At 49.9% G+C, this 144,179-nt stretch overlaps 1 protein-coding gene and 1 long non-coding RNA gene across 7 annotated transcripts; one reads left to right on the forward strand and one right to left on the reverse strand.

Annotated features, from left to right (window-relative positions):
* Positions 1 to 11,206: 11,206 nt before the first annotated feature.
* On the reverse strand, positions 11,207 to 100,266 carry LOC140415273 (uncharacterized). Its single transcript, XR_011944392.1, has 2 exons — positions 100,155 to 100,266; positions 11,207 to 12,640 (listed from the first exon to the last, which is right to left on the reverse strand). It is a non-coding gene; the product is annotated as an uncharacterized lncRNA (long non-coding RNA).
* LOC140415206 (platelet-activating factor acetylhydrolase 2, cytoplasmic-like) lies at positions 55,010 to 96,254 on the forward strand. 6 transcript variants are annotated; one of them, XM_072501037.1, is made up of 11 exons: positions 55,010 to 55,095; positions 57,393 to 57,510; positions 63,726 to 63,876; positions 65,593 to 65,686; positions 66,391 to 66,459; positions 67,331 to 67,532; positions 83,245 to 83,358; positions 84,474 to 84,565; positions 85,718 to 85,888; positions 92,232 to 92,380; positions 93,679 to 96,254. In XM_072501037.1, exons 2-11 carry the CDS (start codon positions 57,421 to 57,423, stop codon positions 93,750 to 93,752), a joined length of 1,206 nt encoding a protein of 401 aa, XP_072357138.1. In that variant the 5' UTR covers positions 55,010 to 55,095; positions 57,393 to 57,420; the 3' UTR covers positions 93,753 to 96,254. The 6 variants fall into 6 exon arrangements, with proteins under 6 accessions (XP_072357138.1, XP_072357136.1, XP_072357141.1 ...); XM_072501035.1 differs by having other exon boundaries at positions 55,015 to 55,091; XM_072501040.1 differs by having other exon boundaries at positions 55,015 to 55,091; positions 84,492 to 84,565.
* Positions 100,267 to 144,179: the final 43,913 nt, after the last annotated feature.

Raw genomic sequence — 144,179 nt, forward strand, 5'->3', positions numbered from 1 at the left:
ATCCCCTCTAGATAAAAAAAAGAAAAAGAAAGAAAGAGCTTACCTGCTATTCACTCTGCCCCTTAGGTTAAAGGAGGTGGAAGGGTGGGGGACACTACAAGTGTAGTGTCTAGGGTTTAGCAACTGCCCAACTTAAATACAGGTAATAAATAAAACATTTAACCAGCAACCACTGCGCCCCACACAAGAACAGCAATCAGCTGTTATGGGCCTGCGCAAACAATTTAAATCTTTACTACTTACCCAGCAGTCACTCTGTCCTCACTCCAACCGGATTCAGCTGGAAACTCCCAACAGTAAGATTTTTAAAAATTTACTCCCCTTCTCAGCAAGCACTCACTCAGCAACCACTGCGCCCCGCACGATAACACCTCAGGGGAAAGAAAAACTACTTACCAGTCACCAGCCAATCACTTACCTGCAGACTGTGACATGACGGTTCAGCTTCTTTCTACTTCTACCTGCCCTCACGGGCAGCACAGTAGCATTGTGGATAGCACAATTGCTTCACAGCTCCAGGGTCCCAGGTTTGATTCCGGCTTGGATCACTGTCTGTGCGGAGTCTGCACATCCTCCCCGTTTGTGCGTGGGTTTCCTCCGGGTGCTCCGGTCTCCTCCCACAGTCCAAAGATGTGCAGGTTAGGTGGATTGGCCATGATTAATTGCCCTTAGTATCCAAAATTGCCCTTAGTGTTGGGTGGGGTTACTGGGTTATGGGGATAGGGTGGAGGTGTTGACCTTGGGTAAGGGGCTCTTTCCAAGAGCCGGTGCAGACTCAATGGGCCGAATGGCCTCATTCTGCACTGCAAATTCTATGTAAATTCTATGATAATCTATCAAGTCTCCCTCTTTATCTTTACTCGGCTGAGATCCTTACAGTGATTGTTTTGGGGTTTTTTGGTTAGAGGAGGAGGTAGGGAGAGTTTGGGGTTTAACTGTCACTTGACAACAGTTCCTCCACAAGCCACCTTCAAGATACGGTGACCGCAATGCACTGATGCAAATTGTCCCCGCAACAGCCAATCAGCAGCTTTGCTCTACTGCCCTCTGCTGGATGTTTGCCTTCACTTGAAAATGGAGGGTGTCTTGCTCAGGTACACGTTCTGGATGCAGTGACCGCAATGCACTGATACAAATTTCCCTGCAACAGCCAATCAGCAGCTCCGCTCTACTGCCCTCTGCTGGATGTTTGCCTTCACTTGAACACGGAGGGTGTCTTGCTCAGGTACATGTTCTGGATGCAGTGACCGCAATGCACTGATACAAATTGCCCTGCAACAGCCAATCAGCAGCTCCGCTCTACTGCCCTCTGCTGGATCTTCCTTTTGTATATCCATGCTGACTTTGTCTGATTACACCAGTGCGTTCCAAATGCTGTGCTATGAAATCCTTGATAATGGACTTCAGCAACTTCCCTACGACCGACGGTAGGCTTACTGGTCTATAGTTCCCTGTTTTCTCTCTACTACCCTTTTTGAATAGCGGTGTTACATTTGCTGCCCTCCAATCTATAGGAACCATTCCAGAGTCCAAAGAATTTTGAAAAATGATCACCAATGGATCTACCTTTTCAAGGACCACTTCCTTACATACTCTGGGGTGATGATTACCAGGCCGTGGAGATTTGTCCGCCTTCAATTCCATTAATTTCCCTAAAACCATTTCTTTACGAATACTAATTTTCTTCAGCTCTGCACTAAAACTTGTGAAACAGAAGCAAAGTACGAATTTAGTTCCTCAGCCATTTCTTTGTTCCCCATTATGAATTCCCCTGTTTCTGACTATAAGGGGCCTACATTAATTTTTATCAATATTTTTCTCTTTACATATATATAGAAACTTTTACAGTCAGTTTTAATGTTCCCCGCTAGCTTACTTTCAATTTGTATCTTCCCTGTCTTAATCAATCCCATGATCTTCCTTTGCTGAATTTTAAATTGTTCCCAATCCTCAGATCTATTGCTTTTTCTTCCTAATTTGTATGTTACTTTCTCTAATTTCCCTTCCCTTCCTACTCTTGTGCCAAATAGGAATAAACAAACTTTGAGAGCTCACCTATTAGTTCCTTAAATGCCTGCCATTGCCTGTCCACTGTCCTTCCTTTCAGTAATGTTTCCCAGTCCATCATAGCCAGCTCATGCCTCATACTATCATAGTTACCTTTATTGAGGTTCAGGACCCTGGTCTCAGAATCAACTACCTCACTATTCACCTTGATAAAGAATTCTACCATATTATGGTCACACATCCCCAAGGTTTCTCTCACAACTAGATTGCCAACTAATCCTTTCTCATTGCACAACACCCGGTCCAAGATGACCTGTTCCTTTGTTGGTTCCTCAACATACTGGTCCAGAAAACCATCCCATATACACTCGCAAAATTACACCTCTATCGTTCTGTGACTGATTTGAGTCCCCCAATGTCTGTGCAGATTAAAGTCACCCATAATCACAGGTGTTCCTTTATCACATGCATCTCGGATTTCCAGTCTAATGCTATTCCCAACATTACCACTGCAGTTTGGTGGTTTGTATACCACCCCTATGAATGTTTTTTGCCCCATGATGTTTCCACTCAGACAGATTCCACATCATCTGCACTAATAATTTTCCTCACTATCGTATCAATATCTTCTTTAATCAACAATGTAACTCCACCACCTTTTCCTTTCTGTTTGTCATTCTTAAAAACTGAATCGCCCTTAATGTTGAATCCCAATTCCTGGTCACCTTGGAGCCATGTCTCCGTAATCCCAACGATATTGTATCCCTTTACATCTATCTACGCAACTAATGTACCATTGCTGGTTGAAATTCCAATATCCATTGGCTGCAGGGGGTGAAAGGCTGACAAGTTAGCTTGGTGCATACCCCCATGCCCAACCAGGTCCACTGGGCTACATGGTGGCCCCGGTTGGAACTGCGCACTCTGCGCCTGCATATTCTTGATTAATAAGGGGATCAGGGGTTATGGGGAGAAGGTAGGAGAATGGGGGATGAGAAAATATCAGCCATGATTGAATGGCGGAGCAGACTCGATGGGCCAAGTGGCCTAATTCTGCTCCTATGTCTTATGGTCCCCCTTCCCATCCCCACACCCCTGGTCCCATCATTGCCTGGCACCATGGGGGTCTCTGGCCCTGGTGCTTGTCCCTGATGCCAGGGGTACCATCGGCTGGCACTGTCCTTGCCTGTGGTATACAGCACGGCCCCCATCCTGCCGCCCTGTAGGGACTAATGTGGGCATTACCCTGGGTAGGCCACCCGCGGATGACGTCCGGATGGGGGAGGGTGTAGCAGAGGGTGGGGTGGGAAGGTGGAGGCACCCATAAGGCCAGTATCACCCTGCAGAACCATGAGCCAAGGTGGGTGGTCAGTGGGTGTGTAGAAAGATGGCTGCTTTGCAGGCCGTGGTAATGGCAGTCCATGATTGGACACCGCCCCAGTCCAGTGTGGGGTCACCCCGACGACTCAACCTGTTCGCAGTTCACCCCTACCCTTCCCCCGACCTTGACAGTTCCCCCCCCCCCCTCCCCCGACCCCAGCCAGCCCGGCCAGTGTTGGGCCTGGCAGCCCACAGTCACGCCTCTCTGTGTCCTACACCCTCTCTCTCTCCCTCATCAACCACAACGCTGGTTTCAAGGTTTTTTAAAGCACAATTGAACTGCGCCATCGGGAACTTTGCCCATCGGAGGAGGAGAATCGCAGAGGCTCCGGAGAATACCGGGTCGGGCCCGCTAATGACATGCAAACGGTGTTTACTGTACGTGAATTCCGAAACGCATTGCCTCCCCTGTCGAGACTTCGGAGAATTGCGATTTGGAGTCAAATCGGCGCCCGCCGCGAATTTGCATCAGAACCTATTCTCCACCCAATCATGTTTCGTGATTTCGGCATCAGCCAATGGAGAATCCCGTCCCATATCTTTGCTCACCGTTTATATACACATGCACAAACACATTGCCATGTCAAGCCGATCAATTTCAATAGATTGGTAAGCAAATCACACACACACCCCCTTTGTACAACCTGCATACGAGACTCCAGAACAAATTGATATGATGGGTACAAAATTACCTTTAAATCTCTAGAAATGTAACAGATCATAGAAAATAAGTCGAAGCATATTATACCCACTTACTTCAGTGTCTCCTGATGTGCACATGCTAGTTATTAAGGCTTGCAATGGATTTTCACTATAAGCAAGAAAATATCTCCAAAATTCCCTGCAGGATGCGCAATTAAATATGTGACATAGAAGTGCTGAATGTTACTTTTGCTTGTGTTATCTTCACACAGAGAGACAGCCACAGACCGACAAGTTTATTGTTATTTACTTCCTACTTCATGACTCATTGCCTGCTTGCGTCTAGTGCTGACCACTTAACATTGATTGCTGAATGCTGACTGTATATTCAAACTAGTGTTTTTACTCAGAGTTAGATGTTTTTGCTTATACACCGGATAATGTTTTATTTAGAAAAAACCTCCAGCATTATTCCTCAGAAGTGCAGTGGAGTTCACGTCCCTCACACAAGGGGCAAGTGCCACTCAAGCAACAGGAAGGGTGGAAGACAATTTGTACACGGGGAACAATGACAGAAATTCCAGAGAACAATGATAGAAATGTCCTGGCTCAGAGCGCCAGGGACCCGGGTTCAAGACCGGCCTCAGGCGACAGTCTGTTTGGAGTTTGCACGTTCTCCCCGCGTCTGTGTGGGTTTCCTCCGCGTGCTCCTGTTTCCCATCGTGAACCCGGGGTGCCGGTGGTGGTAACTGTCAGGGGGAGAATGGGGAGCACAGGCCACCCTCAACGTCCAGCCATTCCACCCCACCCCCTCACGGCACCTCCTCTCTGGCCAGTCACCTCTCACACTGTTCTGACAGAGCACCGAGACAGATTATAACTGTGATAACAGGTGTTTAATATGACAATGTATATACACATTTGTGCCCTAGCCCCTATACCTAAACTGTGCGCTGCACCGGTGCCAATTTAACTGATGTCTGACTTCCTGCCTTAACGTTACATCCTGGTGGACCCCCGGATCGTACATCGGGCAAGGAGGCGGCCTGCTGACATTCCTGCCCTGCGACGTGGGTCCTCGTTGGTGGCCGTCTTCAGGGGCGACCAGGCCTGGATGGGCCGGATGCTGCTTGGTTCTGCCCGCTGTCCACCAGATGCGCCAGAGACAGGAGGGAGGTAGTCCGATGTGCTGTGCTTTTCCAGCACCTCTCCTGCGGGAGACACCAGCACAGGCCCCATCACCTCCTCCTCCCTCAGAGTGCCCATTGGCCCCTGGGTTACTCCATGGGATAGGAGCGCGAGCAGAGTTCTCCCCTGAGGCTCCCCTGCCACCTGGCGCTGCCAGTCCTGGAGGCCCGTTCTGGTCTCGACCAGGGTAGGTATGCTCGTAGTCATGGAGCACAGAGATTGGACTATCTCCATCTGGGACTGCGCCACATCACGCTGCGACTGTGCCACCATCTTCTGGGTCTGTGCCACATCAGCCAGAGATTGAGCCATCGCCCTCTGGAACTGGGCCACCTCCCTCTGTGTCTGCGCCACGTTGGCCAGTGCCTGGGCAATGCCGCCGACGTTCCCAGCCATGGCCTGCTGTGACTGGGCCACGCTCAGGAGCGCCGCTGCAATGTCCAGGTGGCTCTAGCACATGGTTGCCTGTGAGAAGGCAACCCTGTCCTGGGCCTCGGCCAGTGCTTGCAGAGAGCCTTGGACATGCTGATTCAAAGCCAAAATCCTTGCCCCCAATGCCTCCACCGCGGATGCCACCCATACGATGTTGGCCTGGGTGACACACATGGTTGACACCACCTCCTGCTCCTGCACGTGGTTGGACTTCTCCAACTGCACCTGCAGCTCCTGGATGCTCGCCGACAACCCCTCATGTAGGGCTGGATTCTCCAGTTTTGAGGCTATGTGTCTAGTCTTCCGAACAGAAAGTCAGCGCCGCCCCCGCACCGATGCTCCGCCCGGTGGGGTGCTAGCAGCCACGCCATGTAAAGTCCGGCTTTACCTGCAGATACGGATGAAGAATTGCCGGGTCCGTGGCCGTGCATGCGCACGGTGGCGACTTGCAACGGTTGTGCCGTACAACATGGCGTGACCACGTGAAATTCCAGCCTGCCAGATAGTGCACCCCTGTAACGCTCCTCGCCACCCCCGGACCACACCCCACCATTCCCCAAAGCCCCAGCCGAGGCCCCCTCCCAGCCAGCGGAAGGCCCCCCCACCCGGCCAGCGGAAAGCCCCCGGAGCATCACATTCGGGTCGGCACCCGACGCCGATCCTGACTTTGTCCGACGCCCGTTTCTCCGTCCCATCGGGGAACACATCCCAGGTCCCAGGACGGAGAATCCAGCCCCAAGATCTAAGCTCAGCTGTCTTGCCAGGTCCAGTCATGAATGGTGGTGGACGTGGGCAGCACGGTGGCCCAGTGTTCAGCACTGCTGCCTCATGGTGCCGTGAGGTCCCAGGTTCGATCCCGGTCCTGGGTCACTGTCCATGTGGAGTTTGTACATTCTCCCCATGTCTGCGTGGGTTTCACCCCCATAACCTAAAGGTGTGCATGTTAGGTGGATTGGCTACGCTAAATTTCCCGTTAATTGGAAAAGAATGAATTGGGTACTTTAAATTATTTTTTTAAATAATTATGAATGCAGAGGACGAATCTCCATAAATATTCCCATCCGAATGATGGGGGAGCCCAGCAGAAAAGTGCAAAGGATAAGGCTGAAGTATTTGCAACAATCTTTAGCCAGAAATGTTGAGTGGATGATCCATCTCAGCCTCCCTCAGGGGTCCCCAGTAAAACAGATGTCAGTCTTCCGCCAATAAAAAATGGTTGAAGGTGCTGAATACTGAAAAGACTATGGGCCCTGACAATATTCCGGCAATATTGTGCTCTAGAACTTGCCGTGCCCCTAGCCAAGCTGCTGCAGTACAGCTACAATGCTGATATCTATCCAGTAACGTGAATTGTCCAGGTTTGTCCAGTATACAAAAAGCAGGACACATCCAACCAGGAAAATTGCAGCCCCATCAGCCTATTCTTGATCTTCAGTTTTTATGGAAGGGGTCATCAACAGCGCTATCAAGTGGCATTGGCTGAGCTCTAACCTGTTCACTAACGCTCAGTTTAGGTTCTGCCAGGGTCACTCAGCCCCTGACCGCATTATACCCTTGGTTCAAACATGGACAAAAGAGCTGAACTCCAGAGGTGAGGTGAGAATGACTGCCCTTGGCTTAACTACAGCATTTGAATGAATGGGGCATCAGGGAGCCCAGCAAACTGGAGTCAATGGGAATCAGGAAGAAAACTCTCCACTGGTTGAAGTCACACCTGGAACAAAGGAAGATGGTATTGAAAGTTGGAGATCTGTCCAGATACTGAGATATTAGGAATCTGGGTCCAGAATTGATGTCCAAGACATAGCAGGAAATTTAGGAGTTAAACAGACAGAGGGAAAAGACCTCTAGCAGCTGAGTCAGAGGGGTGCTCCCACAGGCTGAGTTACCTTGTCTCATTCAGACATAACCTCGTTAGTGGGGATACACAGGGTGCCCCGGTTTAGCCAGGATGATCCACTCAAGATCCATTGTCATTTGGGGCAATCTGTTTGACCAGCCATTATCCCATCAAAGAGTCTGATGGACATACTTGTCCATCAATGAAAGGTTAATTGCATATGAATGGCATAGCTCTGTTCTTTTGCAGAAAGGGGAGTGTGAAATCAGATAGCTAAGATAACAATAATGGATTCAAGTCTGGCCACCTCAGGGGAGAACCTTTGTTTGGGGGATGGGCAGAGCTTAGAGAGACAGGAAGAATGCTGTTTTGAACAGCTACAGGAGAAGGCTGTGGAAATCAACCACAGAGTTCATGAAAGTTTCCACTGAGGCAGGCATTGGAAAAGGGTTCTGATCAAAAATTGCTTTGTTAAATGCAGGTCTTGCTTTTGCCTATTTGTGTAACTGGATCGAGAGCTGCATATTCATGCAAAGTGTGATGTAATGGGAACTAGTGTGTTAAGGTTAAGAAATTGCATGTAACCTGTTAGTGTTAGAGTGGAGCTAAAAGTTTAAATATTGCTTTCATTTATTTTGTTTTAATAAAGCTTGTTTATTAAACAACCAAGCCCTATTTCTTATATTATCACTCCTGGAACAAGACGATCTCTCTACATTGCATTAAAACTTTGAAATGTTATGGCATCTGGTCGAGTCTCTGAGCCACTGTTGAGAGCTGATCAGGCGTCCGTAACAGATTAAAATCTCAGCTTCAGAACGTCACCATAGAGGTTCAAGGTAGTATCCAAGGCCCAATTCTCTTCATCTGCTTCATCAATGACCTTCCTTCCATCATAGGGTCAGAAGTTGGGATGTTCATCGATGATTGCACAATGTTCAGCACCATTTTCTACTCCTCAGATACTGAAGCAGTCCATGTCCAAATGCGGCACACAAATGTCAGGCAATGACCACCTGCAACAAGAGAGGATTCAACCATCTCCCTTTGACGTTCAATGGCATTTTCATTGCTGAAACCCAACTAATAATAATAATAATCCTTATTATTGTCACAAGTAGACTTACACTGCAATGACGTTACTGTGAAAATTCCCTTAGTCGCCACATTCCGGCGCCTGTTCAGGTACACTGAGGGAGAATTTAGAATGCCCAATTCACCAATCAAACATGTCTTTCGGGACTTGTGGGAGGAAACCGGAGCACCTGGAGGAAACCCACGCAGACTCGGCAAGAACATGCAGATTCCGCACAGACGATGACCCAAGCCGGGAATCGAACCTGGGATCCTGGAGCTGTGAAGGAACAGTGCTAACCACTGTGTCAACATCCTGGGGCTTACCAGAAATTGAACTGGACTATCCATATACATACAGTGGCTACAAGAGAAGATCAGAGGTAAGAACAGGTCAGGAGTGCAATGGAATATTCCTCACTTGCCTGGATGAGTGCAGCCCCAACAACACTCAAGAAGCTTGACACCATCCAGGACAAAGCAGCCTGCTTGATTGGCACCCCATCCACAAACATCCTCTCCCTCCACCACTAATGCAGTGTTGGCAGTGTATATCAGCTACAAAATGCACTGCAGAACTCAATGATCCTTAGGCTTACCTTACAAAACCACAGCCGCTGACAAGTAGATGGACAAGGGCCGCAGGCATGTGGGAGCACCACCTTCCTGGCTTGGAAATAATGTTGCCATTCCTTCAATGTCACTGTGTCAAAATCCTGGAAATCTCTCCCTAACTGCACTGTGGGTGCACCTACACCACACAGACCGCAGCGGTTCAAGAAGGCAGCTCACCATCACCTTCTCAAGGGCAATTAGGCATGGACAATAAATGCTGTAAGCCCTCACTTCCACCCTATCCCCATAACCCAATAACCCCTCCTAACCTTTTTGGTCACTAAGGGCAATGTATCATGGCCAATCCACCTAACTTGCACGTCTTTGGACTGTGGGAGGAAACCGGAGCACCCGGAGGAAACCCCCGCAGACATGGGGAGAAAGTGCAGACTCCGCACAGACAGTGACCCAGCACGGAATCGAACCTGGGATCCTGGTGCTGTGAAGCCACAGTGCTATCCACTTGTGCTACCGTGCTGCCCACTTGTGCTACCGTATTGGGTGGGTAACTGCCACCACCAAGAGCCTGCTTCTGGCAAAAGCACATGTAATGGGAGCTGCATTGGGGAGCTGACCAAAGTACAACTTTCAAAATTAGCTCCCAGCCCTACCTCTGAATCTACCTCTGCAATGTTGGGAAGATGTTGCTAATGGGATTGACACTTCTTCCACTTTTATTGGTTTAACCTGCCTTCTGTCTTTGCATTACATTCTACATTTGCAAATGTTTAAAGGAAAAACATTTTTTTTTGTAAACTCCCAGCACAAATAGTGGCTCCTGTTACTTGCTTGCCTGTTCCTAACTCCAAACCATCAGTCATATTGACAATTCCTGCTCTTCATGTTGTTTTGCCACCTTTGTTCTGGGTTGTGCGTCTCCCAGAAGCAGCATGGAGAAGAAAGCAATATTGTTTGCCTTTACAATCCATTTTGGATGATGTTTTTAAACTGCAGAACCCTCCCCAGGTGCTTTCAAGCCAATTTTCAAAGACTCCGAGAAGCTGGATGTCTGGAAATTAAAGTGTATCAGGATCAACTGTGAGGTTGTAATAGACATTTCAATATTTAAGAGAGAGCAGTATTTTTTTTGTTGAATTTCCTGCCAACTAGAGGAAAGTCTTGTATTTATTTGGAACCTCCGCTCCTGGCCTCTTGCACGCCGGTTTTCTTCATTCCCCCATTGGCAGCCATTTTTCAGCTCCTCAGCCTGATGCTCTGTAATTCCCTCACCACGTCCCTCTGCCTCCCTCTCCTACTTCAAGATGTTCTTTCAAACGTATCCTTTTTACCACGCTGTTGGTCACCTGTCCTAATTCAGCCTTTACGTAGCTTATTGTTAAATTGTCTTTGATAATACTGCTGTGGAGTGTTTTAGAATGTTTAAGACATAGAACATAGAACATAGAACATACAAAATACAGCACAGAACAGGCCCTTCGGCCCACGATGTTGTGCCGAACCTTTGTCCTAGATTAATCATTGATTATCATTGAATTTGCAGTGCAGAAGGAGGCCATTCGACCCTTTGAGTCTGCACCGGCTCTTGGAAAGAGCACCCTACCCAAACTCAACACCTCCACCCAACACCAAGAGCAATTTGGACATTAAGGGCAATTTGTCATTGGCCAATTCACCTAACCCGCACATCTTTGGACTGTGGGAGGAAACCGGAGCACCCGGAGGAAACCCACGCAGACACGGGGAGGACGTGCAGACTCCGCACAGGCAGTGACCCAAGCCGGAATCGAACCTGGGACCCTGGAGCTGTGAAGCAATTGTGCTATCCACAATGCTACCGTGCTGCCCTTGAGAACAAATAAATCTACACTATATCATTTTACCGTAAAATGATATAGTGCATGGTGCTGTTGTTGTTATAAGATTAGTATTGTCACACTTTATTGGTCCATTTGGTCATCACTTGCATTGTTGGAAGAAGATCTGCTTTTACACTTACAGTGTGAATTTTCGGAAAATGATCTGTCTGCATTGTTCTCCCTCAATTACTCATCATTTCATAAGCTCATAGCATCTTGCAAACTTTATTATTTTACCATGTGAAGATTGACTTTGACATTTTCATGTAATAATAATAACAATAATCTTTATTAGTGTCACAAGTTGGCTTACATTAACACTGTAATGAAATTACTGTGAAAATCCCCTAGTCGCCACACTCCGGCGTCTGTTCGGGTACACTGAGGGAGAATTTAGAATGTCCAATTCACCTAACAGCACATCTTTCGGGACTTGTGTGAGGAAACCGGAGCACCCGGAGAAAACCCACGCAAACATGGGGAGATGTAGACTCGCACAGACAGTGATCCAAGTGGGAATCGAACCAGGGACCCTGGTGCTGCGAAGCAATAATGCTAACCACTGTGCTACCATGCCACCCAGAAGTAAATAAAGTTCCAGAGGACTTTCCCCTTTGAGCGGAACAGCTGACTGGTGGTGATTTGAACTGAGGGTCACCACACCTCAGATGAGGAACCAGGTTGAGAAGGCCAGGACTTCATGAATAACTCCGGCTGGTACGGGAATTAAACCCATGCTGTTGGCTTTGTCCTGCATCACAAACCAGCTGTTCAGCCAACTGAGCTAAACCGGAGGAAGGCATGGTCCCTGTGCCTTTGTGCAATGTTGACATTACCATGGTCTTCCTGCCTTCAATAATCCAGCAAGTTTATTTTCACTGCCTCATGGCACTGTCCGGGCACTTCTCTGGCACTGCCCCAGGCACTCCCCCTTGGCACTGTCCCCTTTTCCTTCCCCCGACACTGTCTGCGCACAGGGTGAGAAAATCTTGCCTGAGTCTTGAATATGATTTTTATTTGTTCATGGGATCGGAGTGTCACTGCCAAGGCCAGCATTTATTACCCTTTCATAATTGCCCTTGAGAAAGTGGTGGTTAGCCATCCTTTTGACTGCTGCAGTCCATCTAGTGTAGGTACACCCACAATGAGGGAGTTCCAGGACTTTGACCCAGTCACATTGAAGGAATAGCAATATAGTTTCAAGTCAGGATCGTGTGCGACTTGTCCTTTATCAACAAAGCCTGAACGTTGTCCTGGTCTTGCTGCTTGTGGGCATGGACCTCTTCAGTATCTGAGGAGTTACAAATGATATTCAACCATGTACAATCATCAGCAATCATCCCCAGTTCGACACCATGACGGAGGGTAGCTCATAAATGAAGCAACTGAAGATAGTTTGGCCTGTGTGATGTCCCGGTGTTGAAATAATTGTCCTCCAAAATCCACATCCATCTTCTTTTATATGATGTATGACTTCAACCAATGGAGAGATATTTCTCTGATTCCAATTGACTTTACTATTATTCGGGTTCCTTGATACCACATTTGATCAAATTCTGCCTTGATGTTAAGGGTATCTCTCACCTTCTGAATTCAGCTCTTTTCACCATGTTTGGAAGAAGATGTGGTCTGAAACTGAGTAGCCCTGGTGAAACACAAACGTAACATCATTGAACAGATCATTAGTGAATAAGTGCTGCTTCCTAGAACTGTCCATCACTTTGCTGATGATCAAGAGCAGCCTGATAGAATGGTTCTTGGCCAGATTGGATTTGACCTTTTTTTTGTGGAGAGGATGAACCTGGGCAATTTTTCACATTGACAGGTGGATGCCAGTGCTGTAGCTGTACTGAAACAGCTTGGCTAGGGATGTGGCTAGTTCTGGAACATACGGCTTCAATACATCAGCCGAATGTTACCAGGGTCCATAGGCCTTGCTGTATGCAATGTGTTCATCCATTTCTTGATATCTTGAATTGAATGGTGAATAGTTATCCAACTCACAAGAGGCAAAAATGCTACTTATTGAGCCCCAGCTGACTGTTAATAACCAGTCTTGACCGGGTTTTGCTGCTTTTTAGTAATTGAACTTGTTGAAGCCAATTGGCAATCTTCATATATTGTCACACATCCATTTACAATCGGAACTTACGAAAATTCAATTCAGCCAGTGTCAATAATTGTGCTCATGGTTCAGACATTATCATTGTCTACATTTGGATGACTTATCTGCACATTTGAAGGTGTCTCAACCAAGATCCTCTACCCATGTTCAAAAGTGCGGTTGGATATAAAAGACCCTGTAGCGCCTTTCAGAGAAGAACAGGGGATTCTCTCTCGTATCCTGGTCAACAACCCTCCAACAGTCAATACCGCTGAAAATAGATTAACTAGTTATTCAATTAATTGCTTGGGGGGGGGATTGAGATTTATGCAAAATGGCAATCACATTTGCCTGCATAACAACAGTAACTGCCCAGCCAGGTGACCCAATGAATGTGACATACTTTTAGATGTTCAGAAACGCACAATATAAATCCAAGTTCCTTCTTTTGTGGCAGAATTGATGATGGTGATGGACAGCACGGTGGTGCAGTGGTTAGCACTGGGACTACGACGCTGAGGACCCGGGTTTGAATCCTGGCTCTTGTCACTGTGGAGTTTGCACATTTCCCCCGTGTCTGCGTAGGTTTCACCCCCACAACCCAAAGATGTGCAGGTTAGGTGGATTGGCCATGCCAAATTGCCCCTTAATTGGAAAAAAAAATAATTGGATACTCTAAATTTACAAAAAAAAAGAATTGATGATGATGTCTAAAAAAACTGCAACCACTATCTTGGTGTCTACAGCATTCAAAATTAATAAGCTAAACAGCTGATGATCTGGCATGGAAATCCACCTCATCGCCCAGCAAGAATCACGTTGATTTTCCCACCCACCACCACGCTTGAAAATGAAAATCGCTTATTGTCACAAGTAGGCTTCAAATGAAGTTACTGTGAAAAGCCCCTAGTCGCCACATTCCAGCGCCTGTTCGGGGAGGCTGGTACGGGAATTGAACCGTGCTGCTGGCCTGCCTTGATCTGCTTTAAAAGCCAGCTCTTTAGCTCTGTGCTAAACCAGTCCCTGGAGTCTCTCTGGAGGTTGTCTTATTCTGGTAGAACGCTTAGTCTCCAAAATGGGAAATTCCGTCCTATGCCTTGACAGGGAGGTTGGTGGTGGCCGATGTCTAAACACCATTGTTTATCTTGAGTTGGACGCAACAATGAAGTGAGGTGGTGTGCAAATTGCCTTGGTAATTTGCTGAATTGTATCCTGTAAATCTATGCATTGCAGCCATTGTAGCCGTGGCCCTGAGGGTGGTGGGCAAACGGGTGAAGGTGTGAAATATTGGGTCCAGTGGCTGAGCATCAAACAAGCAAAGTGCTCTGTCCTGTATGATGTTGAGCTTCGGTGGGAATTCTTCAATAGTCATCAGCGGCACAAGCCTTATCTTTTTCTTTTCCTTTCCTGCCTGGCATCACTGCAACCAATTGTGGTGCCTATACTGCACTCTGGCACACACTAGGCCAATTGAGAAAGCAAACAAGCATCAATCAAACTAAACTCATTGGCATTTAAAGGCTGAGAAGTTTATAGGAATAGGCAGAATGCTCATCGGGGATAATAGATCTTTACCCCGTCTAACTATTGTCTTGCCATGTCTTTCAGTCCGTTCCCCACAGAAATGCATTTTAAATCTTCCCCATTTCACTGGCCATTTCTGATTAATATTTTTATAATTTTATTTATCTTATATGTAAAATGGGTCTCTTCTTGCTCTTGACTTTTAAACTTGCGTCGCAGGATATGTGATCCCATTTCACTAAAACGAACCACATTCTTCATCTGCGCTAAAGCCAAATTTAGGTGAAAAGCTATCTTACACTGGTCTGATGCATTTTCAAACATGGAAGCTGAAATAAAGACTTCGAACTGTTGCTTAAAGAAAGCCCAGTTGTGGCATAGCTTACCGTGTGTCTTGAAGTGGTCAGGCATTTTGAGACCTTCCATCTTCTGATCAGTCTTTATTGCAGAATTTTTCCGAGATGTAGCTCGTTGACTCCGGGAGCGTGTTGCCTGGAGCTTCATCATGGTAGGTCGGCGATGGGGGGAAGGGGGGTGTAGGCCATGTAGGGGTAGGGGCGGTGTTCAGTGTAGGGTGGGGGGGGGGTGTAGGTGATAGTCGCAGGAGAACCGGTGGGTGACAGATCCCGGAGGGAAACTGTATCTTGTCGGCTGTCGTAGGCATACTGAGAGTTGGCGTGTTGGAGCTGGACCCTCTCAACCAGGGGGGTCGGACTTTCAACAACGTTAAGAAAATACACGTTGCGGTCAGTGAAGGGGAGGGGCCCTTTGAAATCGACGCTGAGGCACTCAAAGGGGCGGGATGCCTTCACCAGGTGGGCCTTGTCTAGCCGATAGAAGTGCGGCTTGCACACCGCGCAGACTTGGCAGTCCCTGGTCATGGCCCTGACCTCCTCGGTGGAGTAGGGCAGGTTGTGGGCCTTGATGAAGTGGAGAAGCCGGGTGACCCCCAGGTGACAGAGGTCATTGTGGATGGCTAGAAGTCGGTCATCTTGCGCGATGGCGCATGTGCCACGGGACAGGGCATCGGGGGCTCATTGAGCTTCCCCGGACGATACACAATATCGTAATTATAGGTGGAGAGTTCGATTCTCCACCTGAAGATTTTATCATTCTTGATCTTGCCCCGCTGTGTGTTGTTGAACATGAAGTCTACCGACCGTTGGGCGGTGACGAGGGTGAACCTCCTACCGGCCAGGCAGTGCCTCCAATGCCGCACAGCTTCCACAATGGCTTGAGCTTCCTTTTCAACAGAGGAATGTCGAATCTCGGAGGCGTTAAGGGTACGGGAAAAGAAGTCCACGGGCCTGCCTGCCTGGTTAAGGGTAGCGGCCAGGGCAAAATCTGATGCGTCGCTCTCCACCTGGAAGGGGATGGACTTGTCCATCGCGTGCACCTCGGCCTTGGTAATGTCTGCCTTGATGCGGCTGAAGGCCAGGTGGGCCTCAGTCATCAGGGGGAAGATGGTGGCTTTCATAAGTGGGCGGGCTTTGTCCGCATAGTTGGGGACCCACTGGGCATACTACGAAAAGAACCCGAGGCATCTTTTCAGGGCCTTGAGGCAGTGGGGAAGGGGGAGTTGCAGGAGGGGGCGCATGCGGTCGGGGTCGAGCCTTAGGACTCCGTTTTCCATGGCATAGCCGAGGATGGCTAGTAGGGTTGTGCGGAAAACGCATTTCTCCTTATTGTAGGTGAGATTGAGGGCTTGGGCAGTTTGGAGGAACTTCTGAGGGTTAGTGTCGTGGTCCTGCTGATCATGGCCACAGATGGTGACGTTATCCAAGTACGGGAACGTGGCTCGCAGCCCATACTGGTCCATCATTCGGTCCATCGTTCTTTGGAAGACCGAGACCCCGTTGGTGACGCCGAAGGGGACCCTGAGGAAATGGAGGAGGCGGCCGTCTGCCTCAAAGGCCGTGTACTGGTCTTCTGGGCGGATTGGAAGCTGGTGGTGTGCAGACTTCAGATCTACCATGGAGAAGACCCGGTAGTGTGCAATCTGATTCACCATGTCGGCTATACGGGGAAGGGGGTACGCATCAAGTTGCGTGTACCGATTTATGTTTTGGCTGAGTCTACAACCAACCGGTTCTTTTCCCCGGTCCTGACGACCACCACTTGGACTCTCCAGGGGCTATTACTGGCCTCGATGATCCTCTTCCTCAAGAGCCGCTGGACCTCCAACTTGATAAAAGTCCTGCCCTGGGCACTGTACCGCCTGCTCCTGGTGGCGACGGGTTTACAATCGGCGGTGAGGTTCGCGAAGAGTGGGGGAGTGGCGACCTTAAGGGTTGCGAGGCTACATATGGCGAGAGGGGGTAGGGGCCTGCCGAACTTCAGGGTCAGACTCCTGAGGTTGCACTGGAAGTCCAGTCCCAACAAGAGGGGAGTGCAGAGATGGGGAAGGACATAGAGTTTAAAATTGGCGTACTCGGCATCCTGTATCGCGAGGTTCACGAGACCCCCGGATCTGCACTGAATGTGATCCGGAAGCAAGGGAGATTGTTTTGGATGTAGTGGAAATCCGGAGGGAACCGCGCCTTACCATGGCCGGATGTATGAAGCTCTCCGTGCTCCCAGAGTCAAACAGACAGGGCGTTTCGTGCCCATTGACCCGGACGGTCATCATGGAGTTCTTGAGGTGCTTGGGCCATGACTGGTCGAGAGTGACAGCGCCGAGTTGGGTAGCCGGCGTGGTCGGTGGTATCGGGGTGGTCCCAAGATGGTGGCCCCCGTCGGTCACACGTGTTGGGCGGCGTTGAAGATGGTGGCCAAGATGGCGGCCCCCATCCGTCGCATGTGTCTGGCGGCATTGAAGATGGCGGCCAAGATGGCAGCCCCCGTGAGTCGCACGTGTCGGGTAGAGTTAAAGATGGCGGCCCCCACTGATAGCACAAGGCGGATGCCGCGTCAGAAGGGGGCGGTGCCGGCAGGCACGCAGCCACGCTTCGGGTTCTGCGGGCCTGTGAGTCTGTGAGTCGGGCCTGCGATTTAGGAGCTTTGGGTCGGGCCAAGCAGACTTTGGGAAAATGTCCTTTCTTGCCGCAGTCACTGCAGGTCGCATTCCGAGCTGGGCAACGCTGCCTGGGATGCTGGTTCTGACCGCAGAAATAGCAGGGCGGCCCCCGGGTTGGGCGGGCAGCCGCGCGGCATAGGCCTGGGACACCCTCGGGTCGGGTGATGGTCGCGTATCCGGCGCCCACGAGGGAATCGCGTGGTCGGAGGGGAAAGCATTTAGGCTCTGGAAAGCTATCTCTAACGAGGTGGATAGTTTTACCATCTCTTCTAGGTCGAGGGCGCCCTTTTCGAGCAGGCGCTGTCTGACATAGTTGGACTGGACTCCAGCCACATAGGTGTCCTGGATGGCGAGTTCCATATGCTGCGAGGCCGTGACGTCCTTGTAGTTGCAGTTTCGAGCGAGTACCCTCAGGTCGCGTAGATATTCCTCCAGCGATTCCCCGGAGCGTTGACAACATGTGGTGAGGAGATGCCGCACGAACACTTCATTTGCCGGCCTCACGTAATGTCTCTTCAGGATCGCGACCACGTCTGCATACGTAGTCGCGTCTTCGGTTAGTACGGGGATTCTGTGGCTCACCCGGTTGTGGAGGAGACTCAGCCTCTGTGGCTCAGTGACGGCGGGCGAGGAGGAGGCGGCGAGGTAGGCCTCAAAGCAGCGGAGCCAGTGTGAAAAGATTCCCTTAGCTTCAGCTATCTGTGGGTCGAGTTCCAGTCGGTCAGGTTTGAGGGCGGCTTCCATTGCGATATCTTAGATTATTAAATTGATGCAACCATCAATTCCCACGAGACAATAGTAGAAGTGAACAGTGGTTTTATACGCTAGATCTGTGCCTGCCTGCGACTGCTCTGTACTGAGTGCCGCCTATAGGCTTACAGGTTTATATACCACCCCCAAGGGGGCGGAGCTATAGGCGGAGCCCACAAGAGCATCAACATAATACAACACAATACAGTGGTGAATTATAGTAGCATATGTTCACCACACTTATCTTCCTTACACCCTCAGTCAGCAACTCACCAAACTAATTCTCTGCTGAGCTTATTATAGCCAAAACATATGAAAGCCCAAAGACAGACAGAAATAGAACAGATGAGTATTCAGGTTTATGATCGTTCTTCGTAACTGATACTCTTAAATGGATGCAGTCTTGGTCATCCCCAATGATGTCAAAAAACCCTTCTGCAAAGAAAAAAATCTCATTCAGAACCTGTTCGCTGTCTCAGAATCTCTGCAGAGCATGGGAACAAGGAAAGCTAGAAGTAAATTGGCATGATCAATGTGGAGTCCCAGATGCAAAGGAATGCAGTGGACTGTAAGAGCATGTTTAATGATGTCTCCAAATACACAAAAGAGCAACTGTCTGACAGGAAGCATGCCTTAAAGGCGACTGAGTGTGAACTTGGCAAAGCGCAGTAACTCCGTCCAGCGAGGAGCGATGCATTCAAATGTCTGCCTGAGGGTATTGAGAATGATGGGATGAAATTGTGTTTTTCAATGGTAAATAACTGACAGAGAACATGGCTTTGTTTTTGAGACAGACTGGACAATACTTTGTGCATAGTTGGAAGTTAAGTTCAACATCCAGGAATTGATAAACTCTTTAAATTTAGTCTAACCTCAGGTTGATTATAAAATAAAGAGGACATTATGTTATTTTAGTTCTTACCTCATTGAGTATTTGTAATTTCACTTTTTCTACCGACATTGCTCTGAATCCGCATTGCACACTAGCATTGAATTTACAGACAATCTGCAACTTGGACCCACACTGATGGATTCCTGGAGCCTGGCACAATCGTTACCTAGGGCTTGTGGAGTCTGTCCAGCTCCTCAATGAGTCCCACATCCTTACTCCCCTTGACTCCTATAAGTGCACACTCCTCATTCTCAGATAACCTGGCCACACTTAATATTGCCATCTGGAACCTGGCCCTCTTCTCTATTTCCCACACCGAACTGGCAAGTAACTAGCCAATAGAACCTGAGGCCCACAAACAGCACCAAGTACCTGTGTCCCTCTCACCAATCATTTAAGCACCTTCGCTGTGACATCTATTCCAGAAGACGCAGTTTTAATGTAGAAATGGCAGCACCAACTAAAGCAGAATGCCTTGGTGGACAGGAACAGTTGGTAGTGGCAATGATCAGGAAAAAAACAGCTGGATGAATGGGTTTTATGGCTTTCATTAATACTTTCCCAGCATGATGAAACTGGGCAGGTGAATCATCTTGCTATATTATTTCAGTGAGAAAGGGGAGGCAATTGCTGCTCACAATGACCATTGCAGCCGTCATTTGTTTGATATATGCAAGGTCAGCACATTAGCTACGAATGCTGTGCTAACCTGGTACAGGATGGTTTAGGGCACTGACAAACTTACCACTGGGAATGTCTTGACAACGTTGTAGGTTGATTAAAGGTGTCTTTGCAGTATTTGGAATACTAAAGAATAAAGGGAGTGAGGAAGAATGGGAATTTTTTATTCTTTCATGGGATGTGGGTGTCGCTGGCTAGGCTGGCATTTAGTACCCATCCCTAATTGCCCTTGAGAAGGTGGTGATGAGCTGCCCTCTTGAACTGCTGCAGTCCAAATGGTACATCCACAATGCTGTTAGGAAAGGAGTTCCAGGATTTTAACCTAGCAACAATGGAGGAACAGTGATATAATTGCAAGTAAGGATGGTGTGTGACTTGGAGAGGAAATTGCAGGTGGTGGACCCAGGTATCTGGTACCCTTATCTTCTAGATGGTAGAGGTTGCAGGCTTAGAGGCTTGCCCCTTGGTGAATTGCTGCAGTGCATCTTGTAGATGGTTCACACCGCTCCCATTGTGCATCCAGTGGTGGAGGGAGTGAATGTTGAAGGTGATGGATGGGGTCAAGTGGGCTGCTTAATCCTGGATGGTGTCAAGCTCCTTGAATGTTGTTGTAGCTACACTCATAATAATAAAAAAAATCTTTATTGTCACAAGTAGGCTTACACTAACACGGCAATGAGGTTGCTGTGAAAAGCCCCTAGTCGTCACGTTCTGGCGCCTGTTCGGGTACACAGAGGGAGAATTCAGAATGTCCAAATTATCTAACAGCACGTCTTTCAGGATTTGTGGGAGGAAACCGGAGCACCCGGAGGAAACCCACACAGACACGGGGAAAACGTGCAGACTCCACACAGGCAGTGACGCAAGTCAGGAATTGAACCTGGGACCCTGGATCTGTGAAGCAACAGTGCTAACCACTGTGCCACTCACTCAACCAGGCAAGTGGAGGGTATTACATCACACTACTGCCTTGTGACTTGTAGATGGTGGACACGCTTTGGGGAGTCAAGAGGTGACTAACTCAGTGCAGCATTCCCAGCCTCTGACCTGCCATTGTAGCCACAGTATTTATTTTTCTGGCCCAGTTCAGTTACTGGCCAATGGCAGCTCCAGGATATTGATAATGGGGGATTCAGCAATGGTAATGCCATTGAATGTTAAAGGAAGATGGTCAGATTCTCGCTCATAGGAATTGGTCATTGCCTGGCACTTGTATGGCGTGAAAGTTACTTCCACTTATCAGCTCAAATGTGAATGCGGTCCAGGTTTTGTTGCATTTGGATATGGACTGCTTCAGTATCTGATGAGCCACAAATGGTGCAGAAGATTGTGCAATCATCTGTGAACATCCCACTTCTGACCTTATGATGGAAGGGAGGTCATTGATGAAGCAGCTGAAGATGGTTGGGTCTAGGACACTACCCTGAGGAACTCCTGCAGTGATGTCCTGTAACTGAAATGATTGACCTCCAGAAACCACAATATTTTCCCTTGTGCTAAATATGACACCTACCAATGGAGCATTTTTTATCTTACTCCCATTGACTTCAGTTTTGCTAGGACTACTTGATGCTACACTCGGTCAAATGCTGCCTTGACATCCAGGGTAGTCACTCATACTTTGCATCTCGAGTTCAGCTCTTTGATCATGTTTGGACCAAGGCCGTAATGAGGTCAGGAACTGAGTGACACTGGCAGAACTCAAACTGAGCATCAATGAGGAGGTTATTGCTAAGTGTCGCTTGATAACATTGTTGATGACTCCTTCCATCACTTTGCTGATGATCAATTGTAGACTGATGGGCAATAATTGCTCAGGTTGGATTTGTCCTGCTTTTTGTGGACAGGACACACCCGGGTAATTTTCCACATTGCCTAGAGGGATGCCAGTGTTGTAGCTGCACTGGAACAGTTTGGCGAAGGCTCAGATAGTTCTGGAATAGAAACCTTCAGTTATATTGTTGGATAGATTAGATTGGGTGTGATATTAAATGGTATGGGAATGAAGAGGAGAGTGGGATTCAATTGGTTGGGATATCAAAGAAGAGTAGGATTGGACTGGATGCAGTACTAAGTAATGTGGGGAATGAGTAATGGTGTGGATTTTGACTGGATGGAGCATTAAGTAATATGAGGAGTAAGCAGGAGAACAGGATTAGACCTCCGTCACCACATAACACACCAACATTGAGTAAAAATTGCACTTAAGATAATGGGTAATTTTCCAGCCGCTTTGCGCCCAGCACAGATCCTGCTATGGTGGGAAAATACCCGGAGAGCCCTGAAACGGGATTGCTTTGGGCCCCAAACAGATTGCGATGTTTTCAGGCCTTCCCAGCAACCATAATGAGGTTCACGCCTGGCGCGGGTAATACATTTTAATATCCAAAGTCAGTTTGACACTGAATCTTTCGGGTACACACTATGGGCTGGATTCTCCGCCCCGCCACATTTCTATTTCACCCCACCGGCGGGGTGCTCCATTACACCGGCTCGACAAAGGGGTTTCCCATTGTGGGGCAGCCCCATACCGTCGGGAAACTTATGAGCAGCCGGCAAAACGGAGCATCCCGCCGGCGGAGAATCCAGCCCCATATTCCCACCCATCGGGTGATGTGGTACCGGGGCAAATCACTACTGTTCTCAACAAAGGGAGACCAGATATGATGACCATGCCGGGGGGTGGGGGGCTCAAAAGTCATTGTAGCCACCTGACACTGACAGGCTGGCACTGTTATGGTGACAAGTGGCAGTGCCAAGGGGTGAGGCTTGAAGGGACCAGGGTTCGAAGGGGTGGGGCCTGAAGAGGCAGTTCCTTTGGTGACCCCCCTGGTGGAGCATTGCTTACTTGGGGAGGCGCTTGGGTTGGTACTGATGCCGGCGTTTGCGGGTGTGGGGCTGAGGCCGGCGGGGTGTGGGGGGGAACGCTGAGATCGGGTCACCCTGATGCCTGTGTGGTGTGGGGAGTAATTCAAACATTTAGTGGCTGGGGGGGGGGGGGGAGAGCCCATTTGTCATCATGGGTTGGGTGGTGCTCCCGTTGTCTGCGGGGTAGGGTGGTCACAATGTCCACCGAGGGTCGGAAGGGAGCCTGTTGCTTAGCTTTAAGCTCAGGCTGATCTCTGAGGCAGATGTGCTGCCATGTTTCAAGACCCGCCCCTCTTAATGGCTGTGCAAAACACGTTCCCCTCCAAAAGAATTACTCAGGGCAGGATTTACTGGCTGTTCACACCGGCAGGAAATTCCTGTCCCATGCCGGTTCCCGGCGTGGGAAATCCCATTGACAATGACAGGGCCGGTGGATCCCGCTGGCGGCCAACTCCACTGCCTAAAAACACGCGGCGGTGTGGTCAATAAATCCCGCCCTACATGTGGGAAGATCAGGACCAAAACAACTTTTCATAATGTTTCAATAATAATCTAATAATCTTTATTAGTGTCACAAGTAGGCTTACATTAACACTGCAATGAAGTTACTGCAAACATTTTGGGGAAAATTCCACCCAGTATTTCAAATTGCAGTTCAATATGGTGACTATTGATTGCAACCAATATTAAAATTAATTGTTTCGATAAAATCTGCAAATTCTGGAAATCAGCAATAAAATCAGAAAGTGCTGAAAATGGACAGCAGACAGATTGACACCTGAAAGAGACAGCAAAGACACAGAATGATAGATTAAAAGTTCACCTGCCTTTCGCTTTCAGATGCCGTTTGTCTTCAATTTTAATTTACAATTAATTTGCTTAGTCTTGTCTTCTGCACTTGGGAGGAGCTGCCGCACACGAGACATTTTCAGGAGGCAAAGGAACTCTTTCTTACCCTGAGGCAGTGAAATACCTCTCTGCAATTAATGATCCGTGAATGATATCAAGTGGGTGAGAATGAGGTGCCAAACCACATGTGCCCAGCTTGTGAATTCTCTCCAGCTTCCTAATGGCCGGCTGATTAGATGTGCAAGGTACCAGACGCAAACTGAAGTTTGTGGAGCTAAGATGGAGAGGTCGGGCTGGGAGGAGGTGGGGGGAGCGATGGGGAGGTGAATGATGGGAGGCAGAGTCTATAATCACACAGTGTAAGGTTGAGAGAAAACTGTGAGGGTAACTACAATTTGCAACCAACAAAATTACTAGAGGCAACAACAAAACACAGAGGGGAGACTTTTATCCACTCTGATTGTTTTTATGATAAGGATTGCATTGCCAGAAAGGGTGCTGGAAGCAGATTCAGTAGTAACTTTCAAATGCTAATTGAATATATACTTGAAAGAGAAAAAAATTGCGGTGTTACGAAAAAGAGCAGGATTGCAGGGCAAATTAGATTGTTCTTTCAGAAATTCAGGATCGGCACTATAGGCCAAATGGCTTCCTTCTGTGTTGTGATATTTTATTATTCTATGAAATACAGCTTATGCCAATCCATCAATTCATCATTCCTACGGTGAATTGTTTGGTGTTGAAAGGGTAAAACAACAAACCCAAAATGTATCAATAATCTGTTGGAGCAATATCAGAGCTCATAGGTAAGCATTAGCATGCAAAGCTAAAACACAATCCCCGCTGGTCAGATTACTGTCATACTCATTATTAATGTGCTTGGTTATAGACTCCAGCAGTGAAAAATGTAGTAATTAGGACAACAGAATGGGAACCTCCTCTGGGGCTGTTGTGCTTATCCAGATGACCATGAATTAGCTCCTGTTTACAACTTCATTACCTCCATCAGCCTGCACCCACCCCCACCCACCCCCCTTTCCCTCACCCCGCTACTTCCCCATATTGACACAAACGGTCTTCCTTGTACTTTAGTTGGTTAGTTGGACACAGTGGACTTGTGAAATGCACTTCACTGAGATGTGAGTTGAAACATAGCAGATGAGATGTAGAGACATGAGAGCTGATCAAAAGATTGATCAAAGTGTGTGGGTTTCAAGGGGGGTCTTAAAGAGGGGAAGAGAGGTGGAGAGGAAGGGGATTTAGTGAGTAATTTTAGTTCTTGGCTCCTAAGTCGTGAAAAAATCCATTGCTAATGGTTAGATGAAGGGAAGCGGCAAAGGATTGTGGGGGTGATGTGGTGGGGTGGGGTGGGGTGGGTAGGGTAGCATTGCTGCCTCACGGTGCCAGGGATCCGGGTTCAATTCCGGCTTCGGGTGACTGTGTGGAGTTTGCATTTCCTCCCCGATTCTGCGTGGGTTTCCTCTGGGTGCCACGGTTTCCTCCCATGATAGATCTGATAAAAATCATGAAGCGTTTTAATGGAATAACAAAGGAGAAACAGGAGCGAAATTCTCCATCCCGCCCCACCACATTTCTGCCCCGACCGGCCGGTGGGAGTCTCCGTAACACCGGCCGGTCAATGGGGTTTCCCATTGTGGGGCAGCCCCACACCGTCGGTAAACCCCCGGGCGCCGGCAAAACGGAGACTCCCGCCGGCGGAGAATGACGCCCCAGTTTCCTGTGACGGAAGGATCGGTAACCAATGAACACAGAAATAAGATAATTGGCAAAAGAATCAGAGATGAGATGAGGAAAGTTTTTCCTTCGCAGTGAGTTGTTATGATGTAGAATTCACTACCTGAAAGGGCGATGGAAGTAGAATCAATAATAGTTTTCAAAAGGGAATTTGAGTAAATACTTGAAGGGCAAAATAATTGCAAGGCCTTGGGGAAAGAAGAAAGGAGTGGGACTAATTGGACAGCTCTTTTAATGCACCAGCCCAGACTCAAGGGGTGGGATTCTTCCGTAATCAACGGGGCGGGCAACTCCGGCGGGACGGAGTGGCGTGAACCACTCCGGCGTCGGGCCGCACCTTCAGGGGCTAGGCCGGCCCCGGAGTGATTTGCACCCCGCCGGCCGGCGGGGAAGGGGCTTGGTATCACGCCAACTGGTGCCAAAGGACCTCCGCCGGCCGGTGCGAGTTGGCGCATGCACAGGAGCGCCAGTGTGTGCTGGAATCACAGCGGCCAATGTGGAGGAATAGAGTGCCCCCATGGCACAGGCCCGCCCGCGGATCGGTGGGCCCCGATCGCGGGCCAGGCCACCATGGGGGCACCTCCCGGGGCCAGACCCCCCCGCGCCCCCCCCCCCCCCCCCGAGAACCTCGGAGGCAGCCCACGCCGTCAGGTCCCGCCGGTAAGGACCTACTCCAATTTACGCCGGTGGGACTGGCAAAAAGCGGGCGGGACTTCGGCCCATCGCGGGCCGGAGAATTCGGGCATGCGCCGCCCCGATATGTCATTTCCGCGCCAGCTGGCGGGGCACCAAAGACCGTTTCCGCCAGCTGGCGGGGCGGAAATCCCTCCGGCGTCAACCTAGCCCCTCAATGTTGGGGCTCGGCCCCCAAAGATGCGGAGCATTCCGCACCTTTGGGGCGGCGCGATGCCCATCTGATTGGCGCCGTTTTGGGCGCCAGTCGGCGGACATCGCGCCGTTTGGGGAGAATGTTGCCCCTGTTTCCTGGTCTGAGTGAAAAACTGCCCCCTAGCCCTGCCCCTGCCACTGACAAAAACTGCTACCAGATCAGGGTGAACCATCAGCAGACAATGAGTCAAGGACCGGGCTTCAGGCAGAACACACATAGAATGGAATGGAATAGACATGCAAATGCATCAAGCTTCTCACTCCACATTTTTTTCCCAACATGTACTTTATTTGTTAAAGTACATTGCATAGGCAGTTCAAAATTGACATCATATAAAGTGCAAAGGAGATCAATTCCTTTCAATGCGTTATCTGGCACTCTGAGGTGCCTTACTACACTTTCAATTACAGATTATATTAACAATATTCATTCCACGTCAAACCTACAGACCATGGGACTTTACACAATTTCCAAAGTGTAGCCATTTACTTATTTAAAATAACCAACATAAGGTAAAGTTGCCATAGTCCCAGATAACCATAGAATGCTTTCCCTTTCATAGAATCATAGAATTTACAGTGCAGGAGGCCATTCGGCACCCTACCCAAGCCCACACCTCCACCCTATCCCCGCAACCCAGTAACCCCACTTAACCTTTTTGGATACTAAGGGTACTTTATCATGGCCAATCCACCTAACCTGCACATCTTTGGACAGTGGGAGGAAACTGGAGCACCCGGAGGAAACCCACGTAGACACAAGGAGAACATGCAGACTCCGCACAGATAGTGACCCAAGCTGGGAATCGAACCTGGGACGCCGGAGCTGTGAAGCAACTGTGCTAACCACTATGCTACCGTGCTGCCTTTTTGAGGGGGAGAGCTAAATGGTGGTGATTTAATCTGTGGATTACCACACCTCAGACAAGGGGCAAGATTGAGAAGGCGGGGCGTCCTGAATAACCTTAGCCGGTAGGGGAATTTAACCCGCGCTGCGGGTCTTGTTCTGCATCACAAACCAGCTACTTCTGCTAAAATAGCAGAGGAAGGCTATTGATACCAAGCATGTTATGGTTAATTAACTGAATTAATTCAGTGATATCATTCATAGTGATTATAATGACACTCACGAGGCCCACAGGGACACCCCAACTGATCTCCCCCGGCACCTGTGGAATATGAATTCCCCTGCTAGTGGGCGGAGGCTCATCACCTGGAGCTCATGGAAATCGCCTCATAAAAGTCGGCCTGGACCCATGTCGCCACCTGTCCTGCATACTCCGGTTCCTCCTCTTGCTCATCTTTCAGTCCTTCCTTTACTGCTTCTTACTCAGACGAGGCTGCATTTCCCGCCGCCTCCTGCTGCACCCCTCCTCCAGCAGATCGCTCGCTGCTGTGTCTGGAGGGCACAGCCTACCACCACAAAGTGGGAGACTTTCTGGGGGCTGTGCTGCAGGGCAGCACCAGAGCGGTCCAGACATTGGAACTATTATCAGTAGGCTGATGCACCGGTCAACGATAGAACGTTTGGCAACATGGGCCAATTATAACAGGTCTCCGCCTCGGTCTCAGGCCTCCGTACCGGCGTCATCAGTCTTGACCTCAACGCCATCCCTTGTCCCCTATGAGCCAACCCATTATCTTGGGGTGGTCCTTGAAGACACCATGAATCTCCATCCCCAAGATGGAGCTATCATGCACGTTCCCCACGTTGCGGGCACACACGGTGTAAGGGTCCTTCCTGCGTATTCCCTTATTTCCCCTTTCTTTTATTTTGCCGTTATCATTTTTGATTCATGGATGATTAATGGACATGTATCTTCTGGTCAAGCAGCAGAGAGGAGTGAGGAATGCAGAACTTACAGGAGAGAACACTGCTGGTTTGAACAGGAGACCTCAGCCTTTTCGGCACTGAAGAGAGAGATGGGGTGGGACTCGTTTGATTGATTGGCTCGTGGCCAATGAATTAACCAAAAGGCCATACTCTGCCAGGGGATTGGATCTTATCCCAGTGGGATGGTTCTCAGAGACCTCAAGGAGCAGATAAGTCCTAGACACCTGTGGTGTCATTGAGCAGTGCACGTGTTGTTTAAAATGCAGTTCTAATACCTTGACTGCTCTAGTGGTGCCCTGCAATACACCCCTAGAGGATCTCCCGCTTTGTGGTGGTCTGCTGTGCCCACCACAATCTGGCAAAGCAGTGGCTTGCTGGACGAGGAGGAGGGACATCCGGCCTCGACTCAGGAGGAGGAGGAGCAGGAGGTGGACCAGGAGGGGCTGGAAGATGAGCCCGAGAAGGAGCCAGAAGATGGAGGATAGGCTGCGGCGAGGGTCCAACATGCCAGGAGGACCAGGGAGGTCCTTATTACCTCCAGGTTCTCCTAGGATGAGTTTGAGTCCAATTAGCTTAACAGCCCCCCCCCCCTGCTTTCCCACCCTCCCTCTCACCCCACCCCCACTCCCTTCCCTATTTCCCCACCCCACTCCCCAACTCATGCAATTTCCCTCCCTACTCCTGCGCTACTCCCCTCCATTTCACCCCCACTCCATCTCCCCATCACTCTACGTCTCCCCGACCACCCTGTTCCCCCCTCCAAGGCCCTGTGTAACATCACTCCAGGTTGATGGGACTGTGTTGGCACTGTCATCGGGTCACTATAGTGATGATCACTCGCTGTGAGGAAAGCTCTGGAGCTCCTCAGGATCTGATAAAGTCTGAATCCTGTCTTTCTGCTTTCAGCGCGCTCACACCCAGCCTCATGATGGAGACTGTATCAGGGGCCTTTGATCTTGCACCACATGCTTAGGGTCATCTGGCTCTGTCAGTGCTGGAGGCCCGCCATGTCTGCACCATGGTGTCAACAAGGTGGTAACTTACCCTTGCAGCTTGTTGGAGGTTGTTCGTCTTCTTCCCACATTGGGCGGCGGTCCTCCTGGTCATGCTGCCTGCACTGACAGCAGCTGTCCCTGCCTCCCAGGCAGCATTGCTGACCCTGCTGCTGGTCCTCCGACCCCCTCAGGGGAACGGGGTGCCCTGCCTCTTGCATCGAGAAGCCTTGTCGGGTAGGCATCGCCAAAGCGATGACCAGGACTGCGCGCTGCAAAGCTTGTGTGTTGACTGGGAGTGAGTGATGAGGAAGGGCTTAAAAGCAGCTTCCCTTGTTAGCGGCGAGCAGCTGAGGCATGAGTCGGGCGAACCAGACGGTGAGTGAGTCAGGAATGTCAAGATTCACATGGAGGCTCATTTTTGGCACATTGAATACAGGCCCTGATTTCACTAACGCAGCTGAGGCAAAACACCCCACTGAACGCGCACAAAAGTGGGCTTTAACTTTGGTCCGCTGCATCACGCCCAAAGTGTCATTTTGGGTGGGTTTGTTGGGGTGTTTCCCGTTGACTTTTGAGTGAGATCCAAACTACAATTAATTTTGGGGGAGTTTCGGGAGTTTCTCTATGGTCTAGCCCACACTTAGAATTTCTTTCGGGCACCACGGTGGCACAGTGGGTTAGCCCTGCAACTTCATGGCGCCTACGTCCCAGGTTCGATCCCGACTCTGGGTCACTGTCCGTGTGGAGTTTGCACATTCTCTCCGTGTTTGCGTGGGTTTCGCCCCCACAACCCAAAGATGTGTAGGCTAGGTGGATTGGACACGCTAAATTGCCCCTTAATTGGAAAAAATTAATTGGGTACTCTAAATTTATTAAAAATAGAAATGTTTTCAGCAGTGGGGAGCTGCCTCACCGGTGAGATCAGCTTCTCAGAGATCAGGGTGCCATTTTCAAAAGGTGCCCTGCTCTCTAGGAGAGCTGGGAGGTCTCCCACAGCCCCCACCCTCGGGCAATGCCACCCCTCACAGACATTGGCATTGCCCCTCCCTACCAAGTGAGCATCCCCTTTCAGGACCCCACCTTTCAGGCCCACCCTCCCTTCAATCCCCCCAATCTTTATGATACCACTTCAAACCCCATCTTCAGTCTCCCTTCCATGGGCATGGTTCCAGCCCTTGGCAATGCCAACCTGACACCCAGCAATGCCAGCCTGGCACTGTCAGTGAGCTCAGGTACCAAGGGGAGAGCCAGGGTACTGCCCTGCCCTGTTCTGACCACCCAAGGGCTCCAAAGGCCTCCGAGACCCCGGAGTGGGCCCCACGCCTGGTCTCATACTGTATATAGGGAAGGAAGGAGAGACTGCAGAATATAATGTAAAAGAGTTAGAATGAAGTTTTAGAAGCAGGGAACGAGAGTAAAAGATAGGATTAGAGGGTATGCTGGGCACAGCTTGCAAGAAGTCTCCTCGCTCCGGCACCATCTTGGAATTCCTGGAGATGCTGGCAGACCTGGAGAGATTTTCCAGCTCCCTCAGTTCTTGAATTAAATTCCAGTATCCGCTGTATTTGTTCACCTTGGATTATTATATGTGTTGGGTAACAAATTGAGCTTTAATTTTTGAAGACTGTACAGTATAACAAAATATTAACAATTGGGTAAATGTCATAGAATCTACAGTGCAGAAGGAGGCCATTCGACCCATCGCGTCTGCAGCGGCCCTTCAAATAAGCAGCCTACTTAGGCCTACGCCTCCGCTTTATCCGAACCTAACCTTTCAGACTCTAAGGGGCAATTTAGCATGCTCAATCCACCTAACCTGCGCATCTTTGGACTGTGGGAGGAAACCGGAGCACCCGGAGGAAACCCACGCAGACACGGGGAGAACGTGCAGACTCCAGACAGACAATCATCCGAGGCCAGAATTGAACCTGGGACCCTGGAGCTGTTAGGCTGCAATGCTGACCACTGTGTCACCATGCCGCCCATTGAGAGTGAGAAAAGTGTGTGAGAAAGAGAGAGTCTGTCAAAAAGAGTCTGTGTCATTAACGACTTCAAAATCTGTAGCTAAAAACAAAATAAAAAGAATGATTGTTTTGTATTTGTTGTACAATTGTAACTATCGTTAATGTTGAATCAATGCAATATTTTTTTTAAATCCTCAAACCCGTCTGATCTTGAGGAACTAATTAGAGTCTGCCCCATTTAGTATTTGGGAATGCTAGAAGCAGTTGCTTTTAGCTGCCAGCAGAGGGTGCTTTCAGCTCTGCATTCACACTGGCTTTAATTAACCTCCGAGCTATTTTGCTACTTGCTTCTGTATTTTCCCTGTCTGTCTCTCCGACTGTCTATCTGCCTCTCTCTCTTTCCCTCTCTCTCTACCTGTCTCCTTCTCTCCTTTTCTCTCTGTTTGTCAGTCTCTCTCGATCTCTTGCTCCCAGTCTTGAGGGACATAGGGGGCGTCATTCTCCGACCCCCCGCCGGGTCGGAGAATGGCCGTTGGCCGCCGTGAATCCCGCCCCCGCCCCCGCCGAAGTCTCCGAAGGGAGAAAAGTCGGCGGGGCGTTAATGGCGCCGCTGCCGCGGAGAATGTCACGGGTCTGCGCAAGGCAGCCGATTTTCGGCCTGCCGATATTCTCCCTTCCGGATGGGCCGAAGTCCCGTCGACGTGATGACCGTTCACGTCGACGTCAATCAAACCTCCTTTTCATCGGCGTGACCCGGTGCTCCAGGCTCACGCCGACCAGCGAGGAGGTGAGTGACGGCCTGGGGGGTTGGCTCTGGGCAGGAAATGGCGTGGCCGCAGACTGATTGCCTGAGGAGAGGTGTGTCTCGGCTTGTGTGTGTGTGCGGCGGGGGGGGGGGGGGCGTGGTTAGAGTAGGCTGGGCTCCGGGGGAGTGCCGGGAGGGGGTCCGTGCCGGGGTGGAGGTTGGGGGTTGTGGAGGGGGTCCGTGCCGGGGTGGAGGTTGGGGGGGGGGTCCGTGCTGGGGTGGAGGTTGGGGGTTGGGGAGGGGGTCCGTGCCGGGGTGGAGGTTGGGGGGGGGGGGGGGGTCCGTGCCGGGGTGGGTGATGGGAGGGAAAATGAGTTGGTCCACCTGGCCAGGTGCCAGCCTCCAACAGTTGGACCCATGCGGTCCATGCCACCTGGCTGGGGGGAGGAGGGGATATGGGCAATGATGACATGTCGTCGTTCCCCTCCCCCCCACCAGGTCGTCATGTTTTCAGATCATCCAGCGATGTTGGCCGCCGTGGTGGCAGCCGCTCATGTCTATGTTGCCCTGGATGAGGAGGAGGAGGAGGAGGAGGAGCGTGCCAGAGAGGCGGCGCAGGCTGCCGCAGAGGGGCAGGCGGCAGCCGCCCAGGCTGGAGGGACACCTGACCGACAGGACGAGGAGGGGGAGGAGGACGTCGCGGCCCCACGGCAACGGAGGCACCCGAGGGCGCCCCGTGTGTACCGGCCCCGGCAGTCATACCAGGACCTCACGGACCGGGAATGCAGGAGGAGACTCCGGATGAGCCGGGAAACCGTGGCACACATCTGCCACCTGCTGGCACACCTGTCACCGCGTGGCACTGGCGGGGGACACCCTCTCCCCGTGTCCGTCAAGGTTACGGTGGCCCTGAACTTTTATGCAACGGGGTCATTCCAGGCACCGAGTGGGGACCTGTCCGGCATATCGCAGACATCGGTGCATCGGTGCATCCGGGCAGTGACAGATGCCCTTTATGCCATGGCGCACCGCTACATCCGCTTCCCCGTGGACCGGGCCAGCCAAGATGCCCGGGCCGTGGGCTTCTCTGCCATTGCCGGGTTCCCCATGGTCCAGGGCGCGATCGATGGGATGCACGTCGCCGTGCGGCCACCTGCAGATAACAGGGCCGTGTTCACTAATAGGAAGGGGACCTATTCGATGAACGTACAGGTGGTCTGCGACCACCGCATGATGATCCTGCACGTCTGCGCCCGTTACCCAGGCAGTGTACACGACTCATTCGTGTTGTCGCGGTCATCCATCCCCGGCATGTACGAGGGACGCCATCCCCGGCTGAGGGGCTGGTTGCTGGGCGACAGGGGCTACCCATTGCGATCGTGGCTGATGACGCCTATACGGAGGCCACGCAATGAGGCGGAGACCCGCTACAATGATGCCCATGTAGCGACAAGGGGAGTGATCGAGAGGTGCTTTGGCGTGCTGAAGATGCGTTTCAGGTGCCTGGACCTCTCTGGGGGCGCCCTCCAGTATCGGTCAGATAGGGTCGGCCGCATCATTGTGGTGTGCTGCGTCCTGCACAACATAGCCCAGCAGAGGGGCGATGTGCCGCAGGCAGAGGAGGGCGGAGTGGAGGAGCAGCAGGAAGAGGCCCAGTCCTCCCCAGATGAGGGGGATGGGGGCAATGGTCAGGGCAGACGGGGTAGACACAGACGGGTGGCTGTCCACCATTACCGGCTGGCCCAGCGGGCACGGGACAGACTGATAGACGCCCGCTTCACTGACTAGATGGGCGTGGGAATCGGGTAGTATGGCCACAGACCGCACACCATGACAACAGCCGACCACCCACACCCCCCACCCATCCACCCACCCAGCACCCTCACCCCCCTCCCCAACCCCACACACCCCACCCGCATGCACACCACCCCCCCACTCCCAATTGCCGATCCACCGGCGGCACAACGGGCCGGGCTCACCCAGTTGCGGGTGGACGCGTGTCTATCGCAGGCCATGGAGAATGATGACAACCCGCCTCCGATGAGCTCCTGGCTCTACATCGTTGGACTATGTCTGACCCATGGCCACAGTACCACCATCCACCCGGACCATCCCTGCATGCGGCTGTGACACTGCAGCGCACGGTCCCGTCCTCTGCCCGGGGGATGTTGATGGCGGCCCAGGGGGAAGGGGGCAGACTCACCTGGGGCTGAGGTAAGACCACCCCTCACACACACACTTGCGCTCAACGTACATGACACCCCCGCACACTTTGGACAGAGCACAAAGGCAGCTTCGGTAGGTGTAACATTGACTTTAATAACCAAAGGAGTTCATGCACGTGCCCTAGCGCCTAAAACTCATCTGTGCCCTGCACCCGTGCCAACTTACTCAGTGTCTAATTGTTTGGCCTTACGGGCCCTTTGACTACGTCTACGTGGTTCCCCAGACGGTACAGCAGAACTGGAGGTGGACTCCTGTGATTCCTGCCCTCTGACACTGGATCCCTTTGGCGGCCGTTTCCTGGGGCGTCCTGGCCACTGCTGTCACCAACACCCTCCACCCGATGCACCTGGGACGGAAGGGGGGGAGTCCGAGGTGTCGCGGTGTACCGGGACCTCCCCTACAGAGGGAGCCGGGACGGACCACACCACCTCCTCCTCCCTCGGGGTGCCCGATGGCCCCCAGGCCTCTACATGGGTGGGGGATGCGAACGGACTGGCCATCCGACGCGCCCCCGACATCTGGCGCTGCCAGTCCTGGAGGCCCGTGCTGGTATCGACAGGGGTCTGCAGGTTTGCAGCCATGGAGCCCAGGGGGTTGTCGAACCCTGTCTGCGACAGTGCGACGCCAGCTCGCACATGGCCACTGGCGCCGATGCCCTCAGCGATGGCCTGCTGAGACTGGGCCATGGCCTGCAGAGACTGGGCCATGGCCTGCAGAGACTGGGCTATGGCCTGCTGAGACTGGGCCATGGCCTGCTGAGACTGGGCTATGGCGTTGAGCGCCTCTGCCATCTGGCGCTGGCACTGGCTCATGGCCTCCTGTGAGAGGGCAGCCATTTCCTGGGCCACAGACGCCGCCTGCACGGAAGGCCCCAGGCCTCGCAAACCGTTCCCCATGTCTGACACCGTCGCACCCATTGCCTCCACCGCGGACGCCACCCATGCGGTGTCAGCCTGGGTGGCACGCATGACCGGGACCACTCCCAGCTCCTGGACGCGGGTGGACTCCTCCACCTGCGACCGCAGCCGCCGCAAGCCACCCGTCACCCTATTCGCTCGTCTCCGTGTCGGTGGTTGCATCGGATCTATGTGTGGGTGTGGTAACTGCAGGAACCCGGGATCCATCTGTGCGGCAGATGTTCGCTTGGCCTGGGCTGCCCTCCGACCGCCCGGTCCCTCTGCTGGTCCTACCTCCACCTGCTGTACCGGGACGGCTGTGTTGTGCGCACCAGTGAGTGTACCAGACGCCTCATCACTAAAGTGCCCAACCGTGGTGAGTGTTTCTGCGATGGTGGAGGGTGTTGGTGACAGCAGTGGCGTTGTGTCGTGCTCTTCGTCCCACTCTGAGTCCATGGCACTTTGGGGTGGGGGTTCGTCTCCACCCATCCACTCTGAGTCACTGTCCGGTATTTCGTCTTCCCGGGTAGGGGTGTCCTGGGTAGTGCTGTCCCGGGTAGTGCTGTCCCGGGTAGGGGTGTCCCGGGTAGTGCTGTCCCGGGTAGTGGTGTCCCGGGTAGGGGTGTCCTGGGTAGTGGTGTCCCGGGTAGGGGTGTCCTGGATAGTGGTGTCCTGGGTAGTGGTGTCCTGGCTCGGATGTGACGGGGGCCTGTGGCTGCCCCCCTCATCGCTGGGTGGTCGCTCCCGCACGTGACGGGGGTGTCGTCTCCCTGTTGCTCCAGGTCTCTCCGTCTCCCGTGGTCTCGGAGGGGCATCCTGCGGGCGTCGCATGCTGGAGGGTGCGGGTCTCTCCGTCTCCCGTGGTCTCCGAGGGGCATCCTGCGGGCGTCGCATGCTGGAGGGTGCGGGTCTCTCCGTCTCCCGTGGTCTCGGAGGGGCATCCTGCGGGCGTCGCATGCTGGAGGGTGCGGGTCTCTCCGTCTCCCGTGGTCTCCGAGGGGCATCCTGCGGGCGTCGCATGCTGGAGGGTGCGGGTCTCTCCGTCTCCCGTGGTCTCGGAGGGGCATCCTGCGGGCGTCGCATGCTGGAGGGTGCGGGTCTCTCCGTCTCCCGTGGTCTCCGAGGGGCATCCTGCGGGCGTCGCATGCTGGAGGGTGCGGGTCTCTCCGTCTCCCGTGGTCTCCGAGGGGCATCCTGCGGGCGGTCTGCATCTGCGGGGATGGGTGCCTGGACGTTTGGTCCTGCGATACACAATGAAGCATGCATGGTTAGACATCAGGCAGTGATCAGGTGATACGGGAGAGGGGGATATAGGGGAGGGGGGATATGGGGACGGGCTGTTGGTGGCTCACTTGCTCGCGGGGCCCCGACCTCTGCATCAGCAACCTCCCGGTCCTCAGGTCCGCCAGCCAGTTCCAGGGCCCTTTCCTCGTGTACGGTCAGTGGCCTCTCATCAGCGGGCCCTCCTCCAGTCCTCACATGCTCCCTATTGTTGTGTGCGCGCTTCTCCTGGGGGGGGGGGGGGGTGGTGGCAGGGGTAAAAGGCAACAGTGTTAGGCAGGTATATGAATGCACGCCATCGGTTGCGCGTGCATTGCAGAGGTTAAGGTTAGGGCTGGATTCACTTGGGGATATGGGGGATATGGGGGAGGGGGGATATGGGGGAGGGGGGATATGGGGGATATGGGGAAGGGGGGATATGGGGGATATGGGGGAGGGGGGATATGGGGGATATGGGGGAGGGGGGATATGGGGGATATGGGGGAGGGGGGAATATGGGGGATATGGTGGAGGGGGGATATGGGGGAGGGGGGATATGGGGGATATGGGGGAGGGGGGGATATGGGGGATATGGGGGAGGGGGGATATGTGGGAGGGGGGATATGGGGGAGGGGGGATATGGGGAATATGGGGGAGGGGGGATATGGTGGATATGGGGGAGGGGGGATATGGGGAGGGGGGAATATGGGGGATATGGGGGAGGGGGGGATATGGGGGAGGGGGGATATGGGGGAGGGGGGATATGGGGGAGGGGGGAATATGGGGGAGGGGGGATATGGGGGAGGGGGGATATGGGGGAGGGGGGATATGGGGGATATGGGGGAGGGGGGATATGGGGGAGGGGGGGATATGGGGAATATGGGGGAGGGGGGATATGGGGGAGGGGGGATATGGGGGAGGGGGGAATATGGGGGATATGGGGGAGGGGGGGATATGGGGGAGGGGGGATATGGGGGAGGGGGGATATGGGGGAGGGGGGATATGGGGGAGGGGGGATATGGGGGAGGGGGGATATGGGGGATATGGGGGAGGGGGGATATGGGGGATATGGGGGAGGGGGGAATATGGGGGATATGGTGGAGGGGGGATATGGGGGAGGGGGGATATGGGGGATATGGGGGAGGGGGGATATGGGGGATATGGGGGAGGGGGGATATGTGGGAGGGGGGATATGGGGGAGGGGGGATATGGGGAATATGGGGGAGGGGGGATATGGGGGAGGGGGGATATGGGGGAGGGGGGAATATGGGGGAGGGGGGATATGGGGGAGGGGGGATATGGGGGAGGGGGGATATGGGGGAGGGGGGAATATGGGGGATATGAGGGAGGGGGGATATGGGGGATATGGGGGAGGGGGGATATGGGGGAGGGGGGATATGGGGGAGGGGGGATATGGGGGAGGGGGGATATGGGGAATATGGGGAGGGGGGATATGGGGGATATGGGGGAGGGGGGATATGGGGGAGGGGGGAATATGGGGGATATGGGGGAGGGGGGGATATGGGGGAGGGGGGATATGGGGGAGGGGGGATATGGGGGAGGGGGGAATATGGGGGATATGGGGGATATGGGGGAGGGGGGATATGGGGGAGGGGGGATATGGGGGAGGGGGGATATGGGGGAGGGGGGCATATGGGGGAGGGGGGATATGGGGGAGGGGGGGATATGGGGGAGGGGGGATATGGGGGATATGGGGGAGGGGGATATGGGGGAGGGGGGGATATGGGGGATATGGGGGAGGGGGGATATGGGGGATTTGGGGGAGAGGGGATATGGGGGATATGGGGGACGCTCACCCTGCCTGCTCTGACGAGGTCGTTCACCTTCTTGTGGCACTGGGTGCCTGTCCGTGGTGTTAGGGCCACAGCGGTGACGGCCTCTGCCACCTCCCTCCACAGACGCCGGCTGTGGCGTGGGGCAACTCTGCGGCCGTGCCCGGGATACAGGGCGTCCCTCCTCTGCTCCACCGCATCCAGGAGCGCCTCCACATCGCGTGACTCGAACCTCGGGGCTGAGCGACGGCCAGCCATCAAGTCGGGTGTTGCGGTCGGCTGTTCCGGTCGGGTGGGGGGGAGCTGCGCGGCCTTATGAGCCGTCACGCCGTGCAGCGCGTATGACGCTGCACGGCGTGAACCACTGCGCAAGCGCGGATCCCGTTACGTCGCTGCTAGCCCATTTCGGGCCGCAGACTATCGGCCCATTTTTATGACGTGACGCAAGTGGGATTTGCGCCGTTTTTTGCGCCGATCGGCGGAGTTTCCGCCGATAACGGAGAATTTCGCCCAGGATTTTGGAGCAATGGTAGGCAGTTCGGTCCATCAAGCCTGCTTGCCAGTCATTAACATCATGGTTGATCTGATTGTGATCTCAGCTCCACTTTCTGCCTGCTGTCCATAACTCTTTCTCCCTCGTCTATCAAAAATCGATCTAACTCTGCCTTGAATAAATTCAATGACCCAGCCTCCTCTGCTTTCTGGGAAAGAGAATTCCACATTCTAACCGTCCTCTAAGAGAAAAAAAATTATCTTCATCTCTGTCCCAAAATGGAGAGTTCTTCACACTTAAACTGTGTCCCTTAGTTCTAGTCTCTCGTACAAGAGTAAACATCCTCCTGGTATCCACCCTATCAGGTCCCCTTAGCATCTTACAGGTTTCAATAAGATCACAGCCAGAATTCTCCTCTTGGGAGACGAGGGCGGGATTTTCTGTCCCATCGCACCAGTTTTCGGGTGCAGCACGTCCCCACCGGCAGCAGGATTCTCCGTCCCTCCAGCCCACCAATGGGGTTTCCCATTGTGGGCAGCACCACGCCGTCGGGAAATCCCCGGAAGTGGTTGCGCTGCCGTCACAACAGAGAATCCCAACAGCGGAGAATCCAGTCCATTCTTCCGCCAGAGATGAATCGCCACTGATGGAGCTCACGCTGGGAGTGCAAACTCAGAGGCTATTCACTGTCCCTTGCCATGCACATCTATGCATGGCAGGGATTGCGAGGGATTCCCGTTATCGAGCCGTCATTTTGAACACCGATTGTGAGGTCCAGTGGCTGGGACGCCTCCTCCACACCAACACCCCCAACAGGGGATATTCTGGGTCATCGCCCCTCCACAGAACCCCCATGACCCCACCAGAGACCTCCCCAAAACAGTGGCCCCCACCAGAAAACCCACCCCATTGCAGAGACCCCCCCCATAAGAGACACCCATCAGGGAGCCCCCCATAAGAGGGACCCCTGCCTGAAAGTCACCCATCACAGAGACCACTGCCTGGAATCACCCTCACCAGGAAGCGGCCCACTACAGAGACCCCTGTCTGGAAGCTAGAGAGCAGCCCAGACAGTGACAGTGAAGAAATATAACTGTTTTAAAACTCATCTGTGCAGTACCCCTGCTGGCTCAGGCAGAGTAAGCAACACCTGTCAATTCCTAGAAAGCGAAAAGCACATCAGCTAGGTTTAGCCCTCTCAGATCTTTGCTTTCTGCAGGGAAAAAGAGGAAGTGAGAGCACTTTATTGCTTTTGATATGGTCAAGAGCTGTCAATCATAGCACAATGTTTATAAACATTACAGTTATTTACACAGTAGAGTACTTGAGATTTATTCAAGCGTGAAGGGAAATGAAATTAATCAACCCAGACTTCTGACTGTGCAAGCTATCAATCACAGCCGAGAACAAATAATTTCCCATTGAATGAAAGCTGATCAAAGATTTGAGGTGATTAAACCCTATAAATGTGGTTTTCGCTTTCTAGAAATTTACAGTTGCTGCTTTCTCTGATGAAGGGCACAGGAGAATCCAACCCTAAATTTCATTCCCTTTGCAATATACACCAACATTCCATTTGCCTTTCTAATCACATGCGGTACTTACCAACCTTTTGTAATTCATGGACAGGGCACCCAAATCCCTCTGTACCACTAAATTCTGCAATCTCCTTCCATATATACTGCTTTCCCATTCTTCCTGCCAAAGTGGACAAGTTCGCATTTTCCCACATGTTACTCCATTTGTCAAATTTGTGCCCACTCACTTAACCTATCTTAGAGTCATTGGCAAATTTAGCTGCCATACATTTGGTCCCTTTATCCAAGTTATTAATGTTGATTGTAAACAGTTACGGCCCCTGCACTGATCCCTGTGGCTTTCCACTAGTTCCAGCTTGCTAACCTAAAAAAGGCCCATTTATCCCTACCCTCTGCTTCCTGTCGTTTAACCAATCCTTTATCCATGCTCATATGTTACCTCAAAACCATATTTTCTTATCTTGTGCAATGAGCTTTGATGTCCCACTTACCAAATGCTTTTTGAAATTCCAAGTACACCAGGGGCTGGGTTCTCCATTTGGGAAACTAATCTCCCGCCGGAGGTGATTCATGTGGAATTCGCATTCCCACTGGGAGCACCGTGCAGATAAAATTCAGGTCATAAAAATGGGCCAGCCCTCAGCCCATGTGAAACGTAAGCGATTGCCGGCCCCACTGGTGTCTGATCACTGGGACAGGGATTCGTGTTAAAGTGCCTGACAAGCTGGAGCTGCTTATAAGCGCTCCACTCGCCACATTCCACTGTCATTCCAGCCAAGAATATCGCTGCACAGAGACCTGCCCCCAATTCCGAGAGTCCAAAGTTGACCGAATGCTGGATGCCATCAAGGAGAGGAGGAATAGTCTCTTCTCCAGGGTGGGATGGAGACTCAAACCCACCCTACTGAACAACGGCTGGGAAGAGATGGCAGAGGCTGGCAGTGCTGGCAGCCTCGCCAGGAGGACCAGCACACAATGCACTAAGAAGATGAATGACCTCCTTAGGGCAGTTGGAGTGAGTCACCACCTGTGCCCCTGGCATCACACCCGTCTCTCACTCCTCTCAACACCCCCTATTCCCCTAGAGGCCAACAACACCACACCTCCCTACATCTTCCTTACACCCACCCTCCAACACATGTATTGCCCTCTTTAGTCTTTGGAGAGGGCCCTGCAACTCATGGGAGAGACCAAGGAGAGGGCAGTGGCTGCAATGCAGGGCGGCCAGCGGCAAGCTAGTGAGAGCGCAATGCAACCCAGATGTCCCTATAGCACATGAGTCACCCCTCTCCCACATACCAGCCCTTCCCAAGATCTCACTCATGTCTTTTGTCGTGCAGGCTCACCATCAGACAACGCTGAGCTGTCCAGGGTTGCTGCCCCTCAGTCACACCTTGGAGCACCACTCTGGGAAGACACCAATGATTTGACACTGCCATCACCTGCACACTCCACCACTGCAGAGACTATCACCTCAGTGGGTAATGTTAGTGGTCAGGCTCCGGGTCACCCTCTGGTGAGCACCATCACATGCTGCAGCACATCAGATGGAGGCAGGGGCGCCCTGGGGAGCGGGAGTTGGAGGGCTGTCTGATCCTAGGGAACAGCTGTCATCCAGACAGCTGTTGCACTTCTTGAAAGTATGATCCCATCACTGGTGCAGGTGCAGACGCAGAGCCAGCATTTTCAGGTGGGACTGTCATCAACTTTTCAGCGCCTGCAGATACAGCTGGGAGAGTCCAATCGCCTTCAGGCCCAGGAGATGTTGCTGACATTGCGTGGTACCCAGGCCAACATTGAAAGGGTGGCATCCATGGTGGAATAATAATAATCTTTCTAATTGTCACAAGTAGGCTTACATTAACACTGCAATGAGGTTACTGTGAAGAACCCCTAGTCGCCACAGTCCGGCGCCTGTTCGGGTACACAGAGGGAGAATTCAGAATGTCCAATTCATTCAACAGCACGTCTTTCGGGACTTGTGTGAGGAAACCGGAGCACCCGGAGGAAACCCACGCAGACACGGGGAGAACGTGCAGACTCCACACAGACAGTGATCCAAGCTGGGAATCGAACCTGGGATACTGACGCTATGATCAACAGTGCTAACTATTGTGCTATCATTGCGCCCACAGCCAAACATCAGAGCCTTGGGTCAGGACATCAAAGGCTTGGGGCAAACTCTGCTGTCCAGGGCTGAGGCACAGGACAAGAGAACTCAGTAACAGGCAGATATGGCCCGGGCTGTAGCCCTCCAGAACTTGGCCTATTGACAAGGGGCTGAGGGAATCAAGAACATTAGTCAGACGCTGACTGAGCTTGGTCCGTCACAGTGGGACATGTCAGAGGTACTGAGGGACATCAACGAGGCAGTGAGGACCATGACAGAGGCAGTGAGGGTCATGTCTCACTTCCTGAGGGCCAGTCTCAGTCACCATGGCTGAGGGGATCGCGATCATGGTTCGGACAAGGATGGGCCTCCAGGTCTGGCAGCAGCAAATGACATTTTCGCCTCTGGAGTTCACTCCGGCCTCACCTTCAAACCATGGAGTAGCTGGCAAGCGCCCCACGGGAGGAGGAAGTGATGGGGCCCATGTAGTGCTTCCCTCAGGGGAGGAGCTGGAACACTTCAGCACTTCCGATCCCTCCCACCTGACATAGCGCATCTCATGGGCAGCAGGCAGAACAGAGTGACACGTTTTCACCTTTGACACCCGAATGTCAGCCGGGCCCATCCAGGCCCAGGCCCTCATTGTACTGCCCCCAAGGGCACACAGGGCAGAGAGCGAGACACGCAGCAGGCTGCCTCCACTTCTGATATGCTGTCTGGGGTAACACCACGAATGAATGGTAGGCCATGTTAGATAAAGAAGGTAGATGCCACTTACGTTGGCACGTATGTAGTAGACAGAAGATAGTTAGGGGTTAGGGCACATCACTGTACATAGTCACCATTAAACATTCTTTGCGATTCGGCTTCCGGGGGAGGGAGCGGTCGCGTGTGGAGGAGCTCATGGGGGGAACGCCGTTTTGTCCCTTTCCTTGCGGAGATCTTGCGCTCAAGAGCACAAATTTGTCCGTTTGGGCCCCCCCGCAACAAGAGAGTGGGGAAGAGGTATCAAGCCGGACACCAAAGCACTTTAAAATGGGAGACCTGGGCGCCCGGGAGTGGAGCGATCAACAAGGAGAGAGAAAGAGGCCCCCCCCCCCCCACTTTCCGGTGGCGGCCACGAGGTGAGCGGCGGCACAAAAAGTGACTCCCGTCCCATCAGGAACCTCCTCACTCGACCCCCCCTGACCCGGTGAGAAGGAAGGGGAAGGGAACCAGGCCAAACAAAACAAAACCGGACAAAGAAACCCAAACCTGAAACCTGAGGCAGACCAGACCCGGCGAGAGAAGAGGAGCGGGGGAAGGAAGAGCAACTTCAGGGTGAGGAACAGCAGCGTGGAGAGAGAGAGAGAGATGGCTGGAGGAAAAACTACCAAAGCGAAGGGAAGGCGAGATGCAAGGAGCAGCAGCAGCGAGGGAAAAGCACAGGAGCGGTGGGCACGAAGGCAGGCGGCCCCACGAGACGAGACGGAGGTTCAGGCGAACCTGGAAGGGAAAAAGCTGGCGGACCAAACAGCGGAACGGGAGCAGGACAGGGAGACCATCATCCCCCCGCACAGGGGGGGAGTGTGGAGAAGCATGCTAAAAAGGGAGCTAAACGCCATAAAGGAGTTGATCAGGACGGAACCAAGATGGCGCCACAAACAGCCACTCGGGAGGGCTTCAGGGCGAAGGGAGACCCCGGAGTGCAGGAGTGCATCCGCGTGGTGTACACATAGCTGGTGGCCATGTTGGGTGCCCCCTGGACAAAGGGAAACCCCAGCGCGCTGGGGCCCGATATGGGGAGAGCGGCGACCGTGGCCACTTTGGACGGCCTCCTAACAAAGGGAAACCCTGGAGTGCAGGGGCCGTCCACCAGGTAAGTATGGGTGATCCCGCAGGTCGGAGGGGTCAGAAACCCCCCATCAGGATTGTTACCTGGAATGTAAGGGGACTCAACGGCCCAGTGAAAAGATCCAGAGTGTTTTCCCACCGAAGAAGCTTAAAAGCAGACATAATCTACCTACAAGAGACGCACCTGAGGGAGAAGGACCGACTGCTGGTAAGGAAGGGCTGGGTGGGACAGACATACCACTCATGCTACGGGACGAGGGCTAGGCGGGTAGCAACACTAATCAACAAGAGGATGAGGTTTACGGAAACCAGGACGGTTACGGACCCAGGGAAACGGTACGTCATGGTCAGCGCTGTCCTGGAAGGGGCACCGGTCGTACTGGTAAATGTGTACGCGCCCAACTGGGATGACACAGAATTCATAAAGAAGACCATGGCGGAACTCTCCGACATTGACACACACCGACTGATCTTGGGGGGCGACTTCAACAATGTACAGGATCCACTGACCGACCGATCAAACCCCAGAGCAGGGAAAAAGATTGGCATGGCTAGGGAGCTAGGGACCTTCATGGAATAGACCCTTGGAGGTTTCCACACCTGAGAGAAAAGGAATTCTCATACTTTTCACAAGTTCACAAGGTATACACCCGTATCGACTTCTTTGCAGTGGGGAAACCGGTGCTTCCAGGGATCACGGGAACGGAGTACTCCGCGATCGTTATCTCTGACCACGCTCCACACTATATCAATGTGAGGTTGGAGACAGGCCGGGTCCCAGCGCCCCACATGGAGGCTGGACATGGACCTCCTGGCCGACAGAACCTCTGCCAAAAAACATTGTGGGCCATAGCGACTACGTTAGTAACAACCAAAACAGGGAGGTCTCACCCTCCACGTTCTGGGAGGCACTGAAGGCCGTGATTAGAGGAGAGATCATAGCCTACAAGGCAAGCAGAGATAGGGAAGAAAGGATGGCCAGGCAACAACTGGTGGACTCCATCCTGGAAGTCGACAAAAAGTACTCCGAGGCCCCGACTGTAGAGCTGCTGGTGGAGAGGAAAGAGCTGCAAATGGACTTTAACCTGCTACCCACTAGGAAAGCAGTGTGCCAACTCGGCCGTCACAGGTGACCTTCTACGAACACGGAGACAAGGTTGGCCGCCTGTTGAGAAAGCAGGCAGCCATGAGGGAAATAGTGCAGATAAAGGATAGCAGAGGCAGACTGGTAACATAGCCAAAGGAGGTCAATCGGGCATTTGAGACCTTCTACCGGGGACTGTACACCTCCGTGTCCCCCAACGGGGGCCCGGGGATGAAACAGTTCCTAGACAGACGAGAACTACTAGTTGTGGGGGAAGACAGACAGGGGGAGCTGGAAGCACCAATAGACCTGGGAGAAATCATGGAGAGCATCAGCTCCATGCAGGCGGGGAAGGCACCAGGACCCGACGGGTTCCCGGCGGACGTCTCTAAAACATTTGCACCAGTCCTGGCCCCCACATCTAAGGGACATGTTCGGGGCTCACTGGCAAGGGGCACCCTGCCCCCCACGCTAGCGCAGGCCACAATCTCACTGATACCCAAAAAAGATAAAGACCTGACGGAATGCGGATCATACAGGCCCATTTCACTGCTGAACGTGGATGCGAAAATACTCGCAAAGGTCCTGGCCGAAAGGCTCGAGGGTTGCGTACCAGAGGTGGTCTCAGAGGACCAAACGGGCTTGGTCAAGGGTAGGCAGCTCACAGCAAACATCAGGCAGCTAGAGAGCACCAAAGGTGATCGTCTCCCTGGACGCAGAAAAGGCCTTCGACAGAGTCGAATGGAAATACCTCCTTGAGGTACTGGAACGGTTTGGGCTAGGAGTGGGGTTCACCGCCTGGGTGAGGCTCCTGTACAACGCTCCCAAAGCGAGCGTCCGAACTAACACCACCAGCTCTAAATACTTCCAGCTACTGAGAGGAACAAGACAGGGCTGGTCCCTGTCCCCACTCTTGTTCGCACTAGCGATCGAACCCCTGGCGATAGCCCTGCGGGACGCAAAAAGCTGGAAGGGAATCCGGAGAGGAGACCGAGAGCACAGAGTCTCACTCTATGCAGATGACCTGCTCCTCTATGTCTCGAAGCCACAGGAGGAACTGAAGGCAATACTGCAAATACTGAAAGAGTTTGGAACCTTCTCGGGCTACAAACCTAACCTGGGCAAAAGCGAGGCATTCCCAGTGAACCCAAAAGGGGGAGGGACAGAGCTGAAGGGGTTCCCGTTCAAAAGAACCCAGAACAAATTCCGTTACCTGGGGATCCAAATAGCCAGAGACTGGACACAGATCCTCAAGTGGAACCTGACCAGCCTGGTGGAGGAAGTAAGAAGAGACCTTCAAAGGTCGGGCTCACTCCCACTCTCCCTGGCGGGGCGAGTGCAGACGATCAAGATGAATGTACTGCCAAGGTTCCTCTTCCTGTTTAGATCCATACCGATCTTCATCCCCAAGGCCTTTTTCCAAAATGTAGACAGTCTAATCATGGCATTTGTGTGGGGGGGGGGGGGGGGGGTAAGAACCCGAGAATTCTCAAACAGACACTGCAAAGAGGGAAAGTCAAAGGGGGCCTGTCTCTACCAAACCTACAATACTACCACTGGGCAGCAACGGCAGAAAAAGTGAGGGGATGGGTACAAGAACCCGACACAGATTGGGTACAAATGGAGGAGGCATCCTGTAAAGGAACGACCCTCCGGGCCCTGGCCACAGCAGCACTCCCATCCTCCTCAACAAGATACACAACGAGCCCAGTGGTAGCGGCCACACTGAGAACATGGACCCAACTGAGACTTCGGGATAACTAAAATGTCCCCCATGGCCCCCATCTGCGGCAATCACAGATTCCCCCCAGCCATGCTAGATACCACCTTCAAAAGATAGAGGCGGGATGGGGGCACATTGACGGTCGGGGACTTCTACGTAGGGCACAGACTGGCGCTACTGGACGAACTGATGAGGAAGTGGAGGCTAGCAAAAGGACAGGAAATGAGACACCTCCAAATAAAATACTTCCTCCACAAAGAGACAGTAGGGTTAAACAGCACTTCCAGCTCTTCCGAGAAGCCACAGACAGGGAGAATGCATCGGACACCAGGAAGATCGCCCTCCTCCTCTCCACGGCAGGGCAACTCGCCATCCACATCTACAATTCCCTGGCATTCGCGGAAAGCGAGGACAAGACGAAGTCCAAGACGGTCCTTCTAAAACTTGAGCAACACTTCAGCGTCGAAGTAAATGAGAGCTTCGAGAGGTACCTCTTCCAGCAGCGCAGGGTAAGGATAAGCCTTTTCAATCTTTTTTGACACACCTCCGTATCCTCGCGCAGTCCTGCGGCTATGAGGCCACCTCCGTTTCCATGATTCGGGACCAGATAGTTTTTGGGGTCACCTCGGGCACCCTACGCCAGCAGCTCCTCAAAATAAAGAGCCTTACCCGAGCCACCGCCATCGAAACCTGCGTCCTCCATGAAAACGCGACCAGCCGGTACTCCCAATTCCAGGCGGCCGAATCGGCACGGCAGGGATCCTACGAGACCGAGCGGGTCCAGTCGATCGAGTTCCTCCCGGTCCGCGGCCCGAACGAAGGCGGCCATTTTGCGCGCTTTCCGAGGCCTCCCGCGTTTGTACGCGCCAAAAGAGATGTGACACGCAGGCGCGCTCTACGCAGGACCGAACTGCGCATGCGTGGTGGCGCAGCGAACGCCATGACGTCACGACACGCGGCAACTGTGAATCCGCACATTTAAAGCGGCAATGTCCAGCCAAACCTCGACAATGCCTCCGCTGTGGCAAGATGGGCCACTACGCTGCCTGCTGTTGAGCAGCCCAACCTGCCAACGCTCCCCAATTCCGCCAGCCTCGCAGGGACGTGCGAGCCATTCAGCCTCCATACACCAAGCCATACCCTGACGACGTGCAGACCGGTGATACCGACGACCGGGAACCCTTCCGCGTTGCGGTAATAGACACAAATCGGATGTCCCCAAGTAGGACCCACCAGCCGATGCCAGTGCACAGCCTTAATCCGGGAGATGAATGGTGTGCCACCCTAACGGTCAACCGATCACCAATCACATTCCGCTTAGACACTGGTGCCTCCGCCAATCTCATTGCATGGTCAGCCTTCCACACCTTGAAGGTCAAACCACCGATTCGGCCATCCCACTGTCAGTTGGTCGATTACAACGGTAATGTTATCCCGGCCTTGGGATCCTGCCAGCTCGAGGTTGCACACAATTCATACACAGCCACACTGTCTTTTGAGATAGTTGGATCCTCGAAGGACTCTCTGCTGGGCGCACAGGCGTGCAAGATCCTCCACCTCGTTCAGCGGGTACACACTCTGTCTCCAGAAGGCACGTCCGATTTCCCGGATGCAGACTTTAGGGCACAGTTCCACTCGCTCCTCGCCCACAACCAGGAGGCTTTCAAGGGCATGGGCACACTGCCCTACACTTACAGAATACGGCTCAAACCGGACGCCACCCCGGTCATTCATGCACCTCGTAGAGTCCCAGCACCACTCAAGGACAGCCTCAAGCAGCAGCTGCAGGATCTCCAGGACCAAGGAGTGCTTTCCCGGGTCACGGAGCCTACGCCATGGGTCAGCTCCATGGTGTGCGTAAAAAAGCCCTCTGGCGAACTCCGGATCTGCATCGACCCGAAAGACCTGAACAACAACATCATGAGGGAACACTACCCCATACCCAAACGGGAAGAGATCACGAGCGAAATGGCCCGGGCTAAAACTTTTACCAAGCTTGATGCCTCAAAGGGTTTTTGGCAGATTCAGCTGGATCAGTCCAGCAGGAAGCTGTGTACCTTCAACACTCCCTTTGGCAGGTACTGCTACAATAGGATGCCATTTGGCATCATCTCGGCATCCGAGGTGTTTCATCGAATCATGGAACAGATGATGGAGGGCATCGAAGGGGTGCGTGTCTATGTTGACGACGTCATCACCTGGTCCACCACACCACAGGAGCACATCAGTCATCTCCAGTGCGTCTTTGCTCGGATACGAGAACACGGCCTGGGCCTCAACCGAGCCAAGTGTTCTTTTGGCCAAACTGAGCTAAAGTTTCTGGGGGACCACATATCCCGGTCAGGGGTGTGGCCGGATGCCGACAAAGTGGCAGCTATTGCAGCTATGCCGCAGCCGGCAGACAAAAAGGCAGTGCTACGCTTTCTTGGGATGGTCAACTTCCTGGGGAAGTTTATTCCCAACCTTGCCTCCCACACAACGGCTCTTCGCCACCTGGTGAAGAAGACTACGGAGTTCCAGTGGCTGCCCGCACACCAGAAGGAATGGGAGGAGCTCAAGATCAAGCTCACCACCGTCCCGGTATTGGCGTTCTTCAACACTACTCGAGATACAAAGATCTTGACTGATGCCAGCCAGTCCGGCATTAGGGCGGTACTCCTGCAACGGGACGACACTGCATCATGGGCCCCGGTTGCCTATGCCTCACGGGCCATGACCCCCACAGAACAGCGCTATGCGCAGATTAAGAAGGAGTGCCTGGGTTTGTTAACCGGCATAGATAAATTCCGTGGACCACCGTGGAAACCGACCATCGCTCCCTGGTCAGCATCATACAAAAGGACCTCAATGAGATGACCCCTCGCCTCCAGCACATTCTGCTCAAGCTCCAGAGGTACGACTTCCAAATGGTCTACACCCCGGGAAAGGACCTCATCATCGCGGATGTCCTGTCTAGAGCAGTAAGCACACCGCCCGAATTGGGGGGGTTCGTCTGTCAGGTCGAAGCGCATGTAGCCTTCACATCAGCCAATCTGCCAGCTACTGATGCAAGTCTGGCCCGTATTCGCCGTGACACTGCAGCTGACCCCCTTCTACAACGCGTGATGCGCCACATGATGGAAGGGTGGTTCAAAGGACAGTGCCCACAATTCTACAATGTCCGGGACGACTTGGCCGTCATTGACGGTGTCCTCCTAAAATTGGACCGGATTGTGATCCCACACAGCATGCACAGGCTGGTCCTCGAACAATTGCACGAAGGCCATCTCGGGGTTGAGAAGTGCAGGCGGAGGGCCCGAGAAGCTGTGTACTGGCCGGGCATCAGCGACGACATCGCCAACATGGTGCTCAACTGCCCCACCTGTCAAAGGTTTCAGCCGGTGCAACCCCCTGAGACGCTTCAGCCCCATGAGTTGGTAACGTCCCCCTGGGCAAAGGTGGGTGTGGACCTTTTTCATGCGCTCGGCAGGGACTACGTCATCATAATTGACTATTTCTCAAATTATCCGGAGGTCACATACCTGCACGACTTGACATCATCAGCTGTAATCAGAGCATGTAAGGAAACCTTCGCTCGCCATGGCATTCCGCTTACCGTCCTGTCGGACAATGGGCCCTGTTTTGCGAGCCAAGGAATGGTCTTCTTTTGCCGCTTCATATGGCTTCACACTCGTACGTCCAGCCCTCTGCATTCCCAGTCAAATGGCAAGGCGGAAAAGGGAGTCCATATCGTGAAGTGGCTCCTCTGCAAGGCTGCTGATGCCGGATCTGACTTCTGTTTAGCCCTGCTGGCCTATCGCTCGGCCCCACTGTCCACAGGCCTCTCACCAGCCCAGCTGTTGATGGGTCGCGCCCTCAGGATCACTGTACCGTCCATTCATGTTCCCAAACCCGACCATGCTCTAGTACTGCAAAGGATGCGACAGCAGCGTGCTCAGCAGAAGGTGGCACATGACACTCGGGCAACTGATCTTCCTGCCCTGGCGCCTGGAGACAACGTCCGCATACACCTACCAGAGGGTGGCTGGTCGGCAACTGCCAAAGTTCTCCGCCGCGTGGCTCCCCGCTCGTTCCTGGTTCGCATGCCTGATGGCTCCATTCGCCGGCGTAATCGGCGGGCCCTTTGGCTGCTTTCGCGCTCGCTACGTGATCATGCACCGGTGCCACGCCCTCCTGTTGTCCCTGATGTCGACTTCGTGGAGCTTCCTGCCACTCTGCCTATTCCTCTATCGCCCGTGGCCAGGCCCATTCCTCAGCCGGTGGATCCTGACCCACCCTTGAGGTGGTCAACCCGAATTTGTCGCCCACCTACTAGGCTGGACTTATGAGCCTGTTTGCACATTGGACTCACTGAATTGTTGTGCAACAATGGTAATGTGTTTCTTTCTTGTCGTTCCAGGAGTCCTCTTTCGATATTTGCTGATTGCACTTGTTTTGTTTGTGGTACAACGTCATTGCTATGTTGCACCTGACACCTTCCTATGTATATAGTTTAGCCTCATGTTGTAAATATTGCACACACATATTTAGATGCACTCAGTACACACCAATATTTATTACCATCTCGACGCATATTCTTGTGAAAAGGGGGGATGTCATGATATCCATATTAACATATCATGGTGCAATCACACACACACTGATGGACAGATCGACGGACCAATCAACACACACGCAACATCACAGCCAGTCACCAGTGAGAGCACACGCACTATAAAACAGGGAACACCAAGGTTCCCGCTGATTCCAGCAGGAGATAGCTCAGAGCACAGAGCTCACAGCGTGCCACTCAGACATACACCATGTGCTGAGTGCCTCTCTAAGATAGTGCTAGGGCTGGGTCTACAGGTTAACTGGAGAAGTACGAACCACAACCAGAAGTTTACAGTTCTCATTAACCGGAATAATAAAACAGAGTTGTACCATCTACAACCGTGTTGGTTTGTTTGTATAGCAGAACACCCAACACGACATGCGTGGGTTTCACCCCCACAACCCAAAGATGTGGAGGTTAGGTGGATTGCTCATGCTAAATTGCCCCCCAATTGGAAAAAATAATAATTGGGTACTCTAAATTTTTTTTTAAATTAATACCACAAGACGCGAGTGCATTCCGTATATTGGACAAATGACCACACAACCAGTATATTAGTTCAATTATAGTTTATTATTAAACATAGGATTGGTTCTATACTTAATAACTTATACGCAACTCCACATTAGACTATATCTAACAGCTTAAATTACCTTTACTTAACTTTCAAGTGACCGGCTCTGTGCAGGTTAGATAAGGCCTTTATCTGGTTCCCCACGTGTGGCGGCTGGAAGTTGTCAGGTACGTCTGGGCTGAGGTTCGTCCTTCTGGTAGCGATCGTGGGTCCTTGAACTTGGCTGGTCGATATGCTACAGTTGACGGGGCAGAGGCCGGTCCCAAAAGAGACAGAGCATTGGTAGCACAGTTCCTCTTATCCTCCGATCTTTCGCGCCCTTTTGGCCGGTCACAACTCGGGATCCAATGGATCGATAGGATTTTGATCGCCCTAATCGATTCTGGCCAATTAGGGGTGGGTACCTAGATAGCTGGGTGGGTCCTCGTTGTTATTGTCCGAGGCATATACGCACTCCCAAATAAGGTGAATAGGCGCCCCCGAGTCTGTTACTACCATTATGTTTCAATCTGAGTCCAATTGTCCTAAGGAGATCTGTGATTGACCTCCAGCAGGTGCAAGTTTCTGTACAGGTCTGGTTTGCTTTTACAAATACACACAAGCTGTGTCTTGTCCGTGTCCCAGCCTGATCACAATTCCCATTATCCTTTGCGGGCGGCCATTTTAGATGGCCACAGAGGCAATGGCTGGGCTGAACAGGCAAAGGTACTGGGACCAGCATGTCCAAACTCATATCTTGTTATGGCAGATGAAAGTGTTGTTTTCAGACAGAATAGAAGAGCTTTGCTCAAAGTACGGTAACCGTTGGTGATGCAACCACAAGAGCAAGATTACAACAGTCCTAAAACATCTCAAGAAAACACAGAACCAATACAACAAGAGGGGGAATCAACACATCAAGAGGGTGATACGTCAACATATGAACAACATCAAAATCCAACACCAAATATTAAAGAGCATGAAGAACCTGTGCCAGTTCAGCAGACATTGACAAGATCCACAAGAATAAGGCTCAAGCCAGAAAAACTGAATTTGTAACAGACTGTAAAGTAAACTAAAAGATATCTGAACATGTACATACTTATGTATCATAGATTATCATAGAATTTATACTGCAGAAGGAGGTCATTCGGCCCATCGAGTCTTCACCGGCTCTTGGAAAGAGCACCGTACCCAAAGTCAACACCTCCACCCTATCCCCATAACCCAGTAACCTCACCCAACACTAAGGGCAATTTTGGACACTAAGGGCAATTTATCATGACCAATCCATCTAACCTGCACATCTTTGGACTGTGGGAGGAAACCGGAGCACCCGGAGGAAACCCACGCACACACGGGGAGGATGTGCAGACTCCGCACAGACAGTGACCCAAGCCGGAATCGAACCTGGGACCCTGGAGCTGTGAAGCAATTGTGCTCTCCACAATGCTACCGTGCTGCCACGCGCTGATGAAATGTAAAAAGTAATTTGATTTTTGTAAAAATTTTCTTTCACAAAGGAAAAGGGATGTGATGATATGCATAATGTAAGTTTGTACATAATATTATGCAAAACCTCTGACCATTAGGTGGCATTGTAAACCCATCCCGTCACCATGTGGTCTTGTAATTGGGAGTTGGTTGTGATGGGAGATAGTCGTATTTGCAGTAGTTCCACAAGAGGTGTTTGGTGTTAGTTGTTTATTAGTTTATTTATCCTAGTTATCTTGCCACATAGTTTGTTCTATAATAAATTATTTTAAACTACATGTTCTGTAGTTCACATTAACGTCCATGAACATGACACCTCTCACCTTATGATGTTCAGCGTTGGAGAGATTTACAATAGTTTTTTATGGTAAGGCTGCGGATTTAAAATTAAGACTCTTTTTGTCCGGCGGCATCCAATGCAGTAAAAGGGAAATTAACCCGTTGCCTCAAGTGCCTAGTCATACATTGATTTTGAGAAAATAATCTTAAACCTACGTTTCTGAAACCAAAGAGACTGCAGTATTGTTCGGCGATGTGAGTGAAACAGAACCTGAATTCATATGAATCACAGATCGTTGTAACAAGGCTCCACAACTCACATACTTCACTCGCAAAAAGGGGTTACTTTCTTTCTGGTACTTGGGCATCGACGTTTGCAGTTCTGGGTAGATTCCAGTGTTCCGGCGGTTTTAGAACAGCTCGGCCGGGAGTGCAGTGAATTGTAGAGCTTTAATCTGCAGCAATATCACTGGGATCTTTCAGGAATACTGCTGTGACCCTCAGCTCTGCGACCCTTCTGACACCCGCCCACAACCCACCTGCGAGTCACTTTGAAAAACCTTGCACTAGATCACCAGAAGGGCGGCACGGTGGCACAGTGGTTAGCACGGCTGCCTCACAGCACCAGGGACCCGGGTTCAATTCTGGCGTTGCTGACTGTCCGTGTGGGCTTTGCACTTTCTCCCCGTGTCTGCGTGTGTTTCTCCCGGGTTCTCCGGATTCCTCCCACAGTCCAAAGTGGTGTAGGTTAGGTGGATTGGCCATAATGGTGTCCAGAAGGTTAGGTAGGGATATTGGTGAATGGGGATCGAGTGGGAGCCTGATCCTAGGTAGGGCCAGTTGGCAAAAGATCTCTCGCCTGCCAATGATCGACCACAGATCATTTTTTAAACATTCAGCTGTCAGCGTTTGACCAAGAAAGGTGAAAGGAAGGTAATGGAGCTTAAACAATGAGGGCATGAACCAGCTATACTGTTTCTGGCGCTGTACATTCTACGTGATGTTATATTGTTCATCTCCTGAACGCCCTTTATAATGTTAATTGCGTTTTTATATCCCTGAAACAACAAACTTCAAAATGCAAAAATGTAAGAATTGGGCAAAAGGCAGTTCTCGTAAGATGGCTATGGAGGGCGCTGTTACGCTCCTTTACCCTCGGGGGTCGGGGGTCGGAGGAGGCGCGATGCGGTATGGGATCAGTAGTCCAATGTCTGCAGAGGCCAGAACGAGGCGGCGAGTGGAAACTACAACTCCCGGCGTGCTCCGCGTGGGGCGGGCCGGCTCAGTCTGGAGCGAGGCAGAGCCGGGGCCGCTGTGACAGACAGATGGGCTTTCTGCGGGGCCACTGAGACCAGGCAGGTTCGGGCTGTAGCATCAACACCAAGCAGGAGAGGAGAGGGTTTCCTAGCAACCACTTCCAAAAAGTTGATTTGGGGGGAAGCCGCCTGAAGTTTTACGGGGTTCGGGGAAACTTACTTTCTCTTTTCGAGGGGGACTGTCACAAACTGAACCTAATTTAAATGGTGTGGAGATGCCGGCGTTGGACTGGGGTGAGCACAGTACGAAGTCTTACAACACCAGGTTAAAGTCCAACAGGCTTGTTTCGATGTCACTAGCTTTCGGAGCGCAGGTGAATCACCTGAGGAAGGAGCAGCGCTCCGAAAGCTAGTGACATCGAAACAAGCCTGTTGGACTTTAACCTGGTGTTGTAAGACTTTGTACTAATTTAAATGCGTCGCACATATTTGGGAACAATGTTCTTTTGTGCCCTAAAGGGATAGTGACTTCAGGAAAAATATATTTGATCAAAAATTCTTTGGTTGTTTGTAAGAACTGAAGAGACCATTGTGGGGAGGGGAGGGGAGGAGAGAAGCTTGAAAGGGAAGAGTGGGGATGTAAAGGAGCATATACACTCTCCAGGCTCGGAAGGATGGCGGAATTCGTGGAAAAGCTTTGCTGCAAGAGTTACCATCTAAGCGTATACCTTGCCCATTGTGACCAGGATTCTGCCGTGTGTCTGTGTATCCAGACCCCAAAATACTTGTTTTACTGACTTGTGTTCAACATTGACGCTGCTCCAGTGCAGCCCAAACGCAAGTATAGTGTACAGAGAAGTTAGGGGGCAGCGCACAGTGGTTAGCACCGTTGCTTCACAGCTCCAGGGTCCCAGGTTCAATTCCCGGCTTGGTTCACTGTGCGGAGTCTGCACGTTCTCCCCGTGTCTGCGTGAGTTTTCTCCGGGTGCCTCCGGTTTCCTTTGACAGTCCAAAGATGTGCGGGTTAGGTGGATTGGTGGGGTTGCTTGGGTAGGGTACTCTTTCAAGGGCCCGTGTAGACTCGATGGGCTGAATGGCTTCCTTCTACACTGTAAATTCTATGAGGAACATCGGGACAGTCCACCAGCCTGACCTTTGTTGCTTTATCCTCTACTCAAATAAATAGTTCGAAGTATTGGGCATTTTTTTCTTTCCCGCCGTTGATTGCTTTTAAGCACAGTTGTTATTTACTTTGAAGACGTCTCTTTGCGTTGCAGGAATATTACATCTTGAGCTATTGTGATTATGGTTTCTCTTTTTTTTTAAAGAAGAGAATGAAGGTGTGAGAAGCTGGTTCACCCCCACACTTGTATCCCTTATTACTAATCTTCGCTTCAAAAAAAGTCATGAATATATTTGTATTATATAGAAGTGTTTTTGCAATATCAGGAGTCCCTGGCGACCGCTTCTTTCACTGTGTATTGTGGTTAGAGCAGTGAACGCAGTCAACTGAGTGAATCATATTTGCTGAAAATCTTCTCTCTGCCAGTTTACTGGTGGGTCTACAACGTAGTTTGTGGGAATTTATTCAGTGTTTTTACTGTAATATAGAGACCCAAAGAAACTCAAATTTAGGGTGTTCAGTGCGAGGCTTGACCCTGGAAATTTCTGGGCAGTGGGCTTCCTGAGATGGGCGATTGGTCTGAAGATGTATTCCATTGTACTCAAACTCTTGCCTGCCAGCTTTATCCAGTGATCCTTTGAACCCACGCTCCAGGTTTGATGCCTGGTTGGTGTTAAGCTATGTGATTTTCGATGCTCGAGTTGCTGCATTTTTCAGAACCACTGGGTTGGGAAGGGGAGGGTTGCTCACAGTTCTCACTCCCACTCACTATCCAATAATCACTACTGGACAGAATGGGCGAGTTCTGGATGTTGGAGGGAGATTGGACTTAATTTCTTCCACAGCCGACTATTCCATTGGTCTTTGTCGTGTTGACTCGCAGGTTACACATTATACTTGTGGATAAACAGTAAACTGTGGATTGTCTGCTAAAGGCAGAGATTAAAGTCTCTGCGGAAGAGTGGCATGAATTATGGAGTCCATCTTGAGTTGCATACAAAAATTTGGAGGATGTAGAGGAGCAGCAACCTGATCATATGAAAAAAGGCATGTTTGGGAGGGAAGTGATGGAGAGAACTAGGAGGCTAAAAGGAAGACCTGTGTACGTGTCTGGATCTGTCGGTGTGCATATGTGTCTGTACAAGGACAAAATTACATGTTGCAGCAGGCATACGGGATAGGATAAAGGTTAGCTTTTTGAGTCAGGAATGCTCAGTTTAAAACACCTTATGACAAGGCAAGACAGTAAACATTTTTTATTCATGTGTTATAAATAGTGGATCTGACACTGCAGTCCAACGGAGCATGGGGGGGGTGCAATCACTGGAACTGTCTCCTGCAAAAGGACCCCATAAAGTGGGCTGCACAGACATCATGGCGGATCACACAAAGCAGGTAGGATGGATCTATGTATTTCAGTAGGAGATTATATTTAACAAACCTTTTGAGGGAATTGTGTTTCTGTTGTTTCGTAATTTTACAAAAATTATATTCATGGGATGTGGACATAACTGGAAAGGCCAGCCTTTCATTGCCCAATCCTAATTGTCCGTGAGAAGCTGATGGTGAGCCACCTCTTGTATCCTCCTTGTACCTAATTGATTAACAGACCAGAATCCATGAGATATCTGGTTTAGTTTCTCACCCCTTTCTCCTTGCTCAGTGAGGCCGATTTCACTGCCACCACTACTCGGCTATCTCAGCAATGTGGATGATATGTTGGGTTCAGAACGCCCAGCTAGCGCTAGTGCACTTGCTTCCTTGTGTCCTTTCCGAGGAGTAAAAAGGGATGCAGTTTTTGGTTGGTGCAACCACTAACCCAATTCTGCTTCCTGCTTTATAAACAATAAAACATTTAAAAACACAATCTTTTCAAGACTGTTGATGTACAGGGAGGGTAAGGGTGGTGTATGGAGACGACACAAGTGATGTAGTCAAATTGGGGCCTGGAATAAGCTATATACTCTTTTTAATCTCTCCACTCAAAGAATATAGGAACTGATGGATATGTTCTTTTCCATCAAACCTATTCAGTTCCTCAAGCCTGTTCTGCCATTCAATGAGATCATGACTGACCTGAAACATGACTATCCTAACTTTTTTTTAGACTATTTGTGTGAAGGCACAGAATGCTGTTTAATGCTTTTGAATTTTATTGGTCTACAGTTTGATTAATATGATAATAGGAAGGAATGTAAGTAGGTGACATCTGATTATTTAAAAGCCTTGTGTAAACTAAAGGAAAAGTGCAGATTCTTAACACTTGCACCGAGATTTTGGGATCTAATCACTTCCATTTCAGTGTTTGAAGTCTGCATCTTTGGTTGTAAGATGTGAATGGCAAAGGCTCTCTCTGGTTGTTTTGTGATTAAAGTCAGTACGGTCTGCTCCGTGACTTTGCTATTGCTGACAGAATGGAGTGTGGGTGAGGCTCCCTTTTCTTTCTTGGTGACATTCGACTGTTAAAGGTAGAAAGAAAAGCTCTTGTATTTATATAACCTCCTTTATGACCTCAAAATGTCCGAAAGCTCTTTTTGAAGTGAGGTTACTGTTCAACTGGAGGGAAATACACAACCAATTTGCATGTAACAAGAATCCACAATGTCCCAACCAACGGATGGCAGCCATAAGAGTGCAGCAGTCCCTCAGTACTGCACTGGAAGTGCCAGATGGATTATGTGCTCATGTTTTTGCAGTAGAACTTGAAACCATGACATTCTGGCTCAGCCCTGGTACTGTAGCAGCATGCTTGTTCCACTGACCAGTCAATCACAGGAATAATTGTGGTGTGACGTGGTTGCACTTGGTCATTCATATTGGTCCCAAAATTGCGCCAAGTGCTGGAACAGACGAGAAATGTTGTCTGAAAGTCACTGGCTTATTAGATGCCTCTCCTTGCCTAATTCTGTAATTTCAAAACATGTGGATCACCACAGCTGGGAGGGGGAGGGGGGGGGGGGGGGCTGGCAGAGCAGGAATTCTGAGATTGGGGTGCCGTTTGTTAAGGGTGCTCCGATCCCAAAGTTGCATAAAAGCTCCAAACCCCCCCCCGCCAAACGGAGGTTGGGACCCCCGGTGAACAAGGAGAACACCCCCTCTCCCCAAAACACCACAGAGAAGGGCAACTAATGACCACCCTCGCCAACCACTCGAGCATCAGGGTGACCCAAGCGCCCCCCCCACCACCACCTCACTGGCACCGCCACACTTCCCCGTCACTGGCACCATTTCCACACCCCTCCGCAGTGTTCGCCCCACTCCAGTGCATGCACCCTATATAGCATGAAGCCGTTTAAGTCTATCTAAATTTATTAACATTCATGGAAATCAGGTATATTCCTTTTTGGAACACAGGTTTTTGTTTTTGTGGAGTTTTTTTTCCTGATTTGTTGAAACATCAGTTGAAGGGCCAAGCTCCAAATCGCAAGACACAAACCAAATGGAAACAACGGGATAAATGTAATAATTCAGAAATGGCTGGTTAGTCAGTTCTAAACTTGGACTTGAAAAACCTGAAAGACTAGTTTATTTAAAGGGTCCCAGTGAAAACATCTGCAGTAAACAAGTGAACCACTTGGTCCCAGATAGAATGCTTGGGGGGGGGTTAATATGTTTCTGGAACAACAAAGCTACGTTTTGCAGCAGTCATGTCTTGAAACAAGTGGGGTTGAAACACCAGATTGCAATCTTGTTGCTCTGAGGTTTGTGAGCTTGTTATCTTGGCCATTTTGGTTGGCTTGAACGGATTATTTTCTGCTGGCTGATGACTCTGCATTTTATGTAAATGAAATTGCTGAGTTTCATGTGTTTCCCATTAAGGTAAAGTTGCCATAGTCCCAGGCGACCATAAACTTCTTTCCCCTTTAAAGGGGACAGCCGACTGGTGGTGATTTTAACCTGAGGATCACCACACCTCGGGCAAGACAAACTGAACAAGTCCCAGTTTCCTGGTTGCCAGACCTCAGCTGGGTGTCAGTCGCATTCTCATGGGGAGGAATGTGGAGTAGTTCATTTTAGGGGAAATAAAGAAAGGAAACATAACTGCATGGAAAACTTCCAAAAGTCGAAAAGCAGGAAAACATTTAAGGTCCGATACACAAAATGCTCAGAAGTGGGAGGAAATGTCAAAAAAGCTGTTGCTTTTTTTAAAAAATGCTGACGGTATATATTTAGATTGTGTCGCATAACATGAAAGATCAGAAAGTACTTTCTGATGAGCTGAATTAATAATTGGAAAGAAAAATGAGAGCAAATAGTTATTTCAGAGTGATGGAACGGACTCAATGGATTGAATTGTCCCTTTCTATGATTCCATCGGGACATAAAGTTGATCTCAGTTTCCTGTGTTAGGGACGGGGATATCAGCCAAGGATTCTGACCACTATTGAGGGAACCCTGCAGGAAAGAGCATGTGAAAAGGAGTTTGTGAAATCCTTGCGAGTTGCTCTGCTGATGGTCGCTTCCTATATTTTCACATGAGGCGTGATCAAGTTACAGGGAAGAGGTTGAAGCTCATAGACAAGTCAGCACCTTGGGGCTGGCAGGGAAACCTGATGAGGGAAATGAAACATGCAGTTTGCTGAAAACGCCATTTGACAGGAACTGGAGTGGTTTTCTGGGCTGTGTCAGGAGATTCAGGCAACATTCTTATAGTACCTGTGGGTAGAGCTGACTCACCAAAACTTGATGACTTGCTTGACCTTATCCACAACTTACCCCAGGCTGTACCACAAGATTCTCGACACAAGACTCAAACTGTGCTCCTTCCTGTATCTGACGTATGGTGTATCTCCCTGGGAATGTGAAGGGTAGTGTAGAGGGATTTACTCTGTATCTAATCTAATCGGTGCTGTACCTGCCTTGGATTGTTTGGAAAGTGTAAAGCATTTTGGGGAAGGGTAAAGGGGGCTTTGCTCTGTATTTAATGGGTGTTGTACGTTTCTTGATCGATCAGGTCGTTTAGAAGGAACTTTACTTGTAATAAAAACAGAAGGCTCTAGAAATACTCAGCAGGTCTGACAGCATCTATGGTTGAGAATCAAATGTGATTCTTCAGACATGAAGCAAGATAGCAATGTGATGGGTTCTATGCTGTTGAAAAAAGGGTGAAGTAAGGATGAGCAAAAGAGAAGATTAAATAATAAAGATATAATCAAATAAAATGCAAAGGGAGTGATAATGTATGCATAAAGAAACAAAGCATTTGTCCAGCGTCAGTATGAATGGCAGACTAATAAACAACTCTGACTGGAAGTAAAAACACGAAAACAAGATTCAGATCGGTACCTGGCGAAAAAAACAAAATCAAATGGGGCACAAAGTTCATGGTTTGAAATTGTTGAACTCAATGTTGAGTCCAAAAGGCTCTGAATTGCCTATTCGGATGATGAAGTACTATGTCTTGCGCTTCCATTGAGCATCAATGGAACACTGCCACAGGTCAAGGTAATTCACAGGTGGTGAATTAAAATAGGAGGCATCAGGACGCTTCGGAACATGCTTGCAGACTGAGCGGAGGTGTTCCATAAGGCAGACACCTAATCTGCATCTGTCTCCCCATTGTAGAGGAGACAACATTGTGAGCAGCAAATACAGTAGGCTAAACTGAAAGAGGTACAATGTAAATCACTGCTTCACTTGAAAGAAGTGTGTGGGGCCTTGGACAGTGAGGATTGGAGGGGGGGGGGGGGGGGGTGGAGATGGGGGGATGGGGGAGGGGAGTTAAAAAGGCAGGTGTTACACCTAGTGTGATTGCCTAGGAAGGGGGCAAGGTGGTGGGTGATTGAGGAGTAGACCAGGGTGTTGCGGAGGGAATGGTTCCAGTGGAATGCTGACGGGTGTAGGGATGGGTAGATATGTTTGGTGGTGACATCATGCTGATGGTGGTGGTGGAAATGGTGGAGAACAATGCATTTAAACTGGAAACTGGTGGAGTGGAAAGTGAAGACAATGGGGAATGAAAGGGGAAGGGGTGAGAACAGAATGGGTCAGACATGTTTGAGGTCCCTCAACTACAGTGAGCGTGGGTAATCCTAGCTTGAGGAAAAATAAGGACATATCTGAAGTGCTGTTGTGAAAGGTTGTGGCATCAGTGCAGATGAGACAATGCAGAGGGAACTTTGATGTATAACTAACCTGTGTTGTACCTGCTCTGGGAATGTTTTGTGGAACAGTTTGGAGATAATTTTGCTCTCCTGTGTTATAACCTAATGTGCTTTTTATGCTGATAGTTGTGTCTAAAATAAACATCAGCTTCGAAAAAAATGTCCTTAAGATGTGCAAAGAAATGTGAAGTATTGCAAAATGCAAATGTTGCCCCCGCCCACCACCGCCAAACTCTGACTGATGCCCATTTCATGTCCTTAATATAACTTGTGAAGCAATCATCTCTTACTCCGTGCAGATTTTTTTTTTAAATTTAGAATACCCAATTATTTTTTTCCCCAATTAATGGCCAATCCACCTACCTTGAAATGAAAATCACTTATTGTCACAAGTAGGCTTCAAATGAAGTTACTGTGAAAAGCCCCTAGTCGCCACATTCCGGCGCCTGTTCGGGGAGGCTGGTACGGGGACATTTTTGCAGATCTTTGGGTTGTGGGGTGACATCTACGCAGACATGGGGAGAATGTGCAAACATCCACACGGACAGTGACCCAGAGCAGGGACCTGGCCGCGATTGAACCCAGGTCCTCCGCGCTGCAGTCCCAGTGCTAACCACTGTGCCAGATGCCACCCCCTCAGTGCAGGTTTTGACAGAACATTCAAGAAAATATGAAGGAAGTTGTTGGCTTTGATGTTGAGGGATCTTGAAGGATTGGGTCTTACTTTTGCCACAGTTGAAAGAAATTATGTGCACAAAGAACCTGTTCTTTTAGAACTGGAGGAATACACAATTCAGAATACTAACTGGGAAAGGGCCCTATTTGTATGAGATCAGAATCCGTTGTCTAACAAGCTCACAATCGGGGTGGCACAGTGGATAGCACTGCTGCCTCACGGCGCTGAGGACCTGAGTTCAAGCGTGGCCCCGGGTCACTGTCTGTGTGGAGTTTGCAAATTCTCCCCGTGTCTGCACGGGTCTCGCCCCAGCAACACGTATTTGCGCAGGGTAGGTGGATTGGCCACGCTAAATTGTTAACTTCATTGCATCGTTAATGTAAGCCTACTTGTGACAAAAATTATTCTTAAATCGGAATTTGTTTTTAAATTTAAAATAAATCTCCAGCTGAGAGCTGGTGATTCCTCTGGGTCTATTTGATGGCCTGATTTGAAGTGACATTAACCAAGGCCCTGTCTGCGATCCTTTGCCACAATTTTGAAGAAGAGCCTAGAGTCCTGGCCAATATTTATCCCTAATCCAGCATCATGAGAAACAAATCATTTGATCATTATTACATTGCTGTTTATGGAAGCTTGCTGAGCACACACTGGTTGCTACATATCCTACAATAGCAAGTATACTTCAAAAGTACTTCATTTGGTTATAGAGTGCTTTGGATGATATGAGGTTGTGAGAAGGTGCTGTCAAAATTCAAGGCTTTTCTTTATGTCACTTGCTATCCTTACAATCAATTAATTCTTTAAGAAGAACATCATTTAATTTTCAGGGAAGTTTCTTCCGTTTATATTATCCCTGTGAAATCAGTGGGGAGGTGAAGCACCCACTTTGGATCCCCCGATACGAGTACTGCGGAGGCCTTGCAGATTACCTGGAGAGGAGCAAGAGGTGGTGCGCCCCTGTACTCCATTTAGCATTCGGTGAGAATGGTTCAACAGAATGATTGGGCTGGTGAGATACATAACCAAGAGATTAGAGCATAAGTTCCCAAACTGCCAACCAAAGTGATGAGGCGCATCCAAGAACCCTCGACCAACATCATTAAAACAGATTATCTGGCCATTATTTCATTGTTTGCTGTGAACAAATTGGCTGTCACATTTCCTGCACATCACAGCACTGACTCGACTACTAAAGTACTTCAATGGCTGTAAAACACTTTGGAATGCCCAGAGGCTGTTTTTAATGCTGCTGAGTGGAATAATGGGGCTTGGGGTTCTATATTATAAAACATGGATAAAAACTTGATTGGTTAAGATAAGTGTGGCCCGTGATCTCCTGGAAGGGTTTCAATCGCCTGAGTAAATTAGAAAGTAATTTTTCCAATTTTTGTTTTCTTTCCCTTGGTCTTGGGTTTTTGTACAGTGCCTTCAATGTAGTCAAACACCCCAAAACATTTCACAGGAGCGTTAACAAACCAAATTTCACATGAACCAGGGAATGAGGTATTATAACAGGATACCAATAGTCCGAGACCAATTTTAAGGAGCTCCTTAACAGAGAAGAAAGTGAGACAGAAATGTTTATGAAGGTAATTCCAGAGATTAAGGCGAGGCAGCTGAAGGCATGGTTACCAATGGTGGAGTGTTGAAAATGGGGTGCGCAAAGACTGGAGATGTCTTGGCAGGGTTGTAAGAGACGAGAAGGTGTCCAGCCACACAATAATTTGAACACCAGGATGATCATTTTAAAATCGAGGTGTTGCTGGTCCAGGAGCCAATGCTGATTAGTGAGTGCAGGGGTCAAGAATAAATAGGACCTGGAGTGAGTTAGGATATAGGCAGCAGAGATTTGGAAGAGCTGAAGTTTACGGAGGATGCAATGTGGGAAAGCACCGGCATAGTAGAAATAACGTGGTAATACAGCACGGGTGAGAGTTTCAGCAGTCGATGAGCAAAGCTCACCTAACCTCAAAGGGTTGATCTTTCCATTCAAATCACAAAGCTGCAGCAGAGATGCTGAGATTGGGCAACTTTCTCTCACTGGACAGCTAAATGTGGAGAGAAAGAAACACGATGCATGATCTAGGAAATTTGAACAGATGGGTAGGTCATGGATGGGGGTCGAGAGAATCTTGCCCAGTACTTACTGGAGAGTGAAGGAAGCTAGTCCATATGCAAGAAATGCTCCTGTATAGTGACTGACCAGGGCTTTGAAGCCTCATTATAATGCTAAAAATGATCATTTAGATTCCAATAAGATATATTTCAAATCTTTGTGATTTTAAGTTGAAACCAGAGTCTTGGGCGGCACGGTGGAACAGTAGTTAGCACTGCTGCCTCATGGGTGCCATGGACCTGGGTTCAATTCCAGCTTTGTGTGACTATGTGGAGTTTGCACTTTCTCCTCGTGTCTGCGTGGGTTTCCTCTGGGTGCTCCGGTTTCCTTCCGCAGTTCAAAGATGTGCAGGGTAGGGCGGGGGACTGGGCTTAGGTAGGGTGCTCTTTCAGAGGGTCTGTGCAGACTCGATGGGCCACATGGCCTCCTTCTGTACTGTAGGGATTTTATGGAATCTATTCATCCCACCAGTCATAAGATATTGTGGAAAACTAGAAGAGAAACAAATATAAATAACTGAATTTTCCATTTTGGTAACCAGCATAAAGTTTTCATGCATCGCTTTTATAACCCTTTAGGTTATCACGAAATCCCGGTTGGATGGGACGCTCCTTTCAGAGCTGCGGAGAAGTACCCACTGATCATATTTTCTCACGGTCTTGGGGCTTTCAGGTAGAGTGTCGATCCCAGTGACCACCACCACTGCCCTGCCTTGTTTAGTTCTATGTTCTAGTCTATGTTCCAGGACTGATGAGGGATCCATCTTTGGTCTTTCTTCTCTTTATCGATCTTTGTTTCCTTTTCTTCTCACTTTTTTTGTCACTCACGTTTATACTTTTTTGCACTCTCTTCCACTGTTTTCTCTCTGATGACATATCCACATCATGCACCCCCTCTGCCCTCCAGAATGTTTCTGGTCCGTCAGCTTCAGTCACTCATTTCCGGAATTAAGGGCACTGCATCTTCTGCTCACTCTTCATACACGATGGATGTGGCCTCTGTACTGCTCCCTTCTTTCTGTATTACTGTTCTCAAGAGCCTTGATTGACAAAGAAAGTGCAGCCATATGTTAGGATCTGGGAGGAGGCAAAATAAGTAAAGTCGCCATAGTCTCACATGACGGGCAGCTTTCCCCTTTGAGGGGAAGAGCTGACTGGTGGTGATTTAACCTGACAGTCACCACACCTCGGGCGAGGGGCAAGGTTGAGAAGGCGGGGCCTTCATGAATAACCTCAGCCGTTATGGGAATTGAACCTGTACCGTTGGCCTTGTTCTGCATCACAAACCAGCTGTCCAGCCAACTTAACTAAAATGACCACGGAGAAGGATCATAAGTGCTGAAGCATCTCACTGTTACATTCTGTTTGTTATGACAGGACCGTATACTCTGCTGTCTGCATCGAGATGGCATCTCAGGGGTTTGTCGTCGCTGCTGTGGAGCACAGGTCAGTGACTCTGAGCAGAGTCTCCAGCACTTCCACATTATTCAGATCTTTCGAGGAGCCCACCACCATTCTAAAGAGGCTGACAAAGAATTGTTACAGTGCGGGGCCGTACATTATGTGACACCTCAGCTGTGCGCCATGTGAATGCCCTTTACACAGTTTAGATAAATGGAGTTTTACCTGCCCTGGAAATGTTTGGAATAGTGCAACATGCTGTTTGCCTGTCAAGTGGGAATTTTGAAATTCTAGCAAGGCTAGAATGGGTTTGTGGATTGTGTAAGTGGATTTCAGTTTTGATCTTGCAATACCTGTGATGGAGTTGAGTAACACAGACTTGATGTCTTGCGAAACCAGATCCACAACTTCTATTTCCTACTTCCTGACCTGTGACTCGAGCTTTAAATTGTGCTCCTTCCAGTTTGATAATCTTTATTGTCACAAGTAGGCTTACATTAACACTGCAATGAAGTTACTGCGAAAAGCCCCTAGTCGCCACACTCCGGCGCCTGTTCGGGTACACAGAGGGAGAACTCAGAATGTCCAAATTATCCAACAGCACGTCTTTCGGGACTTGTGGGAGGAAAGCGGAGCATCCGGAGGAAACCCACACAGACACGGGGAGCACGTGCAGACTCCGCACAGACAGTGACCCAAGCCGGGAATCGAACTGGGACCCTGGCACTATGAAGCAACAGTACTACCCACTGTTACTGTGCCACCCAGTTTGAAGGCAGCTTTACTCTGTATCCAGCCTCTGCTGTTCCTGTCCTGGGAGTGTTTGAAAAGTGTAAAAGCAGGATTTCTGTTTATAAGACTATGCTGCAATAAGTTCTGAGGTCCTTTCACTTCTTCTCATTTTATTTTGAATCAGAGATGAGTCGGCTTGCACTACCTTTTTCTTCAAGTCTCCTGCTGAAGATTTGCAGCAGCCAATTGGAACAACAACCTCAACAGAACACCCTCCTGAGGGACCTGGATCACCCCAAACCCGCCCACCTATACTGGAGGAAGAATGGCTCCCCTACAGGAAATTAGATGTGGCCGAGGAAGATTTCTCCCTCCGGAATCAACAGGTGTGTCTAAAATGCAGGAATTGAATGGAGGTCCCGCAGATTTGCTCACATGAATATTCCTGTTTTAGACTTGGTATTGGGGAGAGGAAACATGTGTCAGGAAATATGCTCCTAGACTCCCTGGTTCCGTTTCCATGCAGTTATCAACTAATTTTAGCCAACAGAGCCAGAATGCCTTCAGTCCCTCAATTGATATCTGTCAGCAAATTAGGCTTTTGGAATTCAAAGGGCCACATGACTAGACTTTGGCAGAAGAATTATTCATTACGTTTAAATGCAGCTTATAAAACACTGTTTCCCTCACCTTATTGCAAGAGGTTAAAAAGAAGATGTACATGCACTTATACAACACCTTTCACAACCTGGGAACATCTGAAAGTGTGTTGAGGTATTTTTCTGAAGTGTAGTCACTGTTGTAATGTAAAAAATACAGCCCTCAACTTGGACACAGCAGAATCTCACAGCAATGCAATAATGACTAGATAATCTATGGCAATGGTTTGAAACCAGTGGTTTCCTTCATGGGGACTATTGATTGTCATCAAAAGCTTTCACAGACCACCACATACACAAGCCGTTTCAAACATTGGGCACGATTCTCCGGAAAGATTTCATAAGTGTGGTAGCGAGCAGGGACTGCTTCAAGCTTCTTGGTGCTTGGCCTGGCGAGGCCGGCAACGCAATACAATGTTAATTGGTCCACCTAACTAGGCCCCACTGGCTTCATGCCGCAAATGAAGTCTCGCCAACCCATTCGCCGGGACGTCGCTCGCCAGTCCCCTGCTACCAAGGTCGAGCAGCACTGAAATAGCACTTGCACAGCCAGCCCCACTCTGCTCGCAGCCATGGCGCCAAGATACCTGGCCCAAGGTTTGAAGACAGAAAACTGGGGAGGCTCCTGGAAGTGGTCAAGGCCAGGAGCGATGTCCTGTTCCCCCGAGGGTCCCGGAGGGTGAGCCACAGGGCATCCATTGCCACCTGGGATGAAGGGGCAGCGGCCGTCAGCTCGGGCAGCGTGACCAGGAGGAAAGGCCTCCAGTGCCACAAGACCTACAGTTGACACCACCCCTCTCCCCCAGAGCTTTCTGCTCCCACGTGAGCATCTCTTTCCCCCCTCCACCCCCAACACTTGGTGCCCTCCAACCCTCACTTCAACCTTGCTCTCCCTTCAACCCCCTCTCCCTTCAACCACCTCCCCACACCCTTCCTTCACAAGCCCCATCCCACCACTCTGAAACACGCGTGTGGCTAACGGCACCCTCTGTATCTCCGCAAGTGAAGCTCTCACAATCATCGGGAGAGGGCCCAGACTGACAGAGGGGTGCTAGACATAAGAATCCTCTTGACCTTCGAGAATGGGCCCTGGAGGTGACGGGGGTGGCTGTGGACAGAGCGGTCACCAATGTGGAGGTTGGTGCACGCCGCAGAGGTGAGGATCCACCGGGCCCCACGTGGAGGACCTGTCAAACACAAATTGTTAATGCCATACAGACTGACCCACCCCTCCCCCTGATCACACATCCATTCTCTTGCAGGTCCTCCAGCCGACGGCGCCAGCCGATTCGGGGTGGCCCACTTCCCTGCCTCGCATGAGACCACCTCAGAAGAGAGTTCTGAGAGTGCCACAATCGACACATCACAACTGTCATCTCCACCCTCCACCAGCGCAGAGAAACACAGCTCGGTGGGCAACATTAGGTCAGGCTTATGGGGCACAGTCTGGTGAGCACCACACAGTTGCTGATGCACATCAGGTGGAGGCAGTAATGTCCAGACGAGACAGCAGTCGGAGGTCTGCTGGATACCAGTAACCACTGGGTCCCAACCAGATGCTGATCCGATGGACCAGGCTATCCCGGGACAGTTGGAGATGTTATGGAGCAGCCGGATCATTCAGAAGGCGATGTCAGCGACACTCCTGCAGCTCCATAGCTGCTTGGAGGAGTCCTAGAGCCTACGGGTGCAGGAGATGTTGCCGGCAACGCCTGGCACTGAGGCCAACACTGCTAAGGTGGTGACCGCAGTGGAGAGCCTGGTGCATGATGTCAGCAGCATTAATGGAGGTGTCCAAAGTGTGGCACAGCCGGAGATGGCCATGGCTGAGGGCCTCGGCAGAATGTCCGACTCGCTGGAGGACATGACCCAGTGCCAGGCTGACCTTGATGAGGTGCTGTGTGACATGTCCCGGTCTCAGATGGGAATTGCCGAGGCATTACAGAGTTTGTTCCAATCACAGGTGGGCATTGCCGAGGCACTGCAGAGCATGTCCCAGTCACTGAGGAGCATCGCTGAGGCCGTTGACACGATGGTGCAAACATCGGGGAACCGCCAGGGCTGGCAGAGCCAGATGATGCAGCGGCAGCCGGGGCTCGAACCAGCTGCCCCTGCATCCCCAGGGCCCTATGGGCACCAATCGGAAGGGCCTCTTGATGTTGGCCGCCAGATGCCTCCCCTTAACGAACCCTGTCTGGTCTTCCCCTATCACCCCGGCACACAATCCTCTGTTCTCGAGGCCAAGATCTTAGCCAATAGTTTTGCATCTACATTTAGCAGGGAAATCGGTCTGTATGACCCACATTGTTTCGGGTCCTTTTCCCACTTCAAAATGAGGGAGATCGAAGCCTGCGCCACTGTCGGGGGAGCACTCCCAGCTTACTTGCCTCGTTAAAAGCCCTTATCAGCAGCGGCCCCAATACCCCTGAGAACTTCTTATAAAATGCCACCGGGTACATGTCTGGACCCGGGCCCTTGCCCGATTGCATCGCCTCCAGCCCCTCCACCACTTCTACCAGCCCAATTGGGGCCCCCAGGCCCTCCACCAACTCCTCATCCACCTTCAGGAACTCCAACCCCTCTAAAAATCGCCTCTGCCCCAGCTAGGGGTTCCGACTCACACAACTTGCTGTAAAAGTCCCATAACACCCCATTCACCCCTGTCAGGTACAAGACCGTATTCTCTCCTGCATCCTTCACTTTTTGGATCTCCCTCCTGCTTCCTCAACTGGTACACTAGCATCCTGCTCACCTTCTCCCCATACTCATACACCGTATCTCTCGTCCTTCTCAACTGCCCCACCGCCTTTCCCGTAGATAGTAACTCAAACGCAATCTGCAGCCTCTGCCGCTCCTTTAGCAACCACGCCTCCGGGACATCCGCATACCTCCTATCCAACTGTAGTATTTCTTTCACTAGCCTTTTTATCTCCGCCCTCTGGGCTGGAATTGATATAAATTCCCCCCTGACCACTGCCTTTTGTGCCTCTCGTATCGTACCCGCTGAGACCTCCCCTGTGTCATTAATCTTTTTAATAATAATCTTTATTGTCACAAGTAGGCTTACATTAACACTGCAATGAAGTTACTGTGAAAAGCCCCTAGTAGCCACATTCCGGCGCCTGTTCGGGTACGCAGAGGGAGAATTCAGAATGTCTAAATTACCTAATAGCATGTCTTTCGGGACTTGTGGGAGGAAACTGGAGCACCCAGAGGAAACCCACGAAGACACAGGGAGAATGTGCAGACACCGCACAGACAGTGACCCAAGCCGGGAATCGAACCTGGGACCATAACCCGGATGGCCTTCCTCTCCCGCTCACACACGTCTCCCTCCGCGAACAACGCCATGTCCAACCTCTCTTGCGGGCGCTGCCCCCCCCCCCCCTTACTCACCCGCAGGTCCATCCAGTGCGGGGTATGGTCCGGCACCACTATTGCCGAGTACTCAACATTCACTAGCCCCGCCAGCAACATCTTATCGAACACAAAAAAAGTCTATCCAGGAATACAACTTGTGCACATGGGAGAAGAATGAAAATTCCTTCACCGTCCCTCTCCCAAATCTCTATAGATCTACCCCCCATCAAAATCAAATCCAATCAAACCATCTGCTCCATGAACCCCCTTCGCTCCTTCACTGTCACTGACGCCCTCTGCGACCTCGTACTTGGCCGATCCAATCTTGGATATAGAACCGTATAAAATCTGCCCCCCCCTCCAATAATTCACCAATGGGAGTCCAGGTCGGGGATCCTTTCCATCACCTGCCTCATAAATTCGACGTCATTCCAGTTTGGGGCACAGATGTTCACTAATACCATCGGCATCCCCTCCAATTTCCCACTCACCATAAAATACCCCCCCCCCCATAGTCAGTCGCTATACTTTCCACATCAAACGCCACCCGCTTGTTGATCAAAATCACTACCCCCTTCGTTTTAGAAACCAATCCCGAGTGAAATACTTGCCCTACCCATCCCTTCCTCAGTCTAGTCTGGTCCCCCACCTTCAGGTGAGTCTCTTGTAGCATAGCCACATCCGCCTTCAATCTTTTTAAATGTGCGAACACACGGGCTCTCTTGGCCGGCCCATTCAACCCTCGCACATTCCACGTGATCAGCCTGGTTGGGTCACCCTGCCCCCCACCCCCCACACACGGCGATCGACCATAGCCCCTTTTGGGCTCACCCATGTCTTGCACCTCCTCGGGTGCCCACCGTCATCGATCCTCCTCCTGCCTCTTTTTAGAAGCCCTTCCCCTGTCAGCAGTTTATCCCCCATCCCCCACTAACCACTCACCCCCCCCCCCCCCCCCCCCCCCCCCACTGCGCTTCTGTGAACCAGCCCGTGGCGCCTAGCATCCTACCCCCCCCACCCATCCATCCTGCTAGTGGAAACAAAACAACCCTACCCCAAGCCCAATTGAAGAGAACAACCCCCCATCCCTCACCAAATAACAGAAACAAACCCAGAGCAAAAGAATGGCCCCAAACTCAGTATAACAATGTCCCAACCCCAGAAACACAGCGCAAAAGCGTCTCCACCAAAGTTCAGTGTCCTCCTTCTCCTGCCTGTCCATTGTCGCTGACAAACTCCATCGCCTCCTCCAGCATCCCAAAGTACAGTTCCCGGCCTTCATAGGTCACCCACAAGTGCGCCAGATGCAGCATTCCGAACTTCACTCCCACCCCCCCTCCCCTTGACCTTGTTAAAGCTCGCTCTCCTCTTGGCCAGCTCGGCACCCAGGTCCTGATATACGCGGCTTTCACTGCCCACGCCTGCCTGGCCCACCTCAAGAGCCGCTCCTTGTCCGGGAATCGGTGCAATGGCACAACTATCTCCCTCAGCGGCTTGTTCGCCTGCGACTTCCTCATTAGTGCCCTGTGCACTCGATCCACTTCCAGAGATCGTGCGAATGCTCCCTCCCAGCAGCTTCTCCAACATCTTCCCCACATACGTGCCGGCATCTGCTCCCTTGCTTTCCTTTGGCAGGCCCACGATCCTTTGATTCTGCCTGCGCGACTGGTTCTCCAGGTCCTCAACTTTCTCTTGCAGCCGCTTCTTCTGATCACACATCAGTCCCATCTCCGCTGCCGTCGAGGCGAGCTGTTCCTCGTGCTCATTCGCCACCACCTCCACCTTCTGGATTGCCTGACCTTGGGCCTCCAGCCTCGTCTCCACACGGTCGATCACCGCCTTAATCGAGTCCACTGCCCTGGCCGGTCCTCCAGATTCTCCTTTCGTTGCTGGGTGAACTTCCTGTTCAGGAAGCCCACCAGCTGCTCTGTTGACCACTGAGCCGGCAGGGCCGCTCTCTGCCACTCCGCCACCTCCACGTACATCGCAGGCACTGCGCCACCTTTTGCTAACTGTTCCCCTCTTTTGAAACCGCTTCTGGTCCTCGACTCCATGTACCGGTGGGTCACTCTCTCCGACCAGCACTACTGCACCTTTTTTCCTTCACGCATCCACCCGTTAACCGGGAAATAGGTCCGAAAAAAACGCCATGAGCAGCAGCCACTAATGTGCGACCACTCACACCATGACCGCCACCGGAAGTCCCCAGCGCAGCTATTTCTAATAGTTTATGATGAGCACTCACAAATGTGTTGCTGGCCGCTGAGCCGCCCTGCTGCTCCCCTTGATGACTGTTGGCCAGCCAGCGCCACCTCCTTTTTCCTCCGGCTGCTCACCAGACCAAATGCCAGAAACCTGGCTGCTGCTTTGCACTGAATGAAAGTTGACAAACTTCACACCAATTCAGGAGATCCGTGTCTGAGCTCCTTTAATTCCCACCACCTCTCAACGTCTGCCAAACTGTTTTCCCACTCTAAAGGGGAGTCCGTCAATCAGAGCACGATGTTGTTCTGTATTGCCTGCTGGTAGGCTCATTCGAATTTCTTAAGCATATCAGCAAATTTAGAGCTACTAAGATTCTGATTGGTGTTCCCAGCACAACAGTCACCTCCCCAAATGGGCGTCTCCCCATTGATCAGGGCCCCGCAGTGCAGCGCTATGTTTCGTTGAAAGTCCGCCTCTGACCACACTTTTTAATTGCAGAGATTAATATAATACTGGCAATAATTGTGAAAATAGTTTAACAAGGAATATAATGCTACACACAAGGTACTCGTTATTTTTTCCCCGCTGACTATTTTTTTCCTCACTGCCCACTTGGCCCACCGGCAGTACCCCCGTGGACTACAGGTTGGGAACCACTGATCTTTGATGATGATAGAGAATTAAATTGTGGCTCATGATACCAGGGAAAACTTACCTTCTTTGAAGTAGTGATCTAGGTTCTTTTGAACCCAACGGCCTTGCTTCCAACAGTGTAGCACTACCTTAATGAAGTATCGAGCTGGTTTTTGTGCTGCAGTCTCTTGAATGAGACTTGAATCCACAAGCTTCTGACTCAAGTAAAAGTGCAATCCTTCTGAGACACAAGTAACACCGATATGCTTCATCTTCCATTCCCCATTGCTCACTGACCTAAATGGCTCCTGGTTAAGCAATGACTTGATTTTAAAATTTGTATTCATTTTCAAGACCGTCCGTGGCCTTATCCCTCCCTACTTCTCTAACCTCCTCCAACCCTCAGATAGCTGCTCTCTGGTAATTCTGACCTCTTGACCAGCTCCGACTTTACCCACTCCACCATTGGTTATCATGCTGTCAGCTTCCAAAGTGCCGGAGCTCTTGATTTCCCTCCCTAAAGTACTCTGTCTCGAGAGTCTCCTCTCCTCCTTAAAACCTAAGTCTTCGATCAAATGTTTGGTCATCTGCCCAAACATTGCCTTCTATGACTCGGTGCCAAATTTTGTCTTTTAATGGCCTTGTGAGGCACCTTGGAACATTTTGCTCCATTAAGGACGCTAGATATAAATAAAACTCGTACTACAAATTGAGGAAGACATGAAAAAAGAGACAGGTGTTTTTTTACAGATATAAAACAATCTCTAAAGGAGCAATAAAGTCTGCCGAATGGGTCAGTCATTCAGGAACATAGGAACAGGTGTAGGCCATTCAGCCCCTCGAGCCTGTCCTGCCATTCAATAAGATCATGGCTGATCTGTAACCTAACGCCATATACCTGCCTTTGGCCCACATCCCTTAATATTTCTGCTTAACAAAAATCTATCTATCCCAGATTTAAAATTACCAACTGATCCAGCTTCAACTGATGTTTGTGGGAGAGGGTACCAAACTTCTACCGTCCTTCGAGTGAAGATGCTCATCCTACATCTCTCCTGAACGGTCTAGCCCTCATTTTTAGACTGTGCCCCTTAGTTTTAGAACCTCCAATCAGTGGAAATGGTTTATCTTTATCTATCCTGTCTTTCCCTGTTAATATCTTGAATACTTTGATTAGAACACCCCATAACCTTATAAATTGTAGCGGAAACGGGTCTAATTTGAGTAATCTTTCCTCTTGACTGAACCCCTGTGATCCAGGTATCATTTTTGTAAACCTACGTTGCACTCCCTCCAAGGCCAAAATATCCTTCCTAACGTGTGGTGCCCAAACTGCACACAATACTCCCAAGTGGGGTCTAACCAGGGTTTTGTACAGCTGCAGTATAACCCTGTTAGGACTGAGATAAGGTGAAAGAGGGCTGTGAGTCTTCAGAATTCCCGTTACCAGAGAATATTCAAGACTGAAATCAACATAATTTTGGACATTAAGAGAATCAAGATATGTGGTGAGTGGAAAGAAGAGTGGAGTTGAAGTCGAAGATTAGCCATTACTGAATAGTGGAGGAGGCTAGAGAAGTTGGGATGGGAGACTCCTGCTGCTGTTTCTTATGTTCTTCGTACGAGTTACTGTAAGCTATTTCACAGGAGATTTGCTAATTTCCTCTTTTACTTTCTGTCTATTATAATTGAGCATTTATAAAACAAATGACGGGGGTGTTAACGATTAAGAAGCTGAGAGTAAGAATATGCAGTCAGGTGAAATGTTTTCACCAGGGTTAATTGAGAATTGGAATGCATCAATCAAGAAGATTATGGAAGCTGACAGAATAAATGGGTTCAAGAGACCTGTTTCTGCAGAGAGAAAAGGTTGAAGGATCTGGTGAGAAGCTGGCTCTGATTTTAAAAATTACAAGCCTATTGCATCGTAATAATATTTATTGTCACAAGTAGGCTTACATTAACACCGCAATGAAGTTACTGTGAAAATCCCCTAGTTGCCACATTCCGGCGCCTGCTCGGGTACACAGGAATAATTCAGAATGTCCAAATTACCTAGCAGCACGTCTTTTGGGACTTGTGTGAGGAAACCAGAGGAAATCCACGCAGACACCGGGAGAACGTGTAGACTCCGTCCACATAGCAATGACCATGCTGGGAATCGGACCTGGACCCTGGCGCTGTGAAGCAACAGTGCTAACCATTGTGCTCCTTTCTGTCCGTGGAAACCATTCAGCCCAGTGAGCCTGTTCTGTTTTTCTACTTCACCTGCCTTTGCTACATACCCCATGGCACCTTTACCTAATAAACATCCATCATTAGAAGTTTTGAAATTTGGCCCCCAGCATCCACAGCATTTCGGGGGAGAGTTTGAGATTTCCACGGCCCTTTGTGTGAAGAAAAGGTCCTTGATTTTAAAAATTATACCCCTTGGTCCTATTCTTCCACCTGAGGAAATAGTTTCTCTGTAACTGACCCTTGGACATTTTAAATGTTTTAGTTATCTCAACTGAAGCACACACGGGCAGCACGGTGGCGCAGTGGTAGCACTGCAGTTTCACGGCGCCGAGGTCCGGGGTTCGATCCCGGCTCTGGGTCACTGTCCGTGCGGAGTTTGCACATTCTCCCTGTGTTTGCGTGGGTTTTGCCCCCACAATCCAAAAATGCGCAGGCTAGGTGGATTGGCCACGCTACATTGCCCCTTAATTGGGAAAAAAATGAATTGGGTTCACTAAATTTTTTTTTTTAAAGAAAAAAAACTGAAGCACAGTGTGCTGGACTCCGGTGAATACAAAGCAAACTGTCTTCGTATTTTAACCTTTCTAGCCCTGGTATCATTTGGTGAATCTTGTCTAACTGTGACACACAATTTGATGAATCCTAAGCACCGTACATTTAGGAAAGCTGGAAACTTGACCATCTATCTCCCTGAGGTGATCTTTATGTGATCCAAAATTTAAAAATTACAAAAGTCTTGAGGCCAGGCAGATTGATGGAGACAAATCTGCAAGAAATGCAGCATCCCTGACCTCTGGTGGCAGATCCCAGTACTGTATCAGCATACTGAAATGCGGAGCTGATATGGAATATTGCAGAATGGAAAGTGGTAATTTGGCCTGTCAAGTTTGCATTAATATATTTTTCAAAGGAGCCACGCAGTCTCATCCCACAAACTTTCTTCTCCAGGCGCTTAAATATTTTTCAAGGAAAATATCAGTTGCAGTTTAGAGAAGGTTCACTGGACATCATTCCTGGTATGTATGGGTTGCCTTATGAATAAACAGTTCAGGCCTATCCCCATCGGAGTTTAGAAGAATGAGAGGTGATCTTATTGAAACCAACAACGATTCTGAGGGGACTTGATGGGGTTGATACCCGGGAGCTGTTTCCTCTTGTGGGGGAGACTACAGAATTCGTAGAATCCCTACAGTGCAGAAGGAGTCTGCGCTGACCCTCCGAAAGAGCACTCTATCTAGGCCTATTCCCCCGCCTATCCCGTAACCCCGCATAGGATCATGGCCAATCCACCTAACCTGCACATCTTTAGACTGGGGATATGTGGTAGTATGTATTGGGGGTCATGTGGGACTGGAAGCCCTAATGTCATTGGCTGACAGATCCCGGGTCCTGGTTGGCCGTTGACCTCTAGCTCCGCCCTGAAGGCGGAGTATAAGAAGCCGGAGTCCTCCCCCGCAGGCCATTCTACTATCGAGCTGCGGGGGAACAGACACGCTTAATAAAGCCTCATCGACTTCACTCTATTCGTCTCACGGAGTCTTTGTGCGCTACAATTTATTAAGCGTGCCTAAAAAAAAGGACTATGGAGCTCAGGATCATTCCGGAATGCCTGAGGATCAGCCCCCACGCAGTGAATGCGGCAGCAGCCTTCAAGCACTGGCAGACTTGTTTCGAGGCCTACCTCAGAACGGCCACCGGCCGGGTCACAGAAGACCAAAAACTACATGTCCTGCACTCGAGGGTGAGCACGGAGATCTTCTCCCTCATCGAAGACTCGGAGGATTTCCAGACGGCGTTCGCAGCACTGAAAAGTCTCTATGTCCGCCCAGTTAACCAAATCTACGCTCGCTACCAGCTCGCGACGAGACGGCAAGGTCCCGGAGAATCGATGGACGAATTCTACGCCGCGCTGCTGATTTTGGGACGAGCCTGCAGCTGCCCTTCGGTGAACGCAAATGAACACACGGACATGTTAATGCGCGATGCTTTTGTGGCAGGTATGAATTCATCCCAAATCCGCCAAAGACTTCTAGAAAGAGAGTCGCTAGGACTCTCAGAGGCCCGGGCCCTAGCAGCCTCCCTAGACGTGGCCGCGCGTAATACCCGCGCCTACGGCCCCGACCGCGCGGCAGCCCATTGGGCTCCGTACGTACCCGTCGCGACAAACCCACCCCCCCCCCCCCCCCGGACACCCCACAGGCTTGCGCGGTCCAAACGCCAAGTCGCACTGGGGGCGCCCGCTGCTATTCCTGCGGCCAGGCGAAGCACCCCCGGCAGCGCTGCCCGGCCCGCGCAGCGATCTGCAAGAGCTGCGGAAAAAAGGGCCATTTCGCGGTTGTGTGCCGGTCCCGCGAAGTCGCCGCTGTCCCGGGAGAACAGGGAGCCCTGCAAGCCGTTTACGCTCCCCACCCGCAGGCGCAGCCGCTCTGGGTCCCGACCACCGCGGTCCCGGGAGAACAGGGAGCCCTGCACGCCGCATACGCTCCCCAAACCCCCCCCCCCCCCCGCACCCCATGTATGACCCGCCGGCGCTACCACTTTGGGTCCCGACCACCACTCCCCACGGAGAAGAGGGAGTTCTGGCCGTCTCTAACGCCCCCCTAACCCCCCCCCCCCCCGTGCCCCACGTCTGACCCGCCGGCGCTACCAACTTGGGTCCCGACCACCGCTGTCCCCGGAGATGAGGGAGCCCCGTGCGGTCCTAACGCTCCCAACCCCCCCAGCGCCCCATGTGCGACCTGCAGACGCCGCCATTTTGGGTCCCGGCCACCACGAGGGGGAGGAAGGGTGCCGCCACTTGGACCACCCCAAACCTCTACGACGCGTGGGGGTGGCCATTTTGTCCACCCCGCCGCCATCTTGTGACCCCCCAGCCATGTGCGATGTATGGGGGCGGCCATTTTGTTCATCCCCGACGCCATCTTGGACGGCAACAACGGACCCCACTCCACTACCACAACCACGTCTCGCTTCAATTACGCTCGATCAAGCTCGGCCCCGGACACTCCAGACGACGACGACAACGGTGCTAATAAACGGCCACGAGACACCATGCCTAGTCGACTCCGGGAGCACGGAGAGCTTTATCCACCCCGACACGGTAAGACGCTGTTCCTTGACCACCTATCCCAGCGCACAAAAGATTTCCCTAGCTGCAGGATCCCACTCCGTACAGATCCAAGGATTCTGCATAGTTACCCTAACGGTGCAGGGGAGGGAGTTCAAAAACTACAAACTAAACGTCCTTCCCCAACTCTGCGCCCCCACCTTACTGGGATTAGATTTCCAATGCAATCTACAGAGCCTTACGTTCAAATTCGGCGGCCCAATACCCCCACTCACTATCTGCGGCCTCGCAACCCTCAAGGTGCAACCCCCGTCCTTGTTTGCGAACCTCACCCCGGATTGCAAACCCGTCGCCACTAGGAGCAGACGGTACAGCGCCCAGGACCGGACCTTCATTCGGTCCGAAGTCCAGCGGCTACTAAAGGAGGGCATAATCCAGGCCAGCAATAGTCCCTGGAGAGCGCAGGTGGTAGTAGTGAAGACAGGGGAGAAACAAAGGATGGTCATAGACTATAGCCAGACCATCAACAGGTACACACAACTAGACGTGTACCCTCTCCCCCGCATATCCGACATGGTCAATCGGATTGCCCAATATAAAGTCTTCTCCACCGTGGACCTCAAGTCCGCCTACCATCAGCTCCCCATCTGCCCAAGTGACCGCAAGTACACAGCCTTCGAGGCAGACGGGCGATTATACCATTTCCTAAGGGTCCCATTTGGCGTCACAAACGGGGTCTCGGTCTTCCAACGGGAGATGGACCGAATGGTTGATCAACATGGGTTGCGGGCCACGTTCCCGTATCTCGACAATGTAACCATCTGCGGCCACGACCAGCAGGACCACGACGCCAACCTCCAGAAATTCCTCCAGACCGCCAACGCCTTGAACCTCACGTACAACGAGGACAAGTGCGTTTTTAGCACCAACCGGCTAGCCATTCTGGGCTACGTAGTGCGCAATGGGATAATAGGCCCTGACCCCGAACGTATGCGCAAAAGCCCTGAAACGCTGCCTGGCGTTCTTTTCATACTACGCCCAGTGGGTCCCCCAGTACGCAGACAAGGCTCGCCCCCTAATACAGACCACGACCTTCCCTCTGTCGACAGAGGCTTGCCAGGCCTTCAGCCGCATCAAAGCGGATATCGCAAAGGCCACGATGCGCGCCATCGACGAGTCCCTCCCCTTCCAGGTCGAGAGCGACGCCTCCGACGTAGCTCTAGCGGCCACCCTTAACCAAGCGGGCAGACCCGTGGCCTTTTTCTCCCGGACCCTCCACGCCTCAGAAATCCGCCACTCCTCAGTGGAAAAGGAAGCCCAAGCCATAGTGGAAGCTGTGCGATATTGGAGGCATTACCTGGCCGGCAGGAGATTCACTCTCCTCACTGACCAACGGTCGGTAGCCTTCATGTTCGATAATGCACTGCGGGGCAAAATCAAAAACGACAAGATCTTAAGGTGGAGGATCGAGCTCTCCACCTTCAACTACGAGATTTTGTATCGTCCCGGAAAGCTGAACGATGCCCTATCCCGCGGCACATGTGCCAACGCACAAATTAACCGCCTCCAAGCCCTCCACGAGGACCTCTGCCACCCGGGGGTTACTCGGTTTTTCCACTTTATCAAGTCCCGCAATCTCCCATACTCTTTAGAGGAGGTCCGTACAGTCACAAGGGACTGCCACATCTGCGCGGAATGCAAACCGCATTTTTTCAGGCCAGATGGTGCGCACCTGATTAAGGCTTCCCGCCCCTTTGAACGCCTTAGTCTCGATTTCAAAGGGCCCCTCCCCTCCACCGACCGCAACACATATTTTCTTAATGTGGTGGACGAATACTCCCGCTTCCCATTCGCCATTCCCTGCTCTGACATGACCACGGCCACAGTCATTAAAGCCCTGAACACCATCTTCACACTGTTCGGTTGCCCCGCATACGTCCACAGCGATAGGGGGTCCTCTTTCATGAGTGACGAGCTGCGCCAGTTCCTGCTCAGCAAGGGCATAGCCTCAAGCAGGACGACCAGCTACAACCCCCGGGGGAACGGGCAAGTAGAGAGGGAGAACGGCGCGGTCTGGAAGACCGTCCTACTGGCCCTACGGTCCAGGGACCTCCCAGTTTCACGGTGGCAGGAGGTCCTCCCGGACGCCCTCCACTCCATCCGGTCGCTATTATGTACGAGCACTAATCAAACGCCTCATGAGCGTCTCCTTGTCTTCCCTAGGAGGTCCTCCTCTGGAACGTCGCTGCCGACCTGGCTGGCGGCCCCAGGACCCATCTTGCTCCGAAAGCATGTGCGGGCACATAAGGCGGACCCGTTGGTCGAAAGGGTTCACCTCCTCCATGCAAACCCGCAGTACGCTTACGTGGAGTACCCCGCCGGCCGACAGGACACGGTCTCCCTGCGGGATCTGGCGCCCGCCGGCAACACACACACCCCCCCCGACACCATTCACCCAACCCCCCCCCCTTCCGCCACCGCCGCACCCCGCGACCGCCCCCTTCCCAGGAGGATCGGTTCCCCTCCCCTCAAGCCCGACCAAGAATAAAGCCCAAGCTGAAACCGTAAGGCTCCCGGAGACGACAACACCGGTACAAGCACCACCACCACCACCGGGGCCGAGGCGATCGACACGGACGACCAGACCGCCCGACCGACTCGTGGCGTCGATCTAAATCAAAATATGGACTTTTCACAAGAACATTTTGCTTTTCTCCCGATACCTTCTGTAAATAGTTGAAACAGGACAAAATTGTACAATACTGTATTGCCATGTGAATGTTTTTCCTCCCAGGACCAGCCCTGTAAACCCTTACCACCATACGAAGCATCACCCCGCCGGGTTCATTTTTGACAAAGGGTGAATGTGGTAGTATGTATTGGGGGTCATGTGGGACTGGAAGCCCTAATGTCATTGGCTGACAGATCCCGGGTCCTGGTTGGCCGTTGACCTCTAGCTCCGCCCCGAAGGCGGAGTATAAGAAGCCGGAGTCCTCCCCCGCAGGCCATTCTACTATTGAGCTGCAGGGGAACAGACACGCTTAATAAAGCCTCATCGACTTCACTCTATTCGTCTCACGGAGTCTTTGTGCGCTACAGGATATTGTTTGGAAATAAGAGGACTGACTCCCTTTTAAGGCAGAGATGAGGAAATTTTTTTTCCACCAAAATGGTCAGTGGTGTGTGGAATTCTCTTCCCCAGAAAGTATTGGAGGCTGGGTCACTGAATTGATTCAAGACTGAGTTAGACAGGTTCTTGTTAGGTAAGGGAGTCGAGGGTTATGGGGGAAGTTGAGACCAAAACAGATCAGCCAGATCTTATTGAATAGTGCAGAAGGCTGAACAGCCAAACTCCTATTCCTGCTCCTCTGTTCCAATCTTTCCTGAGGTGTGGTGCCCAAACTGAACTCACTACCTCTGGGGAGTTTCACCAAGAATATGTACTACTAAAGCACAATTTATTCCTTTTTGTTTTCTAACACCCTTGAGCTACAATCCCAAATTCCACTAGTTTTTTGATTACTTCTGCACCAGTATGCCAGCTTTTAGTTATCTGCAGACATAAACCTCCTTGGTTTTTGCAGTTTCGAGTTTCTCACTTTTTAAAATATAAATTTAATATTAATATTTTAAATATAAATTTAACGTGCCCAATTCATTTTTTTACCAATTAAGGGGCAATTTAGTGTGGCCAATCCACCTATCCTACGCAGACAGTGGGGGGGGGGGGGGAGAATGTGCAAACTCCACACGGACAGTGACCCGGGGTCAGGATCGAACCCGGTCCTCGGCGCCGTGCGGCAGCAATGCTAACCACTGCGCCACTGTGCCATCCTAGTTTCTCACCTTTAAGACGAAAATAAGGTACCGCAGCGAAATGAGTTGGGGAAAGTTATATATAGATATATTTGTTTTGTTGCCCCTCCTCCCTTCCAGGTGCATCTGCGAGTGGAGGAATGCAGCCGGGCTTTGGACCTGCTTGCAGATATTAACAATGGGAAGCTCATCAAAAACGTCCTTCCTGGCGACTTGGACCTCTCCGGTATGAAGGTGGGTACATTGGGAGCTAGACGCCCCTCTCTCAACTAAATCTTGAGCCTGGTGCTGCCGCTTTTCCCCCAAACAACAGGAGCGTACATTTCCACATGTGCGGGGAGATGTTGCATTGGGAGGACAAAGCAGGAGAGTCACCGGTGGGTGGGGGGGGGAGGGGTGGTGGTAGTCAGGGGTTAAGGCAGTTCGGGCGGCAGTGGTCAGGGCTCCGGGCATGGTGGTCAGGGGTTCTGGGCAGTTGGGTTAGGGGGAGGGGAAGAGAGGAGAGGTCATGGTGGTTGAGGGTAATGGTCTGGGTTTGGGAGAGTAGAGTGGGGGTGTCTGAGAGGTTGGGGTGGGGACAGGGGGTCTAGGCAGTCAAGTTGGGGGTCCGGTTGTCGGGGGACGAAGGCGGTTACAGGAAGGGGATCGAGGCAAGCGTCAGGGGGACAGGTCGTGTTGGGTTGGGCCTGGGTAGAGGGATAGCTGGGATTGGGGGAGTTCCATAGAGAGGAGATATTCGGGGTTCCCCAGCACATCTTTGGTGTACCATGTAGTTCCACTGTCCGGGAGCTCCGAAGTTGCGGCCCAAAGGGTTACCATCTGGAATGCACTGCTAAACAAATGGTGAAAATAGATGCAATAAAATAGATGCAATAACTTTAGAATAGGAATTGGTTAAATACTACTTAAATACTTGAAGGAATAATGATTGCAAGATTGTGGGAAAAGAATAGGATATTGTAATTAATTGAATAAGTCCTCAAAGGAGCCAACATGATGGCTTGAATGGTTTCCTGTGCTGCATCATTGCTTCTATAATTCTATACTAACAGTGTTATTTTTAACACTGTTTAACACTGTTATTGTTCGAGCAAAATGAGCACCATTGACTTTAGAAGGAGGCAATAGATTGCAAATGGATTTGGACTTATTGGGGAAGTGGGCCCAAGGTTGACAAATGGCATTCAGTGCAAATATCCACCGTATGATCCTGGCAACCCACGGCAGCTGGAAACAGCCCCGGCTGAGACTAGCTACCTCAGTGGTCTGAGTTAGTGGCTTGGGGGTGCATTGGGTGGGAAAAGATCAGAATGGAATTAAATCTGAGATGGTGGTCTTCATTCACACAGGGCTGCTTTGACCTGCAGAGAGTTGCGGTGATGGGTCACTCATTTGGAGGCTCCACAGCGATCTTGGCGGTCGCTAAAGACCAGCGGTTCAGGTGAGTAACACTTCAGTCCAGTATTCATATTAGTGGAAATGTAATTGAGGAAATTTTTCAGCAGGAATACTTTATCCTGAAAATGCAGTAACATGACGAGGCATGTTGACTTAATGCCATGGAATGATTCAAATGCAAACCTGTGATTTCACATCCAGAGAGACTGATTTCTGTGGTGCCAGGGGCTGGTTTAGCACACTGGGCTAAATCGCTGGCTTTTAAAGCAGACCAAGGCAGGCCAGCAGCACGGTTCAATTCCCGTACCTGCCTCCCCGAACAGGCGCCGGAATGTGGCGACTAGGGGCTTTTCACAGTAACTTCATTGAAGCCTACTTGTGACAATAAGCGATTTTCATTTCATTTTTCATTTCATTTTCATTTCAGTAGTTTCATAAGATGTAGCATCTAAGACCAAAGATGTAAAAATTAGCTTAAATGAAAGCTTAGAGGACCGTATGTCATATTGGCCTTGAAAACTCGATGGTAGCTTACTTCCTGACTCCCCAGAGCCAACTACTTGACAGAAGTTAGGGATATGATGGAATATTCTTCAGTTGCCTGTACAGATGTGTTGCAACCACACTCTTTAAGCTCAAAGCCATCCTGGAATAAACAATTGCTTGATCAGCACCCCATCCACCACCTTAAACATCCACTCCCTCCAGTACCAGAACACCATGGCTGCAATGTGTACCATCAACAGGATGCACTGCAGCCACTCGCCGAGGCTTCTTTGCAAACCTGCAACCTCGTCCACCTACAAGGGCAGCAGGTACATGAAAACACCACTCACTCCAGATTTACCTCCCATGCTGATTTGGGTGCATAATCACCCATTCCGTCTTCATCACTGGAGAAATCCCATGATGGAGGTTGAGTTTGGGGGAAGTCATTGAGGAAAGTATCGTGAAGAAGCAGAGGCTGCATCAATTCCGATTTATAAACCAGCTCAAGTGGATATACGGTAAGCGAGTGTGCTGCTCCTATAGCGTCCCTCCAGAAGAGATGTTCATTCACACCCAACCAGTGGCAGCATTGAGAAATCTGCTCTTTGGGATCTCATAGTCCTCCCTTATTTTGTGAGAATGTGTGTTGCCCGTCTTTCACAAGTTGGCCTGGTTTGCTGACTATAAGTATATTCTTGCCCTGCAGGTGTGCAGTAGCTCTGGACGGTTGGATGTTTCCACTGACCGATGACATTTATTCTAAGGTGCTGCGTCCTGTGTTCTTCGTGAACTCTCAGAAATTCCAGACCGATGACAGCATCAATAAGATGAAGAGACTGTACTCCACTGGTAATGAGATCAAAATCATCACCATAGTGTAAGTGAAGAGAGAAGTGGTCTAATTGAAATGCATGCTATAGCATGAGCAGAGGCTTTAAAGAGGGTCTAATGTAGGTTCTCTGGTGTGCCGCCTGAAGTGAGGAAACACAAATACTTAAATTTTAAAAATGATTTTTTTTTTCTCCCCCATTAGAACAATACAGATTATAGGGCAATATAATAGAAGCTTTTGAAGTTAATAATCCGGGGCTCGTGATACCAGATTAAATGTGAGACGTTTAGAACAAAGGGCAGGTGAAATTTCTTCATGCAGAGGATTCTGAGGTGACTGTGGGTACAGGTAGGTGGAGGGGGGTGGAAGAAGCTGGGACTGGGAGAACTGGTATCTGTGGGCGACCCCAGATGTGTGTCTGTCTACCTGAGATCAACAGGATGAGAGTGTGTGTGGATGTGTGCTCAGGCAAATCAGGAGAGTGTGGATGTGAACACAAGCACAGACTGGGAATTCTGGCATCCAGAAGTGGATTATAATCCTAGCTCCTTTTTGGGACTATTCTGGATCAAGCATACTCTGGCGATGATCGCGCTAGCCCCATAACAGTAAGCCCACCTCACCTGCACATCTTTGGACACTAAAAGGCAATTTTAGCAAGGCCAATCCACCTAACCTGCACATCATTGGACTGTGGGAGGAAACCAGGGCACATGCAAGGAACCACGCAGACGCTGGGAGAACGTGCAAACTCCACACAAGCAGTCACCCACGGTCGGAATTTAACCGGGTCCCTGGCACTGTGAAGCAGCAATGCTAAACACTGCCAACTGTTATGAAGCTAAAGCTGGTAAATGGAATTGAGCTGCCAGTCAGCCACTAACTAACTGAATGGCACATAGGCTTGAGGGGCTGAATAGTCTACTCCTGCTCCAGTTAGGCCTACACACCTTGGTGTTTAGAAGAATGAGAGACGATCTTATTGATTCATATAACCATCTGATGGGGCTTGACAGCAGTTGTTGAGAGGATGTGTCCCTCGTGGGGGAATATAAAACCAGGGGGCACACTTTCAAAGTAAGGGATCTCCCTTTAAGATGACAATGACTAGGATATTTTTCTCTTAGTCATTGGATGCTGGGGAGTTGGTGGCATAGTGGTATTGCCACTGGAGGTAATGTAGAGACTCTGGGAAATGCCCTGGTGATCTTGGTTGAATTCCAGCAGGGCAGATGTGGAATTTAAAAACTCAAAATATCTGGAATTAAAAGTCTAACGAGGACCATTAAATTATTGTCGATTATCGTAAAAACCCAACTGGTTCACTCACATCATCGAAGGAAACCTGCCGACCTTGCCTAGTCTGGCCTACATGTGACCCCTGACACACAAATGTGGTTGACTCTTACATGCCCTCTAAAATGGTTGAGCAAAGCACTGAATCGCTACAAAAGGAATTAAACTGGACAGACGACCGGCATCAACCTGAGCACAAAGAACTGACAACTGCAAACCCAGTCCTGTCTTTTTAAAATAAATTCAGAGTACCCAATTCAAAATTTTTTCCAATTAAAGGGCAATTTAGCGTGGCCAATCCACCTACCCTGCACATCTTTTTGGGTTGTGGGGGTGAGACCCACGCACACATAGGGAGGATGTGCAAACTCCACACGAACAGTGACCCGGGCTGGGATCGAACCGGAGCCCTCGGCTAACCACTGCGCACCGTGCTGCCCAAACCCCGCCCTGTCAACCCTCCTTGCTAACATCTGGGCCCTTGTGCCAAAATTTGGAGTCCTGTTTCTCAGACTAGTCAAGCAACAACCTGACGTCCAGTCATACTCGGAGAATCATACCTTACAGACAATGTCCCAGACACCGTCATCTTCCTGGGTGTGTCCTGACCCACCGGCAGGACAGACATAGGAGAGGTGGCGGCACGGTGGTATACAGTTGGCATGGAGTTGCCTTGGGAGTCCTGAACATCAACTCTGGACCCCATGAAGCCTCAGGGGCTGGTTTAGCACAGTGGGCTAAATAGCTGGCTTGTATAGCAGACCAAGGCCAGTAGCGCGGGTTCAATTCCCGTACTGGCCTCCCCGAACAGGTGCTGGAATGTGGCGACTAGGGGCTTTTCACAGTAACTTCATTGAAGTCTACTTGTGACAATAAGCGATTTTCATTTCATTTCATTTTCATGGCACTAGGTCAAACATGGACAAAGAAACCTCCTGCTGATTACCACGCGCCAGCCCCCTCAGCTGATGAATCCATACTCCTCCCATGTCGAACACCAGAATGAAGGTGGAAGAACTGAAGATGGCAAGGTGGTACTCTGGTTGGGGAACTTCGGTGCGCTTCACCAAAAGTGGCTCGGTATTACCACCAGAGACTGAACTAACTGGGTCCTAAAGGACTTAGCTGCTAGACTGGGACTGCGGCAGATGATGAGGGAGCCAACAAGATGGAAAAACATACTCAACCTCATCCTCAACCTGCCTGCCTGCCACAGATACATCTGTCCACGACAGCATCAGTAGAAGTGACCACTGCACAGTCCTTGTGGGGATAAAGTCCCATCTTCACATTGAGGATACCCTCCATCGTGTTTGTGACACTGCCACTGTGCTCAATTGGATAGACTTTGAACAGATCAAGCAATGCAAGACTGGCCATCCATGAGGGACTGTGGGCCATCGGCAGCAGCAGAATGGTACTCATCCCACAATCTGCAACCTCATGGCCTGGCATATCCCACACTACCATTACCACCAAGCCAGGGGATCAACCATGGTTCAATGAAGAGTGCAGGAGAGCATGCCAGGAGCACCACCAGGCATATCTAAAATGAGGTGTCAACTTGGTGAAGCTACTACACAGAATTACTTGTGTGGTGAACAGTATAAGCAGCAAGTGATAGAGCTAAGCGATTCCACAATGAATGCATCAGAACTAAGCTCTGCAGTCCTGCCACATCCAGCCGTGAATGGTGGTGGACAACTAAACAACTCACTGGAGGAGGAGGCTCCACAAACATCCACATCCTCAATGATGCAGGAGCTCAGCACATCATTGCAAAGAACAAGGCTGAAGCATTCGCAATAATCTTTAGCCAGCAGTACCGAGTGGATGATCCATCTCTGCCTCCGCCAGAGGTCTCTAACATCACAGATGTCGGTTTTCAGTCAATTCAGTTCACTCCACCTGATACCAAGAAACAGCTGAAGGCATTTGACACTGCAAAGACAATATTCCGGCAATAGTACTGAAGCCAAGTCAAGCTGTTCCAGTATAGCGACAACACTGGCATCTACCCGGCAATGTGGAAAATTGCCTAGGCGTGTCCTGTACACAAGAAACAGGTCAAATACAACCCAGCCAATTACTGCTCCATCAGTCTACTCTCTATCATCAGTAAAGTGATGGAAGACATCATCAACAGTGCTTTCAAGCGGCACTTACTCAGCAATGACCATAGATGCTCAGTTTGGGCTCTGTCAGCATCACTCTGCTCCTGACATCATTCCAGCCTGGGTTTGGGGCAGCATGGTGGCGCAAGTGGTTAGCCCTGCTGCCTCACGGCGCCGAGGTCCCAGGTTCGATCCCGGCCCTGGGTCACTGTCCGTGTGGAGTTTGCACATTCTCCCCGTGTTTGCGTGGGTTTCGCCCCCACAACCCAAAGATATGCAGGGAGGTGGATTGGCCACGCTAAATTGCCCCTTAATTGGAAGAAATGAATTGGGCACTCTATTTTAATAAAATTTGAGCCTTGGTTTGAAATGGATAATGCGCAAAATTCCAGAAGTGAGGTGACAGTGACTGAACTTGATATCAAGGCAGCATTTGATGGAGTATGGCATCAAGGAACCTGAGCAAAACTGGAATCAATGGGAATTGGGGGAAACTCTCCACTGATTGGAGTCATACCTGGCACAAAGGAAGGTGATTGGAGGGCAACCAACTCAGTTTAAGACATCACTGCAGGAGTTCCCCAAGGTAGTGCCCTTATCCCAACCATCTTCAACTGCTTCATCGATGACCTTTCCATCAGAAGTGGGGATGTTTGCTGATGGCTGCACAATATTCAGACCATTCATAACTCCTCAGATACTGAAGCCGCCCATGTCCAAGTGCAGAAAGACCTGTACAGTATTTAGGCTTGGGCTGACAAGTGGCAAATAACATTTGTGCCCCACAAGTGCCAGGAAATGGCCATCTCCAACAAGCGAGGATCTAACCACATCGCCCCTTGACATTCGTCGCTGAATGGGGAGGCGGTGGCATAATGGTATTGTCACTGGACTACTTAACCAGAGACCCATAGTAATGCTCTGGGGACCCAGGTTCAAATTCCGCCACTGCAGATGGTGAAATTTGAATTCAATAAAAATCAGGAATTAAAAGTCTAATGGTGCCCATGAAATCATTGTCGAATGTAGTTATAAAAAAAACAAAAACATCTGGTTCACTAATGTCCTTTAGGGAAGGACTAGCCACATATAAATATGTGGCTACCAGAGCAGGTCAAAGGCTAGCCATATAAATATGTGGCTTCCAAATCAGGTCAAAGGCTAGGAATCCTGGTAACTCACCTTCTGACTCCCCAAAGCCTGTCCACCATCTACAAGGCACAAGTCAAGAGTGTGAAAGAGTACTCTCCACTTGCCCGGATGAGTGCAGCTGCAATAACATTTAAGAGCTTGACACCATCCAGGAGAAAGCAGTCCGCTTAATTGCTACCCCTTCCACAAACAGTTGATCCCTTCAACGAACAGTGGCAGCAGTGTCGACCATCTACAAAGTGCACTGCAGGAACTCACCAAGGTTCCCTAGGCAGCACCTTCTAAACCCGGCCGCTACCATCTAGAAGGATGAGAACAGCAGGTACTGGGAACACCACCACCAGGAGGGTCCCCTCCAAGTTACTCACCATCCTGACTTGGAAATATGTCGCTGGTTCAAGATCTTGGAACCTCCTCTCTAACAGCACTGTTGGTGTACCTACAACTCCGGGAATGCAGCAGTTCAAGAAAGTAGCTCGCCACCACCTTCTGAAGGGCAACTAAGGATGAGCAATAAATGCTGGTCTAGCCAATGATGCCCTCATCCCGTAAATGAATTTTAAAAAACTTATGTACCCCAGACAGCAGTAGGGACTGGGTCAGTGAATATATTCTGGGCTGAGTTAGATAGATTTTTGATCTACAAGGGAGTCGAGGGGTATAAAGGGACAGGCAGGAAAATGGAATTGGGTCAATATCCGATCAGCCATCATCTTATTGAATGGCGGTGTGGGCTTTTGAGGGGCCAAATGATCTACTCCTGCGCCTATTATGTCCTTAGAAATAATTTAGGCAAATAGTTCACCATAGGAAAGAGTTCCAGGTACCTGCGGAACAAGCTGGAAGTTTGAAGCAATGTTGCCTTGAAGCTGCATGGTATGTAGCAGCGCAGCAGTGGAGAACTTAAGAGCGTAGGGGGCAAACAGGCCACACCTGAGAAGCAGCCCCTTGTGCGCATGTAGCCATGCAGCAGTCCTAGAGGGACAGAGCATTGCATACAGGGGCTTGCTCACAGCGAAGTGAAATTGGAAGGAACATTGAAAGTACTATATTGGCTGTAAAGTGCTTTGCACTATTTTTTGGTTGTGAAAGAAGCTATATTAAATGCAAGTCCTTTTTTTTAAGGGTGATTAAAGCTTCCACCTTAGTTATGATTGAGTGGTGGAGTAAGCAAAGAATGACAGAATTCCATTATTATAGCACCATATTGCATCTCTGAGAAATGACTTAAAATGCTGCTTATTCAGCGATTGATGCATGTGTAAAAGCAACAGCTGTTTTTGTGCACAGCAATGGGATGCATGGCCAGCTGATCAGTACCAGGAAAGGTCTCTGAAATGGGTGATGTGAATCAGTGATCAGACACGTGCTTGTAGAGAGAAAATGAGTGAGGGTGCTTTTGGGATGTGGTGAAATGTTGGAGTTGACAGTCAAAAAGTCAGGGAATTCTGAGCCTCTAATAATAGTCACAAGTAGGCTTACATTAACACTGCAATGAAGTTACTGTGAAAAGGCCTGAGTCGCCACATTCCAGCGCCTGTTCGGATGCAGAGGGAGAATTTGCCTAACAGCACGTCTTTTGAGACTTGTGGGAGGAAACCGGAGCACCCGTAGGAAACCCACGCAGACACTGGGAGAACGTGCAGACTCCACACAGATAGTGACCCAAGTGGACCCAGGAGCTGTGAAGCAACAGTGCTAACTACTGTGCTACCATGCCGCTCATTGTGCTACCGTGCTGTCCATTGCTGCCTCGTGGCCTTTTCCTCCTGTTCACAAAAGATTCTTCCATTCTTAGTAATTTTCCTATCAATGTTTTGTTTCAGAGGGTCGGTACATCAGAGCCAGACGGATTTTACACTACTAACTGGTCAGTTGCTCGGCATGGCATTTGAAACAAAGGGAAGCATAGATCCTGTCGAAGGCCTCGATATCACCAACAAGGCCTCTCTGGCCTTCCTGCAGAGACATTTGGGTAAGACAGCCCTGAAATACCATCGTTTTGAATCTTATAACGCAGGAAGAGTCCATTCGGCCCACTGTGTCTATGTTGGCTCGTTGAGAGAGCAATCCAATTAATTCACTCCCCCTGTTCTTTCCGTGTACCCCGGCAATTTTTCTTCTTTTTAATTATTTATCCTTTTTTTTTTTTTGAAAGCCATTGTTGAAACTTTCAGGCAATGCGTCCCAGATCATCGTAATTCACTCCATAAAAATGTTCTCTTCTCCCCTTGGTCCTTTTTGCCAATTACCTTAATTCTCTGACTTCTGATTACTAATCCTCCTACCATTAAAAACTTAGTTTTGTTTGTTTACTCAATCAAACTATCTTCATTGACTGCACCTTCTAGCCCCCAACATCTGGCACCTAGAAGGACAAAGTCAGATGCAATGTGAAACCATCCACTCTTGGGTACATTCCAAGTCTCTCACCATCCTGGCTTGGAAATATATTAGCTGTTCCTTCATCATTGCTGGGTCAAAATCCTGAAACTTGTTACCTAAAAACATCACGGCTCACCAACACCTTCCCAAGAGCAACTGGGATGGGCAGTAAAGGCTGGCATTGCCAATAATGTTCATATCCTCAGAACTGATTAACCCTCACAACACACCACACAATTAAACAATACTATTTAAATCTCATGACTCTGGTAGCTGCTATGCCAATATTGCCCCTGGGCTTGGGTGTGTAGTCAGCTGATCTCAGCCTTGTTGGAGTGCTGCATTTGGCCACAGCACCTTTTAGGCTGGGGAAGGGGCAACCCAACACCAGTGTGAGCCAAAGGGTAGGGGATGGGCAGGACTTGCGGCAAACAGTCTATTTCACAGCAAAGTCTATTTAATCAGAAAACTGTCTCTAAAAATAACCTTTATAAATACAGCAATCTGGTCTCTTGATGCAGCTGCAGCAGTATCTTGTGGTAATAGCAGGGTTATTTTCCCAACAAAATGCAGTGTCTGGAGGGTCATTACATAATACAAATGTACGTAAAATCAATTCCAGTCACTTGAGGAAATGCAGTTTCCAGGTATAATTGGCAGGAGAAATAACCCAACCAACACCATTCTGCCCAGTAATTGTGGGATCACTGAATACAGCCAAAATGATTTACCCCAAATTATCTGCTTTGGGCTCCTGTCCAGTTATTTCTAGTGGACAGTAACCAAAGCAGGTAATTCAAGCCAAGTGGCTGGTTCCCCAGTACGTCCAGAGAATATGCTCAAAAAATCTTAGGAACTTATTCTATGTTTTCTGTCCACTTTTTTTAGGTCTACAAAAGGACTTTGACCAGTGGGATGCGCTTTTGGAAGGGGATGGCCATCATGTGATTCTCATAAAGTGAATCCTATCTTTAGACTTAAACTGTCCTGATGTTTGACACTGAATTCATTGGTTTTTAATGCGAAGGCTGATGAAATTGTGCCCCAATGGCTGGATTTCCAAGGGTTAAATACTCCAATCTTGTGTCGAGGATCTTAAATGACACATGCAGCACTAATATGACAGTGTTCAGCGTGCATCCTAACCAATGCATCCGTTCCCCCGTAAACATGCAAACAGATATTCAGAGTGCAACAAACAATCCGTTAACAACGCAAGTACTTAGAAAAAGAAAAAAGCGCTTTTATTTCCTGAATGATAATGGATGAGTGTTTGGGATGAGTCCGGTGCAACTTACATTAGGGTTTCACTGCCAATTCCCCACCAAAGACTTAATGAATAGCTACACCTCCCAGCATTTTACTGAGTGGTACAGATCATACAGTCCCAGAATTATTCGCTGATCTGTGCTAGGTTAGCAAACCAAAGAGAACCAGAGAGAATTTGTTCCCTGAGTTAGGTGACAAAGGGAACATTCTCTGCTGTGATGTCCTCTGTGGTAGAATAGTCTGCCTGCACTTACAGTCTGAACTCCCTCACAAAGTAAAGCCACTTGGGTTGGGTGGTATAGAATAATCAAATCATTCTCTTTACCCTGCAACCGTCCTCCTTCAGTGCTCTGACATGGGCCTGAGCTAGCCTTGACTAGACCAGACATCATGGATCTAAGCTCGTTCAGATATGGCTGATGCAGGCATTCATAGATCTGAATCCCAGCAATAGTCGGTGCTCTAGGAGATGGTGGTGTAGTGGTATTGTCACTGGACTAGTAATCCAGAAACATAGGGTAATGATAGCTGGTGAAATTTGAATTCAGTAAAAATCTGGAAGTAATGATGACTGTGAAACCATTGTTAATTGTCGTGAAAACCCATCTGGTTCACTAAGGTCCTTTAAGGACCTAGCATCCTCACCTGGTCTGCCCTGTTTGTGACTCTAGACCCACAGCAATGTGGTTGACTCTTAAATGCCCTCTGTGCCTAACAAACCACTCAATTCAAGGACATTAGGGATGGACAATAAATGCAGGCACAGCCAGCAATGTCTACATTCCACGAATACATTTTAAAAACATAATATTCACGTGCTTTCATTGTCGTACAAACTAATTATAGAAAAAATCTCTGATGAGTCTCAGGAAATGGAAGCGTTTCTCAATGGACCATGGCAGCTACTTCTGCTTTGGGGCATGTAGGGTGATATATTAAAGTTTTATATTGAAGTTATTTTTGGGACTTCCAGTGGCAGCCATGATGTGAGCTGCCGTACAAAGGGCAGCTCCTGCTCGAAAGCACAGAGAAGAGCTCTTTTTACCCGATACTGGGTAGAATTTTGATGAAAAGGCATAGGTGAAGGTTGGAGGAATAGTTTCCCCCAGGAGTGGTATGTCCGGCAGAAGACGGTGAGAGACCTGGCCAAAGAGTTAGAGGAAACCTGTGCTGCAGCCGCCAGTTTAAGGATGGTTGAGGGGGAAGTGCCGGTGCAAGGTGGAAGGCCCCAGATGGAGCAGTTGATGGCTTTCATTAAGGAGGAATTCCACTAGCAGAGGAAAGAAATGGGGGAGGATCGTTTGAAGGCCATCGTATGAGCTGTGGCACCCCTGAAGAGTTTGTTGGGTGGAGAAGTGTTTGGACGTGCAGAGGTCGCAGATTCGGGAGATCGAAGGAGTGAACTATGTATGGACGGGGAAGGTGCCAAAGGTCGGGAGGATCCTGCTGCAGAGGGGGGGGGTTTGGCGTTGCCGAATCTGCTTCATTATTATTGGATGGCGAATTTGGATAAGATGCGGCAATAATGGGAAGGAGAAGGGGTAGGATGGAGGAGGAATCTTGTAAGGGGTCTAGTTTGAGGGCTATGGTAGCGGCAGCATTGCCAATGGCTCCAAGTTGGTATTCAGGGAGCCCGGTGGTGCAGGCCATGCTGAAGATATGGAATCAGTTGAGGCATTTTGGGGTTGAAGGGATGTTGGTGTTAACGCTGCTATGCGAGAATCATGGGTTTGAACCGGGTGGGATGGATAGTGTATATGGCACAGTCGCACAGTGGTTAGCACAGTTGCTTCACAGTCCAGGGTCCCAGGTTCGATTCCCAGCTTGGGTCACTGGGTGCGGAGTCTGCACGTTCTCCCTGTGTCTGCGTGGGTTTCCTCCCACAGTCCAAAGATGTGCAGATTAGGTGGATTGGCCATGCTAAATTGCCCTTGTGTTGGGTGACCTGTATGACTTCCTACGGTTGGAGAAGATAAAGTATGAGTTAAGGGGCTCTGCAGAGGGGTTTGAGAAAAGGTGGGGGATGTTTGTGACCGTGTTTGAGGAGTTGTTTGTTGAGAGAGGGGGGTGAAAAATGGGAACACATTTGTACAGACTGTATAGTTGATTGTTGGGAAGTATGTTTCCTGGGGTGCTTGTGTTGTAACCTTTTTTGATATATGTTGGTAATAAAATCCAGTTTTTAAAAAAAAAAAGTTATTTTTGAAAATTTCTCTATCTTTGGCATTTCACTGCTATGTCCAGCAGTAACTGGTACAGGGTTATGCAGTGCACTGCTCATATATTAGAATTGCAAAATGTTCCTCAGACTGACTATTTGTAATTTTAATGCTAGAATTTGAGTTTCTTGAGGGCATGTGGGTCTGGATTCAGGAACCTTTGAAAAGTAAGTTTAAAAAGTCTTACCCAAGACCCTTCCATGGCTCCATGCCACCTTCATTCCCCTTCCAATGTGCCAAAGTTACCTCCATGGCCGTTCACCCAGTATACACTATGTACAAAACCATATAACAATGGCAAGTCTTGAAATACTGATTGGTACAGAGAAGAACACCCATTCAGAAATATGCCTTGAAAAAAACTGTTGCATTCACACCCTATAAATCTGGCATCAGACAGAGCCATTAAAGTATCAATAACAGAAATGTTATCTCACTTTGCACCTCTTAATCTTGCCCAAATAAACATACAGATATTTAAAAGAACGGATCAAAGGACAAGCAGCAGGGTTTTTTTCAAAGCAGATTTTGGAATGTGTGTTTTTATTATCGGCATTTCAAGACTTGCCATTGTAAAATGCATCCTGGGTTAGTGGGCATGGAGGTGACATGGGGAGTTGGTGAGGACTAGAGGACTGAACAGCTTTTAATACAGGGAACTGAGATGGGCCTGCCAACCAGCTCAACTTGGCACTTAAGGCACTTACCCGCCTCTGGCCACATTCAAATTGCTTCTGGGCCAGGCGGGCCTGGCTCGATCCTGCCCCCACCTCCATGTAACAGAAATAGTGTGTTGTGGGGGGCATTTATATGGAAACGGGTCTGCCAAGTTGGAAAATTCACTTGCTTCCTGCCACAATGGCAAAAATCAGGCCCTAGAAAGCACTTCTGGATGCAAAAGGTAGAAATCTATCTTAATAGACAATTGATGGTAAATCAATTGTTACTTTTAGATACATGATATAGATTTTTGTTAACCAAAGATGTTAAGGGACTTGACGGCAAAGACAAGGTGTTAGGCCACAGATCAACTGTGATCTTGTTGAATGGCAGAAGACTCTAGCTTAATGGCCGACTCTTGCTGCAATACTAACATGGAGATGAGCTTGTAATTACTGGGCAGGGTTATTTCTGTTTCTGTCTCCAGTCACCATTACCTCCTGATAGCCCATCTGCTACCTATATAAATTGAACCTAGGTAATGTGAAACAGCAGTGAATAGGTTGGTTATTTAGCAACACAATTTGGCAATTCTGATTTCTGAGTTCTGCTGGAATTCATTGCAAATCTACTCCAAACTTTAACTGAGATATAAACGTGAAATAACAAGTAACCAGTCTTGAATTACAGGCTGGAATCTAATCAAAAGTTTTGGAATGGTTTATATATAAATAATAAGATTGCCATTCCAGTGATATTCTCATTCCATTTTATTTTTTTAAAAGAGTACCCAATCATTTTTTTCCAATTAAGGGGCAATTTAATCCAACTATCCTGCACATCTTTTTGGATTGTTGGGGTGGGACCAATGCAGACAATGGGAGAATGTGCAAACTCCACACGGACAGTGATCGGGGTCCGGGATTGAACCTGGGTCCTCGGTACCGTAAGGCAGCAGTGCTAACGTTCACAGTTTTAACAATAACAGATTGTATGCAGTTTCTTAACTTTAACATGCAAGTTTCCATTAAACAACATTTGGAATTAAAATCATCTCTTGTTCCACTTACACATCTAGGCAAAGGCAACACTTTGATTTAGGAAGCAATCTTCCTTCTGTTTGGACATCTCTTTTAGAATCCTTTTTCAAACCTTTTACTCTCTGGCAGTTTCCATGACCTGTTCCATGACTGCTTACATCTTTAAGCTAGCAGGCTTCATGACCTGACTGGCTGCTCTCCATAGAAAGGCACTTTCGACAGCACCTTGCAAACCTATGCCCTCTACCAATAGAAAGACACAGATAGCAGATGCATGGGAACTCCACCACCTGCAAATTCTCCAAGTTTACACACATTCCTGACTTGAAAATATATTGCCATTCCTTCACTGTCGCTGAGTCAACATCCTGAAACTCCCTTCCTAACAGCACTGGGTGTTCCGATGGACTGCAGTGGTTCAAGAAGTCAGCATGCCACCACCTGCTCAAGGACCATTCGGAATGGACAATAAGTTTTGTCATAGCCAGCGATGCCCACAACCCATGAATGGATGAAAATAAAATGCTCACGTGTGGATGGAGGTTAAGGGCGGTTCAGGCTCTGAGGTGATGTTACCCATGGTTGAATAGCTTGCAAAGACGTCTCAATTCATATCTGAAGACTAGCTACTATTGGGTGAGGTACAAAAGCATATCCATTGAACTGTACTCTAGCATGACGCCAGCCTCTTCAAGAGGCAGAGGGAGCTATCAGAAGTAGTGAAGGTGAAGTATCATTTTAACTCAACAAAAAATAAACCTTTATTAAACCTTTACTTTGCAAAGGCAAGTAATGTAACACTGGTCTTAATTTGATTTGAAATTTATTGCACATGATCTTTACATTTTTGTAATTTACATTTTTAATTGCTATTTTTGGGAAGCAAAATGAAAATATTAATAGTTCCATCTACAGCTGTCAGAAAGCTAATTAGCTTTAAGTTCCCAAAGGGTTAAAAGTATAAAATGTAATAGTTCTCTAGGTCAATCCTGTCGCTCTGGGCTAGATCTGTCAAACCAGAATGCAACACATTTGATCTCTGATTCCTGACAGTTGTGCCCATTTATGAGCTGCTGACTATCAAGCCCTCCCTGGAATATACAAGTGCCATTAACTTTTCAACAGATACAAATTCATGCACACCCCAAGACACACAAGGCCAAGAGAGACTCAAACTTAGACAGATGCACAGGAGAGACGCACTGATTAGTCACAGAAGGGGCATTAACTGAGAGATGCACAGAGAGATGGGGCTGATTTCCCCACAGGTTTGGGGACCCAACAACAGGACAAATGGGATTCGCGAACCCGCATTTACTGGCAGCACAGTTTTTCCAGAGGTGGTTTCTTAACTGGCTGCCTTTGTGATCACTATCCTATTAAGTACTGTGGGTGGATGTTCAATGCTGCCAGTCATGCCAGAGGGTGGGCAGCATTAGAATCTCTGCAGTCCCACTGGGAAAGATATGAATTGCTGAGGCAGGGCAGTGATTGCTAGAACACTCAACACGGAGGCACTCTCAGAGGTAATTATGAGTGTAAAGCTGTTGGGCACCTTGCAGTGGAGGGGAAAACGATCTGGGTGGATAGTTTCTGGTATGGATCTGCCCACAGTCCCATTACAGGGGCAGTGAGCCTCTAGCTCTGATAACAACCCCAAGTCTGCGGCAGAGAGGAGGTCTTCATTGAAGTGTTGGCCTCTGCGTGTGGTGAGGAGGTTGGCGCTGCAAATGGCAAGATGTTGGCACAGTTGCAAAATCGTCCTTAATTGTTGCCTTAACAATGATATTTGGCTGCCTGCCTCCAGAGATTGTGTGGCAGATCCATTTCCCAGCCTACCCTTGGGAAGATTCCGCGGGGGGTGGGAATGCATTGGGGAGCTATCCTAATGTGGTTCACCTTTATTTTTCCAGACTACCCCTTCCATCTTCAAGCTTGCCACCACGGGGTTGGAAAAATTGATCACGTGGACAGTCAGGCACACAAACACACAGCAGGGCATTCAGGCAGATGCATTCAGTGAAAGACGTGCTCACACTCATATTCACACCTGTTCAGACATTCACACACACACGTGAATGTGCAGGTGATTAACATGCAGCAGACATACGAGAGGTTTACACGTGCCGTTTACTTACTGTGAAGCTTTGAGAGTTGTGACTGACCCCTTACTCACCATGGCAACATACTTTTGAGTATGTAATTGGTGTGAATGCAGCACCAGGAGACGGCAGCAGGCAAGCCAACACAGAGACAGAGACAAGCAGTTCCTTTGTGTGCTCTCTTTGCACGCTGCTTCAAAACACAGATCATAAAATTAGCACAGACCACATTTCACCAGAGGGGAGAGTGAGGGTGCGACTTAATGATTACGGTTTGCATTTGAAGGAAATTCGTTGGAATTTTAATTAGCTAAATTCTACACCTAGCCAGATGGGAAAATAAAGAGCAAAAATAAATTTGTTACAAAAAACAACGTTCAATTCCAGACAGCAGTTTTCATTGCAAACAACAGAAAGAGGAAACTGGCTCGGAAAAAAGCAATAGGAGGCCTCGAGTAGGAGGAAGCTGGTTAAGGCCGGATGTGTGATGGATTGAATATCTGAACTGTGTGTGTTTAGGACATAAACAGTGGAAGGGACTGATGGGCACCACAATGAAGACTAAATATCATCAATTTGTTCATGTCACACTGAAATTGGTCTTTATTTTACTTGGATTTGGATTGGATTTCTTTATTGTCACATTGTACCGAGATATTTCTCTGCATGCAGTTCAAACAGATGACGTTGTACATGAAAAGAAAATACGTAATAGGGTAACACAAGGTACACAATGTAAATACATAGACACCGGCATCGGGTGAAGCATCCAGGAGTGTAGTATTAATCAGATCAGTCCATAAGAGGGTCGTTTAGGAGTCTGGTAATAGCGGGGAAGAAGCTGTTTTTGAATTTGTTCTTGTGTGTTCGCAGACTTTTGTATCTCCTGCCCGATGGAAGAAGTTGGAAGAGTAAGTCAGGTGGGAGGGGTCTTTGATTATGCTGCCCGCTTTCCCAAGGCAGCGGGAGATGTAGATAGAGTCAATGGATGGGAAGCGGGTTCGGGTGATGGACTGGGCGGTGTTCACTGGTCTCTGAAGTTTATTGCAGTCTTGGGCCGAGCAGTTGCAATACCAGGCTGTGATGCAGCCAGATAGGATGCTTCCTATGGTGCATCTGTAAAAGTTGGACATGCCAAATTTCCTTAGTTTCCTGAGGAAGTATAGATGCTGTTGGGGTTTCTTGGTTGTAACATCGACGTGGGTGGACCAGGACAGATTTTTGGTGATATGCACATGTAGGAATTTGAAGCTGTCAACCATCTTCACCTCAGCCCCGTTGATACAGACAGGGGTGTGTACAGTACTTTGCTTCCTGAAGTCAATGACCAGCCCAGTTTAGTTTTGCTGGCATTGTGGGAGAGATTGTTGTCGTTACACCACTCAGCTAGGTTCTCTATTTCCCTCCTATATTCTGACTCGTCATTGTTCGAGATCCGACCCACTACGGTTATGTCATCAGTAAACTTGTAGAGGGAGTTGGAGCCAAATTTTGCCACGCAGTCATGGTGTGTATAGTGAGGATAATAGGGGGCTAAGTACTCAACCATGTGGGGCCCATACAGGAGGGAAGGACTCATTAAAAAAAATAAAAAATTATGGGATGTGGATGTCACTGACGAGATCAACATTTATTGCTCATTCCTAATGCCCTTGGAAAGGTGGTGGTGAGCTTCCTCCTTGAACCCTTGGAGTCCCTGAGGTGTAGGTACACCAACAGTACTTTGAAGGGGGTGGGGAGTTCCAGGATTTTCTCCCAGTGACAGTAAAGGAACGCCAAAATATTTCCAAGTCAGGATGGGGAGTCATTTGAAGGGGTACCTCCAGGTGGTGGGGTCCCCAGGTATCTGCTGCTCTTGTCTTTCTAGATGGTAGTGGTCGTGGGTTTGGAAGGTGCTGTCTAAGGAACCTTGATGAGTTACTGCAGTGCATCTTGTAGATGGTACACACGTCTGCCACTGTTCGTCGGTGGTGGAAGATTTGAATGTTACAAACAGCATTGTAAAAGCATTACCGAAACGAGAGTCAGTATCTGAATCATCATCATCTCCCGGTTGCCAGACTCGTGTCTGCCGTTTTTGTGCCGTGGCCGCGTAGGCCATCGTAGGATCAGAACCGTCATGTCTTACCAGTCTACAAGAGTTGTCGCGTTGCCAAAGAGGGGTTCGTTTGGCGTGAGGCGTAGGGGCGGTGGCAGTAAAGGGCAAGTTACTGTTGTCAGGCGGTGGCTGTGGCGGTGGCTAGGGAAGGGCATATAGGGGGCCAAAGATATCTAATCGTGGTTCTGGGGGCTGGGGTGACTGGGGGCAAAGAGATTGCACCAGTGGTCAGGGATAGTGATCAATTCGGGACAGCTGTCGCTGTCGTCGGAGTCAAGTTCAAGGTGAAAGTCTGTACCTGTGGGCGGAGACAAGTTCGGGTCTGTGGGCGTGGACGTGCTGGCATGGCTGGGGGACGGTCGGCGTAGGGGTCGGACAAGGTTGTCGATGCGTGGGGCCGAATCGTTTCCTATTGCTAGAGAGATGTGGTGGACAGCACGGTAGCATGGTGGTTAGCACAATTGCTTCACAGCTCCAGGGTCCCAGGTTCAATTCCTGGGTTGGGTCACTGTCTGTGTGGAGTCTGCACGTTCTCCCCGTGTGTGCGTGGGTTTCCTCCGGGTGCTCCGGTTTCCTCCCACATTCCAAAGATGTGCAGGTTAGGTGGATTGGCCATGGTAAATTGCCCTTAGTGTCCAAAAGTGCCCTTAGTGTTGGGTGGGGTTACTGGGTTATGGGGATACGGTGGAGGTGTGGACCTTGGGTAGGGTGCTCTTTCCAAGAGCCAGTGTAGACTCGATGGGCCGAATGGCCTCCTTCTGCACTGTAAATTCTATGATTCAATGAGTGGCTACATTGGGATCCATAGACTTTGAGTTGGTTGATGTGGAACCAACCAGTTTTGCCATTGGGGTACATTATCTTGTACACGGAGGGGCTCACTTTGTCTGAAATGGAGTAGGGTCCTGCAAATTTGGGGGCGAGGAAAGAACTGGGGTTGTAAAGGGAAACCATTACTTGCTGACCGACTGTATACTCTACGGGGTGGACGGTTTTGTCAAAGCAGGCTTTACTCTGCTTCCTTCCTGCGCCTAGTCGGACAGTTGCAGCGTGCTGTGCTGCTTTAATATTCTCTGTGACTTGTTGGACTGCTTTTTCATGGGTGAGGGCGGTGACTGTGGGGCTTGCCAAATCGAGACCTAATAAATATTTGATTCCCTTCATGGGTCGTCCGGTCATGAGAATGTGGAGGGTGAAACCTGTGGAACTGGAAATGGTGTTCTGAATAAACAGAAGGGCAAATGATAGAACTGTGTCCCATGTGGTACTATTCTGTTGCACCATTTTTCTAATGGTCGCTTTTAAAGTGCGATTCATTCGTTCAACAATGCCGCTGGATTATGGGTGATACGCTATGTGGAATTTTTGCCTGATTCCAAAAATCGTTTCAACATTTTGCATGACTCTGCCGGTGAAGTGGAAACCTTGGTCTGACTCAATGCTGCAGGGGAGACCCCAGCATGTAAATATCTGTTGGGTCAAAATCTTAGCGGTGGCTTTTGCTGTGTTTGTCCATGAGGGAAATGCTTCTACCCATTTAGTAAAGGTGTTGAGTACAACTAGCACGTAGTTGAAACCATTTTTGCAAGGGGGGAGGGGGCCAATGAAGTCGAGTTGCAAGTTTGTCCAGGGGCCATTAACAGGTCGGGTGTGGCGTAATTGTTCTTTCTTTGTGTATCGTTCCGGATTGTTTTGTACGCAGATAAGACAATTCTCTACATAATATGTTACATCGGTTTTTAAAGCGGGCCACCAACACAATGGTCTTAAATGGGCAATGGTATTGACTATCCCCTGATGTCAGTGTCCGTCATGAAACTGGTAAATGAGCTGATTTCGGTCCTGGGTGGGGCCGTCTTTTAAAACTATGCCGTTCTGTACCATCAGTGCGTCCTTCCATTTATCATAGGGGGCTGGGAAGTTGCCGTCTAAAACCTGTTTGAGGGTGTCGTCTGATTTTTGGGCCTGAGATAGATCCTCAATATTGGTCTGGGAAACCTGGACTGAGTGTATCGATTCGCTTGCTGGGGGCTGCAAAAAGTGACCATGGCGTGATCCTGCCGTGGCTATGGCGTCTGCCTTTACATTACCGGGTGGGGACGAGCGATGATGGCTCCTTACTTTAATAATACCATATCTGCGGTCTGAGGCTGTCCTGAGAATATGCTTTAACAGGGGCAGAGGGTAGGGGTGATACGAAACCTCGAGATTCCCACAAGGGTAGGAATTCTGTTAAGCTGTTGCACACATACAGGTTGTCCAAGTGTATGTCTGCGGGGGTTGGGAAAGAGTCGGGGTGCTGAACTACATAGGCTATGGCTGCGAGTTCTGCTGCTTGTGAACCTAGGTGGCCGGGCAACGTCAAAGAGATCTCTTCCAGTGGGCGTCCCTGCGCGTCTTCTACATAAATTCCACAACCAGTTATTCTCTTTCCATTGTCGATCGTGGAGGAACCGTCTATATAAATTTTTTAAGCGTTCCCTGTGGCTTGGGAATGCTGTGCTTTACTGCCTGCTCGTGGGTGTAATGACTTTGGGATAAAGGGTCCTGTGTGGTGTTGGGCTGCTATGATCTGGCACTCGTGTGGGGTCCCTGCATATTGGAGATTATCGGCGAGAAATGTGTGGGTCTTGGTGCGTTTCACTGTAATGTCCCTGCCTTGTAATAGTAGTGTCCAGCGAGCTGCTCTGATTTGGCTGACTGAACCGTCCTTTAATCTACCATCTAGTAATAGTTGCGTGGGGGTGTGCTCGGTCAAGTCCGTGACTGGGTTAAGGCCTGTGATGTATGCAAAATACTGTACTGTTCTGGGGAACGGGCCATTAAAATGCAAACGAGCGGGGGTTTCGATCAAGTCTAGCTACCTGCGTTTCAAATACACAGAAGCTCTGTATCTGTCTGAGTCCTGCGTCGGCCATAATTCCCATGGTTCTTTGCAGGTGGCCATCTTAGATAGCTACAGCACAAGCTCCCAGGTGCTGTGAGGAGGACTTTGCAAGATCGATAGGGCTGGTTTTGCTGTTGTCTTTTCCAGTGCCTAGACACAAAGTAATTATATTTAGACAGAGATTGGTATAGCGATGGAGCTTATAATGGTTTTATTACATTAAAAAGGATTTCCTGGACAAAATCCCACGAGGCAAACTGAATGTAAAGTGAAGGATGGCAGAAAGCTGAACTAATAACAAAAGATTATTGTACGCCTAGATTCTCCCCTCCCTTACTGAACAATGACCTTGAAATAACTCTTCACAGATGGCCCTTTTTTAATATAACAAGGCATCACATCAACAGGAATCCTGTTTTGAGAGAAACATTCAAAATGAGTTTCAAAAGTGTTTCAGAACAGAAAGTCCAATTTTCCCTCCACACGACGAGTAGTTCAGACAAATAACATGGATGCATTTAAGGGATATCAGAATGATATAGCACAGGAAGCTGGTTGGCCCCTTGTGTCTGTTAAGTTTTTGGTAAAGCTATCCAATTAATCCCACTCTTTTATTTCCCCATAGCCCTATAAGTATTCGCCCTCGAGTGTTTATTTAAATATCTTCAATGCTACCATTGAATCTGACTCTACCACTCTTCCAGGTAGTATATTCTATGCCATACTCTTGTGAATTAAGTAAATACATGAGAGATAAAGGAATAGAAGGATTTGAGGATAGGGTTGAATGAAGGGGATGAAGGAGACTTGTGCGGAGTGTAAACACCCACTTGGCCCAGTGGTGCTGCATGACCTGTGTCAGTGCTTGTAATTCTATGAAATCCTGTGTACAGTTTGGCAAAAGTAGGGAAAAAGTAGCAATCCAGGTGAAGGGTCAATTTTCATAGTGCAGCACATCAACAAGTTTGAAAAGAATGACAGGATCACAGAATTATTACGGCACAGAAAATTGCTGTTCAGCCTGTCGTGTCTGCACCGACTCTCCGAATCAGCAGTGCACCGAGTGCAGTCCCCCTGCCTTCTCCTCATGACTCTGCACATTCTTCTTTTTCAGATAATAACCCAATACATGTTAAACAGTAAACAGGCAGCAACAACACAAGGTCAACAGCAGGCCGCAAGGGGGTGCCTGCAATCCCCAAATCAAGATGTCCATTTGGGCCAGTCAGCCTCCTGCTCCCCCTCGGCAGTTCCCAGTGGAAATAAACACACCGGACAGTCACACAAGACCGGATATCCTCACCTCTGTTCCAACGTCAGTGGCAAGGGATCGCACAGCCCCACTTCCCATGTTCCAGGCTTCAGAAGCAGAGGACCAAACAAACCTTTGACCTCCAGGCCAAGGACATAGGCCAGGCAACAGTACAAAAGGACAGCAACAATTAGCAAAAACACTCCTCCAATGCCCCCGCCGCGTTGCGCAGTCGGGTCAGTCCGCCCCATCGCCGCCATCAGGTCAGTCCACCCCGACTCGGTCCTCACTCCAGGCCACGGCAATAGAGCAGGTGAAGCAAACACACACATGGCCTGCAGGCGTCGATGGCCACCAATGGGTGCGAGCAGCGACCACCACTTGCAGCTACCTGCAAATGTACGGGAATGTCACCAAGCAAACAAAAGGAAAGTAAATGGGGGAACAAAGCAAAAAAGGGGGTGGGGGGGATGAAGACCTTGGGGCTTTAATAAGGCACTGCCTGAATTATCTACGGAAGCATTAAAAAATATTCAAATCAAAATGTGTAGAGTCCTGGAATCCCCCAGAAGGGACGAGGGAAGACCGGATGTCGGGCACAAGTGAGCCCTCTACCTTGCTGCCGAGAGCCTCAAATGCATCCTCCGCTCCCGCCACCGAGCAGCTGACTTCCTCCAGTCACCATTTGGGCCCGAGTCCTCCATCACATTGAGTGTGGCGGACAGCACAGACCCACCGACTAGGCCTGTGCCTGCCTCAATTCCACCACCAGGATCGTCAGCAGGCAGGTTCTTCTCGGGCTCCTCCCGAAGTCCCGGGTCAGACTGAGGCGCTGACACAGAACCCTGCTCCGTCCCCGATAGTAGGTCTTCGGAAGGTCTCGGAAACAACTCCAGAAACAGCTCCAGGATGGTAGCTGAGGCACCCGACGTCGATGGTAAGAGGGAAGGGGGCCTTCCATGCCACTACCTTCCCAGAATCCTAGAAGCAGGAAGCCACCCCTGCCCCTGGTATTGAAAAAATGAACAAGTCCGGGGTCTCCTGTCACAACGAACTCTCGGGCGTCCCGTCCGCACCCGGCCCCGAATTGCCCTGCTCGTGGATCAGTGTATGGGTTTTCCTCGCCGTCCCCTTGTCTTCTTTTCTTCGGGGGCTGGGCATGATATCGAGGGGAATGAATTGGGACGTCACCCACACCGAGGTGGTGGGGAGTGGGGGAATGTATCTCTCCCCTCCCCCCCATTCCATGGAGTGATGCTATTTACAGGGGAGAGGGTCATGCACCGCGATGACCTCTGTTTCTGGAGGCCTCCCCGGGCTTTCCCCTCGATGCTCTGACCCAAATTTGTGGACAGAACAAAGCTCCCTCTGGTTCGGGGTCGTGGCCCTCACTGACGCCACCCTCAGGGGCCTGCTCAAAAATGTCGCTGAGCCTGACACCCGACGACAAAACGTCGACAGGCTGGGGATGTTGCAGGGTGACAGCGGGACGCGGCGTAACGGCAGCACTTGAGCTGATATTCAGGGGCCCTGGGCCCTTCAGGCTGATGGGGTCAGGGGTATCTGGACCTGACCGCTGTCTAGCTGTCCTATGTGTCTTTTTCCACAGCTTCCGGCCATGCGTGTGCTCCCTCACCTCCATGCCGGCAGCTGAGGTGTCGGTACGTGCTGGCATGGCCCCCCTCCAACAGTGGCGCAGCTGCACGGTCAGTGGAGGGAGAAGGGGCGGCGGCACAATCTGTGACCGCCTTGGTGGATGCAGCGGTCATGGAGGCAGGGCAACTTTTACAGATGTGCCCCACCTCTTTGCAAGCGTGGCACCGCACACCGTCTGCGGACCAGAAGACGCGATGGGTCTCCCCTTGGTAGCGGACCGCTCCAATTCATCCTCCTGGACCAGGTTGATTGTGACCTGGTGCCGGAAGGAGAGATATTACAAAGGGAAGAAGATGAGGGGGCTCAGGAGGGCACGGCACCCTTCCATTCCTCACTTCCCTTCCTTCCCCAGACAGGTAGTCTGGGAGACAAGCAATAACGGGGAGACAGCACTCACCCCTCACTCCCTCTCTTCCTCCAGGCAGGCAGTGAGACAAGCACTCTTACCCCAGGCAGGCAGGCACGCAAACTTCCCCCTTCTCCCTCTCCCTCTTCCAGGCAGCAGGGACCTACCTTCCTTCCTTTCCTCCAGGCAGTTAGTCAGTCAGTCGGGCAGCAAACAACCAAAAGTAGAAGCTGTAGCCAAAGGACCTGTAACAAACAGAAGACCAAGCCTTCAGACAGTTGTATAGAAATAAATGCAGGTGTTCACAGAACACACAGCGACAGCCCATGAGTGCGGGGGGGGGGGGGGGGAAATAAACAGAGTGTCAAGGGTCTTGGGACTTTGGTATACGTGGAGCATTCCAAAATGCATCAACCTTGAATGGCTGCCTTTAATCAGTGGGAAGCTGCCTAATCAGCAGTGAATCTGTCAACTTGCTTCAATTGTTTATGGGTATGTATTGTGTTTGTGTGTATGCGGTTATATATTGTGGGTGGGATTCTCCGTCGGCCGACTCCGGAATAGGGAAAGGTGATTAGGTGGAGAGTCGCGCGTGAGCCCAAAATCATGGCCAGCGCCGGGCGCCCGCCAGAATGCCATGCTCTGGTGCCTCAACAGCGGCATCAATTCGGCCTACTGCGCACGTACAGTAAACGCCACCTGCTTATCATTAGCCGGCCTGACCAGTATTCCCTTCGCCTCCGTGATGCTCCACCTCCACCAGGAGGAATTAAAGCCATGTGTTTCACTTGTGGAATCGGGAAACGGTGCCGTGGCTGATGAGGGAGAGCGAGGAGGTAATGACATGCAGAGGTGCGGCCGTGGGCTGCCGGACCTGCCACTTGCAGGCCGGCTGCAGGAGCAGGGGGGCCTCTGCTAGGCCTAGGGAAAGGCAGCAGGGGGTGCCCCGGGATGGGCCGTGTGGCTGGGGTGACCCCACATGACCAAGGTGTCCAGGCTTGGACACCCATTGCCGCAGCCTGCAGGGCAGCAATCTTGCTGTCCACCCCACTGATCACCCACTGTGGCCCATGGTTGGCTTTATGGGTGCCCCTACTCCACCACTCCACACTCCAGTCCCCACCATCCACCCCATCACCCCCGCACACCCCACCCCACCAAGTTTGGCATCGCCCCCCCCCCCCCCCCCCCCCCACTCCCCAAACTGGCCACCACCAACCGGCAGGGCAGCACATGGCCCACCCACAGTAGCCCTTGCAAGAGGTCACCAGATTGGGGCCATGGAGTGTACCTCCGGCATGGAAAATGCCAGCCAATGGTACTCCTGGCAGCAGGAACGGGCACTAGGGCTAGAGGCCCCCACAGTGCTGGACATTGATGGGGCCAGGGATGCAGAGGGCAGGGTGCCAGGGGGAATGGCTGGGGTTGGGTGTGAGGATGGGTGAGGAGGGAAGGGAGGAAAGGGACGTGTGGCACAGGGTCTGCATTGTTGACCGGGGCCACCGAGTAGCCCATTGGACCACGTTGGCCACGTGGGCACCCACCATGCTAACATGCCTGACTTTCACCCCCTGTAGAAAATGGCTACCGGAATCCAACCAGGAATGGTGGCCTTCATCCTGGCTACCGTAGCCATAGGGATGTATGAGAAGAAGCTGATAGAGGAGGACCCTACAGCAAGACCCAAAGGAACAGGAGGCAACGGTGAGGATGGAGAGCCAGCCACCCAACAGGCCGAGGAGGAGATGGGAAGGAGTCACCGCATCAGGCCTCTTGTGTACCAGCAGTGCCTGTCGTTCGAGAACCTGCAGGACTGAGCATGCCGACGAAGATTCTAGCTGAGCAGGGGGACAGTGCAATAGGAGTGCAAAAGTGCCAGATCATGGGGGTGGACACCCGCTCCATGTGGTCGTCAAGGTGGTAGTCGTCCTGGACTTCTACGCCAAGGGCGCCGATTGGGATCTATCTGGGATCTCACAGACCTCAGTGCCCCATCAGCACAACATATCAACTTCAATGTAGACCGAGCCCACCAGAATGCCGGGCAGTGGGGTTCGCTGTCATCGCCAAGATGCCCTGGGTCCAAGCGGTGATCGACAGGATGCATGAGCACTGGCCCATGACAGGCCGGTCTTCACAAACTGTAAGTGGTTCCACTCAATGAACATGCAGCTGGTGTGTGACCATGAGATCCACATCATGCATGTCTGTGCCCGATACCCGGGCAGTGTGCACGCCTTCATCCTGGCACACTTGATGGTTCCTGACCTCTTTGAGGTGCACCCCCAGGTGAGAGGCTGGCTCCTGGGCGACAGGGGTTATCCGCTGCAATTGTGGCTGATAATGCCTAACCAGAGGCCACAGACCAACGCAAAGACACACCACAACGGCGCCCAGGTCGCAACCAGGGAATGATCGAGCCGTGATTTGGCATCCTGAATATCTGGTTCAGGTGCCCGGACCACTTTGGAGGGGCCCTCCAGTGTAGCACTAGGAAAGTGTCCAACATCGTGGTAGCCTGCTCCACAACATCGAGCTGCGGAGGGGCAATGTGCTGGAGGAGGAGGATGAAACCAGGCCTCGTCTGACGAGGGGGATGCAGGGGAGGGCGAGCATGGGCAGGAAATAGGAACCGGGCAGCCACGGAAAGGCACACAACATGTGCGCATGGACCGGCGTGCACGGGACGCTCTAATCAACTCCAGGTACACCAACTAGGGGGACTGGCCAACGGCACAGCCCGTGACAGGACAGCCCTGTCCTGTGTCTCTGCCACTGCCCGCACAGAGTGCACCAGGCCTTGGACATCCTGACCCATGGCCAATGCTTTCACTCCCAAGGTTTCCACTGGGTGCCATGCTTGGTCAGCACCATCTCCATTCCTGCAGCAGTTGGACTCCTCTGTGTGACCATTATGTGACCCTGTGGTCTGCGAGTTGTGGTCTGTGGTGCTGGAGGATAGATATATTTTGCAGTGGATCCATAATAGTTGATTAAAGTTAGTAGTTTATTATTTTATTTTATTTTATTTTAAATAGTTTTATTCGCCTCCTTTTTCACGTGTTTATTATTTTATTATCACGCAGTTGTTCTACAATAAAGTATTTAAACTAAATGTTCTGTCGTTCATCATTCACTTCGGCCAGTCTATAGAACATGACACAGGGTAGCCCGCCTCTCCTGCACGGTGTGCAGCAGGGCCTCGAGCTCTGTGTCTGTAAGTCAGGGTGCCGCTCTCCATGTTGCCACCTTGTTGACTGGGATGAGTGTGTGCGGGGAGCAGAGTGCTAATATGCGGCTGCAGCTTGTCAGCCTCTCGAATGTCAGTCCTAACCCCGGCGAATGCGACTGCGCTTTTCATTGGAATCGATCATGTTCCACATGGCACCAGTGCTAGCCCATTAACGGTTCTTGAATTGCTCTGGGAGCGGCGCCAATTTTTATGTCGTAGAAGTCCATTAATTCTGTCCTAGGGTCAGCACTTAGTCTCTGAAGCAGGGAATCCCATTCTTTGTGTTAGTGTATTGTGTGTTTTGTGTATGTGTATTTTGTGTGTAGGGATTGTTTGCTACTGTTATTTCGCACTGATAAGTTTCTGATTGAATTGTCCTCAATTCACTTGCAAAATGTACCACATATAATGAAAGACTAGGTGATGCGACCATCAATTCACTCGAAGACATGTGGAGAAGTAAACCGTGGTTTTAATCAGCTTAGAACTGAGCCTACCTGTGACCGGTACAACACTGAAGGCGGCCCCGCAGGTCAGCAGCTCTTATACTTCCTGTAAAGGGGGTGGAGCCATGGGCGGAGCCCGTACATGCTCCAACATATCCCCTGTGGTTGAAGCCACACAATGGCCCATAGGAAGAGCCCACTGGGTTAATAACATAACACAGTGCACTGGTGAATTATCAGTAATTATACATTCACCACACTAGGATGCATTTCTGTCATTTAACTCTGCAAGCAAAGACATCCTGTGCCCACCATATTCATTTTCAGAAATTCATTTACAGGATGTGGGCATCACTGGCTAGGCCGGCATTTATTGCCCATCCCTCGTTGCCCTTCAGAAGATGGTGGTGAGTTGCTTTCTGGAATAGTCCTTGAGGTGTAGGCACACCCGCTGTGCTGTTAGGGAGGGGTTTCCAGGATTTTGCCCCAGCAACAGTGAAGGAACGGTGATATATTTCCAAGTCAGGGTGGTGAGTCACTTGGAGGGGAACTTCCAGGTGGTGGGGTTCCCAGGTATCTGCTGCTCTTTTCCTTCTAGATGGTAGTGGTATTGGGTTTAGAAGGTGCTGTCTAAGGAACTTTGATGCGTTACTGCAGTGCATCTTGTCGATAGTACACATGGCTGATGTGTTAGGTCTTCTGGATCACATACAGGTCACCAACACTTGAAATAGCGCAACACTATTTTATTGAATCATTAACTGTTTAAACATACTCAGACTGTGGGTGAATACGATACTAGCTTTAACTAAAAACCTTTGCCTTGTCCTAACCAGTCGATGCACTCAGCACATGATGAATGTCTGTATTACAGGCTGTGAGCTCTGTCCTCCTAGCTAGCTGCAACTCGAATGAGCGGGAACTCTGATGCCCTCCGTCTTTATAGTGCGTGTGCTCTCACTGGTGATTGGCTGCGGTGTTGTGTGTGTTGATTGGTCCCACTGTATGTCCATCAGTGTGTGTCTGCACCATGATATACTGGTGTATATTATGACAATGGCTGCCACTGTTAGTCCGTGGTGGAGGGTTTTAATGTTTGTGGAAGGAGGTGTAATCAAGCTGGCTGCTTTGTCCTGGATGATGTCGAGCTCCTTGAGTGTTGTTGGAGTTGCACTCCTCCAGACAAGTAGAGAGTATTCCATTACACTTCTGACTTGTGCCTTGTAGATAGTCGACAGGCATTGGGAGGTCAGGAGATGAGTTTCTCGCCGTAGGATTCCTAACCTTTGGCCTGCCTTGGTAGCTACTTATTATGGCTAATCCAGCTCAGTTTCTGATCAATGGTAACCCCCAGGATGTTGATTGTGGGGGATTCAGCGATGGTAATGCCATTGAATGTCAAGGGCTGATGGTTAGATCCTCTCTTGTAGGAGCTGGTCGTTTCTTGGCACCTGTGTGGAGTGAATGTACTTGCTACTTGTCAGCCCAAGCCTGAATACGTCCAGGTCTTGCTGCATTTGGACATGGACTGTTTCATTGCCTGATGAATCACGAATGGTGCTGAACATTGTGCAGTCATCCGCAAACCTCCTCACTTCTGACCTTATGATGGAAGGCAGGTCATTGATGAAGCAGCTAAAGATGGTTGGGCCTTGGACACTACCCTGAGGAACTCCTGCAGTGATGTACTGGAGCTGAGATGATTAACCTCCAACCACCACAAACATCTTCCTTTGTGCCACGTATGACTCCAACCAGCGGAGAGTTTCCCCCCTGATTCCCATTGACTCCAGTTTAGCTAGGGCTCCTTGATGCCATACTCGGTCAAATGCTGCCTTTACATCTGCTGAATTTTATTTTCAGCCATTACGTTCTCTCTATCAGTGTGTACCCTCTCTGCCATGCTAACCTCTGCTAACGCGGCCTGTCAGATAATGCCCCCTGTCACCTCCCTCGCCACCCCCGGACCACTCCCCAGCCCCGCTGAAGCCCCCACTGCCAGCGGAATGGCTCCCCCCTCCGACTGTGGCGGCGCTGGATACAGTCCGCAGCCGCCACGCGAGGTCCCTCAGAATTGAGAGACCATGCGACTGACGCCGTCAGGGGCGGAGCATCGGGGAGGGCCTCAGGTGACATCCTGAGGCCGTCCCAACGATACTGTTTTTGAGGGGGCAGAGCATCTGATAAATGGCGGCACCCCCGATACCGGCGTAAAAGCGGATTCTCCGGCCAATCACAAAACACGATTTTGGGGTCGGCAATCAGAGAATCCCGCCCTTAGTCTCAGAAATGGAGAATCCTGCCCTTTATTCGGATGTAAACACTTTGGGATATCCTGAACCATGAAAGGCACTATAGAAATACATGATCTTTCTTTGTACTTCAGTCGATGGGCACCCATGTGACTTGGTCACTGGTGACAGTCAGGAACAGGAGAGTAGAAAAATGGACAGAGAAAAATTTACAGGATTCAGATGGTGAGAAGCTGGTAAGATTTTTCTGTGATAATTCACTCCTATTATTTTCCTCGATCCTCTGTCTCTGAACAGATTGTAGCTCTGATTCACACCATTTCCCTTTTTTCTCAGTTCCCTCTTTGCTCCTCCCTTGTATATTTTGTCTCTCCTCTCATCTTTTACAGATCGGTACAGATTACAGATACTTATTTCTCTCTACCTTTGCCCTCTTGTACATTTGTACAGATTATTGCTCCTTCCCTTCTCTATCTGTACACAAATTATAGCTGTTAGCCATACACCTATCGTATTGACAAACAAAAAGATATAAACAAATGATTGTCCCACTGCAGCAGTGCGAGGGCCTTATGCATGAGCACTGACTGCCTTCCCCATGGTGGCTTGAAGTGGGGGATGTGGGATCTTGCTGTGCTTATCCAAGATCCATGAAGATAGGTTGATAGCATTGCCAGCCCTCCAGGATTTCCCTGGAGTGTCCAAGAATTAAGATTAATCTCCCAGAATAATTTGTAAGACAGGTAAAAGGTTATGGGTCATTAAAAATAATGGCCGGGATACTCCCCCAACCAGCGGGCGGGCCGTACCAGCGCCAAAGAGCGGCGTGAACCACTCCAGCGTCGGGCCGCATGGAAGTTGCGGAACCACTCCGGCGCTGGAGTGGTTGGCACCACACCAACCTGCGCCGAAGGGCCCCCGCCGGCCGGCGCGAGTTGACGCACGCGTGGGAGTGCCAGTGTGTTCTGGAGCATGCGCAGATCTGCTGGCGTGATCCCTGCGCATGCGCAGGGGGTTTCTTCTCCGCGCCGGCCATGGCAGAGCTTTACAGAGGCCGGCGCGGAATGAAAGAATGCCCCCATGGTACAGGCCCGCCCGCAAATTGGTGGGCTCCGATCACAGACCAGGCTACCGTGGGGGCCCCCCCCACGGGGCTGGATCCCCCGTGCCCCCACGAGAACTCCGCAGGCCGCCCTCAGAGCCAGGTCCCGCCGGTATGGACCTTGTGTATTTTACACCGGCGGGACCAGCCGAAAACGGACGGCCGCTCGGTCCATCGGGGCCCGGAGAATCGCCGGGGGGGGGGGGGCCACTGCCAACAGCCCCCGACCAGCACGACGTGATCCCCGCCCCCACGAAAAAACGGCGCAGGAGAATTCGGCAGCCAGCGTCAGAGCGGCGGGGCGGGATTCATGCCGCCCCCCCAGCGATTCTCCGACCCGGCGGGGGGTCGGAGAATCCCGCCCAAAGTGTTTTCATTTTCTTTCCAGATTTTTTTTACCAGTGACACAGATAGAATGTAATTGCTTTTTTATGGCCCGTAATTAGTATGTTTTTGGAGTCTGTTTTCCAATTTGGAACAGGTCTGGGTTCAGAGTCTGGTTCTATGTCTGGCTGTTAACTGATGGGTCTTCTGGACCCTGGGATAGTTCCTGAAACCAGCTTTGACCACATAACTGCTGGGTTGACATTCCTGAGGCCCGACCAGGATAGTTTGAATCTAGGAAGCCATTGTGATGCATGAGAAATTGATGCTGACCATTGAGTTTTGATCTTCCCTTTTGCCCGGTATGAAATGAAACATGAAGGCAAGCAGTCTGGAAACTCCATAGTCTTTAGGGGTTGTCCCATCCTTTACAATAGGATGTGTGAATTTCACAAATGGCTATGAGTTATCCTTACCGATGACCATATTTAATTAAGAATGCACCAGAGACTTGATACTATCTGTAGTCCAAATGTGAAAGTCACATCATAGAATCATAGAATTTACAGTGCAGAAGGAAGCCATTCGGCCCATCGAGTCTGCACCGGCTCTTGGAGAAGAGCACCCTACCCAAGGTCAACACCTCCACACCCTATCCCCATAACCCAGCAACCCCACCCAACACTAAGGGCAATTTTGGACATTAAGGGCAATTTATCATGGCCAATCCACCTAACCTGCACATCTTTGGACTGTGGGAGGAAACCGGAGCACCCAGAGGAAACCCACGCACACACTGGGAGGACGTGCAGACTCCGCACAGACAGTGACCCAAGCCGGAATCGAACCTGGGACCCTGGAGCTGTGAAGCAATTGTGCTATCCACTATGCTACCGTGCTGCCCTTCATGACTTTCAGCAGCCATCTTAATAGCTTGTTTGTATCCATTTTTTAAAGTATTGTGTGAAGGTTCACACTATAGCATGACTGTACTGGGCATGACAATTTGTTGTAACAAACTATGGGAACTAAAGAAAAAAAAGGATGTTTGACTGTCGAGAAGCATCCAAGAGAGTAAAGAGTGCCTGCTCTCCCTTTGACCTTGGGAATGTTTTGCGGTTCAACAATGGATAAGTCAGCCAACTGGGGGTGGATGTAAGAGACCCTGTGATGATACCTCCTGGAATATCTCTAACTAGAGTTGGCAACCCTATGGGTTGGGGCAGAGTGTGCCTTGAGGACAGAAATCCTTCCCTGCTGGAACTTCGAGTCAAAGAGTAGAATTCACTCCAACCTTTCCACTCTGCTCCTTTTCTTCATAAGATCTTTTATTTGTCTCTGCTCATCCATCACTGATGATCTGCAGGGCGGCATGGTAGCACATTGGGCGGCACAGTAGTACAGTCATTACCACTGTTGCTTCACAGCGGCAGGGTCCCAGGTTCGATTCCCGGCTTGGGTCACTTTCTGTGTGGAGTCTGCACGTTCTCCCCGTGTCTGCAAGGGTTTCCTCCGGGTGCTCCGGTTTCCTCCCACAAGTCCCGAAAGACGTGCTGTTAGGTGAATTGGACATTCTGAATTCTCCCTCTGTGTACCCGAACGGACGCCGGAGTGTGGCGACATGGGGATTTTCACAGTAACTTCATTGCAGTGTTAATGCAAGCCTACTTGTGACAATGACAAAGATCATTATTATGTACCACATTCCATGACTGGATGTACAACTTTCAGCGTGTTACCTCCGCACTCTGGAACTCCTTCCCTAATTCCTTCTACCTCATCGCTTCATTGGGCACATTAAAGCCTCTTGGTTCAGTCACACCTTTTGTCTTTTCCACTTGTGTCATGCCTGTTCCTGCTTGGGTTTACCCCCCCCGAGGTGCCACCTTTTGGGTGAGACATTAAAAGGATATCTCTCAGGTAGGCATAAAATATCCCACAGAACTATTTGGAAGATGAGCAGGGGAGTTAACCCGATGTTTTAGGTCAAGTTTTAGATATTTTGCAGATGGACCAACCCCTAAAAACTATGGAGTTTTCAGACTACCTATCTCCATCTTTCAAACTGAACAAAGGGGTAGATTGAAACTCTGGCCATTGTCAAGCAACATCACCAAAACAGATTATCTGGTCATTATCACATTACTGTTTATGACAGCTTGCTGTGCACAAATTGGCTGCTGCATTTCCTACATTACAAACAGGGTCACTATGACAAAAAGTAATTCATTGGTAGTAAGCATTTTGTGACATTCTGAGGCCATAAAAGGTGCATTAAAAATGCAATTTCCCTCATTCCTTTCACTTACCCTTCCTCACTCCTTCCCTCCCTTCCTTCCTTACTCATTTTTCCCTTTATTTTTAACTTTTCCATTAATTCCCTGTCTCACACAGGTCCCGAGGGGAAGGTACTGAGCCAGATTGAGAAATTGGATGAGCATGAATAGAGACACATGTCACTAACACAAGATGCTGGGGTGAGGCATTACAAATGACTGTGAAGGAGTTGAATTAACATGAATAAATACACCCTCATTAATATAGGGGATTCAGGGGATGGGCTGCTAAATGGAAGTATGAGGTTGCTTGCTTTAATATCAGTAAAGATAGTAAAATTGGACGCTGGTTACAAGGTTTGATGATTCTATGAATTTCAACCCCATATCTATGCCATCTAGAACATTATCATTTTTGGTGGTGGCATTTACAGAGTTCATATAGTTTACTTTAGTGATAGAAAGGGCTAGGTATATACTGCAGGGCAAGAGTTATATCTGGGGGAAAGGCAATTATGATGCGATGAGGCAAGACTTAGGATGCATCGGGTGGAGAGGAAAACTGCAGATGATGGGCACAATGGAAGTGTGGAGCTTGTTCAAGGAACAGCTACTGCGTGTCCTTGATAAGTATGTACCTGTCAGGCAGGGAGGAAGTGGTCGAGCAAGGGAACCATGATTTACTAAAGCAGTCGAAACACTTGTCAAGAGGAAGAAGGAGGCTTATGTAAAGATGAGACATGAAGGTTCAGTTAGGGCGCTCAAGAGTTGCAAGTTAGCTAGGAAGGACCTAAAAAGAGAGCTAAGAAGAGCCAGAAGGGGACATGAGAAGTCTTTGGCAGGTAGGATCAAGGATAACCCTAAAGCTTTCTATAGATATGTCAGGAATAAAAGAATGACTAGGGCCAGTCAAGGACAGTAGTGGGAAGTTGTGCTTGGAGTCCGACGAGATAGGAGAGGTGCTAAATGAATATTTTTCGTCAGTATTCACACAGGAAAAAGACTATGTTGCTGAGGAGAATACTGAGATTCAGGCTGCTAGACTAGAAGGGCTTGAGGTTCATAAGGAGGAGGTGTTAGCAATTCTGGAAAGTGTGAAAATGGATAAGTCCCCTGGGCCAGATGGGATTTATCCTTGGATTCTCTGGGAAGCGAGGGAGGAGATTGCTGAGCCTTTGGCTTTGATCTTTAAGTCATCTTTGTCTACAGGAATAGTGCCAGAAGACTGGAGGATAGCAAATATTGTCCCCTTGTTCAAGAAGGGGAGTAGAGACAACCCCGGTAACTATAGACCAGTGGCCTTACTTCTGTTGTGGGCAAAATCTTGGAAATGTTTATAAGAGATAGGAGGCGAGATTCTCCGACGCTCCCGCACATGCGCCGCCTGGCAATGTCATTTCTGCGCCAGCTGGCAAGGCAGTTCCGCCAGCTGGCGGGCAGAAATTAGTCCTGCACGGGCCTAGCCCCTCAAGGTTGGGGCTCAGCCCCCCAAGATGCGGAGGATTCCGCACCTTTAGGGCGGCGCGATGCCCGACTGATTTGCACCGTTTTTGCCGCCGGTCGGCGGACATTGCGCCGATACCGGAGAATTTCTCCCAGGATGTATAATCATCTGCAAAGGAATAATTTGATTAGCGATAGTCAACACGGTTTTGTGAAGGGTGCCTCACAAACCTTATTGAGTTCATTTCAGAAGGTGACCAAACAGGTGGACGAGGGTAAAGCAGTTGATGTGGTGTATATGGATTTCAGTAAAGCGTTTGATAAGGTTCCCCACGGTAGGCTACTGCAGAAAATACGGAGGCATGGGATTCAGGGTGATTTAGCAGTTTGGATCAGAAATTGGCTAGCTGGAAGAAGACAAAGGGTGGTGGTTGATGGGAAATGTTTAGACTGGAGTCCAGTTACTAGTGGTGTACCACAAGGATCTGTTTTGGGGCCACTGCTGTTTGTCATTTTTATAAATGACCTGGAGGAGGGCGTAGAAGGATGGGTGAGTAAATTTGCAGATGACACTAAAGTCGGTGGAGATGTGGACAGTGCGGAAGGATGTTACAGAGGGACATAGATAAGCTTCAGCGCTGGGCTGAGAGGTGGCAAATTGAGATTAATGCAGAAAAGTGTGAGGTGATTCATTTTGGAAGGAATAACAGGAAGACTGAGTACGGGGCTATTGGTAAGATTCTTGGCAGTGTGGATGAGCAGAGAGATCTCAGTGTCCATGTACATAGATCCCTGAAAGTTGCCACCCAGGTTGAGAGGGTTGTTAAGAAGGCGTACGGTGCGTTAGCTTTTATTGGTAGAGGGATTGAGTTTCGGAGCCATCAGGTCATGTTGCAGCTGTACAAAACTCTGGTGCGGCCGCATTTGGAGTATTGCGTGCAATTCTGGTCGCCGCATTATAGGAAGGATGTGGCAGCATTGGAAAGGGTGCAGAGGAGATTTATCAGAATGTTGCCTGGTATGGAGGGAAGATTTTATGAGGAAAGGCTGAGGGACTTGAGGCTGTTTTCGTTAGAGAGAAGAAGGTTAAGAGGTGACTTAATTGAGGCATACAAGATGATCAGAGGATTGGATAGGGGAGACAGTGAGAGCCTTTTTCCTCGGATGGTGATGTCTAGCACGAGGGGACATAGCTTTAAATTGAGGGGAGATAGATATAGGACAGATGTCAGAGGGAGGTCTTTACTCAGAGTAGTAAGGGCGTGGAATGCCCTCCTGCAACAGTAGTGGACTCGCCAACACTAAGGGCATTCAAATGGTCATTGGATAGATATATGGACGATAAGGGAATAGTGTAGATGGGCTTTAGAGTGGTTTCACAGGTCGGCGCAACATCGAGGGCCGAAGGGCCTGTACTGCGCTGTAATGTTCTATGTTCTGTATCATTTACATCGTTTGCAGATTAGCTATTTTCTGCAATGTTTGTATTTCCTGCACAAATGTTATGTCTTTCTGTACTGTGGGTGTGGTTACCAAACACAAAAACCTGTGAATAAACACATCAGCTCTGCACAGATCGGCAGCAGATGTCTGCCTGTGAGCTGGTATTTTTGTTTTTGGTCTTAGGAGGTGAATGTTTTCCTTGCAATGCAGCTCAGAGGCAAGGAGTTGAAGACCAGTGTGTTCCATTCTGTCATCACCTGACACTCATTCATATACACTTTACAGCAGGATGCACTAGACTGGCACTGAAGCCAGTCTCCTGTTTTGGCCTATAATATAATCTCCTGTTTTGGCCTAGATTAGTGCAAAATTCTCATCCATGCTTTTGTTACCTCCAGATTCAATTGTTCCAGTGCTTCACTAGATGGCGTCCCATCTTCCACTATCCGCAAAGGAGTTTTCCCAAAACTCTGCTACATTTGTCCTAACTCGTACCAAGACCTGTTCATCCATCACCCCTGCCTCAATTTTAAAATTCTCATCTTTCTAGTCAAGTCCTCCTTGTGCTACCCCTTCCCCCAAATCGCTGTCCCCATCTCTGTAACCACCTCCAATCCCACATCCATCCGAGATCTCTGCACTCCTCCTATTCTAGCTACTTGTATATCCCAATTTCTTTTCCTTCACCATTGACATGTATACGTTCAGCTGCCTCGGCCCTAAGTTTGAGTATTCCCTCCCTGTACCAATCTTTTTTTTTAAATTTAGTGTACCCAATTCATTTTTTCCAATTAAGGGACAATTTAGCGTGGCCAATCCACCTATCCTGCACTTTTTTGGATTGTGGGGGTGAAACCCACGCAGACACTGGGGGAATGTGCAAACTCCACATGGACAATGACCCAGGGCCGGGATTCGAACCCGGGTCCTCAGCGCCGCAGTCCCAGTGCTAACCACTGTGCCACATGCCGCCCCCTGTACCAATCTACCTCTTTTTTAAACATATTTTTATTCGCGGCATTTTTAATTACATACAGAGAAAGAGAAAAACAACACCTGTAAACATCCTTCACAAACCACAATTCCAGATGCCCAAGGCTCTCCATCCCAGCCCACTCCCTCTCCCCCATTTTCGTAACAAAAGCAATCCACCCACAAGAACCCCCTGCCCCATGCCACGCTAACAATATCTGCCTCCGGGCTATTAAGGTATGTAATAAACAAAAAAGGTCGTTTGCGTACAGGGAGACCTGATACAACCCCCCTACCCCCCCCCCCCCCCCCCCCCCCCGGCTCTAAGTGCCCGAGGCTCGATCGCCAAAGCAAAAAGCAACAGAGGCAGCGGACACGTCGACCTTGTTCTCCAGTGCAGAACAAAATACCCCAAACTAACATTGTTCATACGAACACTCGCCATGGGGGCCCTATACAGCAACCTAATCCAATCTTCAAACTCCTGCCCAAATCCAAACCATCCTAACACCTCAAACAAATACACCCACTAAACCCAGTCCGCACCCATAGATACTATCACCTCCGTTTCCTGACCATCCGAGGGCACCATGATCACATTCATCAGCCTTCTAATGTTCGCCGACAGTTACCGCCCTTTTACAAACCCCGTTTGGTCTTCGCCTACCACCCCGATACACTCCTTTATATGCATTGCCAGAACCTTCAACAGCTTTGCAGCCACATTTAACAGCGATATCGGGCAGTACGATCCACATTCCTCTGGGTCCTGATCCTTTTTTAAAATAAGTAAAATTGAAGCCTGAGATAATGTGGGCGGGAGCTCCCCCCTATCGACTGACTATTATACATCTTCATTAATAGGAGTCCCAATTTTGTGCCAAACCTTTTGTAAAACCCTGCCGTGAACCCATCCAGACCCAGGGGCTTCCCGGACTGCATTGCACCCATGCACCCCATTACTTTCCCCAGCCTGATCAGGGTGCCCAACCCCTGCACCTTCCCCTCCTAGCCCACCGGGAAATCCAGTCCATCCAAAAACCACCTCATGCCCCCATCTCCCATCGGAGTCTCCGAGCTGTGCAGCCTGCGGTAAAAGACCTGAAATACCCGTTTACATCCCCCGACTCAGTGACCACCTTGCCCTCCAAATCTTTCATCCGACCAATCTCCCTCACTGCCACCTGTCGCCGCAACTGATGTGCTAGTATCCTGCTGTCTTTATCCCCATGTTTATACTTCACCCCCTTGACCCAACGCAGCTGCCCCACTGCCTTCCCTGTTAACATAAGCTCAAACTCTATCTGGAGCTTCTTCCTTTCCATTTAACAACGCCTCCTCAGGGGTCGCCGCGTACCTCAGATCCATCTCCAGAATGACCTCCACAAATCTTTGCCTTTCTAGCTGCTCCCTCTTCTCCCTATGCGCCCAGAACAAGATAAGCTCCCCTCAGATCACCACCTTCAACGCTTGCCACAGTGCGGAGGCAGAAACCTCATCTACCCTCTTAAGCTCCACATAGTTTTGTATAGGCTCCCCTATCTTTTCACAGGACCCCTTATCAGCCAATAATCACACATCTAGCCTCCACTCCGGCCGCTGAGAGTCCTCTCTTTTGACATGCAGGTCCACCAGATACGGCGCGTGGTCTGACACCACGATCGCCGAATACTCCGTCCAAATCACCACTGCCAGTTACATCTTCTCCAGCACAAAATAATTGATCCAGGAATACATCCGGTTAAAAAGTAAAACAATGAGAATTCCTTAGCCCTCGGCCTTCCAAACTGCCATGTGTCCACTGCTCCCATTCGCTCCATGAACCCCAGAAATTCCTTCAGGGACTTGGGGCACGACCAATCTACCTTCGGATCCAGAACCGTATTGAAATCCCCACCATAATCAACCGGTGTGTATCCAGGTCGGGGATCTTCACCAACATCTTCTTCACAACTTCTGCATCATCTCAATTGGGGCATAGATATTCACCAGCACCACCGGTGCTCCCTCCAACCTCCCGCTCGCCATCACATACTTGCCCTCAAGATCTGCCACAATATTACCAGCTAAGAAAGCCACCCTCTTATTAACCAGCCCCTTGTCTTCATGTCCAATCCTGAATGGAATGCCTGCCCCACTGACCTTTCCTCAACGTCATCTGCTCCATCACATTTAAATGAGTCTTTTACATGAACACCACGTCTGCCTTCAAAGTCGCAAAGACGCGGGACCTCTTGATCGGCCCATTCAACCCCCTAACGTTTCAAGTGATCAGCCAGGTTAAAGGGCTCCATGCCCACACCCACCCCAATCAGCCAAAGCCACTGTTTAATGAGCTCCTCTAGGCCCACGCCCCGCCCACCTTCCGGGTCTCCTCAAGGTGGCGGCCACCATCTCCCAATAACCAACTGTGTCACACCAACACCATCCATCAATCAGCAGTCCATCCCCACCCCCCCTCCGCCCTTCCCCAACCCAAACACCAAACATCCCACCATCACAAACCCACCCCCCCACCACAAACAAAAAAAATCATCCCCACCCAGACACCCCACCCTCCCCCCCCTTGCCTCCTCCGGGGCATCAAAATAGTGTTCCTGTCCCTCATACATGATCCACAAATGAGCAGGATATAACATCCCGAACCTCACTTTATTCCTGATATGGCCACCTTGATCCCATTGAACCTAGCCCACCGCTTGACCAGCTCTGCTCCCAGGTCCTGGTAGATGCAAAACTGCATGTCCTTCCCAGGTGCACTCTCTCATCTCCTTTGCCCAATGTAGGATCTTCTCCTTATTCAGGTATTAATATACCCGCACAATGATTGCTGTCGGCGGCTCTCCTGCTTTCGGCTTCCTCGTCAGCAACCTGTGCGACCCATCCACTTCAGGAGGTCGGTCAAAGGCCCCCTCCCCCACCAGCTTCTCAAACATCCGAGCCACATACCTTGTGGCCCTGCGTTCTCTCGATTCCTTCAGACAGCCACACGATCCTGAGATTCTGCCGCCTTGAGCGATAAGTGTCGAATCCAGTTAGTAGTGTTTAATAAAATAGGCTTGTTGGTTTACAAGACTCGTTGTTCTCTGATCAACACTACATATCGAAGCCATCCGGATAGAGTAAGGCAGAGAACAACACATTGAGGAGGGTAGTGAGGGGGCATTATCCTGGATGAATGACAACACCGTGATTGAATAGAATAGTATTGAAAGCCAGTAAGTTACATGAAAAGAAAGTGAGAATTTGCATTTATATTGCACCTATCACATCCTCACACATACCAAAGTGACTCGAGTCAAGTACTGTTAAAAAAAATATAGGGCGGGATTCTCCGAAGCCCCGCCGGGTCGGAGAATCGCCGGGGAGTGGCGTGAATCTCACCCCGCCGCTCCAACGCCGGCTGCCGAATTCTCCGTGCCGGTTTTTGGGCGGGGGCAGGGATCGCGCCGCGCCGGTTGGGGGCCGTTGGCATTGGCCCCTCCAGCGATTCTCCGGGCCCCGATGGGCCGAGCGACCTGTTTTCGGCCAGTCCTGCCGGCGTGAAATGGACAAGGTCCATACCGGAGGGAACAGGCTTTGAGGGCGGCCTGCGGAGTCCTCGGGGGGGCGCAGGAGGATCTGGCCTGGGGGCGGGGGGGGGGGGCACGGTGGCCTGGACCGCGATCGTGGCCCACCGATCTGCAGGCGGGCCTGTGCCGTGGGGAAACCCTTACCCGCTGAGCCGGCCCGTGTAAAGCTCCGTGATGGCGGGCGCGGAGAAGAAACCCCCTGCGCATGCACAGGAAATACGGCAGCGGTTCTGCACATGCGCCAGAACATGCTGGCAGTCCTGCACATGTGCTAACTCGCGCCGACCGGCGGAGGCCCTTCAGCGCCGGTTGGCACGGAGCCAACCACTCCAGCGCCGGCCTAGCCCCCGGAGGTGCGGAGGATTCCGCACCTTCCGGACGGCCGGACGCCGGAGTGGTTCACGCCACTCTTTGGCGCAGGTATGGCCCGCCCCTCCGGTTGCGGGAGAATCCCGCCCATAGTCACTGTTGATTTGCTGGTGAAAGTAAGTATTGCAAAAGCTTAGGAGATGAGCAGTTTTAAGGTGCTGGGAATTTCAACATTCAGATTCCTCCTCAGCTCGTCAATTAAGGTTTGCACTGGAGATAGATCTATGTGAAATCCAAAAGCTAAAAACTAATGTGTGTCCAATAAATACATCAGATTGCTGTGGGATCATTCAAACTGGATGGATTCTTTATACGCAATCAGTGTGTGAGTGTGTTGTTAAATCTGTTATTAAATCGTCTGGAGATACACAGGGCAGTCCCATCAATATATATTATTTGAATGCACCTTTAAATAGAAACATAACGCACATGTCTGAATAATTAATGTGAATAAATGGATCTGAGACTGCAGTACAGGAGCCTGGAGTATATTGCAATTTTCTTTCTTCAGAATCTGACACAGCTATAAAGAGGATAAAAATAGCATATTGTGGATGCTAGAAATCCGGGGCGGGATTCTCCATTGCCCGACGTTGATATCTTAATCGGCAATTGACGGAGAATCCATTCTGACGCCAAATCTGGGAGCGCCGCCGGTTTGACGCGCTCAGCCATGCTCTGCCCCCTCGGAAGTGGCCTAATCACATCGCATGCCGCACACCGTTGCAACGCCGTTGGCGCATCATTGGCAGGCCCTCCCGCGATGCCCCACACCTGATTGGGCCGAGTTCCCGACTGTGCGTTTGACGTGTGGCCTGAGCAGACGGGAACCTGGCGTGGTAGCTGCGGATTGTGTCCAGCGCCGCCCACTCAGCCGGGATCTGTGCCGCTGGCCGGGGGGGGGGGGGCTTCCATGAGGGCTGGTGGGAGGTGGCCAGGGGGTGGCCTGTGGGATCACAGATGGCAGGTTGGGTCCGCGCACGGCCGGTGACATGCTGTACGACGCGACCGCTGCAGGTCATCACAGTACACATGTGCAGCCAGGGACCCGGCCATTCTCCAGCCGTTTTCGATGTGGGAGCCGGGAGATTCACCCGGCGCCGCTGCTAGCCCCTCACCGGTCCCGCAATCGCCCACAAATTCTCCGTTTCAGCCGGTACTTAGCTGCTGAAAGGGAGAATCCGGCCCCTTATATTTTCCGGATCAGTATAAAATAATAAAATAATAGTGTGCCTGTGCCACCTCTTTGATACCATTCCCACGTGCTCTTTCCTCATAACACTGTAATTATTACCCGTTTAAATCTGTATCTAATTCCCCTTTTAAAGTTACTGTTCATAGAATGGAATTTACAGTGCAGAAGGAGGCCATTCGGACCATCGAGACTGCACCAGCCCTTGGAAAGAGCACCCTATCTAAGCACACACGTAGAACATTACAGCGCAGTACAGGCCCTTCGGCCCTCGATGTTGCGCCGACCTTTGAAACCACTCTAAAGCGCATCTACACTATTCCCTTATCATCCATATGTTTATCCAATGACCATTTAAATGCCCTTAATGTTGGCGAGTCCACTACTGTTACAGGCAGGGCATTCAACACCTTTACTACTCTCTGAGTAAAGAACCTACCTCTGACATCTGTCCTATATCTATCACCCCTCAATTTAAAGCTATGTCCCCTCGTGCTTGACATCACCATCCGAGGAAAAAGGCTCTCACTGTCCACCCTATCTAATTCTCTGATCATCTTGTATGCCTCAATTAAGTCACCTCTTAACCTTCTTCTCTCGAACGAAAACAGCCTCAAGTCCCTCAGTCTTCCCTCATAAGATCTTCCCTCCAGACCAGGCAACATCCTGGTAAATCTGTTCTGCATCCTTTCCAATGTTTCCACATCCATCCTATAATGCGGCGACCAGAACTGCACGCAATCCTCCAAATGCGGCCGCACCAGAGTTTTGTACAGCTGCAACATGACCTCATGGCTCCGAAACTCAATCTCTCTACCAATAAAAGCTAACACACCGTATGCCTTCTTAACAAGCCTCTCAACCTGGGTGGCAACTTTCAGGGATCTATGTACATGGACACCAAGATCTCTCTGCTCATCCATACTCCCAAGAATCTTACCATTTGCCCAGTACTCTGTCTTCCTGTTATTCCTTCTAAAATGAATTACCTCACATTTTTCTGCATTAAACTCCATTTGCCACCTCTCAGCCCAGCTCTGCAGCTTATCTAAGTCTCTCTGTAACGTGTTACGTCCTTCCGCACTGTCCACAACTCCACCAACTTAATGTCATCGGCAAATTTACTCATCCATCCTTCTATGCCATCCTCCAGGTCATTAATAAAAATGACAAACAGCTGTGGCCCCAAACCAGATCCTTGTGGTACACCACTAGTAACTGGACTCCAGGCTGAACATTTCCCATCAACCACCACCCTTTGCCTTCTTCCAGCTAGCCAATATCTGATCCAAACTGCTAAATCACCCTGAATCCCATGCCTCCGTATTTTCTGCAATAGCCTACCGTGGGGAACCTTATCAAACACTTTACTGAAATCCATATACACCACATCAATTGCTTTACCCTCGTCCACCTGTTTGGTCACCTTCTCAAAGAACTCAATAATGTTTGTGAAGCACGACCTATCCTTCACAAAACCATGTTGACTATCCCGAATTCAATTATTCCTTTCCAGATGATTGTACATCCTATCTCTTATCAACCTTTCCAAGACTTTGCCCACAACAGAAGTAAGGCTCACTGGTCTATAGTTACCGGGGTTGTCTCTACTCCCCTTCTTGAACAAGGGGACAACATTTGATATCCTTCAGTCTTCTGGCACTATTCCTGTAGACAATGATGACATAAAGATCAAAGCCAAAGGCTCAGCAATCTCCTCCCTAGCTTCCCATAGAATCCTAGGATAAATCCCATCCGGCCCAGGGGACTTATCTATTTTCACACTTTCCAGAATTGCTAACACCTCCTCCTTAAGAACCTCAAGCCCTTCTAGTCTAGTAGCCTGAATCTCAGTATTCTCCTCAGCAACATAGTCTTTTTCCTGTGTGAATACTGACGAAAAATTATCATTTAGCACCTCTCCTATCTCGTCGGACTCCAAGCACAACTTCCCACTACTGTCCTTGACTGGCCCTAGTCATTCTTTTATTCCTGACATATCTATAGAAAGCTTTAAGGTTATCCTTGATCCTACCTGCCAAAGACTTCTCATGTCCCCTCCTGGCTCTTCTTAGCTCTCTCTGTAGGTCCTTCCTAGCTAACATGTAACTCTCGAGCGCCTTAACTGAACCTTCACGTCTCATCTTTACATAAGCCTCCTTCTTCCTCTTAACAAGTGATTCAACTACTTTAGTAAACCATGGTTTCCTCGCTCAACCACTTCCACCCTGCCTGACAGGGACATACTTATCAAGGACACGCAGTAGCTGTTCTTTGAACCAGCTCCACATTTCAATTGTGCCCAACCCCTGCAGTTTCTCTCCCCATCCTATGCATCCTAAGTCTTGCCTTATCGCATCATAATTGCCTTTCCCCCAGCTATAACTCTTGCCCTGCGGTATATACCTATCCTTTTCCATCGCTAAAATAAACGTAATCGAATTGTGGTCATTATCACCAAAGTGCTCACCTACCTCCAAATCTAACACCTGTCCAGGTTAATTTCCCAGTACCAAATCCAAAACGGCCTCGCCTCTCGTTGGCCTATCTACGTACTGTGTCAGGAAACCCTCCTGCACACATTGGACAAAAAAGGACCCATCTAACATGCTCGAACTATAGCGTTTCCAGTCAATATTTGGAAAGTTAAAGTCCCCCATAACAACTACCCTGTTACTTTCGCTCCTATCCAGAATCATCTTTGCAATCCTTTCCTCTACAGCTCTGGAACTTTTCGGAGGCCTATAGAAAACTCCCAGCAGGGTGACCTCTCCTTTCCTGTTTCTGACCTCAGCCCATGCCACCTCAGCAGACGTGTCCTCATCGAACATCCTTTCTGCCACCGTAATACTGTTCTTGACTAACGATGCCACCCCTCCTCCTCTTATACCACCTTCTCTGAGCTTACTGAAATATCTAAACCCCGGCACATGTAACAACCATTCCTGTCCCTGCTCTATCCATGTCTCCGAAATGGCCACAACATCGAAGTCTCAGGTACCAACCCATGCCGCAAGTTCACCCACCTTATTTCGGATGCTCCTGGCATTAAAGTAGACACACTTTAAACCACTTTCCTGCCTGCCGGTACACTCCTGCAACTTTGAAACCTTACTCCTGACCTCACTACTCCCAACCTCCTGTAGATTGGAGCTTAAATTCAGGTTCCCAGACCCCTGCTGAATTAGTTTAAACCCTCCCGAAGAGCATTAGCAAATTTCCCCACCAGGATATTAGTACCCCTCTAGTCCAGGTGTAGGCCATCCCTTTGTAGAGGTCCCACCTACCCCAAAATGAGCCCCAATTATCCAGGTATCTGAAACCCTCCCTCCTGCACCATCCCTGTAGCCACGTGTTCAACTGCTCTCTCTCCCTATTCCTTGTCTCGCTAGCCACCTCCACCCTATCCCTGTAACCCCACTTTTTGGACACTAAAGGACAATTTAGCCTGGCCAATCCACCTAACCTGCACATCTTTGGACTGTGGGAGGAGACCGGACCACCCGGAGGAAATCCACGCAGACACGGGGAGAACGTGCAGACTCTGTACAGACAGTGACCAAGCCAGGAATCGAACCTGGGACCCTGGAGCTGTGAAGCAACAGTGCTAATCACTGTGCTGCCTTCATTGAATTAACTCCACCACTCTTTCAGGTAGTGCAGTCCAAAACATAACTCACTGAGTAAAATATTTCTCCTCATCTCCTCTCTGATCGTTTAACTGTGAATTTATTGAAGCACATACTGGAGTGGCAATCTCTGTCGGATTGCCACTCTCGCCAGACTTACCATCACTGGGATTCTAACCTCCTGTCACTCCCAACCTTCCTCACTCAGGCTGGGTAAGACAGGAGCAATGAAGCGCACCCCTGGCAGCATTGTCGTGGACTAACTGGAGTACAGAGAGGTAAGCCACTCTGGGGGGGGGGGGGGGGGGGAGGGCAGGAGGAGGGGGGGGCGCTCAGACTTGGAGGAGGGGGGGGCTCAGACTGGGCGGAAGGAGATCAGTACGGGAAGGAGTGTGCCAATCTGGGATTGGGGGTGACTGGACCGGAAGGGGGGTCAGTCCAGAAAACAGGGGGGGGGGGGGGGGTCAGACCAGAGGAGGGGGGCAGTCAGTCCACAATGGGCAGCACAGTGGTTAGCACTGCTGTCCCACAGAGCCAGAGACTCAGGTTCAATTCCGGCCTTGGGTGACTATCTGGTCCCTTTTGTATCTCTCCCCTCTCACCTTAAACCTATGCCCTCTAGGTCTAGACTCCTCTACCTTTGAGAAAAGATGTTGACTATCTACCTTATCTATGCTCCTCATTATTTTATAGACCTCTATAAGTTCACCCCTATGTCTTCTACGCTCCAGGGAAAAAAGACCCAGCCTATCCAGCCTCTCCTTATAAATCAGACCATGAAGTCCTGGTGGCATCCTCGTAAATCTCTTCTACATTCTTTCTAGTTTAACAATATCCTTCCTATAATAGGGTGACCAGAACTGAACACAGTATTCCATGTGTGGTCTTAAATAGTTACTCTGGAGTTAGAAGTCACTGTTTCTCCTTTAACTCTTTCAGGCTAAAACTGGCAGAACCATCTGAAGTTTGCGATTTAAATAGCTTCTGAAGGATGGTTCCCAGCCCAGCACACTTGTCCAGAAGAAGTTAGTAGTTCTGGGCAATTGCTGTGTAAACCATTATGTGTAAACTTCCAAGAGGGACCCACTAAATGCGACTGGGGGACCTGGAAGTTATGGTGCCTTGACTCTATTGAATGATATGAATTATGTGACAGTGAATTCAGAACCCATTGTTCATCGCTCCTCATTTTTACATCCATTGACTTCAATGGAAAAACAAATGGGGAGAGATGTAGAATGAGGCTGTTGATTCACTATCATCCATATGACCCCCACCCATAAACCCCCCCCCAAACTCCCAGAGGCCCCTACTTAACTGCCCTGCACTACCCCACCCTTCAAACCACCTCTTCACCCTCATTTCATGGGCATGGCCCCCCTCGGCCCCCTGACAGCTTGGCAGTGCCATCTGATCATCTTGGCAGTGGCAGTGCCACAATTCCATCTGGGCAGTGCCAAGGTGCCAGCGTTCCAGGGGAAGAGCCAACGGGCCCCCCTGCACTTACCCTGGCCACCCAGGTGTCTCCAATGGCCCAGGAGACCCCCTGGGTGCCGTTCCGCCTGGTCCACGTTTGTGTGGACCAGCACTGATCGGCGCCTGGCTGCAGCCTCCCTCGGGAGGCCGGAGAATCGGGTGAGCCCAGTGTATATCGGGCAGGTAGATCGTAAATAGATTTAAGACCTACCTCCACGAGCGCCATCCAGTCCCGCCCGTTTGGGGTGGGTTCCGACTCCGACGTCTTGCGGGTCTCTGGAGAATCTCGTGAGGCACGGAGGCTGTCGGGCGGGGCGCTGGAGGTTTTTCCCGAGATTCCCTGGTCGGGTTGTGCTCTCCATTGAGCACAACACAGCCGGAGAATCGGGCCTTCTGCCTCCACAGCTTTTTTGTCTCCTATCAGGGTCTGTGACCCCCTAATTCTAGATTCTCCCACATAGGAAACATTCTTTTCACATCCAACCTGTCAAGTCCCCTCAGGATCTTGTATGTGTCAATCAAGTCACCTCTTACTCTTCTAAACTCCAGTGGATACAAGCCTAACCTGTCCAGCCTTTCCTCATAAGACAACCCACCCAATCAAGGGATTAGTCTAATAAACCTTCTCTGAACTACTTAAATAATGTGTACACAGTGCTCCAGATGTGGTCTCACCAACACCCTGTATAACTGAAGGATAACCTGCCTCCCCTTGCATTCAATTTCCCTTGCAGTAAACAATAATATTCTATTAGCTTTGCTAATTGTTTGCCGTACCTGCATACTAATCTTTTGCGATTCATGAACTAGGAAACCCAGATCCCGTAGCATCTCAAACTCTCACCATTTAGATAATATGCTTCTTTTATTCTTCCTGCCAAAATTAACAATTTAAAAATTTTCCACCCAATGCTCCATTTGCCAGATCTTTGCTCACTCACCTAACTTATCTATATCCTTTTGTAGCCTCCTTATGTCCTCTTCACAACTTACTTTCCTACCTACCTTTATGTCATCAGCAAATTTTGCAACCATACCTTCAGTCGCTTCATCCAAATCACTTGTGACAATAAAGATTATTACTATTACTATTGTTATAAATTGTAAAAGTGTTGAGGCCCTGTGGCACCCCACTCATTAAATCTTGCCAATCAGAAACCAACCTATTTATGCCTACTGTTTTTTGTTAGCTAACCAATCTTCTATCCATACTAATATGTTACATCTTATACCACGAGCTTTTATATTCTGCAATAACCTTTGATGTGGCACCTTATCAAATGCCTTCTGAAAATCTAGTACAGTACATCCACCAGTTCCCCTTGATCCACAACACATGTCACTTTTTCAAAGAACTCCAATAAATTGGTTAAACATGAATACCCTTTCACACAACCATGTTGATTCTGCCTGATTATCTTGAATTGTTTTAAGTGCCCTTCTATAACTTCTTTAGTATTAGTAGCTAACATTTTCCCTATGGCAGATGTTAAGCTATTCTGGCCTATCTATAATTTCCTAATTTCTGTCTCCCTTTCAGAATAAAAGAGTTATATTAGCCATTTTCCAGTTTAATACACCTTCCCAAAATATAGTGAATTTTGGAAAATAAAAACCAACACAACTGTCCCACAGCCACTTCTTTCAACACCCGGGGATGAAATCCATCAGGAGCTGGATGCTTGTCCCAAGTAGTTCCAACAATTTGCTCAGTACCATTTTCCTGGTGATGATCCATTTTATACTTTCGCACAAAGTCAAAATCCAGCCCCAAGTCTAGTGGCTCAGTCGTGAATTCAGAGTAAGGGAAGCCAGATGTGTACTATCCGTATCTATACCAGATTCAAAACCTGCTGCAATTTTAATCATAGTCACAAAGAGTGGTGGGTATAATGGATGTTTCAAAACTATTTGAAAAGACAGAGTGACAGTTGTGTTATTGTACTAGTAATTCAGGGACGTCAGGGCAGTTTGAGAGTTTAAACTCCGTTTTTTAAAAATCTGTAAATAAAAAGCCTGAGTTAGTAAAAATGTTTTATGGATGCTGGGAGTTATAATTGAGTTTAGAGTGTCCCTTTGTTTTGCTCTAAGTTATCAATGACCATGAAGCTGTCAGATTGTGGCTAGAATCCAATTGGTTCAATACAGTACCTTGGGAAGGAAACTTGCTGTCCTTATCTGATCTGGTCTATATGTCATAGAATCATAGAACATACAGTGCAGAAGGAAGTCACCAACCCACCCAAGCCCTTACTTCAACCCTATCCCCCTAACCCAATAACCCCTCCTATCCTTTTTGGACACTAAGGGCAATTTATCATGGCCAGTCCACCTAACTTTCACATCTTTGGACTGTGGGAGGAAACCCACGCAGACACGGGGAGAATGTGCAGACTCCGCACAGACAGTGACCCAACAGGGAATCAAACCTGGGATCCTGCCGCTGTGAAACCATAGTGCTAACCACTATGCTACCGTGCTGCCCTGTGGCTCCAGTCCCCACACCATATGAGGTTGACTCCAAATGTTCCTATGAATTTGCTTAGCAAGACACTCAGTTGTATCAAACTGCTACAAAAAATATCTTCAGAGCAACTAGGGGTGAGCAATGAATGTTAACCTTGAGTGATTTTAAAAAAAAGACTAATGTGCCTCATTAGAACACAGCAGTTTGCAGACTTTGAGCACAGCTGCAAAGGATACCTATACTGAAGAGAACTTCTGACAATTCAATGTCAAAATACATAGATGTCTGCAGCATTGGGCCAGTACACTTGTGTATAGAATTCTGGCTGCCATGACGTAACAGGAGAAAATAACTTTCAAATCCTATTCACTCAATCCACCCCCATCCCCTCTTGAAGGAAAAGCTCTTACTTTTCCTAAGCATCTAAGCATACTAAGCATCGGGAAGAGATAAAGGTCATTGTGAAGAAAAAAATAAACACCTGCCACTTTCAGCAGAAGGTTCTCAGTGCCAAGTTAGGGACCCACCAGCAGATGGAGGCCTTTCAGACTAATCGACCATGATGCAGACATGAGCTTGTGACTGGCATCGGTGTAAGCTGCTTTTGACTCACGGCAAACAAAAGAAAGGACATGTCAAGCAATGAATGAATGTGATCGGGATTAAAGTCGCTCAGTAAGGGACCAGCAAAAGGGATAAGGGTCTAACATGAATACCATGAAGGGAGGCCTAACTAATAGCTGTGCCCATGACAACATTGCAGAGCTGCAGACGCCCTTGCTGGTTTTGTCAACAATGTGTGAGCTGCTGCCACTTCCTCAATTTGTCAGAAATTGAAGCTGTTCTCCCAATGTGAACTAACCACAGAGATCAAAAGGCCCCAGTTTAATTATCAAGCACAGACACATGAGCTTCAGGTGTCAGGTATGGCCGCTCTCATGGGACACTAGACCAATAGACCTGGAGTGCTATGTTCCATTCTGGCCGTGACATTTCTGCAAGGAGAGGGGTACAATCCTCAGTTCTGCTTTTGTTCTCAAGAGTGGCATTTGAATCCACAACTTCCTGACCCAGAGGTAAAACTACTGTTCATTGAACCATAGCTGATACTCAATCCACCCCTTAATAGAATACAAGTACATGAACAAAACTCAGTGCAAACAGCACACTTTCAAAGTATCTCCTCAAAACAAAAGGTATCACAAGTGTCTTTCCTGCAGTAATGCTTCTCGGAAAACTGAACATGAGTTTAAGTGCAATTGTTTGCTTCTAATATGGTTACTCACGATAGTCTTCCCCCCCAATTACTTTAGAATGTTAGCCACAAGTATATAATTTATAATCCTTTTGATAACACACCGGAACGTAGATCATTGAAAATGATCCTTGTTGAGTGTTGAGCCATTTTTGGTTCATTAATTACAGAAAATGTTTGTCCCCACAAGTACAGTTACCACAGGGGTGGAGGTCAATCAGCAGGTTGGTTCACTCAGTTGCTCAAAAGCCTGCCCAGGTAGGAGCCGTGCTGCAGAGTAGTCCCGACTGGGACTGGGGCTGTACTTGGAAATACTTTACTTTGGTAATAAATCATTCTTATGCTCTCCTTTCCGGAGTCCTTCTTGACTAAATTGGCGATGAGGATAAAGCAGAAGTGCAGTTGGCGCCGCGAACCACCATTTGGAGCACAGCCACTTCTCTTCACAAAAGAATAAGGTTTGCACCATTTTGAAAATGCCGCTCTTTGACAGACCTTCAAGAGAATCAGCACTGGGGTTCAACAGTTATGTTTGTGGGACACCAAGGCAAGGCTAGCGATTTATATGGGGGAACTACTAGCCGTAGCAGGCACGGCGATGACACCGGTTCTTTATGGGCAGCAGTCTGTTAGGCTGCCGTTAATAATAGTGAAAGGCCCCGGTCCGAATTTGCTGGGCTGTCACTGGCTGCAACATCTCCCGTTGGACTAGCAACAGATCTTCTGGATGGGCAGTGGAGGACTTTACAAAGTTTTGGGAAAGTATCCAGAGGCCTTCCAAGAGGGCCTGGGCATTATTAAGGGGACTGTGGCCAAAATATATGTGGACTCTGAGGCCCAGCCTAAGTATATCTGAGCCTGCCTGGTCCCCTATGCGCGGCTGGAAAAAGGACATTTATAAATAAACATTAAATAAAATCACAACCAAGATACAAAAGATAACCAACAAATAACAAACAGGAGAACATAGCATAACTCAATAAATAGCCAACAACCACAACCCATACCTCCCTCCCGCCCTCTCTGCCTCCACTTTTTCTTGTCAACCCTACCAACAAGCGCCCCCCCCCCCCCCCCTCCCCCTGCTGACTTAACTGTCCCGGAAGAAGTCAATGAGCGGTTTCCATCTCCGGGTGAACTCTTCCATCAACCCCCTCAAGGCAAATTTAATTTTCTCCAGCCTAAGGAAATCCGCTCACCCACCTGCTCCAGCTTTGGAGGCTCGGAGTCCCTCCACCCCCACAGGATCCGCCTCCGGGCTATCAGAGAAGCAAAGGCCAGAATGTCGGCCTCTCTAAACCCCTGGACTCCTGGGTCTTCCGACATTCCAAACACTGCCAATTCTGGACTCGGGACCACCTTCACCCCCCATACCTCTGACATCACATCAGCGAACCCCCAAAATCCCTGCAACTTCGTGCCCCCCCCCCACCACACACTGCCCACACCTATCCTCCATCCCCTCAAAAAACCTACTCATTCTAGCCACCATCATATGCGCCCTATGGATTACCTTAAATTGGATGAGACTCAACCTAGCGCATGAGGAGGACCAATTCACCCTCCTCAAAGCTTCCTCCCATAACTCCGCCTCCAGCTCACCCCACCTCCTCCTTCCACTTTCACTTAACTACTCCTATCGGGGCACTCTCCCAATCCATCAATTCCTTATATATCTCTGACACCCAGCCCTCTCCAACCCCTGCTCTCGCCAGCACCTTGTCCTGCAACCCCAGGGGCGGCAGATCAAGAAAGGACGGCACCTGCTTTCTCATGTAGTTCCGCAAGTATTGGAACCCATTTCATACTCCTCCACAAGTCCTTCCAAACTCGGGAAGCTGCCCTCCACGACCAAATCTCCAAACCCCTCAATCCCCATCCGCCGCCAACCCTGAAACCCTCCCTCCAGTTCCCCCAGAGTGAACCTGTGATTTCCACAGATTGGGGCCCAAACCGAGGCACCCTCAAGCCTCGAGTGCTGTCGCCACTGTCCCCATGCCCTCAGGGCCACCACTACTACCGGACTTGTGAAGTACCTGGCTGGCAAGAACGGCAGAGGCGTGTAGGAGCATTTCCAAGGACTGAACATTGAACTAACTTTTACGTGGGGTTCCTCCCTCTTAGCTACAGCTCAGATTGCAGACACATCAACTCCGGTTAAGATGGCTTTGTTTTTCCAAGCTTGGTCCACGTATGAGGGAGAGTGATCTGTATAAATGCCAAAATCACTCTATCTGACACTGGTACAGATACCCCAATTATACAGTCTTCCAAAAAACAATAGCCCACCCCAGTTGGACTTGATCCGATCCTTGGAGCTGTCAATTTTATATTGACCAGTGAAATTTACTTTAAGCAACCTGATGACTGTGATCAGCTCATGATTTAACCCCATCCTGCCACCTGATGTTTACCAGGATACTGTATCCATTATAAAGTTGTTTTTCGTCCATTCCCATCTTACTTATCGCAGTCAGTTCCTGCCCACCTCATTGTTCATTTAGGGGCAAGATGCTAAAGTTGGTTCCCCTTTACACCATGGATAGTCTGAGGCAGGATTATAGGGGCACTGATGAGAGCTGTTTACTGAGCTGACTGGGTTATTGCTGACCACACTATTTCTGTCTAATCCTGTTTGTCTCAAAAACCATGGGCACGTTAGCTAGCTTAAATCCCATCATGCATTGTGGCCACTGCTTTTAACAAGAGTTTGAATGCTTATTACTGTTATGTCCGAAAAATACTTGTTTAATGGTTAATAATGACTACTGGGTATACGTTCTATGATTAGTCTCAATCATTAATAAACTAATTTATGTAGAACTATTCTAGTGTTAGCCTAGCTATTCGGTTTTAAGGGGTCTCGTCTAAGGACACCCCCCTTCAAGGCGCCATCAACAACGCTCCCAAGCTAGTACCCTTACGAGAGGCTGCCTCCATCCACTCCCAAACCGACTCCTCCCCCACTCCCCATTTCCTTACCATGGCTATATATGCCACCCAATAATAAGACATTAAATTTGCCAAGGCCAAACTGCAACCCCCCCCCCCCCCCACTCACCCCAGCACCAACAGCGCCTTCGTTACCTGAGGGGCCTTCCCCACCTACACAAATCCCAATATCAATGAGTTAACCTTCTTGAAAAAGGCCTTGGAGATAAAAATCAGGAGGTTCTGGAATGCAAATAAAAACCGTGGGAGTGCCATCACCAGTGGATCTATCGCCAAGGTGAAAAGCAACGGGAAGAGCAGGCATCCCTGCCTCTTCCCCCGGTACAACCTAAAGTACCCCGATCTCACCCGATTCATTCTTACACTTGTCAATGGCACCTGGTACAACAATCAAATCTAATCTGCAAACCATGCCCAACCCCGAATCGCCCTAGTACCTCCCACAAATACTCCCACTCTACCCGATCAAAGGCCTTCTCCGCATCCATCGCGACCGCCACCTCCACATTTTGAACTTCTGGGAGCATCATTATAACACTTAACCGACGCCTGATATTGGCCGACATGTGCCTTCCTATTACGAATCCCGTCTAGTCCCCCCTAACACCTCTGGCTCACAATCCTGAATCCGCAAGGCCAGAATCTTAGCCAGAAACTTGGCACCCACATTCAACGCTATATAGGATGGTAGGACCCACACTGCTCTGGGTCTTTGTCTTCATTCAGGATCAGAGATATTGAGGCCTCTGCCAATGTAGTGGGGAGCTCACCCTTCTCCCTTGCCTCATTAAATGCCCTCACCAGCATGGGCTCCAGGTTACCCAAAAACGTTTTATAAAACTCTACTGGGAAACCGTCCGGACCCGGGGCCTTCCCTGCCTTCATTGCCCCCATACCCTCCAGCACCTCCACCAATCCAATGGACGCTCCCAGCCAATCTACCAGATCCTCCTCCAACCTGGAGAATTCCAGCCCGTCCAAAACATCCCGCCCATCCATAAAATCCCGCATTCCCTCCCCCTCAGCCGGGGATTTCGATTCATAAAGCCTCCTATAGAACTCCGCAAACACCCCATTCACCCCTTCCAGATCCAATACCACTCCACCCTTGCCGCCCTTCACCCTGCCAATCTCCCTCGCTACCTCCTGTTTCCTGAGCTGGTGGGCCAGCATCCTGCTAGCCTTCTCCCTCTACTCATACACTGCCCCTCTGGCCCTCCATAACTGCCCCGCTGCCTTCCCTGTGGACACCAACCTAAACTCCATCTGAAGCTTCTACCTCTCCTTCAACAATCCTGCCTCCAGGGCCTCCGCTTACCTTCTGTCCACCCGCATAATCTCGTCCACCAACCTTGACATCGCTGTCCGCTCTTCCTTCTCCCAGTGGGCCCGAATTGATATAAACTCCCCCTGACCACTGCCTTCAGTGCCTCCCATAGCATGGCCGTCGAGACCGTACCTATATCATTTACTTCCACACATCTCTGGATGGCTGCCCTCACCCGCTCACACACCTCCTTCTCCGCTAGCAGCCACCAAAGTGCAGACTTTCAAGAGACGGATGAAGAAACAGATCATGGGGTCCATGGATACACAACTAGCAGGTTTATTGTTTAGCTATCGGACTATGGCACATGCCTAGACCGATTTGCTCCGGCAAAACTGTTAATGGGCCGGAGGCTCAGGACCTGCCTCAGCCTCACTTTCCCCGATATTGGCGAGAAAGTACGATGTAGCCAGGATCTGCGGAGACGAAGCCAAGGCAAGCAGACGTGGACCAGGATGTTTCAAACCAGGGGCTGGTTTAGCACACTGGGCTAAATCGCTGGCTTTTAAAGCAGACTAAGGCAGGCCAGCAGCAGGGTTCAATTTCCGTACCAGCCTCCCTGAACAGGCGGCGGAATGTGGCGACTAGGGGCTTTTCACAGTAACTTCATTGAAGCCTACTCGTGACAATAAGCAATTTTCGTTTTCATTTCATTTCAACCGGAACCTCAGTGACAGTGGCCGATGGATTCCAGGGACGGTGGTACATCAGACCAGGCCAGTTTCGTACCAGGTAAAGACGGGGGAATGTACAGTGCAGAAGCACTTTGGCCATCTCAGAAGAGTTATGCCACGCCCCACCAGAAGGGCCGTCTCCCAACCACGTTGCCCCGACACATGGGGGCCTGGGGGCGTCGCCTTCTGGGGGCCCAGTCACCGAGATGCGAGAAGTGGTAGACTCCGACTCGGAGATGGAGACTCCAGCATCCGAGACTTCCGATGGCGACCTGGCCAGGGATCAGCCGCAACTGGTACCCCCAGACAGTCATCGAGGAAACAACATTTCCCGGCACGCTATATGCCCCCCCGGCCCAACCCCGCAGCCACTGCAAGTGCAACCACGGGCGATGTGGAGGAGGTGTCCCCCTGCTCCACTTTCTTTGGAGGGACCTATCGTCTTCGGCGGGGATGGATGTCATAACCCCCACGGGATCCATGGGGAACGACCCGATTAATCACCCCGTGAGACTCGGGTGTTTGAGCTCCCCCATTGAGGGGTGGAGGCCAATCAGCGGGCTAGTTAAATCAGTTCCTTAAAAGCCAGCCAAGGTGGGGACGTGCAGTAGAGTAGTCCCAACTAGGACTGTACTTGTAAATACTTCACTTTTGTTAATAAATCATTCCTTTGACTCTCCTTTCCAGACTCCTCCTTGACTACTAAAGTACACAAACAAGCTGTCGAGCTGACCAAGCTGAACTGAATGGCAACTAAGCCTAACAGAAGCAAAGTGTGTTCCCCAGACCGTAATGTACATTGCTCTTTACCTTGCAGAAACTGCTAGCAATAACTGACCATGCAGGGACTAGCAAGTGTCTAAATTAAATTAAATGGTCAAAAGTCCCTTGTGTTGCCATGGAGGAAAAGATTGAGATCAACATGATCAGGAATAATCCAGACCCGAAAGAGTGAAGGTCGGTCACTCAAACTAACAGTTACCTGCAGAACCATTATCCACGGGTCTGTGCCTTCAGGAGAGAATAGGTAAAACCGACCAGCAAATAGCAATTAAATTACTCCCTAAGGCTCCCTGCACTCAAACACTTCCTCAGGAAGTACGTATATGGTTTCAAAGACAAGAATGTTTGTAGCTCGTAAACTTCATTCTCAGGACGTGGACATCACCACCAAGTCCAGAATTTATTACCCAATCCCAGTTGCCCTGGGAAGGTGGTAGTGCAATTTCTTGACCCGTTGACACAGCTGATTGGCTTGTTCAGTACTTTCAGAAGGGTTTAAGAATCAGCCCCGTTGCTGTGTGACTGAAGTCATGAATAAGCTCACGCCGAGTAAGGAAGGCAGGTTTCCTTTAAGAGACAGTTACTCTACCATCTGTTGCGCTTTCAGATAATGGCACATTTCCTGTCACTTGCTGCTCCCTGCGCATATTGCTGCTGTTTTGTCACATTGATAACCGCAGGTCCTTTTGCTAGCTCTTAACAGGTTGCCAGAGAGCTAGCTATTCTCATCTTTAATCAGTGTCTTGTTCCTTTATCTGGGCAATCTCTTCTTTCTCCAAACCCCAACCCCTGCGTCTACCACCTACCATATTGCTGGTTCTTTCTGGGGTACCATTCCCTTATACTGCCCACTTTCAGTACCGTTTCCCGATGTTCTTTCCACCATGGGTGAACTTATATTAGTTAGTATCACCAAACTATTTGGCCACAATCGGCATCACAGCAGAACTTGATGCTATCCACACACATGCTTTTTGAAAAATATTTTATTGCTGGCCTTTTTAGTATATACATATTCACAAAAATACAAAAGCCAACCACGGCAACAGGTACACACACTATTTGTAACAGAAATGACTGAGAGAAGGAATTACTGCTGATTTTTTTCCCTCCAAAGTCAATGGTTCTCTTTAATTTATTTCTCTCACCCTTACGGGCGGCATGGTAGCACAGTGGTTAGCACTGTTGCTTCACAGCGCCAGGTACCTGGGTTCTTCTTAGATTTCGGGGCCATGTATTCAGTGGAGCAGTCCTGGGCTGCTGACATTGAGAAGGGTATGTGCATTTGCATTTTAAATATGGTGCCCGGAGTGAGACAGGGGCAAGCTGACAGCAGGATGGGCAAATCAGAGGCTGCCTGCCAGTGACCTGGCATGTTTCAGGTACATGCACAAGTAATGAGGCGAGGAGCAGATGATACAGTGCAACCTCTACCATTGTGGCCAGCAGGTAGAACAACATTTTTCATACCCACTTCCGCACTTGTTGCAATGGGGAGTAAATCATAGTAAAATAAAAATAGGAACAGCAGTAAGGCACATTCGGCCCTTCGAGCCTGCTCCAACATGCAATATAATCATGACTATCGTGGCTGAAGTTTTTCTCGAAATTTGCAGCAATAGTGTGACGAATGTGGGGACCATTGAGGACAGATGGACAATCCCACTAATGTTGAACAAGCCAAAAATCATCCCAAGAGCCGAGCTCCTGAAGGATTACAACAGTCATCAGATCACGACCTTAGGAGTATGCGAGCTCAAAGTCACCGTCAAGGACTGAAAGCGTGGTATAATATTATCCATAGTGGAGACAGAGCGCTAATCGCTCGTTGGAGTGGAGGTATGTGAAGAACTTGGGCTCGACAGAACACATGGCAACCCGCCAACATATTTCAGTTGAATCGACCATGAAGAATTATCCGGAGGTGTGTTAAGGATTTGGCACCCTGCCCTTTACATATTACATCCAGCTAAAGGAGAATGCGAAGCCGGTCGTGCATGTGCCCAGACGGGTCCCTGCCCCACTGAGGGACAAGCTAAAGAATGATGGCTTTAAGCATCATCAGGTATATAGAAGAGCCCACCGACTGGGTCAACTCCATGGTGTGTGTGAAAAAGAGGAATGGCAACCTGAGGATATGTATGGACCCCAAGGATCTCAACCTGAACATTAAAATGGAGCTCTACCCTATCCCAAAGAGGGAAGAAATAGTGTGCGAAATGGCTGGAGCGACAGGTTTCAGCAGGTCGGACGCGTCGCAGGGCTTCTGGCAGCTTAAGCTTGACAACGCGAGCACAAGGTTGTGCACCTTCGGGCGTTACTGCTTCCTGCGAATGCCGTTCGGCATAAATTCGGCGTCTGAAATTTTCATCGTGCCATGGTGCACGTAGTGGAAGGATTACCAAGTGTCCGGGTCTATGTCGATGATATTATAATCTGGTCCACGAGTGAGGAGCATGATGAAAGGCTTCTTCAAGTCTTACAAAGAGTAAGCAAGAATGGCCTCAAACTCAATCAGACAAAATACCAAATGGGAGTTGATACCATCACTTTTTGGGGGGACAGGCTCTCGGCAAAAGGTGTGCAGCCAGATGATGATAAAAAATCAAAGCCATTCTAAGGGGCAGCACGCTAGCATTGTGGATAGCACAATTGCTTCACAGCTCCAGGGTCC

The sequence above is a fragment of the Scyliorhinus torazame genome, chromosome 1, assembly GCF_047496885.1.
Source record: "Scyliorhinus torazame isolate Kashiwa2021f chromosome 1, sScyTor2.1, whole genome shotgun sequence".
Lineage (NCBI taxonomy): Eukaryota > Metazoa > Chordata > Chondrichthyes > Carcharhiniformes > Scyliorhinidae > Scyliorhinus > Scyliorhinus torazame.

Excerpts from the sequence above, each read along its gene's own strand:
- LOC140415206 (XM_072501037.1), top strand. The coding sequence starts at position 57,421 with ATGGGGGGGGTGCAATCACTGGAACTGTCTCCTGCAAAAGGACCCCAT. Across the intron at positions 63,877-65,592 it reads TGTACTCCATTTAGCATTCG|GTTATCACGAAATCCCGGTT; the intron begins GTGAGAATGGTT and ends ATAACCCTTTAG. Across the intron at positions 65,687-66,390 it reads CACGGTCTTGGGGCTTTCAG|GACCGTATACTCTGCTGTCT; the intron begins GTAGAGTGTCGA and ends TTGTTATGACAG.